The sequence below is a fragment of the Chaetodon auriga genome, chromosome 1 (genome assembly GCF_051107435.1).
Source record: "Chaetodon auriga isolate fChaAug3 chromosome 1, fChaAug3.hap1, whole genome shotgun sequence".
NCBI classification, from domain to species: domain Eukaryota; kingdom Metazoa; phylum Chordata; class Actinopteri; order Chaetodontiformes; family Chaetodontidae; genus Chaetodon; species Chaetodon auriga.
The window spans coordinates 29,009,158-29,153,336 of record NC_135074.1 but is presented as its reverse complement, the minus strand read 5'-3'; the positions used below and the strand labels follow the sequence as shown (position 1 = coordinate 29,153,336).

At 42.8% G+C, this 144,179-nt stretch overlaps 4 protein-coding genes, 1 long non-coding RNA gene and 1 pseudogene across 10 annotated transcripts in view; all 6 read right to left on the bottom strand.

Annotated features, from left to right (window-relative positions):
* Positions 1 to 34,155: 34,155 nt before the first annotated feature.
* LOC143324395 (alpha-1,3-galactosyltransferase 2 pseudogene) lies at positions 34,156 to 35,512 on the bottom strand (annotated as a pseudogene).
* A 3,349-nt stretch (positions 35,513 to 38,861) lies between these two features.
* Positions 38,862 to 87,699, bottom strand: mapk8ip1b (mitogen-activated protein kinase 8 interacting protein 1b). Of its 5 annotated transcripts, none has more exons than XM_076733689.1 (12): positions 87,551 to 87,699; positions 72,829 to 72,940; positions 60,818 to 61,075; positions 54,442 to 54,523; positions 51,507 to 52,646; positions 48,390 to 48,465; positions 45,811 to 45,983; positions 44,071 to 44,177; positions 43,866 to 43,982; positions 43,141 to 43,211; positions 42,797 to 42,895; positions 38,862 to 42,139 (listed from the first exon to the last, which is right to left on the bottom strand). In XM_076733689.1, exons 2-12 carry the CDS (start codon positions 72,859 to 72,861, stop codon positions 42,067 to 42,069), a joined length of 2,229 nt encoding a protein of 742 aa, XP_076589804.1. In that variant the 5' UTR covers positions 72,862 to 72,940; positions 87,551 to 87,699; the 3' UTR covers positions 38,862 to 42,066. The 5 variants fall into 5 exon arrangements, with proteins under 5 accessions (XP_076589804.1, XP_076589796.1, XP_076589787.1 ...); XM_076733681.1 differs by having other exon boundaries at positions 44,071 to 44,174; positions 87,528 to 87,678; XM_076733672.1 differs by having other exon boundaries at positions 87,528 to 87,677.
* A 509-nt stretch (positions 87,700 to 88,208) lies between these two features.
* LOC143322449 (malignant fibrous histiocytoma-amplified sequence 1 homolog) lies at positions 88,209 to 95,422 on the bottom strand. Of its 2 annotated transcripts, XM_076733659.1 has the most exons (9): positions 95,333 to 95,422; positions 93,518 to 94,382; positions 92,490 to 92,787; positions 91,978 to 92,164; positions 91,674 to 91,867; positions 91,019 to 91,518; positions 90,607 to 90,764; positions 90,355 to 90,529; positions 88,209 to 90,106 (listed from the first exon to the last, which is right to left on the bottom strand). In XM_076733659.1, exons 1-9 carry the CDS (start codon positions 95,346 to 95,348, stop codon positions 89,983 to 89,985), a joined length of 2,517 nt encoding a protein of 838 aa, XP_076589774.1. In that variant the 5' UTR covers positions 95,349 to 95,422; the 3' UTR covers positions 88,209 to 89,982. The 2 variants fall into 2 exon arrangements, 1 of the variants encoding a protein (XP_076589774.1); XR_013077292.1 differs by lacking the exon at positions 88,209 to 90,106 and having other exon boundaries at positions 90,401 to 90,529; positions 90,607 to 90,733.
* Positions 95,423 to 97,726: 2,304 nt separating this feature from the next.
* LOC143324390 (guanylyl cyclase-activating protein 2-like) lies at positions 97,727 to 99,351 on the bottom strand. Its single transcript, XM_076736792.1, has 4 exons — positions 99,151 to 99,351; positions 98,820 to 98,969; positions 97,952 to 98,063; positions 97,727 to 97,869 (listed from the first exon to the last, which is right to left on the bottom strand). Exons 1-4 carry the CDS (start codon positions 99,349 to 99,351, stop codon positions 97,727 to 97,729), a joined length of 606 nt encoding a protein of 201 aa, XP_076592907.1.
* Positions 99,352 to 100,954: 1,603 nt separating this feature from the next.
* On the bottom strand, positions 100,955 to 102,928 carry LOC143325505 (guanylyl cyclase-activating protein 2-like). The gene is made up of 4 exons (XM_076738586.1): positions 102,666 to 102,928; positions 102,420 to 102,569; positions 101,570 to 101,678; positions 100,955 to 101,481 (listed from the first exon to the last, which is right to left on the bottom strand). Exons 1-4 carry the CDS (start codon positions 102,861 to 102,863, stop codon positions 101,354 to 101,356), a joined length of 585 nt encoding a protein of 194 aa, XP_076594701.1. The 5' UTR covers positions 102,864 to 102,928; the 3' UTR covers positions 100,955 to 101,353.
* A 35,866-nt stretch (positions 102,929 to 138,794) lies between these two features.
* LOC143325502 (uncharacterized) overlaps positions 138,795 to 144,179 on the bottom strand; it is a 7,579-nt gene continuing 2,194 nt past the window's right edge. The window contains exon 3 of the long non-coding RNA XR_013077545.1: positions 138,795 to 139,059. This is a non-coding gene — a long non-coding RNA (uncharacterized LOC143325502). The remainder of the gene's footprint in view (positions 139,060 to 144,179) is intronic.

Below are 144,179 nucleotides of genomic sequence, written 5' to 3'. Positions count from 1 at the left end.
GGACAAGAGTTTAACTCATCCTGAGTGCCGGACATGACAGGTTGGCTCCTGCCGAAGAGACGACCTCAGAGTCAGGATGTGGTCAAGAATTTACAATCCTCCATCTGAGGACTTATTGTGCTTGTGGGACAAACTGATCTCTGCACAGACGAAAGGGTCAAACATTTGTGTAAAACAAGTGAATGCATCACCGAAGGGGACTACCAATGCTGTTTGGAGGCAAACTGTACAACATTTACTTCTGTCTGAATCTGGTTCACATTTCCTCCAGTGCGCTGAGACGCATTTGCAGTAGTTTCGTGTGTCTACATTTGGTTCCTTTGGTTTTTTAGTTACTACTGTAATAGTTTTAATGGATTTAATAGTTTTTGACTGCCTTGTATATAAATCCTCTCCATCTAATGTGTGAGATTTACATTGACTTTGTTTTCAGGTTTGCTTCCTCTTCTCTTCTCTTGGTACTGTCATATGTATTTAGTTAATTGACTCTTTTCCTTTCCTTACTGTTGATGTTGATGATTTCTGGTTATTCCACACATTTACAATTTGAATTTATGCTGTATAGTTTGTATTATCTTCAGTCTTGAGGCTTGGATATGTGTTATTCAGTTGGTTGGAGCCACAGTTTCAGTTTGGGTGGGACTTTTTCTCCAGTGAGGAAGAATTAAAGAGCTAAATTGGGCTGCAAACATTGATCTTTTCTTAATCTAATAAAGAAGAACTTTCAAAGGAAGCTCATGACGTGTTTGTGAGTCTTTTGGGAGACAGATATGTTTCATGTTAGCTGTAATTGTCAGCTATCTTTTATCAAAGACAACTAACAAAAATGACAACAAAAACTGCAAGGCGGCATTTTATTTTCAGATTAAATCCTGGAATAGGCTCCCATTTCTTCCTGTGGGGATCCATGTGACAGGCAGAGGCTGACTTAAGGGAGGTAAAAACAGCAGCAGTGCCTGGAAATACAACAAAAATAAACTGCCCTCATGTAGCTGCTGCTGACTCTGTTTTCTTATCGAAGATGTGTTAATTTAAATCTAATCTTGGCCATAATTTACTGCGTTTCTTTGTTTGGATCACATTATTTTGTAAGATATTCCAAATTATTTTGTCCTTCCTCTGTTGACTGGACTGAAATGAAAGCGCCTGCGAAAGGAGGATAAACACAAAGATTTGCCACGTTTACTGTGATTGATTATCTCACTCTGTGGACGCTGTTTTTCATCAAGAGACAAAATGGGTTTTTCTGAAAGAGGAAAAAAAAAAAAACTGTCCTGATATCTGTAACGATGCCGGCTCCGGAGAGGTGAACCTGAACCGCTGACGCTAACCTAAAGAAAACACACCAGCATTACCCTTTGAAAAGAGTCAGTGCTTTAAGCCCAGTGATCCATGGCATGATGTGACATGACATTCTCTCTCCCTCCCAAATAAAAGCTCCTCAGTGTTTTGTTACAGGTCAGTCCACACTTAAATAATCCACTTCCAGAGGAGATCCACCTTCTCCCTCTCTCGCCCTCCCTGTTCCCTCTCCAGCAAAGAAAAACTACTAACTAAGCTCGAGAGGCTTTTGACAGCAACCGCAGCCACTTCTTTTCAAATTGAGCATCCTAATTAGCGCCTTTAAGCGAATGCAGATCCTTATGCGCAGCGCCATATGCAGGACTGAATATTCATGCGGGCACTAAGCTGGCTGTCCCCGCTCTGGCCCAAATGCTGTGTTTTTCTTGCCCTCATTATTCTGACACGCTGACAAAGAGCAACAAGGCAAAGAACAAGGAGGAGAGAGCAAAGTCAATCTCTGGCAAAAGTTCACTCGAAACTTCACGATGCTGGGAAACAGAACGGAAGGAGCGATGAAATACAATGTGCGTCAAGCTCGCGACGTCAGCGCTGACGTTAGATCCCAAAGTGATGTGAAGTTAAATCCAACAAGCATCTCAGCTGATTTCAGGGGAATGTGTCCTCATGTTCTGAAGGACTACCTCGAGGTTTTCTAAAGCAAACGTGTTAAGATGGATTTCCTATCGTCCCGGCGTCCCCTTATAAGCAGCAGGAACTTTGAAAAAGCAGCTTCTATCTTTAAAATCTATATTAAGAACACATGAAGCCACCAAAGAAAGTGGGACAGCGTTTTTTTAGGGAACCAGAACGTGCTATAAATCACAAGAGTGCATCTTTTACTGAAAGAAAAGAAAGAGGCGACTGTGATTCACGCAGCACTGAAGCTTAACAGCCGAGCAGCCGTCGATTTCAGCTCACCTCAGTATGTCATGAGGATCGGCTTGCAGGGACTTGCTCGAGGTTGGTGATCCATCACAGTGAACATCTAGTTACATCACAAGCCGCGTTAAAAGAGGAAGACACAATGAAGAAACATTTTATCAAAGGCAACAATGAATTTGTTTCTTGCATCAAAATAGTTGCTGTTTGGCTGCTAATTCTTAAAAGATAATTCCAGTTTGTTGCAACTTAGCTCTCATTTTTGTAGTTTCGGCCATCTTTGCTGATCAGGAAGTGTGGTGGCATCGCTAAAATGATGTCTGATCAGGTAAGAAACACAAGCGCTCACACAGTGGGACACATTTGAAACAAACCAGGTCAGTCAAACTTATTAGGAAGAGAAAATGAAGAAAAATGAAGTAGAAACATAAATTATGTCCCAAACTGTCAGATGTAAACACCCATCACTGTTTACAGATGGTTCAGCTTTGACCTTCTACACATACTGCAGTTTTTGCACACAGTTTTTCTTTGCAATGAGGTATTTTTTTTATCAGCGTTTCCAGAGTTTGACCTCCAAATGAGTTTTAAATGATCTGTCTGAAGTGTTCTTACCACCCGTCTGCTTGTTTGTGTTTCTTGCCTGATCAGGCTTTGTTGCAGCAGTGTTGCAGGCAGCTGTGGCCCATTTGGTTTGAGCGTGTGGGTCATTAAATGTAAGGTTGTTGGTTCAATCTCAGCTCCTTTCAGTGAGTGCAAACACGTTGTAAAAACCCAAAACATTTTCACTATAGGCAACCATGCTGCAAGTCTAAAACACACAAACTCAGAAAACAGATGCAAGAGAAAAAAGCTTAATTTCCAGACAACGCGACAGAAGTGCTCCAGGCCTCTAGGGGGAGCACTAAGTGGAACAGCTTGATTTTTGCATGTTTCACCAAAATATTTTGGGCTTTTGCAGCGCATAACCGTAGCTACTCCTGTCCTTGGGCAAGACATTGATCCCCAAATATGAGTTGTTTTGGGCAAAAACATCAACCAAATAAATGTAATATGTCCTAAACTAACTTAAACAGCTCCTGTGTTTTACTTGTATTTACTGTATTTATTCCTATTTCGGATGAACTACAGCCAAAGGAAGGAAGTGGCCACGCAGGACATTTATAGAAATAACTCCACTTGTGAAGCGGTTGGCAGTACATATGGAACACCACTGAAAAGCCCTGAAGCATTTTGCTGTCACTTCGGAGGTTGAACGTGTACCAAAGTTGTTCAACTCTTAAGACAAAAACGTCCCTGATTACCAGGCTGATAAGATATAATAACATCATCTTTATAAATGAATGCTGCTGTGTCACACCTCTCTTTATTATCGGGCAAATAATGAGACCCTCCTCCTCCTCTCCCTGACACCATTATCACAAAAGAGGGCACAGTGTATGACAGGCATTTTAATTGGTCCTCAGGAAGTAAAGTGTGTTATTTAGTGAAATAGCTGCGGTTGGCACTTTCTCTCACCAACTGTGAGCGTTTGTTTTAGGAGTCAGAATGGCAACGTCAACAGAACAGCGGTGTCACGGCAAGTCATGGAGGAGCAGCAGCAGTAACAAGCCGCTGTGTGTGTGTGTGTGTGTGTGTGTGTGTGTGTGTGTGTGTGTGTGTGTGTGTGGGTGAATGTAGAGTCAAAATAATTTGACGAGTGCCTCTACTGGAGGAGGAATGTGAGGTGAAGAATGAAGAGTGGAGCAGCTCCAGTGTTGACAGCACTGCCTGTCCTTCACCTCGCTGCTCCGCTCAGGCTTCAGCACCTCCAGCAGCCTCTCGCTTGGACGGGCTCCAAGTGAGCGCCAAGGTCAGGAGAGCACCGTCATTCAACACCGCTGTGTGTGTGTGTGTGTGTGTGTGTGTGTGTGTCCGTGACTTAGGCTACTTTCAGGGACACATTTCAGAGTCAAGAGGAGTTAACTGGTGAAACTGGGGACAAAAACTGTGTCTGTGATTGGAAATCAGATGATTTTGGGGTCAGGAGTTGAGGTTTGGGTTAGTGTCTAGGAAATGAATGTAAGTTTAACTAATTTCCCAAAACATGTGTGTGTGTGTGTGTGTGTGTGTGTGTGTGTGGGTGCAGGGGAGGGTACGGTTGAGGGCAGGGGGTATGGACATGTTTGCAAGGGCAAACACAAGCTTGGACGTGTGTGTTTGTGTATCAGTTGCAGTGGTAACAGCAACACACAGTAACAATGGCAACAGTGGTTGAGTTTGGACTGTATTTCTCCCAGCTGTGTTTAACTGTGTGTGTGTGTGTGTGTGTGTGTGTGTGTGTGTGTGTGTGTGTGTGTGACAGTCCTGTCAGAATGTCCACCGGCTCTGACACACTACTACAGATCTGCAGGGTCTATATGTCAAAACACCATACAGGCGCCCTGAGCAACAATAGAATAAACTAACTTAAAATAAATAAAATAAGAGTCATTCCACTTAGATTTTTAATCTGAGAAAAGAAGCTCAGGAGCAGAAGAGGACTCAGAAATGTGTGAACATTTGTTTGAGATGAGGTTTAAAAGGAAATCTCTACAAATCAACACACTTTTACAGTTTCATATTTGAACTACACACACAGGTAATATGAAAGCTAACAACTACCATGATATTAATTCAAACGATTGTTTTACTTTTGAAAGTACTGAGAAAACTTTGGTGATTCTGACTTTGAGTTAATTTACGGTACACAAATCTGCTTTCTGTCAGGTTTTACTGTGTATTTGTTTTAGCTGCTCCAGAATGAACCTGTCTGACTCCAGCATGCTGCTAGCTTGTCAGTCTTTGTAAGCTAGATTGTGTCAGATGGTACATTTAATCAAATATTGCACTATGTCCAGTTTGTATGTACTTGTACTTTACTTGAGTAACCCCATTTGATGCTACTTTTAGACCATATATATTATATTTCTACATTATGCGATAAGGAAAGGATCTGAGTGCTTCTCCCATGGCTGGTATTGGAAGTCCTTAATGATTTCTGTTTTTTTGTAGAGCTTCAAACAAAATCTTAGATTCTGTGCAACAAGCAGTTCATTTATAGGCTTGTGTGAACATTGAAAAACATTGAGAAACAGACCGTATTTCTTGTACTACAGTGCATTTGTTGTGTTTGTGTTACTCTTTACTACTGATGCTGGTGTGTGGATGAACAGAGAAACATCTCGTTGATTGTTTTGTTTAAAAGTCCAGTTATTTTAATCTTATTTTTTAGTGATTTACAACCTGGATGTCTCAGAAAATGAATCTGCATTGACACTTTGTGCAGGAAGTCAGTCAGTTTAGGGAATCTGGGATCTTGGTGCTCTCCTTTTGGCCTGTTTCCACCATTAAGTTTCAGTTTTGACCCTCCAAAGGAAAAGTTTGGGCATCGCTCCTTTACATAATCTGACAAAAGGGCTGACGCTCAAAGTGTTGCTTGACGACTTGTTTGCTGTTTGTCTACACACCACGTAACACTAATCCAAACCCAGACATTGAATATTTAGTCTGCAGCATGTGCTCGACCAACCATCCCAAAAATGTCTCATTTCTAAATGAAATGCTCTTTGAAACTGGTTAAATCTAATCAGAACTTCTCTTTAAACTGTAAGTCTTTCTGTTTGTGGTTCCTTCTGTCCCAGATAAGAATATTCCTCCTGCAGAGGATCCTGCCAGTTAAAGCCCAAGCCTCTTTTCTCTGTCTCTGTTTCCATCTCCACCATAAACCGTCCACTGTCTACAGCGAGAGTGTGAGGAGACAGTGGTTTGGCAGTGAGGAATAATCCCTCTGATGTCGGTCACCCCGCTCTCCTCCTCTCCTGTCATCCCACTGGAGGGTCTCGGGGTGAAGTTTAAGGAGCGCTCACCTCCCCTGTCCTCTCTCTTTTGATTTTTTTTTCTCTTTCCTTCTTACTTCATTGCCTCTCTCTTTAATTGCCGCTCACTCATGTCCACTTCACTGCACTGAGTGCCACTAGTCGATCGCTCAGCTGAATACAAGGGACTCTGTTTAAACAGAGTGTTATCTGTATGCTGGTGTTTATTTCTTGCTTAGTTAAGTGCCCTCTGTGCAACTCTCTTTAGTTTTATTCAGATTTATTCCTCTCGCTCTCAAATTTCCTCTCCAATCTGCCTGTGAAGTCTGTCTGACCTCCCTCCTTTCTCTGTCTTTCTCTGTCTCTTGTCGTCTTTCTCTTTTTTTTCCTCCTGGCCCTACAGGGAACGTCTGCCCCTGTGGTGGTTTTTACAATCTGATTGGGTAATGAGAGGAAATGAGAATTTATCTGTTTCAGAGACGGGCGAGGGAGAGACGAGTCAAACTTGTCCGACACCGAGCAGGAAAACAAAGCGTTTCTCAGCCACTTCTGCAGGCTGCAGACAGATTACCGCTAATGAACGCATGGATTGTTCTGTGGTGAAGCTCTGCTGCTCCCACGCAGAGAAATATGAAACTCTAATTAGTGTTTCCATCGGTTGAGGTGAGGAAATAGTGAAGGTAAGGAGAGGGAAAACACTTGGTGTTTCACTTCTTTTGAATTCACATCCAACATGCAGGCTCTTGCACGCAGGTAGCCAGCCAGGTCAGGCTAATGTCAGCTGACTCAGTTCTGTTCTGGCGGACCAGGTGTGACCCAGCTCTGGTCCTGACATGGCTGCCAGACTTGGCAAGCTTTTAAAGGTGTGCACTCTGGATGATTTGGGTGGAGATGGGAATCATGTTAGCGGTACTTAGGGCATCATTGTAAAATTCAGCCCGATGTACCTGAGGATTATAGGGTTAGGAAGGTTAGGATTAGGGGTTAGAGTCTCACGAGTCTGGCATATTTTTTGCAAACGTTTGCCCAAATAATTTAGACTCCTTGGCAGCAACAGCTTGTGCACCATCAACCACGCCATGGGATCTACATTACTTGATTGTAACAGATGACGTGGAGGCAAGGAAACCTTCCTGTATTTGTATAGATAACATAGATTTTTTGGTATTGATACGGTTGGTAGCTATCAAGGCAGGCAGTGTGGTGGTAATGTGTGCTATCGGGTGTGTTTTATGTCTTTTTAATGAACAGTATGAACAAAGAAAGGCACCCACACACTGAAGCTCCCAAAGAGCCGATTCTATGAAGTACGCTCAGGGCTCACCTCCCTCTTCTTCTGGGGGGCATCTGTTCAGTGTTAGGGTCTTCTTTTGGTTTTAATATAGGCTTTTGCACTTTTTTAAAATATCATACATGTTGGGATGTACACACACTACCTTATGGAGGACATTTTTTTAAATTCTGACTCTTATTAGAAACACTAATTTAATAAATGCAGGATGAAATGTCAAGAATTAGGACACCAGCTAGTTTTGACTGTCACCTTTGTGTTTGTGTTATTTGCAGAGGATGTCCCCAGTCTGTAAATCAATTTCATGCTCTGAGAGTCACATATGTCATCTGAGGATCTGCAACGAAGAAATGAAGTAAGGATTAAAGTGGCTTTCCAAATCTGATCAAGGAGACGTTAAGTTTGCATAAATATTTATGACGGCAGCAGCACGACCACTGACTGTCGTCTTTATTCACCGCCCGATCGCTCGGCTTATGTCGTGTTTCATGACTGCTTTTGTTGACCTTTTCCATATTTTCTCTGTGGAGTGCATTTCTTTTGTCACATGATCTTTCATGTGACAATTTAGAATTTTACACCTGCAGAACAACCATAAAAACCCTGCGTCCGTAAACTAAATTGAACAGTAATGAATGTGTAACATACAGGTGCTTGTGTAGAAATCCAGCTTTTGTCACTTCACAAAAGGCACCAATAAGCGACAAATGGAGGCACATTAGCACTGAGTGGATGTTTGAGTTATCTGCATTGGCTGCATGTGGTGGACTAATAGAATAAGTGACTCCGCTTTCATGCATAACACAGACCTAATGCAATTCCTGCTCTTACTTTGATTATAAGAATAATTCAATTTGTGTATTTACTTGCACAGCTGAAGAACGCTCTGTTAATATTCCCAGTTTCATGCACTCTTGCATTCTGTGAAAATTGATTGAATGCATATGTCCCCCCCCCAAGTGGCTACACTCAAAGCCCACGCTGTCATAAATTACAGTTATATTAGTCCCAGGATATTTCTGTTCCCTGCTCGCGCATTATTAAGCAAGAGATGGAAACCACCAAGGCTGCCTGTAAACACGTATCAACATCTTCAGGTTCGTTAAGCAAATGCAGCAACTTGTAAAACCCCAGAGGAACAGGCTCGCTGCTGGCTGTGTGAAGTTTAAATGTCCAAATGGTCAGTGAACACAGCACAGCCTAATTGTGTATTATTACAGCGAACATGATCTGAAAACTACACAGTTAGATGACAGCTCTTACAAACACAGCTCTGTTCCAGTTCTAATCAAACTGAATATGTGGACACTCATCTATGGATTGCCCTTTAAACAACAGCCAGTGTCTCAGCTGCAGCTGACTACACAGATTTGAGGCTGTGTCCAGGGATATAACCTGAGGAAGAGGTTAGGAAATCAATATATGGAATATGTCATGAGAGCCTACAGGAACACGAAGCTTCAATATTGTGTTTGTTTTTCAAAGATGATATTTCAGGACTATATGTGAGATGAAACAGTGACTCCATTGTCAGCTGACCTCACTATCTGTGCTCCACTGTGCTTCAACATGTAAAGAAATTTAACTGTCAATCCTGACATCCTGTTTTGTTAATACATCAAGTGAGTGTTAAGTCTGTTCTATTGCAAAATAGAGGTTGAAATATTCTTATTATTGACCTTATTTTGCTCACCGGACCTCTGTTTGAGACACATCTTTATGTGTTCCTCTGTTATATTTGTACTTATATTTTTCCATATTTTTCTTCTGAGCCTCTCTCTTTCACGGTGTGCAACCATTAATCGTGATAATTTGCTGTAGCTGCTGTTTGCTGTTAATGCTAACTCAACACTTCCTGCATCTGCTTCACATTAAAAGCCTTCCATCAGTTCAGGGGGCACAATTCCCAGCTGAATCCTCTTAGTGTTGCTGTATAGGGCACAGCTGTATGTGGTCTCTGGTTTTGGAAGAGCAGATCTGTTCATTTTATTCTTATGAAGTTGTTTGCTTCTCTTGTGTGTGTGTGGGTGTGTGTTTGTGAATATAGTGGTATGCATATGGATCTTTAACTTTTCATTCCAATTTGCTTAAAGTTAGCCGACAAGACTCGGTCACCAACCGCTAACTGCTGCTAGCTCTCTTTGCTTGAGCTGCCTTTGGCTGTGGCCACTAGCTGCTGTATCTAGTTTGCTCAATTAGCCATGCAGCTAGTGGTTCTATTAGCTGACTGGAGTCTGTCCCACCCGAGAGATCGGAACACCAGGGACGATGGTGTTTCCATCACGAGCAATGGAAGCAGGCTCAGCGGCCTCCCAGTGAACTGCCTTAATGCTTTAATATCAGACTAACACACAGACTTTCAATGTCTTGTCAAGACTTAATCAGGTGCTTTGAAGGCTTAAACATAACCATAAAAGATATTAACCATGCTGCAGTTGCAACAAGCAGATACTGCAAGAGCAGAAAAGCAAATGAAATGTTGCACATATATGAACATTTTGCTTAAAAACATATCCACACTTATTTTGGTCAAATAATTAAGGCTGCATTACTTTTCTGTTGAAACGTATTTACTTTTGGGGAGATTTTTCCTGATCTGAACCAAGAATCTAAGGATGTTGCAAGCTGAACAGACTGTAAAGCCTTTTGGGTCAAGTGTAAAATTTATGATGTTGGGTTATATAAATGAAATAGACTTATAACTAATTTATCGTATCAGTGATAAAAGATTTTTTCTGGTGTGTCTTTTTCAAATATCATCCCATAGTTTTCAACATATCCACTATTTGATTATAGCACTGCTAGTCTAGCACATCGTTTTGGTGCCTCACAAAAAAAAGTGGACACAAAGGACTAATAACGACTACCTAAATGCAAAGTAGAAAAATTAGATATTAATGTGTTACCAAATGCATTATTGATTACAGAGGAGGAAAGGTATCCACAGCCTCAGGACATATTCCAGATCGCTGTCCTCTGACGACATGACACCTGTCCAATGTCTGTCAGTTTCTGCATGGTTCAGAGCTCAGTTTTCTTGTGTGTTAGTCTGCGCTCCTTCTTCTTCTTCCTGCTCTGCTCTCCTTAATGTCATTTATTGCCTAATTTTCAGCGTGAGAGGTAAGCCCAGTGGACTGTAGAGCAGTTCGCCACTGAACCAGCTCTAAACAACAATATCCTGTTCATCACAGCTCTGTGCAACCCCTGGCCGTCAACACATCATCCAGAGAGGATGAATAAATAAGTAATGGGGGGCGTGTTTGCACCGTAGGCTGAGATGTTTGCTGCCTTGACAAAGCCTTGGGGCATCGGAGCAAATCCAACCTGCTCTGGACTTCCCCTAATCAGCCGCTGTCCATCATGGCTGCCCCCGCTCTGCCGCTGCTGAGCTGGCTGATCCGGAAAACCGGTACAGTCGCCATGATCCCCGCCTCCACCAGTGCCGCCAAGCTGCTATCTCTAAATATACACAAATTAGCTGCGTTAGCGAGGCATGCTGCAGGGCATCATTTAATTGGCAGATACTGAATGACATCCTCTGCTCCGCTTCGTCTTCTTCATCTGGCAGCGAGTGAAAAATGTACAAACCCAGGCAGGGCCAGAGATTTTGGAAGTCACCTTGGCTCAAACCAGAAGGCTTTAACCTTGATTCCTTCCTGCAACATATATTCCTGCATATTATTTTCACATATTTTACATTCATGCACCTCACTTCATTCACATGCTCTGTTCAGCATTTGTTTTTACTGCAGCTGCCCATGAGAGATGTATACTGCACGCTCGCTCACGCATTTCAAGGTTCAGTGTTCAAGCTTTCTGCTGGCTATCCCTGAGTGGCTCATTGACTGTGTTTGCTGTATCGTAATGTTTAGCATGGCAATGTCAAGCAGAAATCCTCAACAGAGAGCGCTGAAGACTCGTGCCTTAAGCTTGCAGTTCTTCAGGCAGCCACTAGGTGCTAGCTCAGTGAAATCTCAGTGTTGGAGTACAATTTTGGGTCTGAATAATTTCTCTTTCACAACTGTGCTTTCAAAGTTGAATGGCTTGAAAAGAAGAATGTTTTCTGGCATGTTTTGCTTGACTGATGCCATCGTGTTTACCATTCTCTCTTTTCACCTCAGGCACCCATAACCAGCAAAAATGGCAGCAGTGAGTGGAAAACCCAGAAGCCTGTGGGTGATGTCAGACACACTTACAGACGTATGTTTTTCCTACAATGTACTCTATGTCACTGCCTGTGAGGGACTGTGTCCTGCTGTAAAGTATGTTTTTTTGTGCGTCACGCTGTATGAGTCCGACTGCACCTTCCCAAACTTCCAGTACCACTTTACGTCACGGTCCCAAATGCTTTTTAAGTTTCAAATCACTGTGAGCCCCTATATTGCAACACTTACGGTAAAAGAAGTGTCATCCAATCCTTTCCACTGTAAGAAATTATAAAGAAAGCAAACATAAAATGGGAATAGTGTTTACCTTTCACGGCGGGTATCAGTGTAAGCCCTCAGCAGGCTGCTGTTGGACGCACACCGCCAGCCGCTGCGCTCCATCAGACAGACGCCCGTGAAGAGGCTGCTCTAGCCAATCAAAGCTCATACAGAACGAGGACAGAACAGGCAAGAGATGTTGCTTTGATGGCTTCATGGACGATTCGTAACCTAATCCCTGTGAGCAAAGGGAGCCAGAGAGTAAGCTAGAAAATAAACTATGCTATTTCTGTTTGGTGTTTTTTCCAAATAAAGTTAGTTAATTACGTTACCTGAATATTTTTCTGCCCTCACCATCGTCTTTATGAGGGAGGACCCGCTGACATGCAGTTGCTACTTAATTTCTAAGTGAAATCACTGTTTCTTAATTAGACGCTTACACTCAAAGGTAAAACCTATTTGACAAAGAGAAACTACATGAAGAAAGTGGAGAGTTTCAGAGGGTCATTTTGACAACATTTTTCTAAATTTCAGTCATTGTCAGAAGGCTAACTCACTAACTCGCTGCTCAGCTGGCTTTTTTGTTTTATTTATATTATGTGTTTTTTATTATTTTCATTTGCACAAGCTTGGATTTTGCACCAAGAGTTTTGGCCTTTCCAAAACACAGCCAAACCTTTTTTCCACAGCTGTCAGCCATTCTGCTTCATTTGTACTCAGTGTGGGTTTGTGTGTTTGTGTCTTGTCATGACACATCAGTGTAGGCGTCCCAGTTCCTTTTGAATGGGAGCTGCAATACGGGGATTCCAGATGATGTAAAACTGTCATTTTGAAACTCTTGAATAAAAGAAAGAGTAAAACAGCGAATGAAGGTGAACTGTTAACCATTTGAAAATTGCACCTGGTCCACCTCCCATGACTCAGATTCTCTCATTCACAGACATGCCTGGACATAACCTGTAATTTTGTATGGCTGAAGTGTAACTACCTGTCAAGCTTTGATGAGCTAATTAAGAGGCCGTTAGCTGATTGTGGGAGCCGCGGAGTTGATGTGCAGCCAGATCGGGGATTGTGTGTGCTCTGCTATTAGCCATTAAGGGTTCACGCTGGGCCGACTTCACACAATGTGAACGGGGACGGAGCTGTCCTTTATACAGCCAGAGGAAAAGCCACATTAATGGAGGTGGAGGTTTCTCATTCTCTCTGTCTTTCCATCCCTCTGTCCCTCACTCATTACCCGTCTGTGGAGTCCCTTGTTTGTTTCGCATGCTCTTCATAAGAAACAATAAACTGACCCCCTTCCCCTCACCCTGAGGTGCTTCCTTTGGGGAGACGGAGGGGCCTCTGAAAGACAGAGAGTGCAAGTGTGTGTGACGCATTGTGCGAAAGTGTATTAGTGTGAGGGTCTGAGTAATTAAGTGTGTGATATTGCGTGTGTGTGTGTGTCGGTGTGTGTGCGTGCGTAATGGCCTGCATGTGGGTTCGCTCGTCTGTGTGCGTGATTGCTCGTGCAAACGTGATCACAAGTGTGAGTGTGTGTGTGATCTGTTTCCAATTAGCCCTCTTGTGTCCCCGGTAGCCTGGAGGCATGACTAATGTCTTGGTGGACTGAAGCCCCAGCTGATGTTGCTGAAAGGGCCCCCATCTGCTGCGAGAACTTCACAATGAGGAGCTGGGCAGTCGCAGACAGGAGCGCAACGGGGACTAAAGGCGACGAGCATCATGGGAATGACGGCGAGGGGGGAAAAGCTATTAGGGACAAATTGTGCTTGGGGGGCCACCTTCAGATACAGGGTGAAGAATGCCATTATCCCCGTCCAGCACGCAACAGCTAGAGGATTCACACACACACACACACACACACACACACACACACACACACAAGCAGACACTATGTGCAAGTTATCAAGGCTGTTTTGAATGATCCAGATATCAGGGTTTTCTACTTCAGAGGCTTCAGAGTGAAAACAGTTTCCAACAAATGAAAAAGTCCATCACACAACACAAATCAATTTCCCTTTTCATTCTTCTTTCATTTCATCATGTTGAGTTTTTCAGCCCTGCTTTGTGCTCTGATCTGTGTTAACCGATGCAGCAAGTGCTGTCGTCAATGAATACCATCGACGCTCTCTTCTGCAGCTGACCTTGCACACCACTGGACCCATCAGCCCGAAATATTTTCTGCACAGTTCTGACTGGATGCTCAAGGACTTCTCATGCTTGCTGTGATTCACAGGTGTTTAAACACTTATTTGATTGACTGCTCTGTTTTATACTGTGCTTCAGCAGTATTGATCATTTTACGATATGTATTATGACATAGACATCAGCTCGGGTAAAACAAGGCTTACCTTAGTCTGATGCAGCTTCAGTTTGGCCTCTGTTGTGGCTCAGAAACTGAAAAGTTTGGTCTGATCTTCATCTGCAGATGATGCGTTGATGTGATAATATGCGTTGAATAAATCCCTGTTTTTGTTATCTTTCACCACATTTTTGACTGTAAAGGAGCATCGAGGGACAGCTGAGCGAGAGTCAAACCCTCTTTGTTTGGGAGTGGAGAAGCCTGTTGGAGACAACACGCCTAGTTAATTACTGAAATGAATTCAGGTGAGCACAAGAATCACAACCTCTTGCTTTGCAGCACATGTGACTCTTCCTCGCTGCATGATGAGCCTGTTTACGCTCAGAATTTCTGCTTTTCCAGGAAGAAAAGAAAACAAAGAACGAGGACGAAGACTTTGTTTTGATAATGGATTTACAAAAGAAAATCTGATAGATCATTGAGTCTTTAGTTTAAGGCTGTGCAGCATGCACTGTTTTCACAACACCTTGTTTCCAAGCAACTATTCAGCAACTGTAGAATCAGAGCCACTTCATATCTCCCTCTAACACCCCGTCAATGCCTGAGACTTTGGAGGATTGTGTTTGCACAGGAAAAAAAAAAAAAGTCTGGCTGGGAGGGTCTGCCTGTTCAACGCTGTACATTGAGATGTACTCACTGAGTCATGACGCGCACACACACACACACACACACAATGTAATCTAATCATTTATCTGTTATTGTGACTGTTGATGAATTACTCAGACCCTCGGGAGCAGCCTCGGACACACACTGAACGTACGGCTGGTGCACAGTCAGAGCCATTCAGATGGAATAAACCTCTTTGTCTTCGCAGAGTGGTGGCAGTGTGAAGGGTGGGTGGGGGATGATGTGAATGACCGGGGGGAGATGCAGTGCGGTGGAAAGCCCTTTTTAACGAAAAGGAAAGGTGTGTCATGCAGAATGGTGGACTTTTCTAGCCAGAATATTCAATCTTAATGATTCAAGCTTCAAACATAAGAAGCTTCACTGGCTTGGTAAGAACCTTTACTATAAAAATCTAGTTATTTCATAGCTTCTAAAGGATGGATGAACCCTCTGATGAACTCCAAGCTTCTTCGCCTTTTATCTCTTATCCTTTACATTCATGCAAACAACAGCATTGATTTTTCATTGGGAAACACACCATTTAAATTCATTTAAGTATTTAAAAAACAAAGCAAACCCACGTTACTGAAGCTTCTTGCTCTCATTTGGCTCGAAGGAATATTTGGCCACTCTGTTTTCCTCCAGAACCCACAACTTGTTTTTGTCCTTCGTTCTGATCAGCTCTAATAATATTTACTCACCAACCGCACTGCTGAAATCTGGAGACACACAGCATTCCTTGAAGGAGTCTCGGGTAAACATGCTATCCATCTAGCGTCTTCCTCAGGGGCCACAAAGGGACCACATTTAGAGAGTGGGGCCACAAGTCTACCAGCAAATCAAGATGGGGTGGAATTGTCTTCAAAAAGCCAGACAACATTTGTTTATTCATATATAATTTATTCTTTCAAATTTAGCCAATGAAGAGCTCAGAAGAGAACCAGGGCACTTCAGCAGCCAATCAGACTTCAGGTTTAGCCAATGCCACTTCGGCCCTGCCCGTGGGTCAACCCATGAAAACAGGTGAAAAAATCCAGAGTTTAGTCACATGACATAAAGTACGGCAGGTCAAACAGTTGGTCACAGGTGTAAAAGCTTTGAACTCCATCTTCATCTCCAGATAAGTGGTCTGGAGAAACGGTTTCAACTGCAGGTTTGTTAACAAACTGTAACGCTGCCACTTCTACAGACCTCAGCGCTTACTGTTTGTTGACGAGTTAACTGACAGGAATGATTGACAAAAGGAGCAAAATGTAAATATGGGTTGCAAAAACAAAAGTTCTCCTGAGGACAGTCTGCAGAAACAGCCCATGAAGAAAGTCTGAAGCTGTGAATCAGCACATCTGAGGTTTGCATGTTTTATCTGTGTGCACTGTGTGTGTGTGTGTGTGTGTGTGTGTGTGTGTGTGTGAGAGAGAGAGGAGGCTAGCCGCTCATTGACAGTGATGGATAGATGGCGTCCAAAGCTGCTGACTGTTAGGGATAAGGGAAAACAAACAACACACACAAATACCGAGAAGCCAGAAAAAACATCGGTCTAAATCCATATTTCTATATAACTGGCAGCAGAAAGTGTGCCTGTGCATATTATACATTAGTGTCTGTGAGTAAATACAGATGGATGACAAATTAAAGGAAAAAGCAACAGTCTAAGAGACTCTCAGTCTGAACGCCACCGGAGGGATGAACATCATTCTTCCAAAAACATTTGATGGTGGTGGTGGCGAGCTGTCTGACACCAAACTCCAAAATCTGCCTCATGTTGGGTGGAGATCTGGTGACGGCACAGGCCGTGACACACGATATAATTTTAAACTCATAACCATTTGTTATGTTACGGTTTTCCACTCATGTCAGGTTTTTCCTTGAATTTGTCACCAGTCAGTAATTAGTCTGTATAAACTGGCTTAAATAGAGTTTTTCACCCACACACATTCCTTGTTTTTATTTAGGACAAAACTGAATTTACGACTAAATTTTGTACAGCTTGTTTTTATATCGTGTGACAGATCATCAAAGCATTTAGTTGATTCCGAGTTGTCAGTTTTTATTTTTCGGATCAATCATGAAGTCATACGCATTGTGAAATCACCACACTGGCTGTTGACGTGTTTTCTTTATAGTAAGAGTGCTTGAACCAATTGCAATGGCAGCGTTCAAGAGCTCTCACCGTTCCAGGGTGTTCAGAGTGTTACAAATGAGACCTGCAAGCTGCTCATACGATTGGTCACAATTTCTTGTCACGTTAAAAACTTACAAGTCAAGAGTTTATCTGTGATTTTGTCTTTTTACTGGACTTTTCCAACAGCAGCTTTTTGAAGTTTTCCAGATGTGTGTGAACCCAACCCAACCCACCCTGTTAAAAAAATGCCAATTAACGTGAGATTAAGCATCATTTATTCATTGTTATTTACATTTATATCATTTATGTGTTCATGTTATTCATAATTCCAGTGTGAAGTGAGCTGGGTGGAATATTGTGGACGTCACAACAAACCAGAGAGTTTATCTTTAGTGAAATGTGTCAGTACATCGAGAGCAACCGTGTACGTGTAAAATAAAGCTGTTTCTGATTCTGAAAGCGGAGGATGAAATAAAAGAGGAAGATGAGCAGCGGAATGATGAACCCCGTCTCCAAGAAAGTTGGGACAGGAGTAACAAAAGACTGGGAAAGTTAAACAGGTTCATTGGTAACGGGTGATGGTATCATGATTGGGTTTGAAAGGGGCATCCTGGGAAGGCTCAGTCGTTCGCAAGTGAGGATGGAGCGAGGTTCACCACTTTGTGAACACATGATTGGATGAAGGATATTTGAACACGTTGTCAGTAAACACAGTTTTTTTTTGCAATTGACTGCATTCAGTTTTTATTTGTTGTACACAGCGTCCTAACTTTTTCAGAATCGGGGTTGTAGAACTGGTTGGATCAGAGACCTCTCTGGCCTTGAAGCTCAAATAAAGAGAAAGGAGCTGAGAGAGGTAGCCTTTGTCTTTGCAGAGTCTTTGTGTTTGTCAGGGTGACTCAGGGGGCATCGCGTCTGTGTGTGTTTGAACTTCCAGCAGCTTGAATCTGCCTCCCAGGTGTCGAGCTGCAGGACAAAACTACCCATCTTCATGCTGCCACTGCAGCAGAACGCCCGCTGAGCTGAGAGACGCAGAGTTTACAACAGAAGGAGAAAATAGTTACAAAACAGAGAAGAAAAACGAGCCAGAAACAGTGAGAGGTAGCGAAAGAGGCTGCCAAAACACTTTTAGAGATTTTTATTTGCTTTGTTGGTTTGTCCTTGTGGATCACATGGGAAGCTCCTTTCATTTCATGTTGCCATTGTACTTGAGTATGTTTTTTGTTTGTACTTGTGCAGCTATCTTTGTGAGAACCAGTTTGAGTTTTAGACGCTGGGAGTGAGACTTTTTCAGAAAGTGAGGACATTATGGCCTGTCCTCACACCTTCAGAGGGCTTTTTGAGTTTTAAGGGTGAGGTTAGAAATAGGTTTAGATCAGGGTCAGGGTGAGGCGTTTAGTTGTCATGGTTAAGGTTAGGGTAATGGGCTGGGGAATACATTATGTCAGTGAGGGTCCTCAGGAGAATAGAAGTACAAACTTGTGTATTTGTGTCCATGTGGATGTGTATGACATGCTGTGACGACATGTATCTGTTTACACAGTCACATTGTGGGGACTCGCCTTCCTTATTGGGACAAAACGCAAGTCCCTGTTATGTAAATCATTCGTTTCAGGGTGAAGACTTGGGTTAAGGTTTGGGTTTAGGTTAAGGTTAGGCAAGTAGTGGTTATGGTTATGGTGAGGTTAAGTCTGTGTATGTCCCCTTCACTTCCGCCATGCTTGTTGTAAAGAAAAGAGAGTGTCCTTGGGACAAAACCGTTCAACGACCAACACTGTGCCTTTGTTAAAAGTCCTCTTCTTGGTGTTGCACATTGTGCTGCACTTCCACTGAATTCTGATGTCAGTCATCACTTACACGCACTTCTGATCAGTTCACTGTGGAACTGCATGAACACAGCAAACTGAAATACTTCAAAAGACCTTGAGCTATACAATAAACCCCTGGGTTTTGTGTACACACACCTAGGCACTGGTGATAGATTCTCTTTGCTTATGCAACAAGCTGTAAATGGTTGAAACCATGCAGCGGTATGAATGGATATCCCAGCTGTAAAAGCAGATTTATGGCGTGGAAAAGGCTTGTGGACACATCTCAGACTACTAAACACGATTATGAATGGATGGATGGCTGAAACGAGGGTTATTCATTCTCTGGAGGACAGAAATGAGGCTCGAGTGGACAGATTTCCCAGTCATGTCATGGTGTGCACATCCTGCCGCTGGTTGCCTGAGAACCTTACAAAACAGCCAAGAAATATGTTGGTAGGGATTTTGGTGGAGTCTAAGTTGTCAGCAGTGAACTGTGAAACCCATTTACCTCGGTGTAGCATTACAGTTTACACAGCACTGCCTCAAGTGTGTGAGTGTGTGTTAACTGGCTGAGCATGTCGGCTTCCATCATCACTGCTAACATTGTCAAGGTTGTCTCTGTTTATTGACCGTGTTGAAGTATCTGTTTTTGTATTTTTGCTATCTTGACGACCATCTACAGGAAGAAATCCATCTGAGAAAGCCGAGACATGAATTTTCACACCAGAAGACTCAAAATACCAGGATGCAGTGCAGCCAAAGAATTAGAGAGGGTTATCATTCAACTCTGCAGTTCCCTCGAGCTCTAGGAAGCGTTTTTATAGCAGTGGGCAGTTTATTTTGTGGGAATAAAGTCTAAGGATGCTGAAAATCCATTGTAAGCACCAATCAGCAGGCAGGCCGAGGTGGTGTACTCCTAACCAACTATAATTATAGAGACAATAACGTCTACCTAGGTTTGAAGAGTGCTAAGTCACGAGGGGAGTTAGCATCCAGCGGCTGACAGTTTTATTTCCTTACAGCAATAACAAAACAAGTTTCCTCTGAGCTAAAGAGGAAAAGGACCATCCAGAAAGTTAGCAGCGCAGACGTTCACAGGCCATCATCTGTGATGGTATGAGGGTGTGTTGGTGCTCATGACATGGGTATCTGAAGGCACTATTAATACTGAAAGGTACATGGAGGTTTTGGAGCCATCCAGATGACGTCTTTCTCAGGGGATGTGTTACAGCAGCGTGGCTTCGTAGCAGAGCCGTCCAGACCTGTCTTTAAGACTTCAGCAGTTACTGAGTGTTAAAAGAAAAGGTGATGCAACACAGTGCTAAACATGACCCTGTTCCAACTTTCATGTCGCATTCTCAAATTTAGAATCAGTGTTTTATCATTTTTACAAAAACCAAAAAAGTTTATCAGTTAAACATTAAATATCTCGTCTTTATCCTGCATGCAATTGAATATAAAGGCAAAAGGATTTGCAAACCATTGCATTCTGTTTTTAAGTTTTGCACAGTGTCCCACCTTTTATGGAGTTGGGTTTGTAGTTTTAACTTTAAAATGTGTCTGCTGGCTGCGTGAATTTGTGTGTTAAAGGTTTGATGTTTTGTTTAGAGGTATGTATGCACGAGTTTAAACAAATGAACAGAGACTTTATCCCTAAACAAACAAACAAAAATATATTTCTCTGTGTGTATCTGTATCTGTAGCATCTCCAAAAGCTGAAGGATAAGTTTGTCATGAATGAAGGCAGACCTAAACACAGAGCTGCAGGTGAGGCAAAAACAAATCTTTTATTTTAAACTGGTGGAGGTGGCTGGCTGGAGATGGGCAAAGGTGAGAGGGGAAGGCTTGGTAGAGTATCGCAGGTACGTGAGCTGGCTGGTGGCCTTGGCAAATTGGCGAGCTGGGTTGGCTGGCTGGTGATTCTGGAGATAGACAGAACAGGTGTAGGTCTTCAAGCAGGCAGGCAAACAAACTAATACCTGGCAAAGCAAGCAAGCAAAAGCCGGGCAGGTAACTGGCCATGTGGCACACAGACAAGCCATGCATGGCACAACGGGCTGGCGGAGACTGTCAGTGCAGGGTTCTTATAGTCAAGAGGTGATGGCGTGATGGCAGACAGGTGTGCTGATTACTAATGCTGAGCAGGTGTGCAGAGAGAGACAGAGGGCAAGAGGGAGGAAGAACAAGTGGACAGACAAAACCAAACACACCAAACACTCATCCTAAAAGGCTGAAACCAACAAAAAATGCAGCCAAGCACGTGTCACAGTAGGTGTCACGGAGGAGGGGTCGTGACAAAGTTTGGCATTTAGAGCTGTGGGGGCTCTCCGGTCCATCCATGTCTGAAACTGGTGGGTCTGCAGGGGCTCTGCAGGGGCTCTGCAGGAGGCCAAACACATGAAAAACCTGAAGAGACAAGAGCAGATCCATAGAGAATTGATAGAGAAGCTTTTTTTAAAACACTTTGGGAGTTGTGAGACATTTTGAAGGAATCTGTTTCATCTTCAGACTTCTTTGTATATTTGTGGTCCTAGAGCATGCAATGAGGCACACACACACACACACACAAAAGTAAGCGTAGAGTGTGTGTAACATACAAACACACATTCAGAAACAGCTGACAGGCTTGTCACTGACTGTGACACAAAGGGATGCCTCTTTAGTCTGTGTGCAGTTTTTAACATTTTACTGTGTTTTTCGTGAATTTGCTTCCATCAAATGGGCCAGCAAGTGCCCTCTGACACACAAACACACACACTCTCTCTCACACACATACACACCACCCCCCATAATCCTCTTCCATCCACCATCCATCGGGTCGGGCCAATTACGGAGACCCCCCGCTGCGGCAGCATCTTTTCATCCCCCTGAGGAGGTGTCAGGACTGACAAAAATTTAATCGCCCTCGTATGGAGATGTGGGATTGTTATCTTCTTTTGACTTTCCACTTTGGAAACTTTTGAATCTGTGGTAATTTCCACCAGAGCTGGAGCACTAAGCGACTGAGAAAATATAAGATAAAACACGAGTTCAAACACAGATTATTTCAGCGACACTTTATATGACTTGAAAGGGGAATGTGAGCAGTTATTAAGTAGCAAGTGGTGACGTAGCACTTTACTTGAGGGAGCACATGAAATTGCTATAATGGTCAAGTGATGGCAGATTGCTCAGTAACTAAGTATGATGTATCATTTTACTCAGGGTTGCACAAAATGATCAACTATGATTAAATAATTAGAAATGAATGTTTGTGCTGTGCTAGTTTGTGTTGCCTGATTAATCAGGAACCATTAATGAAGAAAGTGCTCTTTGTTCTAATTGTCAGATCATGAACTAATCATTACCTAATGGTTCATTAAAGTAGCTTCTTCCAGTCTGTTCTCCATGTAATTCATCATTATCTACCATTTAGTCCTCAATTACTCAAGAACTGCTCATTAATGATTAATGAATTAGGTTATTAATTAGCTTGTTTTTGATTTGTTCCTGAGTAACTACTAACACTTTGATATACTGCAACGTCTTACTGCTATTTCTTCAAGTTATCTATAAATATTTGATTGCATAAAACTAAATTCTTGACTTAAAATTCGAAGTTAAAGAAGGGTTTGGTTTAAGTAAGCGTTTCACTCACACTATACGCTCATAAACACGACCCAAAGCGTGTTTTTATGCTTCAAGTGTATCTTGTTTCACGTGTGTTGCTACAGTGATTGTGTGTTGAGCGCTGCCAAAGCGGGGGTGACCTACACTTAATACTGTGCCTGAAGGCATCCTGCGTGGACACAGACAGAGCTCTGAAGCTGCCGCTCTGCTAACGCGCCGCTCATGCTGTCTCCTGTGTTGTAGACATGGTTTGAATTTAAGTCAACAGCTTCTCTCATACACTGTAGATTCAGTGTGTTTACAATATTTGGCCGGGCATGTTCACCTTCACAGATTTAAGATTCTGACCCTGATGCAGAAGATCTCTTGGCTTTTAGTCTCCAGATTCTCTTAAAGAATAAAAACTGAACCAAAACTTCTGAGGAGTGAAAATACAAATCAACACATGATGCATTTGCAACGTTTAAACCCGTCATGGTTCAGGGATCTCACAACTGAGAAGGTGGGAATTATTTCTAACAACTACATGTTGAGTTGCCTGATTATCATAACATGTTTTTTTTCCCATCAGTGACAACTATATATATGTTTAAATGTGCAGTGTACTTACTTACTTGGTGCATGTAAATGCATTTTGAGGAGCACCGTTAAGACTTCTTGAATAAAGCTCTGATAAACTGCCACTAAATGCTGGATTATGTGTTGACCAGTTGTAGGATTTTCATTCAAACTGCAGTATTTCTGTAACTGAAAATGTTCTTCAGTCTTATGCACACCCTATTCTGGGAGCTGTTTTTACAGTAAGTGGCTTAAATCAAGAAATGGCTAAGTGCATTAATCCATTGCTCACCTTGGAAAAGCTGACAGTGTATTGACATTAATCTTGCAGCACACATCCAGCAACGCTTTTAACAATAATTGGCCATATGGGGACGCTATGATGAAAGGTCAAAATTTTAAACTCAAATGTCAGCTGTCAAACACCTGCAGTGCAACACTGATGACGCATTTTGGCACTGAGGCCATAACTGCTTTACCCAACAGCACCGCTTCCTGTCATCCCTGACATTTCTATGTGTTGTGCAGTGCATGAAAAAACTTAGAGTGAAGGTTGAGTTCTGTTGGTGTCTCTTCTTCTGCGACCATGAAACATACTAATTGAACTTCGGTGTAAGCCAATCAGGGATCAGAAATGCGCTGGTGCTCTGCAGAAAGGAAGAATAGCACAAGGAAAAATGCAGAATGCATGATGGGAGAGCAGAGAGGGGGTGAGGGGAGTTCCTCCCTGTCCTTCCCTCTTTACGGCTGAGTTGTACGCATTTATTTCCATGTTCTCTGAAATGTATACAGATACAGATGTGTCAGCACTGATGTTGTCTATATTTGTGTGCATAGTTGCCCTGGCAGCCTTGTAAACACAGATGGAACTCTGGTAAATACAGCGGAGAAAGTTTGAAGTCATCGTAAGCACACATCCTGGCAGGGCTGATCCTGCTGTCCGGCGCTGATCTGCTCTGATTCACGGCGACACATTCTGCGTCTAATGCTGTTTACAAACACTAACATGTGTCGCATGCTAATGCCATGCGCTAAACTGCACAAGACAACACAATTATTCTCAAACTCATCACATATGGATGCTTGTTCAGGACCCTTTGCCATCACTTCTTAAGGCACTGGGCCTTTAGCATTTAGTGCCTTTAGTGCAGGGTGATCAAGTTAGCAGTAATAAATATGCAACATCTGGTTGGCAACATCCAGTTAGATTTTCAAAATAAAGCTTGCTGAGAACAATGCTACACATGTGGTTAATGTGAAATGGTAACACTTTACAAAACTGCTTGGTTAGGTTTAGGAAAACATCATGTTTGGCTTAAAATTTTACATTGACTTATGTTTGTTTCTTCACTTACAAAAATATCAAACTTCACTTTTGGTTCCACACAGAACATGAACCCCAGGGTGAAAGTCCTGTGTTCGACCCGTCCAATCACCCCAGCAAGTGGCACATTGCAAGTGGGACCAGACGATACACAGACAGCCCTGCATATTGAAGAATGACGCTAAAGGGGTACCTGGTGCAAAGACTGGCCAAGGGGTCCTGACCAAGTGTTCATATATGAAGAGCTGAGAGTGACAACAGGTGGCAACAGGAATACCACATTTAAAGCAAAAATGTGCAATGATTTATTATTCTATTTTTCATTTTAGTGCAACAATATATAAAGTCGATCTTCACCTAATCCTCCTGTCCAGGTGGAGACACAGGCTGATGCACAGATCATGTACAGTAGCCTCATTTAAACACACCATTTATGTTCTGGTAAATTTCAGGAAACCAGTGTTCTTCCCAGTTTACACTGTAAAAACTGTACCAGCACAGTAAAAAGCAACACATTGTTACGAGGGTACAAATGGGAAGTTGGGCAAAGAGGAGGTAACAACTTTAAAACAAATTTATAATTGGGAAGAATGAGAGCATTACTGGGTCTTTTGTTGTGTGCTGCACATGATGAATTAAAACACACTGTGAGCGAGTGGACGTGTGTGTGTGTGTGTGTGTGTGTGTGTGTGTGTGTTTGTGTATCTTTGTACGTGTGTCATGCCTCGTGGTTTGCGGACTTTCCGACTGCGGCCTTCTGAAGCCCAGCTGACTCTATAAATACTGTGTGGAGCTTTACATAAGTGTGGTTGTCATTAATGTGGCAGCCTTTCTTTCCTTCCTCCTCTGCAGCACTAACACACACACACACTCTGTGTTACTCACAAATAGCTGGTTCTCGAGTTACGGCCCATAGACCGTCGCTGTTGGTCACCAGTAAGATTTTATTTAAAGAAGCACAATTATGGGAAATAAAATGTTCAAGCATTTACAGAAGATAAATGCTGACACACGTGACTGTGTTTGAGTGGTCACATTTTAAGTAGAACATTTCTGAAAATCTTTTGGTCTTCCAGGCACATTCAGTGCAATAAGAGTAATGCATTGGGGCTGGAGTTGGTCTTGATTTGAAGAAAATGTTGCTGAAATCTGTCCCATCAAGCTGGTTAGTGGGATTTTAACAGAGAAGAGGTTTAGGAAAGACAGAGTTCCTCACTTATGTATTTTCCTTACGTTTAAGAGGGGGAGGAGTGGAAATAAGCAAAGAACGAGGAGTTTAGAAAACACAATGTTCTCAAGCAACATTAGCTTCTGATGACAGAGGCGCCACGCTAGTGTTAAAAAATGCTAAATGAAAGGTCAGTCAGGAACAGGAGATACAGTGGACAGGTGAGAGAGAGAATGAGGGACGGAAAAAGTGGATCTGAGCATTAAAACGAGGAAATCCCTGCAGGACAGTGCAGCTAGGTGATGGAGATTAGACGATATACGTGTTCATGGGCACATATCATCACATTTGTTTTGTGTTCACGCAGTTTTTGTGTTTAGTAATAAAATAAAAAATGAAAGCGTCTCGACAAAATGCGTGTGTGTACACATAGAAGGACAACAAGAACTGAACAAATAAAGGTACAGAACAAAGAGTGACTGCAATAGGTGTAATTATCTAAATGTAAATCACCAAAGACCAGAAAACACCAATAAAGTAAAAGTCAAAATATGAAATACGATATCTAAAGCGTTGAGAGCTTTGAACCAAAACAGTAAGGGTCTCGACCAGAAAACCAACACAATGAGCTGGAAGACCCCAAAAAGGAGCTTGGTGATGATTCTCTGCATCATGCAGAGTAATTTGATCTAATGTTCATAAAAAAACATTGATTAGAGCAGCTTTAAAGTCAGTGATCTGTCAGCTGAGCGTTTTACCTCCTGCACGTTACGCCAGCTCTGACTCGACACGCACACATTCATGTAAGGCCCATTTTTACAGCCCGAAAACAAAAACCAAAAAGAAGAAGGATAATAGGACGCCGAGCGCAGCAGGCGGCGGAGAGAAGAGACGGAGGAGAGAGGAGGGAAAAATAAAGGGGAAACATCAAAAGACGAAGAGGACATGATGGAGCAGGCCCGGGGGGAGAGGCAATCAAACACCTCACACACACACACACACACACACACACACACACACACACACACACACACACACAGAGCCTACATATCACTCATTTGAGGAGGGCAAACCCCTGCTGGAGATTAATTACTCAGTGCCATTCACAGGGGGAATTTGGGGATTTTTCTGCCTTGTCCCATTTAGTGGACGCACACCTCTGCCTCGGGGACGTTGGGCTCTGTGGGTGCAGCGCTCCGAATAAAACCTGCCCGCTCCTCATGACTGCGGGACAAACACTTAATGTGACGAGCAGAAAGTAACAGGCTGAACTCCTGATTTGCATGAATGAAACTTGTTGCTGAACCAGGACTCTTCATCGCCATCTTCATCCCATGTCTTTCGTTACTGTCTTTTCTTCCTCTGGTCTTTGTTTCAGACAGTGATACGTGTGTGATATGAGGGCTTTTTGCATCTTTCACCGAGTACATTTTTGCCCAATACTTGTTAACTTTCACTCGAGTAAATGATTTGAATGCACTTCATGGGACCACTGCTACGATGTCTGTAGACCTAAAAACACTTCTTCTAGCACTTCTGCTCAGTGTCTGATCTTCTGAACGCAGAGAGCCGACAGGTATGAAGACTTACACCATGCGCGCACGCACACACACACACACGCACACGCACAGACACACACCGAGCACGCTTCGACCAAAGGTCACGTGACACTGGAGCAACACTATATCGCGGCTCATCCATCCTCCTCCTCCTCTCCTTATCTTTTGAAGTCCACACCTCCTCTCTGTACAGTAGAGAATCATTTACAGGTGTATTAAAACTGTCAGCCCATAACTCTGCACAATGGAGGTGGCTCAAGGCCAAGTGTGTGTGTGTGTGTGTGTGTGTATGTGTCACTGTGTGCCTGTGCTGGTAGCTTATGGGGCAGGTAGCTGTGAGGATATGATTCAGATCCAGTTCATTACAATGGTGCTTTGTGAGCGTGTCAGACAGGAATGTGTATGATGGAAGGATGAGCCGTGCCAGATGCTGCTCTGTGTCGGTGGACTTTACTCTCATAACTCCGGTTTTCCACTTTCTTGTCTTCTTTTTTACACTCACAACTTTCTCCTCTGTTCTTCTTCTTCTTCCTTTTTTCTTTAACTCCCCTCTTTTTCCTTCTCTCCCTGCACATGATGGTCGAATCCATTCACACGCCCTCCACCATCAGGTAGGAATGTGACCCGTGGAGAGTCGAAGTGATACTTTGGAGTATGATATTACAGCTTTGACATATATCCTCTGACAAGGACATGCAGGGATGGGGGGGGGGGGGGGGTCTATTGTGTTCAGGGCTCTGTGAAAGCAACTTTCCTCAAAGTCAGAGATCAGTGTGAGAGTGGGGGCGTAAAAACCTCTGAAATCTGGGCTTCATTTCACCAAACAAACTCAACTCTCATACTGCGTCTTATTAGACTCTAAAAAGAGTAAATAAGGAGGATAAGCCACAGGAATTCCTTTTTAGATCAGCCTTAGCTCTCTGTTGGCCTCTGGGAAGACTCGTACATTATTACTTTTGTGTATAAACAGAGTTTAATGACAACAAACTCACTAAAAGAATTCAGCAGCTATTCTCTTGATGCCTTTTGTTTGGAGAAGTTTGCCTGAACTGCCTTCTTCACAATGTGTTGTCGCAAAAAATCACAGAAAGACATGCTTTCACCTGACAAGAGAGATAATTTGTTGTTAGGTTTAGAGTATTTGTTAGTGGAGCTACATAGATTTTATATTGCAATTGAAATAAATGGTAATTTGAATGTTTTTACAAAGTTTGTTGTCTGAAAAGCAAAAGACCAGCCATGCTAGCTGCTCTCATACTTTGGGCTAAATGCTAATGTTAGCATGCTAACATGTTCACAATACAAATGCCAATATGCGGATGTGAAGCATTGTAGGGTTTTAGGGTTATATTATATATATATTTTAGGGTTTTAGCATGTTAGCTAATTAGCGTACAGTTGAGGATGATGCGGATTAGTGTTGCAAGCATCATAAATACAGCTGATAGTGGCGCCCAATCAGGGGCTGACCACAGTTGGTCATCTTCATCCCATAAACACTGCTGTGCCTGAAACCATGCTGCTAACGTAGCTTTAAAAAAAAAATGCATGATGAGATTCCAGTTGAGATCCATTACTCTCTGACCTTAATGAATCAGGCCATGAAGTTTTACCACCCACCTCATTCAGCCGGAAAGCAAAGGGCCAAGGTCTGCAGAAGGTTTGATTCACGCCTTCATTCATGCTTGGATATTTGTTTGATGCTGCTCAGAAGTGCTTTTAAGAACGCACCTTGTTCAGGGGGTGAGGGCACAGGGAGGCCTGGCAGGTCTGTAAACACAGAGTGGAACTACCAGACACGCATGCAGGTGTACAAACGCTTACTGCGGACTTCACATCACCGTGATGTTTGTGTGTCAGTGGGCTGCAATTCCAGTTCACCTCCATATTTTCATAGCTGGGTCCCAACGTAGATGTCACCTCTCGTAAAACACGAGAGCAAGATGATGTCAGCGCGTGGCGACCTGAAACTGCCGCTTCCAAAAACATGACCTGTTGAAGAAATTAACAGCCTCTCTGGGTAGAAACAGTTCAAACTATTGATTCAGCGGAGGTGTTTGATTACTGCATGGCCAAGAGAAACAGGTAACAACTTTCCTTTTACCTGTGAGTGACCTCTCCATCATTTCACTGTTTTTTCTGCTGCTTAAGACACAGCTTGTTAGGTTTTCCGATGGATTTGACATTGTAAAGGCTGGAGGTACCAGAGTTCTTGTATAATACTGAGTCCTTCTGGGTGCCTGCGCCTATGTTTTGCAACCATACCTTCTCTTCACATAGCGCTGCCGCTCTCAGTCTGCTAGGATTCCTCTTCTTGAAGTTTTAGAACAGCTTGTTCATAAAGAGTTGGACCTTTCTCTAAGATGTGTATTTGTTTGTCAATAATGTTTTGGTAAGCACAATGAATAGTGGTTTATGTGTGGCATGTATAGCATGTAAAAGATGAAATATTAAAGTGTAATAATGATGCTTTAGGGCCATTTCTGCATTTTGTCTCTTTCGTTAAATGTTTATGATAGAAGGAATTTTACCAGAAAACCAGAAAAACATTTTCTTTCTTTCTTTCTTTCTTTCTTCCTCTTCTTCTTAGTAGTAGTAGTAGTAGTATCAGTCTTTCAGTACCACTTCGGTAATACCTGAGTACCACTGTGAAGTGTAAATAAGTACACCGGTGAAAAGAAGGATTCATGAGTATTCAAAACAAACTTGATGTACAATTGAATTATATCACAAACATGTTGGAAATTCACTTAAACATACTTAAAAATTAAGTGAAATTAAAGTACACTTTAATTAAGCATTCCAGTAGTGTATTATGTGACTTGAAAATAAGTATATTTTTCAAAAGTACACTTTATTACTATTAAAAGTATTTGTAATTGTAATTTGTAAGTATAGCAGAAGTAGTAAATTTTCTTTTTCATACAAATAAGTAGAACTTAAAGAATTAATTATGCAGAAAAAGTCAAAGTGTACTTGTAGTGACTTTTCTATACTTAAATTGTATTTCTAATAAGTCAAATAATACTACTTTTTGACCTGGGGTGAAGCCAGTATCAACAGGGTCAGCACTTTGGTTAAAGTGTAACACTAAAAGCCATTTAGCCATTTTCGTTTAATGACTACAATTTCGCTGTCTGAACTGTGTCTCTCTCTGACACACACACACACACACACACACACACACACACACACAGTCCTCACAAAGGAATTAAGCAGAGATTTATTGTGTTGGTGGTGCTGCTGCAAGAATTTACAAGAAAACGCTGTCAGCTCTGTGATCCATGGATCTTTCAGGCCCTCCCTCTCTGTAATTCTCATACCAGCAGGTTAAGTTATTTACTGTATTTAGCTGTGATCACACAGTCTGCTTGACACGGACTTCAAGCAGCACATATTCATATAAGCCTCTCTTTTGCTCAGTATAATAAACTGCAGTGTTTTCATATTACTATGATAATTATCCTTGACTTTTACATATATGACTCTGTACTTTTTACAAAGTGGGATGAGTTATTTTGCCCGTCCAGCTTCTGGAAGTCCTGTTCATTTTCTGCATAGACTAGAAGTTGTAGAAGTTAGGTGACGGACCGTTGGCACACTTCCAAGTGTCGGATGGACCGTGCTGAATCAGGAGTGAAGAGATGGAAAACTACTTTGGAAAAGATGCAGTTCTTTGATAAGAAGTCAAAGGTACCAACATGTGTACATGTAAACAAAAGGAGAAAGGTCAACTGCTTCCAAGGTGCATTTCAGTACCAAACATCCGATATTTGAGCTTAAAATGCTGTTGTGTGTGTGCCACTTACATATTACTGTGAAAGTCAGTCATCCAGCAGTTTAAATCAGTTCACCTTCAGGTGATCGTAGATGAAATCTGCAGCTGTGGTGCAGCGTTGGGAACAACTGCATAGAAATGGTGTCGCTCTGTCGTTTGGTGGGCTAGCAATGCAAAACTAAGCTAAGTGCTTAGCTTGTTTGTGCAGCATATGAGTTCAGTTTGATCCAAGTCATAATGAAGTCTGTCTTTGTGAAACCGTCCCCAGATGGTGGACTGCTGGGAGTTTATTAGCGTTTATCAAAACCATAGATTATTGCCTTACAAGGGGAAAAATTCATACAGACGCACAGCGCACCAACCCGCATACAAACATAAACACACACACATGCAGACAAAGTATTCTCTATGTTAAATAATATATTTAGTAATGACACTGGTTGTGTTACGCATGTCTTATTGCATTGGCTCAGTTCTTATTGTCTTTAAAGGACTAAAACAGCATCCTAAATGACCTGTGAGGCTGCTCCAGGCCTGTGTGGTGAATGAGTGTAGACCACGTGAAGTTGGTATCATTTGGTTCAAGAACAGCTAAAAACGAGGTGCGTTCACTGTTTGCTACTGCAAAATTGTGGGCAGACTTCTCAGTAGAGACTTCTTCTGGCAGATACTGAGAGCCATCCCACACAAACCCTCTTTCTTGTGTCTGCAAACCCAGTTCCAGGTGCACAGCCCGACCACGGACACTCCAAATAGAGAAAAGTCAGTTTAATGTGAACACAGCAGGATGTCTTCTCAGTACGTGTTGTGTGTCTGCACGGGCAGAGCTGCTCTGGAGGAGTTAGTTTTCAGTAACGCTGGACCAAAACTCAGAGAAGAGGAGTCAGAGAGAAGATGCTGTTTAGTCAGATTAGATAGATGTGTGATGTTACGCGATGTCGTGATGTTACTTTTCAGGTTGCTGCTTTGTCCACCAGACGTTTTAGAAGTGTTTTTATAGGCCAGCGTGAACTGATGGTACTAAACAACAATGAACTGTCATAAGTGAGCATGTTGAAATAAAAAGCTGTCATTTGCAAACCTGTTTTCGTTGAATAATTGTGCTGTTTTTATCCTGATCCTGTTATTTTTACAGTATTCCTGTACTTGTGTTTTCCTTTGTCTGGAGAGGACTTTGTGCTTCCTCCCCGTGTGACTGTAATGTGAGCTGTGTTTGCTTTGAGTGCCACCATGTGGTGCGTGGACACTTTCTGAAGACTGTACGTCACTTCAGGCGTTTGGCACAGCCATTTATTTATATTACTGCGCCCTAAAAGTCTAATTTTCTTAAAATGTAAAAGAATCTGGCAGTGTAATAAGATTTTTTCAATGTTTCAAGACATTTTTTGAGATTAGTGTCAGTTTTTTGAAAGAAGACACAATAAATCAGACCACAGTGCAATAACCTTCAGTTATAAAAGCTGTGAAGAAATATGAATTAATCTCTATTTTTCAGTAATGGACAAGAATGACATTGAGGTTTGTTTGCGCTGTCGTGGCAGCAGCAGTCGTCTTACAGTGGATGCACAGGAAAAAGGTTAATCCTATATTTATAACAATTGTATTGGACACCATCCTGTGTGACCTTCATCACAACAATACTTTACATACTGACACACATAACAACACGTGCATCGGTGGACCGTCTGGTGTGATGGTGGAGTTGTGTTTCTGAGGTAGATTTGACACTAGCACCCTCAAGTGGTTCATGGCCGAAGTGCACTTCATCGTGTCATTGTTTTTCTTATTTTCTGGCATTCACTCTTTGCTCTTCAAACTGTATTCACATGACATCGCCAACTCAAGCCTTTCTTCACCAAGAAGGGCTTGTTTTATTAAGGTGCACACTGCCTATGACTGGCCTGTGTTGCATATAATCCCCACACAAGCTGTCAATCGGTTAAACACATAAAAGGCAAATAAATAACCTTTAAAACATTGTTAACAACAGACCATTAAACTGAGCCGCTTCTTCATTTGTCCTGTAAATTACAGGCACTAAAGCAAGCACTGCTCGGATGATATACCGCCCTTTTCTTGTGCTGCATGTCTTTGACAGGGTGAGTGCGAAGGTGGCAGGGTGCACTGATGTGCCAGATGGTGGCAGTCTATGAATAATGCATCATTGCCTTCAGTCAGACAGGTCCAAGCTGATCCGAGGTCAGCTGAATGACACAGGTGGCTGCTGTGTGGTTCATGCTGAGCGGTGGGGTGGGCCGCCCGGGGGTGAGCTGGACATGCAGTATTCATGTGTGCCTCACTCGGCTACTGCAGAGCCAGACGAAGAGTTTGAAGACTTTTAGAGTCTCAGAGACAGAAAAGATTTACAGACGTTCAGTAAACACATCGTCTTCCCTCACTGTGAGTGTTAATGCACAGTGTACGCATTAAAAACGATTATACTAATTCTGCAATACTTAAAGTGGTATTTCAAAGTACTTAAAGAAGTGTAATTTATTGTAAGTACTAAAATACAAATACTTTTAATAGTAATGAAGTGTACTTATGAAAAGTGCACTTCATGATATGCTATTAGCATCCTCAATTAAAGTCTACTTTAACGTCACTTAATTTGAAGTACCCTTAAAGTTTGTAGAAAGTTTTGTAAAAAAGCAATTTGGTATATTATTGATACTTCAAATATACTCAAGAGCAGTATTGGTGAAGATGGCACAAAGTGTACTTGGTACATTCTTCAAAAAGTATAATTGGTGAGCGTCTACACAGGAGCCTTAAATACATGTTTGTGTAATAAACCCAAATGGACAATCTTCAGCGATGTGCCCTCCTGCAGCCCCTGCAGACAAATGCAGTTTCACTGTTTATCTTAGAAAGAAAGGCTGGAAAGCATTTGGAAATATCCACCTACGCTGTACGGATCTCCTGTGCTGGTGGATATTTACTGAGGATTTGCAGCCTTTCACTCTAAGTCCTACGATGTTTTTACAGTGTGTGTTTGAGTTTCACTCATGACATTTCACTGGTTTCTTAATGTTTCAGGTGGATGTTTGATGATTTTAAATAACTAGAAAAGTGAATTTTGTACACAAAAGATGTTGTTTGCTCATTCAGTGACGGTAAGTAGCACTGCCTGTACTAACACACACAGACACACAGACACACACACACACACACACACACACATTTACCAAAGCAAATATGTTGAATATTGCAGCAGCTCAATAGAAGAATTTAATTATTTTCCATACCTGTCCACAAGGGATTGTTTATTTACAATAAATGACACCAAGACAGCATTTATTCATATAAATAATAAATTACTCACACTGGATATAATGTTTTTTTTGTCAACATGATCCTTCTAAGAAATGCTTGAACACAAGGACAAACAGCATGTAGATCTACTTGAGTTGGAGATCAGTGGAAATCAGAAAAGACAGATGGTTATTCAGCTGAATCACACAGTAAATCTTGTGCTTTTCTTTTAATTCCATTTCTTCCAGCCGCTCTGCGGAGTCCGGCGTGTGCTGTTACGTTTGGGTGCCCACATTAGGCGAGTGACGTTTATGTCCCTCTTGTCAACAATCCCAGCAGTACTCAGGGGACAGCAGTCTGCTTGGTTTGTGTGGCCAGAAGTACTTGTTCAGATGACTCTCATCCTGCCACAGGGCCTCCACCTCATTCAGTTTGTCCTCCATGACGTTCACATAGCAGGCATTTGTCAAACTCTCGACGTTTTCCCACAAGCCTCCAAAGAGAGCAGCATGGTAGAACGAATCTCTGGTTTCCGTGAAAGCTTTGGATTTGGGGTTCCTGTCCTAAGTGAAGCTCTCCTTTGGTTGTTTGTAATAGTGGGCGTGCAGCAGAACCACAGAATCCCCAAGAGCCTCTGAGCCAAATCTCCCTTAAACTCCTGATCCACATCAAAGCTAACGATGTAATTGCAGTGGCGACGGATCTCTGATTCTTTGGCTCCGGACAACGTTTTCATGCGCGTCACTGAATGATGAGTGCTTCTCCACCTGGATGACCTTCAGGCTTCGCTGAGGAGGAAGTCTGGTACCTTCTCTGGTCGATCCGTGAACATGTAATATGTCACTGCTAATCCCAACATTGTGTTGTTCTGCAGAGGTGAGGAAGGTCTTAAGGTATCTGAGGCAGAGAAGGACAGTCGTTGTTGCTCATAACTCAATAGGATGACGAGGGGCATCGGGCTGGGCTTCAATGTTATTCTCTTCTCATAAAGCTCACAGTTTGTTATTCAGCCTGCAGGGAACGTTTCTTGGTCTACATCCAGTTTTGGAACAAGCATTCAGAATAACAAACAGTGTTTATGGAGAAACGAACCCGCCCACAGCAAATACGGTGAGGGCCACAGATGACTGGCCTTCGACGGGCTTTTGGTCGTAAAGACTGGGGTCAAACATCCTCTCCTGGATGATCGGAGCTTTCCAGGAAGTGTATGTTTGAGCCCCCCGTCTGACGCTGAAATGAAAGATGATGGCAAACCAACACTATTGGCAGGATAAACACTGGCATTGAATGTTTCTGAAAACCATGGATATGTTGAAACTTTGATTTAAGCCGTTAAATGTGACTTTTTTTTCTTTCTTTCCAGTAGCTTCCAAACAAATTGTGTTTATCGACAGCAGTTTTAGAGTTTTCCCAAGCACATGAAATAATCTCCTTTATCCAGTCATGTGTTCACCAAGTGGTGAACCTCGGTCCATCCTCACTTTTCACATGAATGTTCAGAGCTGGAATGGGTCACATTATTGTCACAGTGGAGACGGCCTGTCTTAAACTCGCTCTTACTCCCACAATTTTCCCTCTTCATACATTATTCTACATGAAAATGCAGCTAAATCTGCATTGGTTGTACACATGTAAACATGGACTGAAACAGGCTTCAACATTTGAAACCGTGAGCCTCAAAGCGGCTCAAAGAGTGCAGAGCAACTTCTGTGTTACCTTCAGTCTAAGCTAAAAATGGAAATTTCAGCACAGTTTCCAAACTAAAGCAGTGAAAGTTACAGTCTTGGTGCTAGAAGCAGTGATTGTGAGTGCTGAGCCTCTATGAAATGAACTGAGCCAGGAGTCACTCTGCTGTTAACGTCACAGTGGAAACCTAATGACTACAGGTGGGAACGCACAGATTCAGACGAGCTAATTAGTGCAGTTTAACACACACGCAGGATTTAGATGTTCTCACACACGTTTTTCATGTCTTATCTTCTCATTCACACTTTCAGATAAAAACTGCATTTGAAAAATAAAACGGTCCATGTTGTTCATTCATGAGTTTTTGTTGTCCTACTCCTGAAAATATTTCACATCTTTCAGACATTATTAATTATTAACATTTCCCCAGAAGTTGACCTGTGTGTGTGTGTGTGTGTGTGTGTGTGTGTTTGTTTACAGACGAGATGTTTTTGAAAACTAACAAATGCGATGATTCATTCTAGAATCAGCTGACTTGTTGTGAATTCACACAGCAGTTTGCTCATGATGTCCGGTCAGACAGGATCGTTAAGCACGTTAACCCTCCTCATCGTCCTCCCTCTTGTGATTGATGGAGGCCTTTCTGCACCTGTGCTCAGCAGGTAGGTTCCTTCACTTGCTTACCTCCAGTCAGTTTGCTTCGGACACCTCCCACCTTTGGGGGACTGAGGCTAACCAATCAGTCGAAAGTGACAAATCTGTCCTGCTGGCATCATTGGTGGTTGACATGGAAGCTGCAGTAGTGGCTCAGGGCAGTTAACTTTTTGACATAAACCAAACAAAAACAATGCAGTTTATCTGCTCACCTTTTGTAAAATGCAATTTTCAGTAAGGGAATTCAAATTTAAAAGGAACGAGAGCTCGATGTTAAGTGCAGCCTCCATTAAACGCTGCTGTAAACGTGTTTGACATCATGTTCCTTCACTCTGTAAAGCTTTCTCAGCATTTCCTCAGTCTTTAACTCCTTTATCTTCTGTTAATATTTATAAAATATGCATTTTTTAAAAAGTCGAAAAACAAAATGGTCACCATTCCTTTCTCAGAATATTGTCCAAAATTAAACTTAAACATTAGTTTGAGCTTCTGAAATCAGCTTTTGTGCATCGTATTTCTTTTTACTTCGATCCTCATCATCATTATCAAGTAAGTTTTATTCTCCATCTTATTTAAATTCATTTTTTACATGTGTTTTTATGGCCATTCTGTCTTTTTATGTTAAGCACTCACTGTGATTTCTTTCTTTTAAAACATTTTGAGCTGCAATTCCTGTATGAAAGATGCTAAACAAATAAAGTTTATTATCATTATTATCATTATTATTATTGTTACTCTCTTTTCATTTAGTGTTGTGTCCTCTGGCAGAGCTGATGAAGGTACGGCAGAATTAGAGCTTCTCTTTGACCCCGGCCTCCAGCACATTATCCGTACTGATGGTAAGACAGACACATATCTGTTTATTGAGGGTGCTGAGCAACTCAGAATCCGTCTCTGGTGCTTTCCCGTACAAAGTGCTTTGTACCCAGGACCAAACTCAGCACTGCTGAAAGCGTCCTTCAGTGGTGAGCAGCAGAAATCTTTCCATCCATCTGATTGTGCTCATGTGTTGCTGCAGATTACGGTGAGAGGCCCCTCCCTCCTCCTCTGCCGCCTGACGCTGAAAATCCTTATCGCCCTCACCTGGAGGATGAGTATTACTAAGAGACGCACAGCAGATCCTGATGCAAAGCATTCAGGCTCATCTGTCCTGCATAGGAAAAACAACAGCATGCTCCAATAAATCTTCTTGTTTTCTTTGTGATATTTTGAGTCTTTTGTGGACGGTAGTTTTTATTACATCAAATTTTGAGATTTAAATGATAGTTTTGGGCAATGACAGAGCTTTGTCCTACATGCAGTGTGGTTTTCATCTTTTCAAATGGGTCCCACTGCTGCTGCATCATGGATTTAATGTGACTTTATTCCCAAACCAGCTTTGTGTTTGTTTTAGTTTCTATTAAATATGTAAATGATCAAATAAAAACTGATTTATTTTAAGTCTGACAAGGTAGATGCACCCCCCCCCCCCCAAGGTGAGTCAGAGCCTGCCGAGCAGCACCACCAAATCACAAGAAAAAAGGGGAAGGTGGCTCTTAATTCATAACTTGCTAACAAAGCTGTGGGACAATCAAAGAGAAGGGACTCGAGGATCATGGACAAAACAGGAAGTCTGTCAGACAAATACTGGGCAGAGATAAAACACTACAAAAAAAAAAAAACCAGCAGGGACTAATGATGGCTGGTCTGCTCGTCTGCAGCAAGAGCAAGACAGGTGGGACTATAAGTACTGGGAGGACTGATTGGAAAATAGAGAACAGGTGAAGAGTAAAACTGGCGGGAAAACTGATCAACAACAGGAAGAGAAATGTAATGAAATGCATGAAGTATTACAAAATAAAACAGGAAATGCAGTGAACCAGAGTCTGTGCACGCCTGCAGTAAGGTGTTACACCCGTTACTCCAGTTTCAGGCTAACCACATGTTTATTGTGACTATGATGACAGTCACCTGACCATTGTTGATGAGGATCACCTGACTTCGTCCTTTCCTGCTTTCCCGTCCAAACACACAGAAACTAAAGACAGAAACACTCCAGGGAGTGTCTAGTTTTGGAACAACGGGCCCATTTTATAAGTCATAATTTCAATTTCAATGTGTAAGAAATGATTTTTAGTCCTGAAAAGTCACCACAGTCATATTCTGAGTTACTAAATAATGATTTCCCATCAGAATATCAATAAATACAGATGCAAATAATGAATGAATGATAAATGCATTCTGCCAGTATGAACAGCTCCTGTGCCTGTGTTTGCTTGGTTTTCGTGCATCCTCAGTGGGAGGAGCTAAGACGTAAGATGAAAGTGAGAGAAACATGGATGCGATTACAGGGTTTTCATTCAGTCAGATTTTCTGACACTGGAAGTTTTCCTGAAGGCAAAGTCAAAGTCTACTTTGAGAAAAAGGCTCCTGACCTTCTTTTCTTCAGCAACCCCCACAATTCACTCACCAGTTTAATTCCCGAGACGCTGTGACGTCACTAGAGTTGGAGCTGGGCTGCAGCAGTCAGATGAGAGTCGACAGCAGGACCTCACAAGTACAGTGACACTGATGTGTGAGTGATGCCAAACTGAATGACGACAGGACACCAGAAGATCTGCATTAAAATTTTTAAATAAAGAATAATTCACACCTAAAAAAATTCCAAAATAAAGAGAAATTTCACATACTACATGTTGAATCAATACAATGTCATGTTTATAATTACAGATATTAAAGTTTTTATTTATATATGGCGTATCTATACACCCTTTGTATAGCCTCCAGTACTTTACATTTCACCTGTGTCCGCCTGATTGACTCTTGAGAAGGGAACTCGTATAAAAATCAGTGTTGATCCGTTGATGCAAACACGATGGCTTTGATCAGCACGAGCAGACGACTCGTTCGCTTTCTTACGTCTTTCTCTCCTTTTTTTATTGAAAAGGAACAAACTGTGGGGACTGGTGAGATGGCTGAATGGATGAATCTTTCCTTTACCGTCAATTAATCTTCTGCTCAACATAGATGGCATTAAAATAATCTGTTACAAATCAGTGTTAGTGATAAATGATGAAGGAAACACGCTTTATTTTTCACTGCAGAAGTGCTGTGCTGTACCCGAGCTGCAGCCAGGATGGTTTGAAAAACATACAGAAGTCCTCTGGTTTTCTGTAGTCTTTGTTCAGAACATCTTGAAGTCTCGTGCCTGCAAACAAGCATTACTTTCAATCTCCCTCAAGCTGCCAATTACTGTCTCAACTGATCACTTAGACTGTCCAAAAATAGTGGAAAATACTTACTGCAAAGTCCAAAGTGAAGTCATAAAATGGCTTGTTTTGTTTAATGAAGAGAACCCCTAAATCTGTGTACATGTATGTTCACCATGTTTAAAATGAAAGGCTCTTTAATAGCACACTTTCACTGCACCCTGCAGCCTCTGAAACGACATTCAACCTCTGACAGCTCAGGTACAGCCCAGCTCGCACAGTGCAGTGGGAAAAAAGCGCAAATCCCATCAAAAATACTCCTACTACACCTCTACTTGCATTCAAACTCTGAAACAACACGCACTCGACGGCAATCCCTTAAAACGTTGTGATAATGTCCACTGAGGAAGGTCACAAAGATCTGATGAAGAAGAGGCACTACTAGTGAAGATATGAAGACAGCAGAGTGTTGCTTTAGCTCCCCTGTCAGCACCTGTACCTGCTGCACCCAGGATCAGCCTTCTTACCTTTTCACCGCCACACTGAGAGCGTTTCATGTTTCTGATGTGGAAACCACGAGGAGCCAGCTTCTAGAAGACCACACGAAGAACATACTGCATGTCCCACCTCATCCTGTGCCACCAAAGAGCCGAAGTTTTGCTTTTTTTTCATCTACATCTTAGTCACTGGTTTCATTCTTAGCTAGAACCCACAGTGAGGAAGAAGCGCAGTGTGTTTTGCATTAGACTAGAGACTAAGGCTCGACCTGACAAGTGCTGGGGGCTGTTTAGCTGAGCACGACGGGGTGCCGATAGAAGCTGCTGAAAAGCTGGAGAAGAAAAATCCACACTCGTACACCCTCACACTGTTTTTTTTTTTTTTTTTTTGTCCTCATGGACAAGTGATGCTGAGTGCATTCCAGGAGTTTCTCTTTGGTCTTTTAAAGCAGAAAAATATCTTTTTTCCCTGTCTGGCATTGGTGGACAGGGTCCATGATCCTCCAGGCCCTCTTCACATGATCGCCATCAGAACTGTTTTCCATCTGTGTGTACTATCGTTTGCCAATGCAGCTGTGCACAACTTATACGTTACATCTCCCCCCGTGTTTAACTTTCAATCGGTTTCAACTTTGGCCAAAGCACCAAAACTCATCTTAATCACCGGGTATGAGGCTGCTACCAAGAAGCACTTTCATTATCAATCAATCATCTGTCCCGTGAAATGGCAGGAAAAAAAGTAAAAAAATGCCTCAAAAATATTCAACAAATTTTCATGAATATTCACATTTGAGAAGCAGGCATGAGTGAACGTTTGGCATAAAAATGAGTTTTTTGTGGATCATCTAATCGATTAGTCGACTAATGTTTGAGCTCTAATGGGGTACTGGGTGCGTATCCGTGACGTTGCGGATGCAGTGGGTGTTTGCTCCATCCTCCTTGCGTCTCCGGTCGTCACAGGCTGCAGAAGCAGAGCGTTTTGCCTGCAGAGCTTTGCTGACTTGCTCATTTCATGTCTATGTGAGTCTGTACAACGTGCTTTATTTTGAAAACTTTACTGGACTCTCTACAGTGTTCCTGCGTCTGACTTCCTGTCTGTCTAGACCTTCTCGTAGCGTCAAAGTAGACGCCTGTTCTGTGAGGAACAGAGCGCAGAGACGCTTCTGGGACCCACTCACTGAGTAGAACGGCAGCGATCAGCTCCGTCACACGGGTCACGGTCGGAACGTGCCTGGTTAAAGTTTCTTGGCACTTTCCAGTTTCTTGGCACACATCAGCATAAAGCTGCTACACTTGCCTCCACCTCTGTGCTGTGCTGTGAACCCCACTTTGCAGTGTGCACACCTCATACCGCAGATCATGTGTCGAGAGCCAGTGTCTAACGACAGGGTTTGGACCCCGATGCCAAACATCTAAGAGGCACCTGAAATGCAAAGAGCATCAGCCGTAGCTGGTTGTCTAACAGTGTTTCAGAGTGGATTTTTTGTAGCCACTGAACAACGTGGACGTCACCTTCCTATCAGGTGTGCTAAAAGGGTAAATTCACTGTTTCTACATGGATTTTGTTCACTTAGTGTACATTTTCAATGTGAGGATGTTATTGAGTAGATATACACGTCCCTCATGCTCAGACCTGTGATATTTAAAGTCAGAGCAAACTCATCGTGTGTTGATTTTTCCAAATCTCAGCTGCTGTTTCTCTTTTGTCAAGTGCAAGTACAAGCTGGCGCAGTCCAGTACGGCTCCTGGGCTTTCAGTGACGCACCTGCTGAGGCGACGCTAGGGGTTAACGTAGCGCTGCCAAGGCTGCGGTGATACAATGTTTGTGCTTTCCATGGACAGCCTGTGCCCACCTCCTCATCACTGACTCCATTTTGCATATTTGCTTTCCTCAAGACTCTCCTCCTTTGGCTCGTTTTCATCTCTTCGTGCTGCACAGAGGTTTCACCACAGTTCCAGTACTCGATCCTTCTTTTCACACTTCTGTCAGATGTGTTAATTTTTTAGTCTTTGCCTTTTTTTTTTTTTTATTATTTTAGATAGGTCTGTCCTTCATGCAACATTATGTTATGATACAGTGTACTGTACAGGGCTGTGGTTGAAGGCTGGGCAGGGTTATTCCAGGTAGATGTCCTCTGTAGGGCACGAGACCTCCACAAACTCTTTATAGTACAACTGGAAGGCTTTCCTGGAAGACAAGGACATTCAGAGATGACTTCAGTCATTTCCAGATCTCACCTAAAGTCATCTCGAGGTTAGCTTCTGTTATAATTCTCAATCTATGTCCTTATAGTTTTTTTCACTGTTTCCCCAAAATCACACAGTATCTTGTCCAGCTTTGTGGCCACAAACACGGCTGGAGTCGATACGCAGACAGCATCGATCTGCGTTTCGCTCACACTGCCAGATCAATAACTGACAACAGCGACTTCAATGTCATTTCCTTGTTGGCAGTTATTTTATGGAGATGTTGAAATGTCAGTAACGTAATCTGATCTATCGTGCTGTTCTGTCAGGGAGAGACTGACTCTGGATTGACCCCAGATCTAGTTTACTCCAGAGGATCTAATAAAATGTAATACATTTAGTATCTCTGCCAAGGCGGCACAATCCTATGGAAAAACATTTGGATTTTCTTAAGCTTCATATGGATCTAAATCTGCATAAAACTGCTGGCAATCATGAGGTCTATGAATTTAAAAACATTTGGCAACAAATCTGTGATCCTTCAGAGCATCTCCAAACCAGCGTGTTCATCTGCACGTATCAGCAGAGAGGACGTGAATGCACGACCGTCCTCCGTGCAGAGCGTGAACGTCTAAGCATGAACTCAAAAGAGACTCACCCTACTGACTCTGCGAGAGGCTTGGTGGAGTTTTCAGACACAAACACGTGGCAGGCAAATCTCTGGTCTGCCGGGTGCTTGGTAATGAAACCAAAGTACCTACGGATAAGACAGAGAGAGCAGATGAGGCACTCAGGAGGGGTGTTCAGGTTAGTTTCCCATTTCATTTGTTGAATGTGTGACAGCCCAACCAAGCCAAGTCATGCTAACTGCTGTTTTTTGGAGAACTTTACACCTACTGAGGGCCAGGTGTAAAATTTAAGCTGTTATTTCTGCCTGCATGTGACTTGCTGCTCTTCCCCCCCGACTGAAAGTCCAGCTTCAGGTGTTCTGCCTTTACTCACTTGCTGTTTTTGGGGTGATAGCCGCAGAAGGAGACGTTCTTTAACTGGAAGAAGTGATTGCACTGGTTACTCTGCGAACAGGACACAGAAAAGAGGAACAATAAATGTCACTGATTAACGTCAAGAAGGTACAAAATTATTGACAGCACAAAGTACAAATGTATCACAAGAATTATATTATCGTATTATTACAACACTCATTTATTGTAGTGCTGCCTGAACAATATACATCAAACCACTATGATGGGTACACCTATGACATACTTAACGCCTCACGTTATCTCATCAGCGGCTCACTGTTTGAGGTGAAACTGATTGAGGATAATGTATGTTTAAGGACAGTTTTCTGGACATAGTGCAATATTTCTGTAAACTGTAACTTAAAAGGGGAAAATGCTCTGTTGATAGATATGAATGACCAACCTGACCAACAGTCAGCATGTCTAATGTTCATCTGAGAGGCAACAAGTGACCACAGCTGTTAAATCTACTGGAATCCAATGTTTAAAGATGCTCAAAATAGAAATACTGGAGTAAAATCTCCTTTAAGAAAACATTTCTGGCATCCAGCTAAAACATCTGCCTGCAGTCTCCGTTGGCAGCCACAAGGGGGCGACATGCTGCAATTGTTTAATGGGATCCTGGCGTGAAGATGAGCTTGTGCTTGACAAAACCTCATGAGGCTGCACTGAATTTATTTTCCATGGGGGCAGTGAGAGTCTTACTCTGTCACAGGCATAAAAATCCTCCTGGACTGAGAGCTTGATGCCTTTCACACTGATCTCCAGGATGCAGGAGGAAGGCGGGTTGTACTTGACTGTCATCCTCCTGTTGGTGGCAATCTGGAAAACAAATGTAAGAGATGACTGTTGGAAACACTCACACTGCGATTTGGGAAAGGTGACAGAGTGCACAACATTAGCCTGGTACCTTCTGCATAGCTGCACACAGAACATCATTTCCTTTGTGGAAGGGCACCTGAACTGAGCCCAGGAACTTCAGCCGGTATCTGTCCATCCACTCGCTGCTCTTCACTGCTGGAGAAAGACAGCATTGGAAAATAAAGATCCTATGCAACAAAAAACATAGCATAGAAGAGGTGGCACTGACTTATTCAAGCACTACATCCAGGTGAGACTTTAGTAGCTCCTTTAAAGATTCAAAATCAGTAGTTTTCTCCTGTTTTACACAGAGGGGCAGTAATACATTTGATTGAGGTTGTTGACCAGTTGTTTCTGCTCCACTTCGACTCCACATGCACATCACAATCTGTTATAAGCCTGTCTTTGTTTTGTATTTTCACTCTTATTTACTGCTTCATACTTCCCCCGGGCTTCATGTTAACCCCACAGATCACATGAATCCCACCCAGAAACTTTAGTTTGTGAGACAGCTGCTGGGAACTGAACCTGTCTGGGTTCTGCACACCCTCAGCTCTGCCATCAATCTGAATCCTCAACCAAACCTGACTTCAACTTTAACCCTAAAACCAAGTCTCAACCGTCGCTCAGTGAGACCTCTGACAGGGGAATAAGGGACCTCTGCATCACGTCAACCTGTTAGACAATCAGCTTTAGTTCTTCCAGATGGAGGCGGCTTACAGGCATTTCCATTCTTCCTTTTTTCCCTCAGCTGTTCCTCGTTCGCTCAGCTCAGCAGATGCATCTCTAAATACGATCGGAAGAGCAAACAGACCTAACTCCTCTTTACTGCATCGATTCTGTCTCTCATTCTCTCTGTTTGAAAAACTGTTCTGAATATAAATCTAAACTTCTAAATTTAGAAGTCGCTGTTGGCAGCAGCGACACGACGTGACTCAAAGAGGCATCAAAGTACTAAGGCTGAAAGAAAGTCACTATCAAACTAAAAGATTAAATAAATGGCGTACTGTGTTTATTATGACACTATTTCAACTTCACCACTTGGATCTGTTTCACTACATAATATGGAAAAATTAATTCATGGTCAATTTTGATCTTCTGATTTAAGTAGAAAACAATGTATATGTTGTTATTTCTGAAATCTTACATTGATGTAGACATGATCTCATGGTCTTAGGAAAGTCTAGACTTCTTCCTGCTTGTTATGTAGGTGTGTTGCAGTTTGGGACCGAACCTTCGGTGAACTTTGCCTGAGTTTTATGAACAATATGCACTTTCTTCAATGGTTGCTGCGATGCACTGGTACATGTGGGAGAGCTCAGGCATGCAAAGCCCCCTCAGGTTGTCTTAATGCTGCACTCATGCATGACTGTTCTGTTTTTGCCTTGTAATTTAAGGTCAAACCATTTCTTTTTAATATCAGTTGCAGATCTGTCGTTCTCGCTCCAGAGCTGCGTGATCTCGTCTTCCATAAAGTTTGCTTTCCTCCTTTGGCCACAGACTAAACCCTCATTTGTGCTGGCATTACAGGAGGGGAACTGAATTTTAACACTATAACACACAATATAAACCATCATAAAGTCATAGATACTCATTTATAAGGGGACAACACATGAGACCAATGTTTAGCTGAAGCTAAATGCTAGCTGGACTTTAGCTATAATGCTAATCACCAATAATCACTGTGGCATTTTCTGATGTTCTCCTGTAAGTAAAATAAGTCATTTCAGCATCTCTACGAACACATCCCAGTCAGTTCTTCTATAATTAATCTTGGCAGTGTCTGTACCTTTGTAGCTGTCGGGGTCCTTGGTCACCTCTATGGCGTAGTAAGCTGGGAAGATCCCACGGGCACCAGTTCGCATGTTGTAGCCCTCGTACCAGTAATCCTCTGACTGGATCTCCACCAGCAGCGGATCATCCACCTCCAGCTCCAACTCATCGTCATGTCGAGGGACGAACCTGTCCAGACGGATGCAGTTAACCAGAGGATCTGAGAGACCTCGCAGGCTTTTTACGAGCTGGATGACCACCTTACACAGTACTTACACCGTCTACACCTTTCAGATTGTCTGCCTGTTTAACTGCAGTTAGCCTTCATCCACAGACTTACAACAGATCACAATGGCAAACCGGTTTCAGTGTCATCACAGCCACACACAAGAAACTTCTCAAATGTGTCCCAAATACATATTTTTTCACCAGAATATCAAACTACTTCGCCTCACTCGTGGCGTGCAACTGCGAGAGTTGCTGGTCATAAATGATAAATGATATTTGTGAATCCCGGCTGACTGGAGCTGCTCTCTCCCTCAAGCCTAAAGCTGTATGTTAATACTCAAACTAGTCAGATGTGATGCTAACGGCTATAGAGGCACTGAAAATATTTAAATACACACACAAACCAGAAAGCCTTTAAATAAAAGGAGCACAGCAACAAGCCCCTTTGCTTTCAGCTATGCATGTATAATGATGTGTCAGTGCACAGAGATGCTGCTATTCAAATGGCTGCATCGCTGTTGTTTTTGTCCCCCTCCCCTTTGCATTTATCAGCCTGAGGTCGTCGAGCAGCAGCTGTAACTCCACGCTGCCAACTGGAGTGTGACTGTTACTGGGGAAACATGAAGAAATGGAGCGTTTTCTGCTCCAACAACTCAAAAAAAAAAAAAGACTGATGCGATGAGTAACTACACCCTCAAATTCTGTTAATGTATGAGGCAGAGGGCTCAGGGGACCGACTGATTGCTGTGAAGTGCAGCATGGCCAACGAGCTCAGAGCTAAGCAGCCATGAGGAGCTACTGTCAAACTGCCGGTTGAGTCGCTGGGCAGACAGGGAGTCAAGCTCTGACAGCCACTAGAAGCACATTTAAGGCCCTGTGAGGGAGTCACTGTGTGGGTTCCAGAGATGTAGCTGGGCTGGCGGCTCTACCAGGAGAGGCTCTCCAGTGTGTGTTTCCGTGGGGGAGCATCACACCCGTACATATCTGTATCCAGGCAGCTTATCGCGGCTAACGTCACTGTCGTCACTGTATTATCAGTGTGCTCACGTTTTGTATTTTCTGCCACTGCAAGAATAAATCTCATTCGTGCATGTGCTTTTTCCGCTAATGCTAATGCTAATGCTAATTCAACCAGCACCAATGTGTGAGAGGTGCAAACTGGGGCTGCGGTTATCCAGATTTTGGCTATATTCGCTTGGAGCAGCAGGTACCACAGTCAGGGGGGAGAGGGTCTACGTATATAATAGAGCTCAGAGTGCTGCCTGTTGGTCACAGCTAAGGAGAGGGGAGAGGTGAGTGATTTTGAGCGGAGAGAGCATTTTATTTCACCAGCAAGAATCTGAGAAAAGACCCGGTAAAGCGTCTCTTTAAAGGAACATTCCACTTTTTGGAATGATTGCATTTCTTCTGGCGATTTCTGTCAGTTATGGGAAGGTTTTGCTGACTGAGTTCATTGCTGAGATCTGAGAAGTTTCCACATCTGCTGTCGAACGATCAGACATGCAAACAGTTACCCCATTAAACTCCTTTATTGCCGGCAACTTGGTAAAAACCTATTCTAAAATTTCTCTTGATGGTTTATCAATAATAACACATTGAAATAAAACTATTCTCAGCCACAGCCACATTTCCCATGGCTTGAAAGCAGAGCTATTATATCTGGTAGTTTGGTAGTTAAAAGTCAGTACTGCTGAGAAAAATAACCTTTTCGAAGGCTATAATTTTAGCATCATTTGATTGCTGTTTGGGTGGTTCCAGCTGATTTCAGCAGTCTTGCAATATGAAAGAAGCAGAGCTGCGAGTACAAGCAAAGGAAGAGGCACGCCGAGTCCATGTTGAGTTAAATGATGAAGAAAAAACGTGTTAAGACTGCTTGGCCGAATGTAATGGTGGTTAACTGCAGAGATCTGGAGACGTGGCTTGAAAGAAGCCTGAATTAGCTATTTGAAAATCCATTATTATACGCGCACATTATAATGGACATTTCAGGTGCACTGACCTTCATTTTCACCTCTAAATAGTTACATTTAGACAATATGGCTGAACTGCGTCTTTGTTTACAACCTGTCCAATGGAAGATACAAGTCCTGGATCGGGGTCACAGGGTCTGTAATGACAACCGCCTGGAAGATGCGATCACATTATAACTGAATGTGAAAATGTAAGCCTGAGGAGTATTTTCGAAACCGTCCATCTGCTGCAGCCGGATACGCCCACAGCTGCCTTTCTGACTCCACCTCTGTGAAGGTATTTTAAGTTGCCTGCTGGGTTCTGCTATGATTGTACTCCAGAGTCAATAAAAGAGTTTCAGTCATGGTGCAACATTTAGCATGTATGTAGGGGTGATGACGAGTAGGTCTTCCTCACCTGTAGACGGCTCTGTGGCTCTGATCCTTCTCCTCTCCATTTATGATGCAGGAGTATAAGCCAAAGGACTCCGCACCTTGAAAACCAGAGAAGAAGAAAAGGGGAACAAATTAAATAAGGCAATAACGGAGTGTGTAGTGTCAGAAGCTGTATTCAGCTGGCAGACTGCAACAAAGTCCATCGTATACAAACAGAAAACACGATGTGCTGTACAGGGTTTACTTTAAGCACACGTGCATTCTTTAGGATCTATGAATCACACTTTAATTAGGCGTGGAACAGATGAGCTTTGTGTATTTCTACCCACAATCCCCTGAGACATCTGTCACCCCCTCCTGCACTCCTCAGATAAACTGCTGCTGTGTTTCTAATGAGTCTGTAAAACACATGGACGGCATCCAAGAGGACGGCGAGGACAATTAGAGGAGATGACCGCACTTTCATTACAGTCAAACATTCATTCTCTGTCATGTGAATCCTCCCTGCTGCCCGTTACTGCTATCACAGGACCGTCCTCTTCCTCCTCGGTCTTCTTCTTCCTTTTCCAATGGGGTATTACACACTGCCGTGCAGCCTTTAGAGATCTGACAAGCCTTCAAACTCATTACTCAAACTGGACTTCCTGCATTGAATCTTATCCTCTTATCTTCACCTTAAAGACGCACACAGCGACAAACCATTTGAATATTTTAACAAGTATTTTCCATGTGAACAGCTCTTTAGTCTTAAAACCTAAAATCTTACATCTAAGCCTCAAGATTTCCCTCCTGGTTGATTTGGTAGATGGCAGTCGATGGCGATCAGCACGCCGCCTGTTGCAGCAGGAGGAAGCTACACAATGTACTGCTGTGAACGGGGTGGCAGCAAAACATATTTTAACCACCTAAAAAAAGGATCAGTTTAAGTGTATGTAGAATATTTCACATCTTGCCGTCAGTTCGCCCTTTCTGACGAGAAGCTGAAGGCTGAAGAAGTCAACAGTGCCGTCCAATCCTGAAGACTTTCACGACGAAGCAGCCAAACTACACACAGTGGTGACAAATGTTTAGCCGATTCAGCTTAACACAAATACAGAAAAATATACTGCATAAAGCCAGTCGCTGCCTTGCTTATTTTCCTCCTCAGTCTTTCCAAACACGCTCTCCATTGTTTTAATGCCAAGACGCCAAAAATTTGTTTTTCAATGTGTGACTGGTTTGGAGGCAAATCCAGGAAAGCGCAAGCTGCTTTTGGCTGAGTGTCGCTCCGCCCAGCAGGCCATGTGAATGTCCAGCTGGGTGCCTGCCCTGAACGTGCTGCTGTCACAGTACTGATAACGATATCAACAAAGCAGCAAAGACTGCAGCTTTCATATTCAACACTTACAAGCTGAGCTGGGTAATGTGGCCTAAATTAGAACAACTTTCATGTAAATCACATGTTCAAACTGTTTAATCTTCAAGCCACAGGAGTAACAAAACAAGCTTTTTATACCAGTTTCAGATGCGATTCTACCTGATATTTCAATAAGAAATAGTGCCTTCATGTCTTTGGATGAAAGTTACTCGAAAATCTTTGGTCACCATCACAAAGTTTTATCCAGCTCAGTGCGGACAGACAGTCCCAACACCCAGAGTTACATGTCATGTGGGTGATGATCTGTGCTGCACGGGAATATTCCAGCTCCTGAATATCTCTGTGGCTTTGCTTCATCAGCCACATCGCTTTAAGCCTTTTCCACCACGCTGCCAATTCGGCTAGACAGCATTCACTGCTGTGCTCCTCTGTGTTTAAAGGGAAGCACGCAGTACAACAGCCTGATGTGCTGATCAGCTTCCTGGTTGTTTCACAAAAATCCACACCCTCAAAATCTATCGAGTCTCTGAGACAAATGGATGAAGAATTAAACGCTGATGTTAAAAGAAGCTGTACCAAAGCAAGATGGATCAGATCCTATGTAAACAAGGAGGAGCGTCTTAGTTTGCATGTCTTTGCATACAGTATGTCTTTTGAACAACTCAGAGTAATGTCCAACGCAAAGACGCTTTGCAAACGTCTTTTTTTGCATGGTGTCAGACAAAACTTGATACAGACAATAAAAATTAAAGAAAAACTTCAATTATGCATTTTGTTAGTTTTGAAATTAAAATGTATTCAATTAAAAATGCACTAAAAATAAATAAATAACAAAATATTCCAGTTTGGGTAGAATTATACATTCAAACATCTGAAGTTTTCACTATGGACATTTACCACTGAGACGCTGGTTAAGGATCATTTACTGTCATGCACTGTACAGCTCTCTGTTATATTATTCTGCACTACATCATACTGTTTTCTGCACATGCACATAATATACTGCTGGCACTCCATCATCACCTCTGTGCCTCCTACACAATCACCACTGAGGTTATTGGCTATAACTTACATATATTTATCAAATACTTAGTATTTCTTTTATATTTGACCACAATTGTCCATATTTCTGATTACACATCAATCAGCCACAGCATTAAAACCACTGACAGGTGAGGTGAGTAACACTGATCGTCTCTGTTCTGCTGGGAAACCAAATGAACACTCCCATACGGCAGCAGCCTCCTCCAGCAGAACAGTGTGCCCCTGCCACAATGCAAAAACAGCTGAGAAATGGCTCAAGAGGCCGGAACTAGCCTGATCCACAGAGGCCCAACCCCTCAACCCACAGGACCCAGAGGATCGGCTGCCAGACACCCCCAGAGCCCCCATGCCTCCATGAGCCAGAGCTGTTTTGGCAGCATGAGGGGGATCTGCACACCATTAGGCTGGAGGTTTTTAATGCTGTGGCTTATCAGTGTGATATTTAATTACTGTCCAGCTCTAAACACGACAGTCTGCACGCATGAAATTATTTTTTGCTTTCACATATGCTCACCTTTACCTTATGTGATAATGGTTAATGTGCATATTCAAATGAAAAACCCAGAAGCAGGAATTTTGTTTATGCCAGAGCATGCATCTTTTCAGACAGCGCAGAGACTTCCAGCTGACACAAACTGGGAATAGAAAAGCCTGATTTAAATAGAGTATAAAAACAACCCCTACATGTACTGAATGTGGCATATTTGGTAAAAACTCACGGTATCATCAGTGACTTACTGGAGGAGCGCGAGCGTCCATTCATGAAGACATTGAGGAACTTCTTGGAGAAGTGCAGGTCGACCTCTGGAGTGGAGTCTTCAGACAGACAAGCCGTGGCCTCTCTCCTCACTCCTCCTATCCGAGCGCCGTCCTCATCCTCCTCCTCCTCCTCGTCTTCCTCCTCGTACTCCTCCCCGATGGCTGACTCGTAGGGAGAGGAGACGCAGTTGTCGTAGACGGTGGCCGAGTCGCTGTCGTCGCTGTAGCCTTGGTAACACTGCCGGAGACTGACCAGCTCTAGCTGAGCGTGCTCGTCCACCACCAGCGTGTATTTGACCGAGTCATACGAAAGCCCGCTGGCCTCCGAGCTCATGGAAGTCCTTGGTGGGACTCTGCCGCCACCGCCATCCCCCTTTCCTCCCCCCTTCCTCATCTTTCCGTCCATTATTATTCTGTCCACATCCTCGTCCTCCCCACAGTAGCTTTCATCTGTGGCATCCACATACTCCACCGATGACCCAGCTCTCAGCATGACCCCGGCCCCCGTTCCCGCCCCCTTCAGACTGAGGTCCAGCGTCAGAGAGGAGCGAGATGAGAGAGCCATGCTGGGCGGCGTGATGAGGGACTCTACACAGGAAGCATATGAAGGCGGGGGGATGTAGACCTCGTCCTCCTCATAGATGGAGGGGTTTGTCCGGTCTGGGAGGGGCTGGTAAGGAGGCGGGCCCTCTGTGTCCGAGCTGATGGACATGCGGCCCTGCTCAGTCTGCTGCGAGAGGAAAGGCCGGTCCTGCACGTTAGGGGGTTCCAGGGGGTCTGCAGAGCGCTGCACGGGAGTCAGGTAGATCTCCTCTGTGGGCTCTAGATGAACATCCGTGTGGTAGCGGATCCTCTCCCGGTGCCCACCTCCATCCGCCTTCCCCGCCGGGTACAGAGGAGCTGGTGTGTAGTTCTGCGGTGGCGGCGGAGCAGGAGGCTTCTCCTGAAGCTTGGAGCGCGTCGCAGCCGCCGTAGACGAGCCGTGCGAGTGTCCGGAGGTGTGGCCGTGTCTGCAGGGGGCGTCGGTGGAGGTCCCGCGATCTTTGGTCTGCGCTCCCCCGCCCTGCACCTTGTCCTCGTCGCTCAGACAGCTGTGCTCACGCGGAGGGGTGAGCTCACCTGGAGGGACAGCAGACGCAAACAGCACGCACACAGTCGCGCAAACACACACGCACACACACAAGCACGCACAGAGGCCGGACGCACAGAGTAAATATGCATGATGCAGAAATTCAGACATGACCGGCAAACAGGCACAGAGGCAGACATGGCAGCGAATGCACGGACAGATCAAGCAAAGCAAGAACAGGAAGAGAGAAAAGTAGAAATGTTAGGTAACGGATGTCAGGATTACGCAGCTAAATCCCCATTACTCATCAAAATCAGAGCGCAGCCAGAAAAAGGTGATTGATGCGTTATGTCATAATCCACTGCCAGAAAATCCAGGCATGATGTTTTCACTGCGGATGATGCAGCATGATATGTGGAAACAGCACAGCAAACCACATGTGTGTTCAAACAAACTGTTACCGAGCAATTCAGGACAATACTGAGACAGACAATCTTCTCTGCGGGAAAGATATTGTATTCTATGAAATTGCTACTTCATGACTGTTGATATTTAACAAAAGTGAACCCTGTTGTCATTTTTGAAAGGAAAAGCAGAAACTCCTCGTGGGGCTGCACACACTTGTTCTGCACTGAGTCACTTTGATTTGCAATTCAAATTTAGCAGAATTTTCTAAGACACTCACCTTAAAACAAACTTCTCTTAACTCAAAATGAGTCTCTGGTGCTTGTGAGGCCATTTGATGTCATTTACTAGTTTGCATATGAATGGATTGAATAAATCTGCAGGTTTTATCACACGCTCTCTTACTGTGTGTAAAAACGATGCTGTTTTCATAAGAATCTCAATACTGCACATCATCCGTCTCACCATTCGAAGTAAAAACGTTTGCTCAGCCAATAATGAGCCTGATTCACACCACCACGCCTTCACATGTGGAGGTTGAGCATATCAGCAAAGTTTAATCTTATGAAGATCAAATGTTTAAATATATAAATAATACAGCATTTTCCTTGAACTTTTACATCAAGAAACACAGCTTTTCATCTCAGTTTTTCTTCATGTTTCAGTTTGGTGCTGAGGAAAAGTAAAAAAGTTCAAAGCTTTTCTTCATGTCAAAGCTTCAACTGTTTTTGGTTTAATTGAGCAGCACTGGTCATCGACGCTATTCGCTTTCCCAGATCATTCCAGCATAGCCTCGACTGTAACTGTGACGGGCCACATGGACAAATCAGGCTCCCAGTTGTAATTCTGGTTTTGCAAAGCCACCATCGCTGGCAGTGAGTCTAAATACAATCCACAATTAAGTCTATAATCATTTCAGCGGATCTGATTCAGAGCCACATATTACAACCAGTAAAAACAGCTAAGAGTAAAAACTCTCATTCTGCCACCATGGCTTGATTGAAGCATCAAAAGAAAGCTGATTTATCCTGATTTTTGAAGGTTTTTCTCTTTCAATCAACATAAAAATCAATACACCGTATCACTTTTTCCAACAGTGGTGAGTTGCTGCCAGTCAGTTTGGTTACTCGCCTCACATGGTGCTCTGAAAAGAGTTGTAGCAATGAGCTATGACAGCTCCCAGCTAGCTAAGCCCCAAACTGGCTAACACACACACACACACAGCAGCATTGCCTCAGCTAGCGACACTTAGCTCAGCGTAGTTAATCCAAGCCATAACACTGTGCCCTGAGGATCAGAGCCTGCCAGACTCCATGTAAATCACACAGACGTTCAGCTGCTGTGTTTGTAGCACCAGGAGGAGTAAGATGAGAGACAACAGGCAAATCAGACGCTTACAATAAAACATCAGCTGCTCATCTGTGGGAAAGGAGAGCTCACCTGTTTTAAGAGGCGAGGACGAGCCCGAAACCTTCTCCTGCCAACTGTACTTCTTTCCAAAGGAGTTGTTGTTCAGAGTGTCCTGTGGAAATGATGCAGAAGAAGAGGAGAAGAAGAAGGAAGTGGAGAGAGAGGGAGAGAGAGAGAGAGAGAGAGAGAGAGAGAGAGAGAGAGAGAGAGGTTTGGTCACCGAGTTCTGGATCCTCACCCTCAATGTACACAACTTTTTGTCTATCCCTCTCTCTCTCTTACTCACTCACACACACACACACACACACACACACACACACACACACAAAGCTTTTATTCTGTTGAATGAGCAGGGATTCTTTTGTCTGTGCTCCGTGGTGTGCATTTAAAGGGAACCAGGCCTTTTACAGAAGCTAGTGGGAACACACACACACACACACACACACACAGACGGGGGTCTTTAGGCTGTTTTTTGGGGAGTTGTTGATGAGAGGCAGCCTTTTCCTGAAACCATGATGATACTTCTCAAGAGCCTTTTTCCTTTTTTCACTTAAAAGGTAAGTTCACACAAAAAAACTTAAGAGCACTGAATCTCTCTTCTTCTTTTTTAGAAATAAAAATGAGAAACCCCCCAAAAAGTCCGACTGTTTTCAAGGAAAAGACGACAGATGAGTATCGTCTGAATCAAAACAGTGGAATCAGTGAATAATGTCATTTAAAGAGCAGCTTAACACCAGCTGGAAACGTCTCACCTCGCTGCAGTGATGTCAGGGAGCACTGCAGGGCGTGGTCAGGACACAGTGACATCACTGCTGGGCGTGGTTACAGGTGCACGTCTGACCACACCCAGTCAGAGGTGCAACAGATGTGGAAGCCAGAGAGGGCAGTGAAAGCCTCCGTCTCAGCCTGGTGTTAAGCTACTGTTTGATTTTTATATCTATTCTTCAAAATGCTCTGAAAAGTCACATTTAGGGCCACGAGAAAGACAGATAAGACAAAGGTTGGCATCATCTGAAATGATTCAAGCCTTGGTACATGAGTTTCGGTAATGGCAAAACAATATCTGTATTAACAGATGAAAAAGGCTTATCTTATCACCCAAATCTGCAGCTCCCTTGAAGAGCTGTATAGCGAGTTTAAGCTCATTTTTAGCTGTCTGACCAACAACTTCACTGTTTTAGTCCACTCACGGCTGCGGCAGACGGCCCTTTTCAGCGAATATCTCTAAAAACCCTCAGTTAATAACACCCTAACAAAGTCAGTGACGAGCTGGTATGAGCTGAAAGTAGAGGTGCACTGAGCAGCTGAAGAGCCACCTCTCTCAGGAGTCAGTGGTGACAAAGACAGAGCTAGAGGAGAGTAAATATTGGGCTTAGATTCCCCAGGTGGACACAAATCTGGCCAACATTTGAAGGCACTTTTCAGTTGGCAGAGTACTGAAGTTTGATGCAGAGACGAGAGACACAGCGATGGAAAAGGGAGGTTTCAGCAGACGACTGAGGACTGGAAACTCCTGTGACGGCGACGTGTCGTCCAAAATAAGACCGCGTCCTCCTCCTCCTCCTCCGCCTCCGTCCACCCACCACCACGCGTCATGACTCACCCCCCCGTCTACGTGTACCGGGAGGAGACGGAGCTGTTGCCGTGGTAACGAGTGAATCAGCAGGTGGGAGACAGCGGCATCGATCCGAGGAGCAGAGGCTCGTTTCATCACAGTGACAGAAAGATCACTGCTCAGGGAAGTGACTCACACACCGTGTGTGTGTGTGTGTGTGTGTGTGTGTGTGTGTGTGTGTGTATTAATAACCACATGGAAGTGGCTCTGATAACACATGACTGTCAGCTGTTTGGCTGAGGGCAACACACACACACACGCGCGCGCACACACACACACACTACATGTACTTAAAAAACAGACTTTCCTCTATTGACAAAATGCTGTCGCTCAGGCTCGTTTATGCTGAACCAGGAAGTCAGACTGTGCATATTTATACAAATACAAATACAGATACAAAGCCTTGTAAACTGCTCTGGGTCACACTTTGAGGCTTCACGGGATTTTTCACCTTGTAATTCTCTGGCACAAAACGGCGGCGCTCAGCAGATTATTGATCTAAAAATATTCGCTTTTAAAAGCTTCGCTGCTCGAGCCGCGATCAGTGTTCAGAGCTGCTCACCCACAGAACTCTGTCACTCACTGCCAAATGATGCAGAGCTAAATGTATATTTTGCATTTTCACCGATCCACTGACCTGGAAACAGTCGCACAGTCCGCTGCCTCTCTCTCCCTCTCTCTCTCTCTCTCTCTCTCTCTCTCTCTCTCTTATTGTACACAGAAAAACTGCCTGGAGATCATCGGCACACATCTATCTCATCTCATCTGAGCTTCGTCTGCACCGCCTGACTAAACCTCAGTTTCTGCTGTCAGCTGGAGCTGGTGGAGCTGTTGGAGTGTCTCAATGTCTCAGTTATAGGTGTGCTGGTGCTATGTTGCTGTAAGGTCTTCCAAATCTCTGCATTTGATCTGAGGAGCAGCAGAATGAAGACATGTTTTGCTCATTACTCTAATCTCGATGCTGTCCTCACTTCATATGTGCCAAATGTCCAGAAACGTTTCTCAGCAGTTCACTGAAGAAGAATCAGAGGGACAATCCCCTTTATTGTCACACAACATACATGCCATGCAATTGGTGAAATTTATCTTCCACATTTAACCCATCTTGGTCCTTGTTCCTCCGTGGCAGACCAAGAGCGGTGGGCTGCCATCCAACCGGCGCCCGGGGACCCAGTTTCCTTTGTCACCATTGGTCAGGTGGTGATCTTCTTGCATGTTTTTAGTGGGGGTTTTTTTATGGAGGATACCCCAGGTGAACACGGGGAGAACATGCAAACTCCACACAGAAAGGCCCCTTTTTCCTCGAGCAGCAAGCATCAAAGGCATGGTGGAGGACACGCCCCCGGTGCCCGCAGCGAGAATCGAACCCGGGACCTTCTAGCTGTGAGGCCACAGTGTTGCCACCATGCCACCACTGCGCAGATTACTTCTCTGATCAGCAGGTAGTGCAGGTAGCTTGAGCTTTCGAGCCTGACTGGAAAATTAAAGGTAATGATTTATAGATGAAGGTCTTAACGCGAAGCATAAAACTCGACCCTCACATTAAACAGACAAATTCATTACAGCCAGGCACTATCCATGAATATGACCAAGCTACACAAATGCATTAAAGTCCAGAAAACGACTCCAAGATCTGCTGCTGATGGGTGTTGTGTTAACGAGATGCGCTTTGTCGCTTCATGTCTTCACAGTTCATGCAAAGGCCACGTTCAGGAAACCGTCGCCTATTAAAGCCGAAATATTTCAAGTCAGGTTTTGATTCATGTTTTTCTTTCTTCTCGCTCACGTATGAAGCTGGTGGGCAAAGTCCCAGGAGACAGGAAGACTTCTCAGGAGGAAAAATGATTCAGAGCAATTATTTCCTTTATACTTTACAGTTCTGACAGCTCAAACACGCACCCACCCACCCACACACACACACAAACACACACACATTTCTTTCCATCACTTGTGGGGGCATTACATAGACTTCAGTTCATTCCTTTCCTGTAGACTTACCCTCACCATAACCACCACTTACCCAACCCTAACCCTAACCCTAACCCTAACCCTAACCCTAACCTTGACGCAGGCTGTCACCTTTAAACTGAATGATTTACATTATGGGGTTTAGCATTTTGGTCCCCACAAAGTTTTGAGACCCTGCACCATGAGTGGGCTTCTGATGGAAAAACAAGCTCTCTCACACACATACACACACAAGGAGACACACACACAGACACACACACACACACACACAGAACAAAGGCACAGCAGAGAGAACATTAGGCTTGTTTCCACCCCACAGAAACTGGGCAAAGAACAAAGCACAGACCAATATAGAGCTGCTTGGTTGATCATGTTGACAGCCTGCATGGTAGAGTGAGTGTGTGTGTGTGAGTGTGTGTGTGTGTGTGTGTGCGTGTGTGCATTAGAGTCACAGGAAAAGTCACTAACATACACATTACTTTATATGTTACATAACAAGAGTATCAGCATAAAGGCATCTACACTTCGACTGAACCTGGCAGGCATCAAAGAGGATCCGTTCTGGAAATTTAAGTACATAAATGGGTATGAAGTTTATAAAACATGCCCGAACATCAAAGGGTCAGTCACAGCGATGAACTCAACTATCACCAGCTGTGCTGCTCTACAGAGCTTTTAAGCTTCCTTTAGCATATAGTTTTGGTTTTACAGCATATTTCTGGTATGATTTTCTCTCATTAAACTCCTTTTTGGCAGCAGCAGGCAGCTGCTTTGGTGTAAAAAGATAAACCGTCTGCACACCACCACCAGCACCAAATGCCAAGGCGGGCGACTAGCTGCTGCTGCTGGAAGTGGAACATCTTGCAGCTAAAGAGCCAGATATTCGTCCCAGGAGTTGGTGGAGGCCAAGCCAGGCCTGAGAGTGAGCATTAGTCCTGCATTCATCAGGTGGACACTCGACTCCAAAATACTGCTAACGTTGCTCTGCGTCTGCTGAATGTGTCAGCAAATGTTTGCTGACTTATTAGCAATCACAGCTAACGGTTCAGATTCTCTGCTATGCTCGACTCTGTCTTGGAGATCTCATGTGATTACTTTGTTGAATACAATATTATCATGATAAACATTAAACTTGAATTATTCTTTGACCTATTTTACAGGACAGGACAATGACTTTTGTCATTTTGTGCACATGAGGTGTATTTTGCTGGGTAAGACCTTGGGAACTGACTCAGAACGAGTGGCCAAAAGCTGACTAACGGCTGCAGCAATTATGATGAGAGGAAATCAGGAAAGTTGATGCTATAGAGTGAGAAAGTCACTCTAGGGAGGAGGTCCGGGTGGAGACTGCTGTTCATTTCCCATTTCAAATCAGTAGCAACATTGTTTTTCATGACCACGATCGTCTCCTAACCATGACAAGAAAGCTTCTTACTTTGCAAGGCAGCTGGACTCGCAAGATCATGTGATCACACAAGATCACACCAGGATTCAAGTTATGAGCTTGTGGCCGAAGCACAGTTGTTCAGACCAATCGGCGTCCAGTGTGGAACTACTGGTAGCTACAGGATTAGGTGTGACAAAAGCGTGACTGTTTTTTTTTTAATCAAAAATGGCGGCTCATAAAGAGTTTAGCATAGATACTGCTATCAGTTATTTTAGACCTGGAGAGTATTTCATCATTGAAAGAGAAGCAAAGAACAGCACTGAAGGCCTTTCTCCACAGAAAAGATCTCGCTCCTCTCTCGACTGGCTTCGTCAAAGAGTTCTTTGGTCTGATTGGTTGAAATTTGGCCTTAATAGACAGGTGGTTCATCCAATCACCTGCCAACTATTTTTCTGAAAGCCTTTTTTCCGAGCAGCTTTAATGGACGACTTCCCAGATGGTTCTGTGTAACAAACCATCTGGAGCGTCAGGTGACAAATCTCCCCTGACACGAACAAAGTAGACATTTTAACCACGATGTGCCTAAACTTGACCAAACCCTGACTATAGTGTTGTCCACATGAGACTGATTTCTCTTCTCCAGTGATTTGTAATGTCTTCAGAAGGCATGGACACCATGTTGTCCTGCAGGTGTGGACATCAGGCCAGAAAACTCTTCTATGTATCATTCTAGAGGGCAGTTACAAATGACACAAACCTGTAATATTGTCCATTTGGTGGAGGAAAACATGGACCAGAGCTCTGCTGTATGAAGAGGTGGACGGACACACATGAGGCAGTGATGAATACTCACGTCCTCATCCAAACACACACACTCATGTCTTTCTGTCTATGCTTCTGAGGACCCTTATTTATACTCCTGATAATCTAATACTAACATAAACTCAATTCGGACCATACACATAAAAATAACCCTCAAACAGCCATCTGAAGACAAAATTTCGTCCCTCTTGAGGCTCAAATCTGACGCTGGTCCTCACAAAGACTGAAGCACTGCAACAGACACACAGTCACGAGCTCGAGCAGCATTCAAACTCAAACAGAGACGGGCACCAAGGAGAAAAAATCTCAGTGTCTCTGTGTCTTGACAATTGAGGCTATTGTTCCATCCAGCAAACACATCCTATCACAGAAACAATTGTAGTGAATCCAACGGTGATGTCACGCAGGTTGTCAATTGGTTTTACATTTTTTAGAGTCATATTTGTGTGTGAGGAGGAACCCAGACGGGTAGACACACAGACAGACGGATGATGAAATCTTCTTCACTGAAACTCTCCTCTCCTGCAGATCAATCTGATCAGCACACTGTCATCTGCCACAAACTGTGTGTGTGTGTGTGTGTGTGTTTTGAATGAGGTTAATTCAGGCTCTACCTGTGTGCGCGGCACAATCGGGAAGAGGTTAAGGGTCGTGGGTCTCTTGGGCCGGTAGGTATCCATGGTAACAGGTGCTGCAGGGTCCTTGATGACCGGCGGGGGTGCGATGGCGGATGCCTTCGAGGACTCTTTATCACCGCGGTAACTGTCAGCGCCGTCGATGAGTTCCAAATGCAGCATCTCTGCCTGGAGCTGGCCGACGGCGCCCAGCTCTGCCCTCCCCGACATGCTATTGGTTCCTCGCCTCACATGGCCCTGCAGGGATTGGAGGAAACACACCGTCAGTCAAGGCAGAGAAAGACAGAGAGAGACAGAGAGAGAGTGTGTGTGTGTGAGTGTGTGTGGATGGGATGAGGAGACTGAGCCGACCAATTAGAAGCTGCTCTGTCGACAGCCTGTGAAGCTCTGACTGCCAACGCTGAGCTGCTTAAAGCACAGAGCAGAGAGACGGTGACGATCCCCAGCATCTGCTTCCCTGCTTGACAGCATGTACCTTCATAATGAGATGTGAATGAAAGCTCTTCACTTTCAGTCTCTTAAAGGTCTCACCTGGTCTGATAACCACGCTGAACTGCCATTTCATTTTCACCCACTTTCATTTCCTTCAGTCTGACATTGTGTTCATGTCAGTTTCTTCTGTAGAGGTTGGTATTTTGCCATAACCAGTCAGTAGTGACTGACGTCCTGTATCCAGCCCATTTGACGTCACTTGACACATGAGCTGTGGTAGCAGTTTGTTGCTAGGAGAGTTTACCAAATGTGTGTGATGTTGGTAAAGAAATATTTGTGAGATGTTGGGAGCTGTAAGTTCTGTAAGTTGGCTCACATTACTCTGTAGAGCTATGTCGATCTTATCCATGCTTATTGCTTTTTTGTGGGCTATTGTTAGCTATGCTAGCCACACCAGACTGAAATATCTCAGCAACTCTGAATAGACCCTAACCCTAACCCTCTTGTACAGACATTCGTGGTGCCCAGAGGATAAACCCTACTGAATTTGGTGGTTCGTTGACTTTTCATCCAATGCCACCATGGAGTTGACCTTCATGTTTCAGTGGGAAATATCTGGATAATTACTGGATACCATAAAACGTGCTACATACAGTCATGGTCCCTTGCAGATGCTGTCAACTTGTCTGACACCCAGTAGCAATACTTCCACTCTGGTTGTGAGTTCTAACAAACAACAAACAACGAGGGGAGATAAGCACACCCTGCACCTGTTCCTCCATCACTGCTGCAAGGTGAAAAGAAGCAGCTATTGACAATAATCACAGTGCGAAGGGAACTGATAAATCCTGAATTATGAGAAAATGTGGGACAATAATCTAGCTATGACCAAGAATCATTACTATAAATTATTATTTTAAGTAAACAAATATTGTACTGTGCTATACTTCTGTATATGCCTTAACTTGAAGTCTTTTCTTGACAAGTTTGGCGTCCATGTGCCACAATACAACCTCTTGTTTTCTCAGCTGTAACAAAACGCGACAAGATGCTACAGTTGTTAGCATGTAAACCAGTCAGGGCTAAGATTCAAAGAGGAGATTTAGACAACAATCCTCTCTCCACATATTTCACGAGGCGACTGGCTGCTTAAAAACTCAAACAAATCAGAGCAGTTGTTTCATTTTGCGATGAGATTCACTTTGGCTGCCTTTAAAATCACCACTGAAGTCAAAGCAAGTGACAAACACAAGCTCGATCTGAGAGACAGTGAGTCAAAGGTCACTGGGACAGTACAGTCTGCTTCACTTCCCATCACCATCCCTGCAGCTACACACACAGAGCACATGGTAACTCCTCCTGGCGGCTGATGTAGATGCTTTGACATGGACACCAGAGACACTGCTAAGCCTATTACAGTCCTTAGCTCCCTCTTTGCTCTACAAGTGTAAACAGACCGGTCGCAAACACACAAACATGAGGATACAGTAATGTTCACACACATATGCAACACCAAAGTCTTAAGCTCTCCTCCTAATAAGAACCACAGCATGAGCGAAATGAAAGAAATCTGACAGAATTATGCATCAAGTTAGAGTCACTTTGACTTAACAAGCTTCTAAAGCTGAAAAATCTTCATCAGTCTGATTTTAGTGTCAAACGACAGCTTATTACTGTTAGGCTTTTCCCCTTGACATGATTTTGGTAGAAAAATAAACTTGCAAGTATAATCCAAATATATCAACATCCCAAAACCCATAACCTTTTATCTGAAGGCCAGTTTAGATGAGTGGCACGCACTAAATAAAGCACACAGCATTAAGCAGCATTATCTCTGCCACAGTATGTTCTCAAATATTCAGAATCACACAGTAAACTGATATTTATCCAATTAGTTTTTAAGGTTTGAGGTTCTTATAGAACAAATGAAAACTAACGTGGGAAAGAAAACCGTCTTTACGATCTGTATGAGAGCTGATCCAGAGACAGGCGATCGACAACGTAGCGCTTGTGTTAACACTCAGCCGCCACGATAACACGTTCAACACAGCCTGGAGTCTATTTCAGGAGAGATCTGTGATAGCAGAGCTGCGAGGTAAACTACGCTCCTTTAATATTAACCCACATTTTCCATCCATTTACTGAACAGCACTCATATCTTCAAGATTTGTTTCCAGGAGTGAAGCCAAAGTTGTCACGAGCACAGTATTTAAACCTCGATTATAATAGAGAGCATGTGTTTATTTAAACATGCAAATACCTCCATTCCTGCTGCATGTTGGTGTATTTTGCAGATTATTACACTGTATGTGTTTTCCTTTGTAAAAGAAGCAGGGTGGGTATTAACGTGTGTGCACAGCTGCAGACAGAAAGCCAACTCACAGTTGAATGGAATGGAGGTTAATCCAACTCCATCGGCTAAGTGTTGCCTTCAAGCACATTTGTATGCAGCGAAACACCGACCACAGATATCCAGGGGTCTCTCTCTCTCAAGAAAGAGGCTTGTGTGTATTTGAGAGGGGGCTGCTGTAATGATTTACTAAAAGCCTAGAAACCTGTGAACAGGGACAACGATGAGAAGCATTTGTGTGGCTGCATTCCTGTTCAAGACTGCACTTAATATCAATACAAAAACACACTTAAAAAGAAAAAAAATGGATGCTCAGACGTAAGAAAAAGTCAATAATTGTCAGGGCACAGAAATGATTTGTATGCAGAGTTCTGCTGTTTGGCTGGTCTCCTGCCCCTTCAGGCTTTTTCTTTCTTGTTTACTGCCCTAGTTTTAAAGCCTTTAATGTTGCACTGAAGGACTAGTATGACAGTCCAGAGATTACTTCCAAACTGGATGATTCTGCAGGACAGGAAAGGATTTACACCAGTGCCAACATCCAGGATCAAAACAATAAATAATGCCCTGTTTATGAAGGTACAATGTTTGACTTTGTTTCCTCTGGAAAACAATCAGTCAGCCTTCTTAGGTCTCTGTCACGACAACGATTCGTCAAATTTAACTACACAGCAGCTGTCAGTCACAGATATTGATGTCACTGACCATAATAAGCCCAGTCGACTAAATGTTGGTATTAATGTTGCAAATCACATAAATGTTGAAACTTTACGTTTCTTTAACGTCGTTTACATTCAAACTTTACGTTTAAATCTTACATTTTTCTATTGAATCTGTTCTGCTTCCACCATCCATCCATCCACCCATCAATGTCCATTTATCATCATCCATCCATCCATCCATCATCCTTCATCCATCCATGCATCCATCTATGAATCGTCCATCCATCCATACATCCCTCTGTCCAGCCGTCTATCCATCCACGTCTATGTAGCCGTGCTTCCATCCATCAGTCATCCATCTATCCATACATTCATCCATCCACCTGCCACTTCTGCCCATCTATGCCATCCATCCTGTAAGTATCCATAAATCACCCCCCTATCTGATGAGCCATCAGAGGATGCTTTTTCTCCCATCCTCCTCCTCCCGTATTTTCAGCTCGGTCACATGACACCACGGTCTGTCTCTGCATCTGTAATTACAGCACAGCCACTCTCCCGACATCATTTTTCTCCCCTTTTCTCTCCCCTCTCTCCTCCTGTTCACCTTTGCACCCGCTGAAGAGCGATACCTGCTGATGCAGTGGGCTTCTACTTTTCCTCTCATGCTTCATGACCTCAATTACGACTGGCCCCTTTAAGAGAGCCCCGGCCCCTGTTGCTAGGAGACAAGTGGCTCAGTGACGATGAGGAGGCAGAGGAGATGCAGCTGCACCGAAGAAGCTATGATGCTGGGCTCTCGTCCAATCAGAGCAGCTCGAGTAGAGAAATCATACAGCCAACAGGTCAGATACAAGAACACAAGACTGACACTGCTAAATGACTCAACACCTGCTGCATAGCTCTACCTACAATCAATACAGTTAACAATAACTAAACAAATAAAAAGTCAAGTCCAAAGGTCCGGCAAGATCTGGAGTAGTTTTGTAGCAAACAGGACATCAGACTCGTTTGTCAGAGTATTAAACTTAATCTGTCTCATTTCCATCAAATACCGACATTTCGTCAACCCCCCACATCTCATACCACTGCACAAGGTGCTCTGTATGAGGGACGCACCGGACTTTGACTACCTCCAATCCCATCAGCGTCAAAATTAGCTCAGAGCAAGGTGACATAATATGAATAGTAACACACTTTTTGAAACACAAGATGGGCTTGTATGTTGAAAATCTGTGGCCATTTATCCTTTCAGGAAGCAAACAACATGGTTCTTCCGGAAAGACTCCATAAGATGCACTAATCAGGAGATAAATGTGTGGAATAACATGAAATGGACCACTCACACTCACAAACCCACACACTGTTTTGGTTTCCCGGCTCAAAATCGAGCTGCAGCAGGTAGCATTGACAAAGCTTTGACGAACCCTCTGTGCGTCCGTCCAGCATCAGCAGCAGACTGACACAGCTAGCGTGTAAAGAAAGGGAACGTCAGACTGCTTTGGTGGAGACCAAAACTGAGCTGAAATAAGATCTAACCCTGGACTTACATTCACCAGGTGGATGTTAGCGCTAATGCTAATGTTGCTGATTGTTGAGTAACATCAGTAAACAACAACACGTGTGATGGACGATGCTCGAAACAGGTACAAAGGGCTTCTCTCGCTTGTGTCCGTGTCGATGAGGCAGCTTCCGCTCAGCTGTTACCATGTGTGGATGAGATGACGTGAGCAGTATCCATGAGGGCAGCGTGTGTGTGTGTGTGTGTGTGTGTGTGTGTGTGTGTGTGTGTGTGTGTGCGTGTGTGTGTGTGGATCGACACTGTGCTACATGTATTTTCAGCTCTGACATGTGCAGAAGGTGAGAGAAACACTGTTGCCATGGCAATAGGTCTCTTGTAAGTGTTTTGCCGGACCCCCCCCCCATGTGTCTCAGCTCTCTGCTCTATAGCTTCCTCTTTCTCTCTAACTCGCTCACTCTCTCACCTCCCTCTTCCTCTCTGTGTAAAATTTAAATACGATCAAGACATAATGCAGTCCTCAGCCCCCACATTTATATATAGAAAGTGTATTTCTTTTATTTCTAACTATCTAAACTTTTTCAGAATCATAAAATAAAGAAAAAATAATGTTTCAAATGTTTGTTAAAATGATGTATACTGCATCTTAAATCTATAAAATGTATAATCTTAGACGGTGTTCAGACTGTTTAAGAGAGTTGTACTGTTGTTTTGAATAACTTGTATTCCTGGTGATTTAAATAAAGGGGGAGCAACCTCGGACAGCACCCTCATGAAGGCAAAACAACCAGAAATATTCAGGCATTAAAGCAGGTCTGTATGTTGAAGCACCGTGTGACGTGTGCTGCTCTCTGTTCTTACCCTATGGACCCACTGTATTTGCACTCCATGTATTCGGTAGCTATTTAACCTGAAACCTTTAGATTTCTAGAACTGGTCAGCAGTTTTGAACCCCTGGATGTGTTTTTAAATACTTGCTGTCTTGTTTTATCTTTATTGTTGTCTTGTTTTTATCGTTTTAGTTTTGCACACACTGTGGGACTGTGAGAAACGACATTTCGATCCCTCTACATGTTGACTTGACTTTTGCTTAAGTGGGCAGACTTAGACTTAGACTTAGACTGCTTCTTTACTGATCGTACGTTGCCTCCTCCACATCTGTCCACTTAACACAATGTGACAATAGAGGGCGGTCGAGACAAGATAACGAGGCTTGAACCTTTCAGATTAATTTATCTGTGTGTGGTGTGTGTGTGTGTGTGTGTGTGTGTGTGTGTGTGCAGAAACTGCACAGCATTGGGGTCATGTGTGTGTTTCTACAGTCACTTAACGTTATTGCCCACTCTATCTGACCCCCCCACCACCGCCGACATGACTTTTTCAACCATCTGCACACGACAAAATGACTGCTAATCAAATCCATTCACCCCTGCAAATGTAAACAGAAGCACCCCCCCACCTCTCTCTCACACACACACACACACACACACACACACACACACACACACACACACACACACACAGAGTGGTTGTGGTAATGCATGTTGTCATTTCGTGTCTCTGAGGAACGTCAAATCTCTTTATGTTTCACTCTGCACTGCTCCACATTAACCCTTCGTAACGACGGCCATGTGCTCACTGATTCAGATCCTTTTGGAAATACATCATCTTCTGTCCTCGATAAATGAGTCTGTTCAACCAGAAACTAAACTCTGGAAATAAAAGTCACTGTAGTGAACTCGTGTTTGTGTGTCCTCCGGATCTGAGGAGCAGCAAAATCTTTGTAAATCTATGGATCAAAAAGCTTTGTTTGAGAAGGTTTATGACAGTGATAATCAAAGTATTTATCAAACCCAGGCTGCTGAGGTAAGGACTCAGCCTTCATACATGGTGCACGCTCTACCAGGTGAGCCACTGGGGTCTCCCATTGACATGAGATTTACATAAATGGAAGTGGAAACAGAAAACACCTGAGAGACAAGACACCTGTCTGCAAAAGAGGTGAAGTTCAGCTCTGCTGCTGTAACTCTGATTCAATAGTTCCTTGGCTATAGGGAAGTAATAAATCCACAGCACAGATTTTTTGGGGGGCTATAAAACAAAATTTAGAACCTGGTTACTCCATATGAGATGCAGGTTAATTACCTTAAGTCCTAAAATGGTCCTGCAGTTAAAAAAGCGTATTAGTGAATAGTGTTTAGTTCCTGTACTCCCTTATGAGCGGGGACTTTTTTCTTGGGTTACAGGAGCTATAAAAAATGTCCTGGTGTGTCAGAAACACCATGATAGGAAAATAATGATGAAAAAAAGCGTAATATGGAAGATCAAAACCTGGAAATGGGGAAAACTTCTTGAGCTCCTAAAAACAAATTTCTTGGAAACATTTTTTGGGGTTGAAAATGAGAGAAGAATAAGAACTTTAAAAGCAATGTACAGTCCGACCTGTGCATCTCTGCATCAGTTGGACGTGCCCTCTGACCCCTCCCTGTAAACCCCTGAACCCCCTCCCCGCTGAGGCAGACACCACGCCTGTCTGAGGTGAGTGATGCTCCTCCTTTGTGACTGTCCATTATTGATGAGACAAGAAACATCCTGAAACTCCCCTGGGATGATGAGCTCACTGATGAGGTCACCACTCTGTGTATACACAGTCCAACTACACCCCCCCCCCCCCGATGTTCTCCAACTGCACCACCTCCTCATACATTTTTAAACAGCCCAGGCCTCCATCAAGCACTGTGCACTTTTAAACAGAAAGTAACGATAAACCTGTCTCTGAGGTCTGTGATGACCACTGCGATATGACAGAAGACAAAAGAATGTCCATCTGTCTGACATTCGCTGGTCCTCACCTCTGATTGACAGTAACTGTGTATTCATGCACTGCTTGAACCTGCAAACAAAACTAACTAAGAAAAGAAAAAGAGGACTAAACTCAGAGAAAAACAGACCAAACCACTGACTTACTAACATGCTGTGGCTAATGTGTTAGCAAGCAGTCTGTCCAGCAGACACAGACTGGCTGACATCCCAGTGGAGACGTGTTTGTGTCCACCTGATGAATCTAAATCCAGTCTTCACTGTCCTTTTAGCTCTGCTCTGGTCTCCACCGTTGCCCTCTTTAGCTGCAGATGTTCCGCTTTCTTCTATAGCTAATCAATAACTTGGGTTGTCTTAATATCTAAAATATTTCTTCACTTAGTGGATGTTAAAAAAAACCTGCATGAAAACAGCAATTAAAGAGCAAACACTGTGATGTAATTTGTTGTGCCTTTTGACTTTTTAACTACAAGCTCCTCCATCTGGTGTGGATTAAACGCTAATGAAACAGTCACTGAGTATTCTGGGATTTGCTTCCATCATAAAGTTCAACAGTGTCAGAGGACTCAATGCACGTTTAGATTAAGAGGTCAAATATTTTTTTCAGCAATTTTGGGTCTGATTACAAATTCACGTATTAGATTAACAGGACAGCAACACTTTGAGGTGGTGCAGGAGAAGCTCGCAGTCCAGACACTATTAAAGAACCTCGTCACTGCAGTACAAGTACAAAAACACAAAGGCTTTCTACACACACTCCTTAATAACAACACAAAGGGAAGTAAGAACTTTTCAAAACCCACCTACAGACCCTGTTTACGAAGTCTAAATGCAGCACTGATGGAAGTTCAACGAGGTCCTTTCTCCCTCCTTCCTCCTTCATTCGTCTGTTGGTCAACGTCCGTCACTTCTCCTCACTCTTATCTTCTCTGTCACTTCAGCTTTCCCAAACTGTCAGAATCCCCAAGCCCTTTATCTGGCCAATCATCGTTCTGCCTGCATCTCTCCTTGAGCCAATGGGTTACTGGATGCTGCCCTTTAAATTTCAGTCCTTCATTTTATCTTCCTGTCCACTGAGGCACCCATCACCTCCCTCCTCACGATGACCTTCAGGATCTTTCTGGAGATTTTTACTTAATGTAGGAACAAGTTAACTCCAATCCTTGTCTGATATTTTAAAGTGGTTGCATAATGGATTCACTGTGTGTAGCCTTGTCTAAATGTAAGGGGTATATGGACAGTTGTAAGCGAGGTGGGACAGTCCAGGGCAGGGTGCCAGAAAAGTTCCCCTATTTTGTGTTGACAGGTATGAATTTGCTATTTTTATGTTCATTTATCATCATAGCATCCTTAACTGGCTAGTTAGCCTGTGTGACAGTGAACCAAGCTAGCACGCTTTTATTTACGTGGTGGTTCTGTTTTATTATCTGTCCTTGTCAGAATAATCAGACATCAGCCCCAAGGAGACCCTGGTATCTTCATTATTGACGAATAATACTCTGTGCAGGCGACGTGCTGGCCGTCAAAAATGGATTTGGGTTGTATTCTCCGCGGTTCAGAGTGTAGATACACTTCTGGGAGGCATTGCATTTCATTACAGTTCACGCCCGTGGAAATGAGGGGTTACACTACCTATGGGGACTCGATATTTATGGGGCAATGCAATCCAATTTAAACAAAACAAAACTACTTTAAACAGTTGTCTACTTTTGTGAATCCTGTGTTTTTGTTACTGTAACAGTTGATGATATCTTTGGTCCGGCTCTTGTTCATGGCAGGCCGCTTTATCCTCTTTATCTAGAGGGAGAAAATCCCCAATCGACAAACAGCAAAATGACATGAGACTGAGAGACGGAGGGAAAAGACATTATTGAGACCAACCAGCAGAGTCTGCTCTTCCCCTTCAAACAATGCTACTCTTGACTGAAACGCTCTCATACTCAGTTAGTTCCATGTCCTGAGAGTGACAGCACTCAATGACACGTGCGGTTTGTTGTTGTTGCCGCTGTCAGAACCGTTTCATGTTTGCCAGTCAAGCAGCCATTTTGGATTCTGATCTCCGTGAGGCCCCTGCAAGGGGATGAGTCATCAGTGTCCAAACACACACACACACACACACACCTCCTGCAGAGAGCACTCACATTCAATAATCTGGGCTATAATTAGCTCCCTGGATAGGAGGACAAGAAAAAGCAGAGGGAGAGGGCTTTTCAGCCTAAAAATATTCCAGGCACTCCACAACATCGGAGCGGTTTTTTCATCTGTCAGGTCACCGGCTCACTAAAATAATCACATACAAGTCACGGAAGAAACGAATATCTCATCTGCTCGTATGAATTACATCGAAAGAAGCCCCTCGACCCTCCTGTTGCCTTGGTTACAGGGGCTGAATGGAGGAGGCGATGATGGTTTCACTGGGATTGTAGCCGGAGAGATCTGACAGAATAATAAATTTACCTCTGGTTACCCCTCCACATCTCTCTCACTTCACATTCGCTCCAGTTTTCATGTGATCCACTCATTTCAATGCCAGCTAGAATCACCACCTCCCGGTTTTGTACATCTGCCAACCAGTCAAGTCCCAGTTTATATCCATGTCTGTCCAGACTCACATAATGAAAGACTTTCAAGGAATTTAATAAAATGTATATAAATGCAAATGTATTTGTTGGCGAAAGTGGCAAAATATGATAGTGAGGTAGCAGTGACCTTGTCCTTTAACGACCAAAGTCTGATCAGTTCGTCCTTTGAGGGAATTCCCTCAAGGTGTTCCGGAGATATCGCGTTCATGAGAATGGGACTGACTGAGTGACGGATGGACAGACATCAGGGGACCGGTGGGTCCACGCTGGCCACAAAAACAAGTCTCCACGTCAGCGAAGTTTCCGAGGATTTGAACAAGCAGTAAACAGCTCAGAGTGAATTATTTAGATAACCAGGAAACAGCGGGGCAATCATACGTGATCAGGCTCAAGGTTTCTACAGAGCGTCGCTGTCGCTGTCTGTCAGGCCTCTCTGCCTCTGGCCTGTTTCCTCTGCCGGCAGGAAGCTGAATGTAGCAGCTGTTCAAGACAAAATGCCACCGAGAGGAGAGTCCAACCCTCGCCGAGCTCACACTGCACAGTGAAACTGAGCGCCAGCAGCACAGTCGAACTTGATTATCTGCACATGCGCATCTCTTTGTTTTTTCTGTTCTCTTACTTTCGATCACTGAAAGCATTTCCTGAGCAGTCACTGCAGTGAACTGTAACCACTTGCAGCTGAAAAACAACTATTATACAACTATCTTCTGATATCCTACTATTTACTGAGAAAATACATGGAAACACGACGATGAGTTTAAATTGTGCTTCACTGGGCTGCCCTGGTAGTTCACCTGGTAGAGCACGTACAGCTGCACTAAGGCTGAGACCAACCTGGAGCCCTCTGCTGCACGTCATTCCCTCTCTCTCCTTCTTATCTCTTTTGCTCCCTCAACTGTACTACAATATGGGCAAAAATCCCCCCAAAATAATCCTAAAAAGTGAATGTGTGAGTGACAGTCATGACCAGCGGCAGCTCTGCCGTGAAACTTTGTTTTCCTATGGAGCTGCAGCACAAACTGGGTTGTTGTGCAACTCTTGGATTTTGCACCTCGCTGCTGCACTCGTCGGTGATGTAACCTGAATGCAACTCACAAAACTGCACAGCACCACCTCACAATCATGCCACAATCTTGACAGAAAGACTACAGCATGTTTGAAAGTCAGCAGTCAAATCTGGCTACCAGATTTGTGAATAGACTGCGAACAATGGCAGCCGTCACTACACCTGTGTGTATGGAGCCACCATGTTCAGACACCTTAACAGCTCTAAGGACACAGCACTTTCCCAATAAGGGAAAGTATCTGCTTTCAGTTTGAGCGCAGCCAGTGCTGTCTATGCTGTCAGCTCTATGCGACCTCTCTAGTATGGCTCCCCAATCAGAGCAGCAGGTAATTTTGAGAAGCTGCTGATTTGAAATGATTTTTCTTTACTTGTCGCTGGGACAGAAGTCCACCACTGAATCTATGTCTGAAGAACTGCTGATTGAAAGAACCCTCACTGATACACACCAGGTCATTAGTAACTGTAACACAAAACTTCTTGAAAAGTGGAAGACTTTTCAACTAGACTGAAAGCTTATTTCACGAAATCTGGTGAGAAGCAGCTCTTTGTGGAAGGAGCTTACCTTTATATCCGGGCCATTGCAGTTGAGGCTCATCCCGCACTCGTCTGTGATCTCTGTAATCTCCGACAGGTCGTCATCTTCAAACTCATCCAGACTGATGTCATGGGTCAACCTGGTTGAAGGGGGGGATTAGGGAAAGTAGGAAGAAAAGGGGAAGAGGGAAAGATGAGAGGGGGAAAAAAGGTAATCCTTCAGTACTCATCCGTAGCTGCGGTACATCTCAAAATCTCTTTTTGACCGAATTATCTCTCTGATTGGGCCAAAATCCAAGCCTGGTGACACATGACACACGTGAACATGGGTCACAAGCTCTGGTCATAACTGCTCAACATAAAACTGCAAAGAACAAACGTGTATATAGCTTGTTTTATAAGGTAAACAGTCACAAAAATAAATGGGCTGAAATTACCAGTACATGCACAGTTAATCAGTGGTTTACTGCACCTATAATGTAGCTGTAAGCTGAACTGTTTAATAATGAATATGAACTCCATTACAGTCTGTTAAACGCCATTAACTGCATATTTATATAGTATTATACATGCTGACTAGTGGGCTGGGGTTAAAGTAAAGTGGTAAGATTAATACTCCACTAAATCTTACTTCTTCAAAGAATAATGTGCTCTTACGCTGGAAATACAACCAAGAAACTTTTTGGACATTTCTCCATCTACTATGTCTGCAGAGACTTGTCAACACAAGCAGGAAGCGGTGTTAAATTCCCAGTCAATGACAACAACAGACACAGAATATGAATGGTGGGGGTAATGTAGTGGGAGGCTGAGTGTTTATCTGGCTGCTGATTAAGCATTAGCAGCCTGGACGAAGCCGCCCAGTGATGAGAAGACTGAATCACAGCGGTAGCGGAGTGGAAGGGAAACGCATCATCACAGATGGCGGCTCAGTCTACGAGCATGCTGTAACTAAAATCAACACTTGACACTTGAGAGAAGGCTGGACTAAGTTACTTTCCCAGAGATACAATTTCTATGTGGTTACAAATACACAACGGAAAAACAAGACCAGAAGCCGTAGAGGCCATTCAGAATTCAATGCATGGAATAAATCAGTGAAAATACAGTTTCTCTTGCAGCTTTTGGAGCACTGCATGATGGGACCAAAAATATAACGGAGCTTCAGTGTATCAGTCAGTCTTTGTAGCAACATGCCAAGAAGTACAGTATCTTGTGGGTAATAAGAAATTTTGTCCAAAATCAAAGAGGTCAATCCTCTAGGGAGCATGAGGGTGCTCAGTAGTTTTCAGGGCATGATTTATCATCTGGGGACCAGGAGTGGCAGTCTGGCCTACTGATGTTGATATATCTGACCAGGCTGGAACAACTTCTAAGTCAACAAAACAGCTGATCTTATAACTACAAGGTACTCAGTAGTGTGCAAACCTCTGTAAAAGCTGAACAATGCTTTCACTACAAACACCAGCCTCTGATGACACAGTGTGCTTCTGGCTGTCCAACGAAGAAACTATTGATATTTTGCAGGGAGGAACATAAGGTCTTGATTGCTCTTGCAGCAACCCTGGACATCACTCCTGTGTCAGGCAGGGAAATGAACTGTCCTGCTGTCTGCGGCAGGATTCAATTAGCTTTCAGTAAACAATGCCTCAGTTTTCCCCATCTGTAATTATGTCCGCCTTTTATCTCTTTACCCAGCAGCCTCCTGGGCGTAACATACAGCAGGAAAATGTTATTAGAGGGAGGAAAGAAAAGATGACAGCGATCACAAGGAACATAACAGCAAGCTGTCAGACAGACCTGGTGAGTTCGGAGAGCTACGATCCCCCTGTTGCTGCATGATGCTAATGTCATTTCTGGCTCCATCGATACTGCAGCTGTCTGCTCCTGAAAAGGTACGCACAGCTGCGGCCGTCTTCAGCCGTCACGTGTCAGATGATGAGTAGGGGAGTTAAATAGCGTGGGTAGAAGCATCTGTTTACCTCTATAATGAGGCCCTGAAGGAGGCAGGACAGAAGGGCTGAAGGATGGAAGGGGAGTACGAGAAAGACAGAGGAGAAGACCGCTAGAGACTGCGTGGATCTATTGTTAGAGAGTAAAGGACCTCAGATGGGAATATATGGACACCTGATTGAGACAAATAAAGAGACATTAAGAAATCACCAGGTGGGATCATGTAACTTCACTGAACAACTGTCCAACTGGAGGCAACAGTACTACTACCAAGTATTATGTGAGTCACCAAAGCCTGTTACAGCTTAATTCTCTTCGACATTAAACCACTTCTGTTGACCAAAAAACACTAAAGCACATCAGTGAGCGCCACTTTTGCATGTCATTACCATGAATACAGCTACTGTGTATTTGGGGGAATCCTGCATACGGTACACCATGGTGCTGCTCCAAATACCTCAAATGTGTATTAATTCACTATTGAAAACTGTTCCCAATAAACTACTATCTACTCCTGAAAACCACAGTGGAGTTTTAGAAAATTAAGATTAAGTTACTCAAGTGAAAATATTACTAAAAACAGTCGTGTGCCATTTTTCCAGCAGCACCCAAATGCCTCACATTGACTGAAAGCAAGGTTATCATTCAAGTAACTCAGTTCTGCCAACATGTCTCCAGCTCTGCTTGTCTTTACCCACTGGACACGACCAGCACTGAGCCACAGCATGTGACTTGAGGCGCCACCTGAACCTTTTCTCGTCCTAATGACATTTGACAGGCTTTAGCAGACACACTGCTTTGCTTTTGAAAAACAAAAACTGTAAGCTTATCAGTTCACTACAAATGCAATCTATTACAATACAGACAGAGGCCTGGGAAAGGAACAAAATCAATATACTCCTGAGTGTCCCTCTGTTATCAGCATCACTTACAGGAAGGAGGAGTTCGGTGGAGGGCAGGAGAGTAAAGGAAATAAAAGGATGAAATGAAAGACTGCAAACATGACGCGTAAATGCCAATCAGAGCCAATCAGAGCCATATGTCCTATGTCACTCTCAACTGTACAATTGAGGCTTTACAAAGACAAAAGAGGAGGGGAGTGTAAAGAGTGGTCAACAAGCGGTGAGATCAAACCCAGAGGAAAGAGCTAACAGAGGCAGCGGACAGCGAGAGGATGGAGAGAGTCACCGGGACCAAAATGAATGGGGGGGGGAGACGAAAATTAAGTGCCGGGAGATAAACCACCTGGACAGGACAGGGTGACCCCTTTGCTGCAGTGAATTGTGGGTAAGAAGGGACGCAGACACCAGAGGAAAACCAACAGAGTGTATAATACAGAGCAAATTACGCTGTCACACATCAAGGATCAGACATTACAGGGTAGCATGCAGGGCGGACAATGTCAAGCACGATCACGTCAAACAGGCCGAAGGGGCGCGTCACGGCTGCAGCCTGAAAACCTCCTACTGCAAATTTTGGTGATTTATATAAATGATTACAAGGTTCCTTTTGTTGGTCGGATCTGGTCGGTTTGTAACAGTAAATAAATACACTTTTTGTTTTTCTTCAGATCTCACAACATGGAAAATGTAATTCTTGACAGTAACTGGTTATGAAAGAGTCTCAATATAACACTGGTGCTTCTGTATGACCTATATAAGCAAATGAGATCATCAGCGAGAGGATTGGATATTTCTATACAGATATCCTTAAACGGATAATGTGTAAGGAGCACCAGTGAACACAGCCACATCAGGACCGAACGCAGCCTCCAGGAGACAGGGAAAACGGTGATTTACAGCGACTCCCACCAGGACTACGACTCCTGGGACGATGAAGACACAGCAGGCTGGGTCAGGAGAGCCGTGTCGAGTTTGAATGAAGCGTGTTTTATGATGAATTACCTTGGCAATTAAGCTCGTCTTAATTTGGTAAAAGAGATCAACTTAAATTCAGAAGGTGCACGGCTCTATTTTTCAGTTTGATAAGGACAACAGGTGTAAGAACATTTTCTTTCTTTAGATTTTGTGGATTTACTTTGTTTACTTATTAGACTAACAAAATCTATGAGAACATGCAACGTGTAACCAACTCGCATACATCTCCCAGCTGGGGGAGCATACTGTGGTCTCTTGAGGTATAAAGTGGTGTGACGGGACAGGACAGCTAGCTGGTTAGCATGCTAACCACAGTAGATATCTCTGCAGCACATCAGAACTGTTAGTGTCTTCACTTGTTGATAATCTTGGTTCATTTGTTGAACATTTTCAACTAAAATTCTGTCTGTATCTTACTCTTTTACAAATTTTATTCCTGTCAGTGGGTCTGAATCCCCACGAAACACAAGAAACACTTTGAGAACCTATATTTCTGTTTTCCTAGTCAAAGTTTTTCAGTGAGAAGCCCGTTGAAATGGAAGCAGTATGAGATTTTTCTCATAAGAATTTTAGTTTTATATATTTTACTTGGTGGCTATGGATTATACTGGGACAGCATCAGGGGTTTAACTGGGCCAGGGAGCCCGGCCACCCATCAGACCATCTGGACTGAACACCACGGCGAGCAACGTGATGGGCCCAGGAAGAGAGCTGGGTTGGCCTGTAAGAGCCAGTAGATGCTGTTGAGATTTTCCTGCTGTCCCCCCCTAACACTCAGGTGGTGGTATGTGGTAGATGGTACAAAGATATGGACAGGAAATGTGGGAAATGGGGGGGTTGGTGACATCCAGCAAAAGTCCATTGCACCTATATGAACCTGATCACCCACAGAGGATGCTTAGGAACTTTTTTCCTGAATGATCATTAAATGGACCCAACGGCACCCTAGAAAATACAGAACCCTGACTATCCTCATTAGTCTCCTCTGGGATTGCATACTTGCACAGAGCAAACCCATCAGCTCACAACAGCCTCCGTGATCAATGCAGGCTGACTCAGCAGCTGAGCTCTCCAGGTCAGACGTCCCTGTGACACATTGTCTTCGAAAGTGAGACGCAGCAAATCAGCCGGACCGTAGTAACAACCCCGACATCATCACCGTGACAGTTACCTCACAGGACTCTCACTAGGTGTCATATCAGCACCCTGATATACAGCGGTACTTGCCTCTGCCGGACACGTGGAGTGAACTGCGAAATCTGTTGGACCGGCCTCCTCTGCCAAAAAAGTTGTAGAGGAAATCCAGTTGCTGTCTACCTTGTGCTCAATTTTTGTTTCCAATTCAGGAGGCGTGACATTCTTATACAGCACAAAAGTTGATAGAAGAAGGTTGGAGAGGATGTTTGGATGCACATAACTCAGGATTTTGACACCGGAGAGATGTTTGCATCCCATGTCCCACCTGTTAGCCTACTTTTGTGGAAGCATAACCATGAAAGTATGAATCATGCTTCATCTTGTGAGGACAGGACTTGTGATGCTACATGCTAATGTGCTCAGCTGTTGTCCAGTGCACGGCTCCAACGCTTCATTTTCTACCTCTGAAAGTATAAAAACCACACAAACAGTAAATAAACCACCTGCAACTACAGCTTGTAGTTGTAGAATTGTTTTGCAAAGAATATCCTCAAAGTGACGTTCAGAGCAGCATGTGTGTGTGTGGAAAAGTCCAGAAGTTTGAAGCGACTGCAGGTGCAGCACCAACTCCAGCAAATCTAACGCAGAAGACGCCAAACATCTCTGAAAATACAAGTTCTTTCCCACAAGATGTCGGAGACTCGGCTAATTTTACTCCTAATGTGTCTTAAGCCTCGAGTTCACGTCTCCAGGGGTGATTTTAATATTTCATGTGCTATTCGGTGATGACCCATTCTCAGCATGCATGATCTTTCTCCCACTGCTGCAGTATTAAGAACAGCAACTTTGATTTTTAATTGGCTTCTGTGATCCCCTGATGATGACACCCTGTGTTTTACACTGTGTTTACTGGTTTAAAGGCTTAAAGAGGGCCCAGTCTGAGTGCTGACTGTTTGCCTTGACTGACTCAGCTGTTGCTCTGTGGTCATTCCTCAGCAACAATCTGCTTCCCAAATTCAGATATTCTGGACCCCACATAACTGACAAAATTACAGCTGGTGGATAAAGTCCAGGTTTCAAACTGTCCCCTCAGAGTCATGAAATCACAGACACTATGTCTACAGTTTGTGTTGTAAAATGACATCAGGGGGCAATAACGCTGCAGGACGGATGTTCCAGTTTGTTTTGCTAAGGATTTGGGAAAAACTCCTGCATTATTGTGACGGCGGGGGGTGACAGGGCAGCCTACTGCCATGTTTGAGCCTCCTCGGCTTGCCTCTCTGCTTGTGCTAATGAAGGACAGCATGACCTCGCGCTCAGGCCACGATGGGCCCAGCCAGCTCATTAGTCTTTATCTGAATCCAGCTATGACCCTGATACAAACAGCACTGTATTTACTTACTGCTTGCTTGTAAATGCTGACTGCATTTTTTCGTGTAAGCGTAGCATGCGTGGTCAAATATCGATAAGGGTCATCAGTTTTTGTTTTAACAGGTTTTTTCAGGTCACCCTGATTTGATGACAGGATTTTCTGTTCCCACAGGCACACAAGTTATACTCCCAAAGAGACACTTTTATGCAGGTTATAGTATAGACTGTATAGCGTAAAGAAAATGCAAATGAGCCTCAAATTATGGACCAATATCCCCCTAAAATGTGAAAAGCTGAATCCAATCTCCTCCTAAATAATTATATCATTCTACTTTATTTATTGCAATATTTGCTGATGCACCAGTGGAAGCAGGACAGTCATGTCACACACACAACTACAGATAGTTTACACTTGTCATGTTCCAGCCTCACAGGACCAGCACCTGTTATCAGCCACTCTCACACACATTAAGTCCAGCATTGAGTCGTCACAGCAGATGCATGTAAACCCTCGCTTTGTCTTTTTTCTCCCCCATCTCGCCCCAATAAGTCACACGTTCATGCTCCCACTGAGAGATTACAAGGCTGCATGCTGTCTGTCATTCATCAGCATCGTCCTCCTGCAAGGACGGGACCAGGACGAGGATCAGGATCAGGACCGTCCTGTCAAATTCCCCACATCCAGATAAAACAACCTCCACCTCCATCATCCGCTGTATGCAAACAAACTCTGCAGATACAAATCTCACATTGTGCGTATGAATTTGAAACACACATTCACCTCCATCAGCACTGCTGCCATAATGCACACACACCAACATAAAGTGGGATTTGTGTTCTCCTCTGTGGCTTCCCTGGTCCTATTTTTGGTCAACATGAACCAGCCACCTCTGCTGCACGCTCAACGTCTCCTCTTTAGACACAAACATACACACAGCCATATGCATCCACTCCCCTTCAAGGGCATGCCTGCACTCAGCTTTAAGATGCAAGGAGACGACATACAGCAAGAAACAGGCATGTTAGCATTTACACACTCACAAGGTCACACACAGCCATGTTGCTGCATGCAGTAAAACAACACCACAGAAGAAACGAGAGAGATGCCCTACCATTTCTCCCACTGGTCCTCCATCCAACCCTCTTCTCCTTCCCCTCCCGAGTCCATACTGTAAGTGAGGAGGGCATCCACAGCTGAGAGGAGAGGAGGAGGAGGAGGAGGAGGAGAAGGAGCAAGAGGGTTAGAAAGTGAAGGAGGGAGGGTGGGAGAGAGGGAGGAGCGAGCAGGAAGAGAGCCGGAGGAGAGGGAGGAGGGGTGCAGCTTGTCCGGGTCGATGGGAGAGGCGTCCGATTCAGAGCCCCGCTGCTGCTGCCGCTCATCCGAAGGAGAGCGAGATAGAGGGGGGAATTATTTAAAGCAAAGGAGCTGAATATGCCACAGAGGAGTAGTGTTATATAATCTCCTCCTCCCTCTCTCGCTCTCTCTCTCTGTATCTGATGTTTACTCTGTCCTGTGTGCATCAGATTTACTACGCCACTGCAGGAAAGTGCTGGTGTTAGCAGAACATCCAACGCCACGGCGAGCCCAAACAGAAGGAACATCAGCACACGAGGACACTCCTCTCGCCTCCTCTCTGCCTGTCTGTCTCTCTGCAAAACACCGTGGTGCTCAATTATTCATGAGGCTCATTGATCATAAGGCTCAAGACTAATTTTCCCTTCTGTCTTTCTCTCCATTCATCCTCTTAAAGGAAAATACCGAGTTATTCCAACATGGGTCTCATTCTTGTACTATTGCTCATCTCGATCAGTTAGCAGTGCACATTCCTGCAAAACAGATAAAACGACGACTGACTGGGGATAAAACACAATCAGTCAGAAGACCGGAGAGGTTGTAAACAAGCCAGCAGTTCAGCCAGATTTAAATTAATGTTGTTTGTATCTTTATTTTATCTCCATTTATATAAACTGTGATGGATGTAATGAACTGCTAATAATTTCCCTGTTTGCCTTTGCTCATTGGGTTTTGTGTACGACCTGCTTCATCATCTGGACACTCTTTGTAAAACCACAGATTTCAGCCATCAGCTTGATGAATACATGATTCTTGCTGACAGAGACAAAAACCAAACCTTTGAAAATAAGGTCAACTTATAATAAACCAGAATTATCCTTTAACCTGTGCTGGTCTTTGTTTGTTCAGGCAGGTGGTTAAGCTTCCCCTGAAAATCAATGTCTGTGTGTGGAGTGTCGTGCACGCCCACATGCGGTGAACTGTACAGTCCATTAACCCGGTCAACCCTGCAGACCTTAGAACCTCCTGCCAAAGCACAGGCCAAAGCAAGTGTGCTGTATGTTAGCAATGACACTGTACACGGGAGCATCGTGCTAATTTTAGCACCAAAGGCTTCAATAAATACATTATTCAAGGACGTGTGTCTCAGTTTGCTAATGTGGCTGAAGGAGAATATGCTAATTACACAAATACAGACTGTTGAAGCAACACTGATCAATATTTTTCTGTAATACTAATACATTAACATGCGAATCAGCTCAGTCGCCAGAATAAAATATTGACATGGAACGTGTCTGCAAACCACAGGTACGTTAAATCAGCACATTTAATAGGCATTACATCCACATTTCCACAATACTTTGTGGGCAAATTGTTTTTTTATTTTTTAATGAGAATTCTCTGATACATCTGTGGTGACAAAGCTTGGCATTTTAAGCCAAACATTAGCCTTTCCTCATCCTATCAAAGCAGTTCCAGACCTTAACCACAGCACAGTCACAACATAAAACTGAAACATAAAGAAATGTTTCAACATACCTGTGATTCGCAGAAACATACAATGTCAACAGTCATAGCAACTGGGCTGAGCGACAAGCGGGTGAAAAAAGTGGAACGTTAAGCAGCTAAAGGGCCGAATATTGTTCACAGGAGGTGGACTTACATTCATCAGTCGGACAGAAAAATGACTGTAATGTCTTAATTTCATTGCTCTGTGCCTGTTGGACATGTACGCTACCAAAGCTAGAAGAACTTCATGACATACTAATGTACCAGCTGTTTGTCAACGTGTTTCTCTGCACTGTTTTGACCAGAAATCTCCAGCTGACAAAAACATTCATTTCATTTGTCCACATGTTCATATTTGAAACACTAATTTAGCAGCTCAACACATGCAACACAGGCAAAAGTAAAAGCTTCCTTTAGACATTCCTTCAGAAAGGTCAAAGACACTAAATCCTTGATTTACAACACTCTGAGCTACCAACACTCAGCCATATGGCTATACAGCACGTCCTCGGCAAATGGCCAGAACCTATGGAGCTCGCACACACACACGCACGCACGCACGCACGCACGCACGCACGCACGCACGCACGCGCTCCAGAAGAGCTTCAAACACCATTTGACAGGTGAAAAAGGAAGGCTTTTCATTCTGTTTTGAAAAATGGAAAAATATGCTCGTATGATTCATACACCGCTCAGCCGCAGCATTAAAACCACCTGCCCAGCGTCGTGTAGGTCCCCCTGGTGCTGCCAAAACAGCTTTGACCTGTCAGGGCAGTGACAGGACCTGTGGGAGTGTCCCGTGGTGTCTGGCACCGGGGTGCCGGCAGGCTGAGGTCGGGTCAATGCCTCAGGCTCTTTGTCGCGGTCTTTAAGCCATCCTGAGCACTTTCTGCAGTGTGGCGGGGCACACTGACCTGCTGGGGGTGGCCGCTGCTGTCGGGGGGAGCCATTGCCTTGGGGGTGTTTTTGGTCTGCAACAATGTTAAGTGCTTGGTGAATGCCAGGACCCAGTGATGACTAATGTCATTCACTCCACTAGTCAGTGGTTTTAATGTTGTGGCTGATCACTGCAGAAACAAAATGTGAGGAGAACATCCCCAGCAAATTAAAATGAAAGCAGAGTGTCTCACTAAAATGCAATATTTAGTATTACAAACACTTAGAAAAGCAATGAAAAATAGGAATAAGAGCCTGTATCTAATATAAGCCTGGCTCGAATAAAAGACACCAATATTAGAGAACTAATGTAAATTCTGTAAAGTCAGAGAGAGAGAGAGAGAGAGAGAGAGAGGGAAGCACTGTATAAGCAGAGGGGAAGTGCCATTAGATGGAACGTGCCGTGTCAGCAGAATTGAGCGACAGCAGTAAATAATCGGCGTGGGGGGAAGTGCAAACAGAGCAATAACTGTCCACTCTGTCAGCTTCTGCTGTGGGTGAAATTCAGATCAGCTCAATTTAAATTCTCCGTGTGAGTTTCTCTCTGTGTGGAGAAAAGACAGGAGGGAACACTACAAACTAATCCCTGTGAAAAACCCCGAAATCAAATGTTGTTTTGTTTTGTTTTGGTTTTCTGTGGAAGAAAACATCAAAGTGAAATACGGATGCGGCGAATCAGCGAAACCGACTCTTCGAAACCCACCTAACCTCGCTCATCTCCCTCCTCTTCACGTCCCACACCCTGTGAATCCATCTGTCTGAGCAGATCTCGTCAGCACACTCATGTCAAGTGTGGAGGCTGCAGTGAAAAGATGAAAGAAAGGAAAGAGCGTATGCAAATGAATGAGTGAGGGGGAGAGAGAGGGAGGAAATCATGGACACGTCCGGCGTTCAGTTTGACTATTCTGTGATCTGTGCGTCTTCAAACACATTACAAGCATTTTCATGATTTCCTGAATATCCTGCAATTCTAAAATTCAAGCTAAATGCAGATTATATTCAAAATACGTGTGAGTACGCTCCTCTGCTACATGACAACTGCAGGAAAACTGAATAATTCAAAAGGTAGTCATCAGTTTTTAGGCTATTCAGACACTATTCAAAGACAATTAAATCCAAGTCCGTCAAATCGTGATCTGTCCTAACCTCAACCAAGCGCTGTGACAACGGACAGGGTTTAACAATGCTGTAATCACTGAAAGTGAATATTGGAGAGCAAGATTGGAAACTGTCTTGCAATTTTCCAGATATGGAAATGAGCAAAATCTGTTCATTAGGTTCCTTCCAACACGATCTCATTCCCTGGTCATTGTTCCTTCCTCCAAAATGTATCCGCTGCTGCAAGATGGTTAGACATAAATGTAATCTGTACATCCGAACAAGACAGTCCAAGCGTCTTTACCGCCGCGGCCTTGACGTATAGCTGGAATCCAGTTTAAAGAGATTTCAGTGAAACCATCACTCCCAACAGCCAGCTGATGTCACCATGATGTCTCGACACACAGCAGTGAAATCACTTACAACAACAATATTAACTCTCATCCAACCCACAAAAACAGAAAAGCAGCAGCAACGAAATCTAAGTTTCCATGAATTCATTCACTGCTGCTCACGTTTCCCTTGTTCAGGGAGACGAGCATGCTGTCATTTAAGATAATACTGAAGTGCATGTGAGAAGGATCAGTTTGGTCTCTGGAGGATCTCTGGTCTCATGTCACAGAAACCAACATGAGTCCCCAATTCCTACTATCCCCTTAATCCACTACAGAATGGACTGCAATCCGACACGCTCCCGCTGCTCCTTACATGCTGCATTGCAAGCACACGCGTGTGCAAACACACACACACACACACGGATATGAACACTGTGCTAATAGTGCGAAAGAATCTCCTGTGATGCCCTCTTGTGCTACAGATGATCAATGCAGCGTGAGAGAATTTAAAGGCACAGTTCACCTAAATATGATATGAAACGTGAAGTCAGTCCTCATTGGTCAAGCTCAGCTCCAGCGGAAGCAGCAGAAACACCGAAAACACAGCTTACGGCTTTGAAAGAACTCAACTGTAACACTCATACAGAAAAGCAGCAGAGATGTCCTGATTTAGCTTTGGCCCTAAATTCTGATCTCAGTCCTTCGACACTGAATGTGTGAGTCCACTTCAAATGCAGTTTTCAGCCAACAGCAGCACTTTGCAGGTGTGATGAAGGTGAGAAACGTCATTAAAACAGTATATTTTTTTACTTTTCTGTTGTCAGTTTGAATATCATTAGCTGCGAGTGTTGGCTGCTGTCTAACTGTTAGTGCCACTGTGTCATTTTAAGGACCTCAAAATGGGCTTTGAAAGCTGGAGAAACCGTGAACCAAAGGCGAGCTGCTCCTGCATCTCGGCCGCTGAATAGCTCCACATAAAGAGCTGCACAGACGGCGGCAGATCGCCGGTCTGTTCTCTCGCAGCAGCAGGTCGGGGGAGACGGAGGATTCGACCACAGTGTGCGGAGGCAGGGAGGGTGATGGAGGAAAACACGGCAACATATGGCTGCTCTGGGACGGAGCCAAACCTCAGCCTGTGGATTATCTGGCTTCCCTCTCGAGTCAACTACAACTCTGAAATATCAATCAATGCAGTTCAGTCTCTGATAGCATGATGGGAAAAAAAGCATGTTGAGGTTTAAACCATAATGATTTAAAGTGAGGGATTTGTTATTTCCTTAAGTGTCTTTTAATTTAATTAATTGTTATTTTCAGGGTCAAATCTTTTTTTTTTTTTTTTTTTTTTTTTTTTTTTTTTTAACCGTGTGTCTGATAAAAGTACACACATAAATGAATGTGACTTACAGCTAATCCTTAGCCACATTAAAGGCTCTGCTTCAGTAGCCCTCGCTCTCCTGTTTTGGGTCTTGGTGTTTGAATTTTGGTGATTATACAACGCTTTAGTTTACACTTGGACCGCAGACGCTTCACACTGCTGCTGTTTTGCTTGTTTTCCCCTCATGGTTTGATTTTTGTTCGGTGTAAGTTTGAGTTATTTTATTTTCCGTGTTTTTAGGTCAGACAAATCAAACACTGCTGGGACGACTCAGAAGTCACTGTGATGAAAATCTGAAGGAAGACGGTTGTGGATCTGCCTGTTTGCAGCTCAGCTAATGAGACAGGGACGGACTGAGCCTGAGGGTGTGTGCTTCTGCGTGTGGCGTGTGTGGTGTGTGGTGTGTGGTGTGTGTGTGTGTGTGTGTGTGTGTGTGTTGCAGTGTCACTGGGGAATATTGATCACAAGCCTTCATCCACCCAGTAATACCACTGAAAAATCACAGCTTCTCCTCATGCAACACTGTAAGAATCTCTGTGTGTGTGCATGCGTGTGTGTGTGTGTGTGTGTGTGTGTGCATACGCGTTAACACATGCAGCTAATCCCTCACCCTGCTCAGCTCTCTAACAGGTTGAGCTGCTCTGTAGGTTGAATTAGCTCTGACTGATCACCTACGTGATGAACTCTGGGTTATCTACACTTCAGCTCTGCAACACTATCTTCATCATCGACTAACCTATCAATTACGCTTTTATGCTGCTGATTATTTATTCATTCTATACAATAAAAAGCCCATCGCAAATTCCCACCACTGCTCACAGAGATTCTTCAGTATGTACAACAGTCCAAGGACCAAAACGGATTGAAATATGATATGAAACAGGTAAAAGCAGGAAATACTCATTTATAAGCAGCACCAGCATAAATTACCTCCCAGCAGCTGATTGTGAAACTTGCCATAAACTCATTGAGTGGCAGACACTGTGACTATGAGCTGAGTCACCACTAACTTACACAGAACCATTCATTTCTTATGCAGATACACAGTCTGTCCTACAAACAAACATGAAGCTATAAAACAGGAGCGAAGACGTTTGTTTCTTTCCAAACCCACAGGCTTAAGTTGGGTCGAGCATAAAAATATTATTTACAATGCTTGTTTTAAACTTTAAAGTTCAGCCAAAAAGGACCAAAAACAGGCTTTATCAGAAAAAAACTAAATAGTGATGAGGCACTGCTGCAGCTCTGATAAGTCCTGCACACACAATAACTCTCTGATTGCCTGCTACAGTGACAGGAGATTAATATGAAAAAAGGAGCGATAATCACAGTATTAATGTGCAACACAGACACATTAAGTCACTGGTTGGAGTAACATCAGTGATCACAGCAGTAAACAAGATTTTCGTGGCAGATCAAGCTGATAATGAAGCTACAGTAGAGGAGAACTATCCGTCAGTAATACTGATGTACTGAAAAATACAATAAAGCTGCCAATAAGGCCAGCCATAAAAATTCAAGTCATTTTTCTAGGCTGGAACTCGTGCAGTTATTTCAGAGGGGTTGGTCGGAGCAGATTCCCCAAAACTATGCGACATATTAAAAAATGCATGGTTCCGGTCGCTGCAGGAACACACAGCCCATCTCGGTCCTCCGGGAGCAGACACGCCCAAACACAAAACATGCGACTCAACAACACATCGCGACTTCAACCCGCAGAGCTGAGCGCAGCTGCGGCGGCTTCAGGAGCCAGCGTCAGCACCTTCAGGGAGCCGTGCTGGCTCAGCCTCCAGGGGGGCGGCTCGGCCCCCCTCTTTAGGCTCCCTCCGCCGGGGCTCCTACCTGAAGCTGGTCGGGGATTTCACCTGAATGCTGCGGCCAGACGGCGGGCTGGCTTTCCTCTTCTCTCTGTCCGCCATGCCGCCGCTTATATTTCCTCCATCGGCTCCGCCGCGCGGCCGCCCAACAAGCAGACACCTGAGGTCCGGCGATGCTGCGATACGGTGCTGCCTTCACGGACTGTGGGGAAAGTGGAAAGTACAAACAGAAGTGTTCAAGAACGACTTCGTGGTGTTTTTAACTTTGCAGCATTTGGAAAATATGTCCCCATGCATTTAATCTGTTGGTCATTCTAAGCAACAACAGGTCCGCTTATACAAAATAGCTAAGACATCAGCAGTTCACTGCTAGCTAACTTTGGCTGTAGCTACTAGCTGCTGTTAGCTAGTTAGCTCAGTTAACCATGCAGCTAGTGGGCCTATAGGGAGTCTGCCAAGGAAGTCTATGTCAAAAAAGTTTCTAGCTTCCGCGCTACTTCTGGGGTATGTGTAAATATTTGTCTATTCTGAATTTGATACCAGCAACATGTTTCAATAAAGTTGGGACAGGAGCAACTAAAGACTGGGAAAGATGTGGAACGCTCCAAAAACACCTGTTTGGATCATTCCACAGGTAAACATGATTGGATGAAGGAGATTAATACATGGACTCAGGAAAACTTCATAAAACTGCTCTTGGTAAACAGTTTGTTTGCACACAGTTCATTCTGTTTTTATTCACATTACACACAGATACTCGACTTTATTAAATCAGGATTGTAATACTTTCATGCTTCTTACCATTGTAGCACTTCCTGGTCTGGCAAAAGGACCCGCCCACCGGATCATGCTGTCTTTGTAAGTGCCTGAATGGGGCATCCAGGTGTAAATTACCATAGCTGACCTGTTTCTCAGCCTAACTAACAGTTTTGATCAGATTTGTGGAGCACAGCACCTAAATTTAATGTTCGTTTTCAATATGTTGTATTTTTGTTGATGCATTTAATCAACTTCATTTACTAAAGCATGATCCAGAGAGACGGGCCAACCATGTGGACAGTTTCGTTCAGAAACTGTGCTGCTGAGCACGTGGTGATACTGCCACCAAAGTTTCCAATGCCTAGAAAATATTACCAGTAGCAGTTTTAACTCTCACACCCCCTTTCTTCATTTCATGTCCATTGAAAACCACAGACATGTACTGAAGAACTTAAGAACTAAATGCTTCTTAATAGAACTTTAAAAAATCCCATAATATGACCTCAAAAAACATAGCTGATGGTAAACTCACATTTTGGAGATATGTGGTTTTTACAGGACAGCAATAAACCATCCTTGACCTTGGAAACTGTTTTGGTACTGTATCTAATTAATAATTCATTCTTTCTTCCTAAAACATAACACACTGCGAGGAGGAGGAGGAGGAGTTTACGAGGAGACCGTGAAGGCAGCAGGGGCTCCCACAGAGAGGAGAGGGCTGAGAGCTGGATGAAAAACACAGCCGAAAAAAACAGGTGGATACCAAGCAGATGGATGTCAGTAGTCAGTATCAGATCGGACTAATTTCAAATATCTGATCCAATAGATTTAGCAAACGTGTGACATCACAGGTGTAATTTCTCCTGAAGATCTTCATCTTCATCACAGCAGTTTATTAATCCAGAAGGAAAAATCCCTGACAGCGTTGTGAATGAAAGCACTTCAATTTGCTCTTTCACTCCAAAGCAAACAAACAAATAAAAACAACCACGCTGGAGACATTTTTCTAACATGAACTGAAACCATTGAGGGGACATATCAGAGAGACGCCAGCAGAGGGCAACACCGTGCACAGAAAGCTGCATTCAGTGTTCAGAGATACAGGAAGTCTGTGAGCAGGGATTACACTCACAGTGTACAAACAGAAGAGGAAAAAGATCTCTTTTTACCTCCATTCCACATCCCATTGACCTTTCATCTTTCTCCATTATTTCACCCTGTTTGTCTTCTCTTTCTTTCTGATACAGTAGATTCACTTACACCAAACACCAGAGCAAAGCCCCAGTTATTAAAAAAGAACACTGAAAGCATCACAAAACTGAAAAAAAAATAAAATAAAATAAAAAAAATTCCTCCACATGAATTCAGCAACATGTAAACTGTCAACCTTGATCAGTCCAGGCATCTAAGATCAGATCATTCACTTTCATTCTCATTGAAAACACTGTGAAGTTTCAGAGCTGCTCACACATTCAGCGCCCCCTTGAGGCCCATCACTGAAGTGCTGCTGCAAATGTAATATTTCATGTGAAGAACATCAATGTGCTTCCAAATGACTTTTCATCTAGTGCCAAGTGAGGGAGGGCATTTTTTGTGTGGTTGCTTGGTTCCATTTGTTGATCCAGTTCCACGACTTCCTTAAGAGGTGCCTGATGTTAATCATAATCTCATCAGTTCAATTAATTCAAACCACACTTCATTTTTGTATTTTCCCCTTTCCTTTACATGTCCATATTGATGCAGGCACTGCAGCTTTTGGCTTTTGGCAAGCATTTAGCTTTTGGAAAAATCAGCTCTGTCCGTCGTGTATGGCCTCCCTGGCAAACTAATTTCTCCTCCTTCACGCTGTTAAAAAAGATGAAAAAAGACAAAGTATGAAAGGTGGGATCATCTCATCTTTGTTTGAGACAAGAGGCAGTCTTTTTCGGGTTAGGAATGAATTGCAACTATATGGAAAAGGGTTAAAAAATATGTTGTTTTTCTCTGCACTGATGTGATATTTTGTAATGCAGATGGGTGGAAGTGTTTAATAGGATTCTAGAAACACCTTTAAACTAGTGGTGTCGTGTAAGTTCTTTGAATGACCAACTTACAGGTTGTAGAAGTCGGTGTTGTTGAGCTCCTGCAAGTCCCTCCAGGTGAAGTAATGTGGACAGCCTTTCTCTGGACAGGGTGTGTGCACCTGCTGAGTCAGGCCTGGCCACTGCCTGGACAGCACAAACAACTTGGACATCACCGCCAAGATCAGATCCCACAACTGGCGGAACTCTGAGGAACGAGAACAGTAGGTGTAGAAGTGCAGTGCTTTTGGTCTCATTACGAGAGAGCGATTCTAGATTTTTTACCCTCGTCCTTCTCAGGTCTCCTGCAGCGTATCTCTATGAACGGATCTCCATCTTTGTTCCTCTGTCTCACCAGAGCCAGTCTGTTCCCACAGCAGAGGAGACACTGCTGTCTCCCCACCCAGTGCGTCTGGTACAGGGAGCACGTCGTGATGATTACTCTGACGGTTACATACAGTAGATACAGGCAGTTTATGGAAGTTTGTTGGTGACAAGAATATTGAAAAACATCTTAAAATCATGTTTTTCAAAGCAAAAAGGTCGATATGTTGTAGTATAATGTCATTTTTCACCACAAGCCACCAGACTGATGGGTAGTATCCTGATGAAAAGCATAATGAATTTCAGCTGTAATTGTAATTGTGCATGAAAATATAGACAATATAGACAATGTCAATGTTCCAACCTACGCTACCTGTGGAAGAAGCCATGAGGAATCTCTGGAAGGAAGTACACATGAACACTGAGGTCATCTTGTTTGTCCTCACCCCACTTGTGGCACACTATGAGGTCGTCCTTCAGGTAGATGGGGAAGAGGCAGGCTCCATCTGGATCTCTTTTGGCTTTCCTGGCTGACTCCCACTGTTTCTCGCCAGGGATGAACTCTGCTGCTTGCGGGTTCAGTGGATTTCTGACAAGAGCTGGGAGGCAGACCTCAAAATGCTGCAACAGGGTGAGGATTATGCCTTCCTCCCTTTTGGTTCCCACCACCTCTCTGACCAAGTCATCATCATCCTCGACCACTTTCTCTAACTCTCTGCGCACCAAAATGCGCATTGCTGCGTTGTGTAGGATACCTTTGCACCTCAAGTCATCCACCCAGGTGAACCTCTGTTTCACCAGAGCCCCCTCCTGCATGAGAAGGTCTCTGGAGATCCCCTCCAGCTGCTGCACCAGGTCATGCCTCACAATGGTCTGCATTTACAGAAAAAGGTGGGAAAATATGGTTTGTGAATCATAAAAATATGCACTTTTAAGGGATAAAGAGAGTTTCGATGCTTTTGTGATTCTGTAATTGCTGTAAATGGGTGTGTTTTCTCTGATAGAAATAAAAAAAAACAGCTGCTGACCTTGAACATTGAGATGAGGAATGAAGGCTGGATGAACACTCTGTCGCTGAGTGTACTGATATCTTCGTACCAAATGATCACACCAATTCGATGCAGGTATCGCAAGAGGAACCGCAAGATGGAGTGGAGACTCTCTTTGCTCAGTTTAACATGGTTTAGAATTAAATCGCTCAGTTCATTAAGTAGAATAATACCTGATATTGAAAAGATCACAAATTTCAATGAAGGTATAAAGCCAACATTAAGAATGTTCAGTAATCCTTTAAATAAAATATCCTATTGTTGGGGTTAAAAATTGGCTTACCATGTTGGGGAACTTCTTCTAGTGCAACAAGTGTATGAATGGCTTGCTCGACTTCTTCATAACTTTTGGGTAAGATGCTCTCCGAACAAAGAAACTCTCTGTCTGACTGAATGCATGTCAAAATATGACTCCTGAGTTTTGCAATATCCTCTGTTCTTGTGCAATCAATGGTTATGAGATCCAGAACCTGAAATGAAAGTTAAGGGCAGATATGAAAAGCTCAAGGCAAGAAAAGATCATTTATACAGTGGTACCATTCCAACACTAGGGACGCTTCATAGTACTTTTCTTGAAATAAGATATTTTAAGAATTAAAATCCAATTGAATTTAACAATATTTATTTACACAGGAATATTGCATTTGTAGGAGAACGTTGCTCTTCACTTTAAAAAAATGCAAGAACTCAATACACACATAGAAACAAATGATCAAAAAAGAAATTTTTAGAGGTAAAATCAAACTAAGATAATACCTTTAAAATAATGTGATACTGACATCAATTAATCAGTACCTTCAGATTGTATTCCAGAAGAGAGTCCAGCTCATCCAGCTGGTCTGTAAAGAGAAAGAGGTCTTCGTTTTCTTCCAGATTTTTCTTCTGGTGTTGTAAAACCATCCTCCTGTTTGCCAACATGGTTTTGACCTTTTCCTCTATGTCTTTCTTCTTCTCCATCACCTCCTCCTGGTCTCTGCACTGGTCGCAGTGTGTTCCCACCAACAGGACCACAGAGTCTGGCACACGCAACTGTATGTTGTTTATCCAGAAGCACAGTTGGTCTTTGAAAGAATGTGGGTCTACAATGCTGTAGCTGATTGAAAAGCACAATCAAATAATGTTATCACAGACTCATTTCAAAATCCTAAAAAGATAATCCAATGTGCGCAATCATGTTTGTGTTTATTACTTGTGCAAATAAATTACTCCACAAAAAAAAATGTATGAAACAAGACTCAAGAGTCCACAGCCATGGTAGTGACACAGTGGCACCTTGAGCTAAATGCTAACATCTGAATGCTAGTGTGCTGAAAGGTACAAGGCTGAAGGCAGCACAAACATGCTGATGTTAAGCACTTGTTTACCACCTTCATCATATTCGTTTAGTATTTTAGCGTGGTAACATCTAAACACAAAGTACAGATGAGGCTAATGGGCGTTAGTTTAGTAGATACTTGGCCATAAACCAAAATGTTGAACAAATAAAAAGTTTGGCCTGATGATGGTGCTTGACGGAAAGTGATCACAAGGGTCGGAAGTTTTTATGTCTTCTCTTGCGTAGTTTGACAACTGTTATGAAATGCTCCAACGCCATGTTTATTGACAGTCTTCCTCTGGATCTCCTACCCAATGAGCTTTACATATCAAGCAGGGCAGTTTGGCATGTCTCTTGGCCAAGTCATGGCAGGAACTGAGACACCTTGGTAACGTAATTTGACATAGTAACCATCTGGGAAGACACAAAAATCATGTACTATGATCCTAGCATTAAGGGAAACCACTGCCTTAAAAGATGATTGATTAGAATTGTTACATCATCTCACCTGGATAAATCAACGGTAAGGATGACAAGGGCTCGTGGTGTGATGAAGACATGGTGTGTCAGGTAGTACTCCTCCTGCCCTGCAAAGTCCCAGAAAAGGAAGCGGACTTCCTGTGCGTAGAGTTGACTGATTTCAATTCCGTCAGTCCGGTCCTCCACTGCCACGGCCACAGGTTTCCCTTCCCTCAGGCTGCGGCAGAGTGTGGACTTCCCTGCCATGGAGCAGCCCAGGAACATGGTCTTCACTGTCCAGGCACTGCATGTGTTTGGGTTCTCCTCCATTTGGCGGAAGTAGCTGAGGATGTCCATGACCCCTCCAGCACAGACCTCCTCTGGTGGGCACCTCAGCGGGTTCCCCATCGCCTTGCACACTGTCAGCTCACAGCTGCCATTCTGGAACAGCTGGGACGGGAGCTCGGTCAGTTGATTCTTCTCAACAAACAGCTCTCTCAAATTTGGAAGACCAACTAATGGTTGGATGCTTTGCAGGCAGTTCTTGGAAAGGTCCAGGTGAGTGATACTGGTGCACTGGTTTATATCTGAAGGAAGCTTGGCCAAGCGATTGGCACTGATATTTAACAACTTTAACCTCCTAAGATGTGGGAAGATTCCCTCTGGAATGGATCTGATGTTGTTCTGGTTAATGTAGAGTGTCTGTAGTGTGTGCAGGTTGTGCATTTCCTGAGAAAACTCCATTATCTTGTTCCTGGAGAGATTAAGCTCCATGAGGTGGGTGAATCGGGAGATACCGGTGACCCGTTTCAGTTTGTTCCTCTGTAAATCCACACTTGTAGCATGTGTCTGAAGATCCTGGGGAAGGGACTTAATTTTCTGTCCTGACAGGTCCCACTCCTCCCAAATGTTTCCTGTGTTATGAATGAATAGGTTTACAGTATGTGTAAGATCGGGGCACAAAGCAGAGTTTACAGAGTCTGGGAAACCTTGCAAAATAAAACCACACAGTAGTCTCTGCTCCAGTTTTAAGGGGTCTGAGTTTAACTGAGCAAAGTTATCCAAATAACTGCAACTTGGAACAGACCTTTGTGTTTCCGGAATTTCCTTTTGTTCACACTTATCACATCTTTGAGAGACCAGGATGTGGCAGTTGGATTAGTCTGAATGATATTGTGGTACATTTGATCCAAGTTTCTGATCACTATCTGTCATTGTGCAGAGCTATTGCTTGGTCACACCAGAAAGTGGCACTGCAAAATTCATTTGCATGTTCTTGTAAAAAATCAGTGCTAGAGCCTTGGTGATGTGGTGGCTGCTTACACTCTTGGTCATTAACTGGACCATTAATGAACAATAAGCTGGAATGGAAAATGTAATGGTAACAAAACATGAGCCCTCACTAGCAACGGAGAGAAGCGCTGTTACTTCTTGGTTAAAAACTCACTGAAGTACTCTCAGAAGCCACAGAACCAATTGAAGTGGTTTTGTGTGGAATTGGAAGGACCCGTGTGAATGAGCAACACACTGAACTTACAGCAGAACGGAAGAATCAGCGCAGTAATGTCACAGAGTTGTGACTGGTGATGCAATCAATTATCTTAGAAAGAGGAATTAAGGAACCACATAGTCCATATCATTCCATGATTTCATGGAAGGATGGAAGGAAGGAAGGAAGACATATGATAACCTTTTTCAAGGCATAATACCCCATTGCAAGTTCCTTACCTTGAGTATGATGTTACGCAAGCAATAAAAAACACTGCATATGTTATATATTCCTGTACCACAGAAAGATAATTCAACATCCCAGCAATAATTACAGATCTCTGACAGTATTTAAAGTACACATTAGGTTGCTTACCATTTCCAGAGGCCATTTTCTCCTAGATATTTGTCGGATAGTGTCTTTGCTCGGTCTTCTCAGGCAGTGAGCTGAGGGTGGAGCAGCGAGGGCTGCCTGCTCAACTGTTAAGCTCAAAATGTGTTGCAAACCCTCACTACACACTGGAGAGATAGGGAAGTGAAATACAGAAACTCTGAATACTTCCCATTTCAGAGATTTAACAGATGACTCCAGTACCTAAACAAACAAGTACAGCATCAAATTTTCAATTCCATTATTACAACATAAAAGTAGTACTTTCCCAAATGACTAAATGAAAAAGCCTTATTTATTTATTTGTTTATTTATTTTTAAAATGTGTCAGCACTGTTGCTTCACAGGAAGAAGGTCCAGGGTCCAGCTGTCAGTCAGTTGGACAGACAGGGTTATCTGCATGAATCCTGAATGTCCACATCATTTCTGTGTGGGCTTGTTTCCACTCACATGCAGAAACATGTTGGTTAAGAGAATTGCTGAGGCAGGAAATCCACATGTGTAATTGATTATATTAATAACGGCCGTATTCCATTTAGTTGTGCCAGTTCCAGGGCTGTGGCATTGTGCATTTTGGCTCATTGACATGATGTATTGGAGCATCTTAATGGAAAACAGCCTTTATTAATATTGTCATGTGGCATCATGTATTAAAACGCCTGTATGCACTAGAATAAAGCCAAGACTTTAACCTGCATGTATCAGTGCAGAACTGTCAGACTCCTCTGGGATTAATTAAAACCCAGCTCGTTTTGACATGTCACAGTAGAAAAAGCACACATGTAAAAAAGAAAATTATTGCATTTGTTTCAGGGTCCTCGCATCGCTCAGTGTCCGCTGTGCTATCACCAATCATCTGTTCATGTGTGAAGAAAAACTCGCTGCTCAGGTCGAGGAGCACAAGCAGTCCTGCCCAAACACCACGGTGAAGGTAGTTTAAAGTCTGATAAATGCCAACTAGACACATACTTTAACCTGTAGGGCACTGAGCTGTCTTATCAAAAACTTTTTAGTTTCTTCAAAAAATAAAAAATAAAATAAAATAAAAAAAATTGAGATATCAACTTGTTGTTTGTAGGAAATAAAAATGCTGCAGTCTATGTACCCATTCATATACAGTATATACTACCTCCTGATGCAGTGTCATTCCTGATCTAACCACCAAATGGTGCCAAAGTAATTCTAAGTCCTACACGTCACAGCTTTTAATATCACCACAGTCATTCTCTTTGCGACTTTCATCTGTCTTTTATGCTGTCGGTCATGACAGTCATAATTTAATCACACACATAGGCTTATTATGTTTGACAGACAAAGGCTGGTTTTCACTGAGTGAAGACAAAAAAAAATTAATAATTCAGACCACCTATGTGGGGATCCTTAGATGAGGGTTTGACGTGAGTACAAGATTGTCAATTTTATCTAAAATGACCTGTCTGGGCCAACTTCTGTCCGTGTTTAATTATCCTTTCACCTATGTTACTATTTAAAGTAGCAGACCTACATATTGCATTGAAAGCTGTCATTAGCATGACACTGGTCCAGAGAGGTTATGTGAGATCAGTGGAGTCATTTAAGTTGGTAACTTGTATCACTTCTCTAGGGATGAGAACAAGTGTGCAGTCTTACTGTTATGTGCACAATCACACTATCAATGTAGAACTGCATCACTGCATTGCTACTACGAAAATGAAGGCAAGGGATAAATCATTAAATAGATCACTTTAATGCTGTATCACATTAATCAGTGGCAATTTAAACATGATACTGCAAAGGAAGTACAGCTTGCACCATAATTCAATGTAAGCAGAGGTTAATTAAAAGATATTCTACAATGTAAAAATAAATCCCAGAGCAAAGATCATGGTGACAAAATGGAGAAAATGACCCTGATGATGTCATCAGGTTGACCTGGGCTTCAGCTTTGCATCACAAACATGGGTTTGAAAGAGTTTAAAAGACAAGGCTGTTTACCAGTCAGAGAGGGTCTAACTAAGAACTGTATTGGGTGGGATTATGGGAAGAGCATGACTGAAGGTTTTTTAAGATTTTGAAGTTCTAGTCCAAAACTAACAAGTAGCCAGTTCTATTGACTATTTTTAGAAAAAAACTCAGATATTTTGACACATATTATTTATGAAATAATTCATAAACAAACAACAACATGAGGCCACAGATGATGAACATAATGTCTAATTTCTGCTAAAACCACACATCTTAAAAAAATAAGAGTCACTGCAGTGCTGGCTTTCCACTGCACCACAATGAAGGCAAGAGGAGTCTTCTCACACACTGCTGGTGGAAATATTTGTTTTTCCCATAAGTTCACAGCCAGGTTCCTTTCCATTTGGCAGGCGGGTCTGAATATATTGAATCCCCTCAGGAATCTTTGGGACTCATGAGTTTCCTGTCACACAGGTACCTTTGGACCCATCTGCTGGGATTGATATCAAGTCGCAGGAAGCTCTGCAGCCATTCACTCTTCTGAGCCCCCTCGATGAACTCATCCAGTGTAATATGACCTGCAGCACAGACAGATTATCTTTGAATGAAATGTATTGGATGAGGGATATTCTTGAGGATTTGAGTGTGCAGTCAACATACCATCACTGTTCACATCGACCACTTCAAAGATGCGCTCACACACCTGCTGAGCAGTGAGGTTTTCTGTTCCCATTTCAGAAGACGCTGAACCTTTCTTTATCTTGTAGATTATCTGAAAGATAAATCCAGCAATTAGACTGTATCTTGTGTCAGACTGATAATACTGTTGACAAATTGTGTGGTTTTTAGTCATGCTAGTGGTCTGATGGTCTGTAAGTTGGTCAGTCGGTATGTTGGTCCACCACTTTCATGGTATCGTCAACAGCTATTGGATGGATTACCATTCAGTTTTGCTCAGATATTCACAGTCAGTTACTTTGTTATCGCACTAAAATGCTAAACTAATATGATGAGCATGGTAAACATTATATCTGCCAAAGAGCAGCAGTTTAGCATTCAAATTGTGAACATGTTAGCATGCTGACGTTAGCCCCTCTGAAGCAGGAACGATTTCACTTGATTCAATCCAAAATCCTGCTTCTGAAGATCTGAGGGTCTTAGTTTGGTAAAAGAGAGAAACGTGAAGTCAGAAGGTTTAGCTTTCAGTTTTCTCTGCTTAACAGGGAAAATTAGTCAAAGAATATTTCCTTTCTTGACATTTTTTAGTTATGTAGATATGCTTGGTTTGGACCCCCATTGTTGAAATTGCTCAAAAACACTGTTTTTATGCATTTACACTGGACTAGAACTTCAGTTCAGCACCAGAAATATCCAAGAGTTGAATGAGATATATATCTACATGTGTCCATTGGTTGTCATAAACAACTGTACGCCTAGCCGAACAACTTGCATTAAAAACACCTGGATACATTTTAAGATCATTTTCAATTTAATGACACTGTGATTTTATGAAATCAACACTTTTTACCGTAACAATCTTCCGTAGTTCATCTTTGTCTAGACGGCCGTTGCTGTCGCTGTCAAACACTTTGAACGACCACCGCAGTTTATCCTCGAGTTTTCCACGCAGAACCAGATTAATTGCAGCCACGTACTCTATAAAATCCATTGTGTTGTCCTGAAAACACAGAAACACTATTATTGCAACTCCAACAAAGACAGTGTGCTTGGCTACAAGAGATTCATGCTTAAAATTATAAAGACATATTTTAAAAGAACACAAATCAGTGAGCACATTACTGCTTGGTCTTTGATTTGAAGAGTGAAACCTTTTACTTCAAAGCAGCTTGGTAACTCACATGATTCATGTCAAATGCTCGGAAGATGCTGTCCATGTACTGCGCTTCAGGTGTCCCGTTCTGTACTCCAAACATCCTCTTGAACTCGTGCAGGTACAAAGATCCACTCGGGCACTCCATGATGAATGACTTGTAGAGGTCCTGGATGCTGGTTAACTCCAGTTCTTCTTCATGTGCTTGTATTTGCTGATTCTGCCCCATTGCTAACATCCAAATCCTACCACTGCACTGAAAAAACTTCTTATTTTATATGAGAAATAAATAAATACAGATGCTTTACTAAAGTAATATTCTTAGGAGTGCCTCGGATGAATAATTCAGTGTCCATTTCTTGGCTGACACTGACTGTTCTTCAACCGCTCAAGCGTCTTGAACTGAGTCCAGAGTAATAACTGATTCATGTGACCTTAACGAAGAGGCTTATTTTCAGCCAAAGTCTTTGGCAAGCTGAGTTTAAAACAGTAATCCACATGCTTGATCCCATCTTGAACCTTTCGTGACCCAGGGTCATTATTACGTACTTACCTGGACCTATCTTGTACCTTTATTGACCAAAGGTCACGAGCACACTTTACACTATTACTAACATGATAACTAGAATTGTGACCACGGGCCCTTTTCTGTGTGTCCAGTATAAATTAAATATCTGCAGGTAAACTGTTCTGCAGCTGTTATGGTTGTCAGGTTACTAATCCAGTGGATTCTGATTTAATTAACATGTATACCTAAAACAATCTGCAGTGATCTTGCCTTTATTTTGTCAACTGCTCTCTTAAACTTGACAGGTCAGGTCTTAATATAGCAATGGCACACTTTGTCAAGCCAAGTGCTTAACCTTATTTAACCTCTCTGATTAATTCTTTGTTTGTTTCTTTGATTCTGCTTAAGGGAATCCACCCATTTAAACCACTGTATTCTGTAGAAAAGGTAATCACTGTCTGTTGCAGCGCTGCCTTCCAGAAATTCTGTTTATACTCGCTCCATCTTCGCTTGTGAACGACTGAACCTTTCCAGGATGCCCCTTTCACACCCAATCATGACACTATCACCTGTTACCAATGAGCCTGTTTACCTGGCTAACAGGTGTTTTTGGAGCACTCCATAATGTTTGTTTCCCAGTCTTTAGTTGCTCCTGTCCCAACTCGTTTGAAAAGTGTTCATCAAATTCAGAATAAGCAGATATTTACAAAAATAATGAAGCTGATGAACTGAAACGTTAAATAAATTGGACTGTTTTCAGTTTAGTGTATGTCAAAAAGGATTAGTAAGTTGTCACATTCTGTTTTGTCACCTTATACGTATTTTCTGTTACCTGATTCATAAAATAGAATGACATGTTTTCACCTTCAGTTGTGACTCAAGGTGTGACTTGAAGGCAGGACTGCAGTTTGCCTGTGGATGGAGCCAGTGAGGCCTTACTCCACAATCTGCAGCGTGGCTGACATGGTCACACTCAGGTAAACCCCCAGAGCCAGAATAACTCCCAGGGATTTATGGGTGTGACAGACTGGGAGGAGGGGGCCTGTCACTGGCTAAGAGCAGGTCTAGATGGTCTCTGTAGGTCAAGTGGTTCTGAATGACAACATGAGTTGAACATGTCAGTGGAGGGGGAGCTGGGAAGCCGGCATGACAATGACTTATCAGGTCGTTTTTATTTATCATTGAACTGATGTTAATGAATGATGTGATGTCACTGATGTTAAAACCTGCCTTTATCAACAGTTAAGCAATCAGATGAAACAATATTACTTTACATAACGGACTTTAATTCAATAAACACAATAAAGATGTACTTTCTGTCCCAGAAATTCTTTGCTTAAAAATGCAGTTATAAAACATTAAAAATTACAAATAGTAAAAAAAAAAAAAATAGAAAAGCAAACATCTTTATCACTGACTATTTACATATTGACACTTTTATAACAAGAAGGCTGAGACTTCAGTAAGCGTGTGTGTGTGTGTGTGTGTGTGTGTGTGTGTGTAGTATAATAATTAAGCTAAATGTGATTATTATTAGTGCCTTAAAGTTCCTTTACTAAAGAAAAATGATGACAGAATAACTAATTCATGGTGTGTGAGTATGAAAAGTGACAAATAAGGAAGTATCAAGATAAATCCTGATCCTAGTTGTGCTTTTAGCTGGATTTTAACCATGAGGGTTCTCCATTTGTCCACATGGGAAAGGCTTATGTGCTTTGACATTTCAGAAGTGTGCACTCCTTCTCCTGTGCTCCAGCACCCATCCAGTAGGGTTCATGTCCAACTTCAACATGTTGAGCACCCAGGGGTCCTGCTGTGCACCTCTAATGAACTCTTCCATGGTAATTTGACCTGAGGAGTGAAAAACCCAACTGGGATTAATAGTCTGTGCTGATACAAGTGAAGCTTTCATTGAACTGTAATGTGACTAAAAGCTCACCATCTCCATCACTATCAACAGCCTGTAATATTCGATCCACAACCTCATCAACTGTGAGCTGTGAATCACTCGTGTCTGTCCTCATGCCTTTCTTTAACCGATACATGCTCTAGATGGAAAAAAGAAACAGACATTTCATGTTAATAAGACAAAAAATGATCTCAAATCAAACACCTTTTTTAAACAAAGCTGCTGCTCTCAGTGAGCGATGATAGAACTGGATAACTGACCGTCTCTACTGCAGCATTAAGTTCACTGTGGCTTTACATCTATTGATGCCTATAAATATGGAATATATTTGGACATCTTAAGCACTGTTTTAATAATATATTATGATTTGGCTTAACTGTTGCTGAAAAAAATGATAAAGTTGAAGCAAAGTGAATATTCAGACTTGAACCTGAGAGATCATGGTTTACACAAATAGCTTCTCCACCAGAATGCAATGCAGTTTGGTCCTAGCCAATTAAGGGCTTTGTGAACAAAGAGGAAGACCTTACTACTTAAATAAAAATATACATTTTTAAAAAAAATAAGAAACACATTTGAGGAAACACATCTCTAAACAGAAAAGCACAGGTGTAGACGATGAAGTGAACAATGTCTGAATTTGGCTGCCTTTGTTTTCAGGGTCCTGGTGTTGTGCATGCCGGCTCTCTGTCACTCTGTCAAGACCAAAAGTGAAGAGAGTGACAGCGAACATGGGAGTAGAAGACGATGGCCACAGCCTGTTCTGCAGGCCTGAACCTGAGCTGCAGAGTTTGGACTTGAAACTGAACTAAAGAGGAACTTTCTGTAAGGAAATCCTCTCTTTCATGTTCCAGAAGACTTGTTGCTGTACTTGACTTACATCAATCATTGAGCGCAGCTCTTCCCTTTCCACATAGCCATTGTTGTCTTTGTCATACGCCTTGAATGACCAGCGCAGCTTATGCTCCATGTCTCCCCGGAAAACAAGGTTCAGCGCAGCCACAAACTCAAGGAAATCAATTGTATTGTCCTGAAAGGTAGTTTGAATGAGAACAGGTGGGTCACATTTTCACATTCTGGTATAGATGTACAGTATGCAAGGCAGGAACAGCTTTTACTCTCTCACCCCGTTCGTGTCAAAAGCTCGAAACATGTTCTCTGCATAATCCGAAGCTTCCCCTGTTGGGTCCACACCGAAGAAACGCTTGAACTCGTGCAGAAAAAGTAGTCCGCTTGGGCACTCCATGACGAACTTTTTATACATGTCCTGAAGTGCTTTGATATCAATCTCCTGACTGTTCTCTGTTTGCTGGGCTTGCCCCATGGCTGGCTTGTCATTTAACAGTCCATAGTCCTGGAGCCTTTGGGTAAGTACTCCACGATGGAGTGGCCAGACTTGAAATGGGCACGTCTACTCTCGGGTGTTTTTTATAACCGTGTGGAATCCTGAAGCTCCAGTTTACATTTGACACAGGTGATTAGTGTGGCCTCAGGATTACTAAAGCATTACCTTGGTGGGGTTTCCTCTCTCTGAGTTAATAAGATCTGCAGCTAAACGTGGGTGCAGGCCATACTTGTAGGAGTGGCAGGCATTATTCCAACTTGCAAATGAAAGTTATATCTATTCCAGTAGTGAGACAGTATATTGTCACTGCTGATAAAAGAAGCACTTAACCACCAGTGAATATTAAGGAAATTATTTAAGGTAATACATTCAGAAGACTATGTGAGCCCAGTTTGAGCAGAGTGTGAATCAAATTCAGCCTTGGATGTAATGTATGTCAACATAAACGTTACTCCCTTTCAAAGAAATCGCATTGCTTTTAAGACACTGCTTTTTAAAGTGAGGTGCCCTCGATCAAGACACGTAACCCTCATTGGTCGCCTGATCAGACTGTGCTGGTATTAAAACAGTGATCCACAGCCACATGAGCAGCTTCCAGGTGTTCATGTGTAACTGTGTGAATGATCAGTGAATGATCAGTCCCCGAAAAAGAGAGCAGGTATATATTTTTTCTGAAACTTGGGGGTACTGGGACAAGCTGAGAACACACTCATATTATCACTTTATGGAGGTTTCAATGGGACTGATTTAGCAAAAATTCACTTCTTATCCAGCAGACAGGGAGCGACATTAGCATTCATCTGGAGTACGGTTTCTACACTTCTGACGGTTGCACTTTCCTTTCAGCTGTTATGGTCTCCACAAACCTCCGACAATAATATGTGGCTATTCAGCTGCTAGATGTTTCTTAACCAACTAGTTTCAAAATTTGGATGTCTGTTGTTAAAAACTAAAAAGACAACCAAAACATTAACCAAAAGAGGCTAAAGCCCTGCAGATTTACCTTTGCCAACCTAACACAATTTGAACTTAAAAGAGTCCCAGAGGAGAGTTATTTTTGGTTTTAGAGCAGTTAAACAGAAACTGTGCTTCTTGTCCATGATTTTATCTGCCAAATTGCTGAAGTCCAAGTCTATTGCTGACCTTAATCAGCCGTGGGGTTGTTTTTCTGTTCGGAAAAAAGCTAAGAGACTAAGACGCTCGAGGTCATGCTAATTTGGAATTGGTGTATCAATCTCTTTTAATTAGATTGCTTGAGCTCTGCGGATAGGCGAGAGAGACAAATCCTGCTGAGAGACAGCAGTGAGGGGATCCCTCAGTGTGTCCAAACCAGTGAGCGTCCGACAGCTTTTGGAGAAGAGTTGATGGTCACTCGCTGGTTGCCACATAATTTTATTAAACTGTTCAGCATCCAGTCCTATTAAGAGACAACAATTAGTCATGCTCACTGCGTTTTACTGTGCTTTTAAGCAAGTCTGCCCAGGCTTTAGTTGGAGAGCAGAGGTGAAAGGACTCACTGTTAATTATGGTTCTGTAGGTAAGAAACCTGATTTACACCCCGTCACCTTTTACACTGTCAGATGATTTGTTGAAAACAGTTCCTGTGTCACGCAGGCTCGTTGTTTTTCTTTGTTGGATGACTATAGCTGTTGTGTTAGAGCAGCCTGCCCACAAATGATGATGCATAATTCTATGTATGCTGTTTTTTACTCTGTGTATTTACACAAATTATCATAAACAAGCCTTCAAGCCAATCAAATATGATAAATGAAGTGGCCTGCAAACTGTTGCAGCCTCTGTCACATCGTTCAGCTGCTGATTTCTTGCCCTCAAGATTGTAAAAGAAGGACAAAAAAAAATCTAATCATCCATGATGTAAAGTTTGGAATTCACTTCATGCTGATGCCTCATTGGTTAGTGGGTGCCGTACTAACAATGTGATCCACATTAAAATCCCTGTGAGGTGATTAGAGGTTGGTAAGATTAACACACAGCAGGAGGGCCACCGGAATAACATCAGTAACATGCATTTTGAACTACCTGTAATTAAATGCAAAGCACCTCTCATGAGGATATACTGTATTTCTGGCTGTTCATGCTCATATATTTAATTTACACAATGTAAATTCTGGATAGAGGAATGATGAATTTCTTTGCCTTATGTTCTCTGACAACATATCCCTGTGGAATAAGTCAACAGTGGATCATACTGGAGCAACATCCCTGCGTTCTAAGTTCATTTTCTTTGGTGCTGTTATCTGAAACCCTTTTGTTAGTCTGATCATGTGTCAGGCAGGCTGATCTGTAGGTCTCATAACACTGAGATTAGGATGCTTCAGACCTCCTAAAGTGAAGCAGAAACAGACCAGTCTACCTAAGAATAGCTCCTTTATGCCAACATAGCCATGGCACAAAATGGACAATGGATCATTTGAATGTACATACAGATACGCAAATATGCACATCTCCACTCCAAAAAACGTTTTTCTTCTGCTTGGATCCATCAATCTGCTGTTCTGTCTGCACTTATTATGGTAATACTGTATTGTATGTTGTTGTAATATTGTGTGCCTCTCTGTCCATCTTAAAGCCTCTGGATTCAGTGTAAGACAGAGTGTTTATCTACAAAGCTCTACTTCAAAAACAGCCAAACTATCTGTGATCACCGTGAAAACACTCATTATGATGGCAGGTTAATTTGCACCTCCCTACTGATGACGCCTTCATGTTTGCATGTTGCCTTAAAAAGCTCTTTATTTTGCACCACCTTCACTGTTCCCACATCTATTAACACTATACTTACTCACCATATGTGTACTGACATCACACAAAAAGGTTTTAGTCTGAATGAGCTGAGAACACTTTGAGTATCCTGTCTGATTTATCCCAGACATGCAAACCAACTGCAAACCCTTTTCAGCATTTCAGTCGGTGGCTTTTACATTTATTGCAAGGAGCTACTTGATACAGTCTGAATCACTTTGTACAAGGTCCTACTGTTTAAAAATTAGAGTGAGAGTGACTGGAAGAAACACGAAAAGTCCTCCACAGAAGACTGTTGCCTTTGTCCATTGGGTGGAAAGTGACATGATTCTTTACACTTAATATCATGCACTTCAAAGCCCGTCACAGCAAAAAGCAGCAGCTCCTTTGAGGTGGATCTAATTTTAGTAGCTCCATCTTGGCAAAGTTAAGAGAAGGTTTTACTCTTAGTTGCTAGTGCAACTCTAAGAGGATTTCATGAATGGCATCATGGCAAGTTCTATTCATGACTTTATTCAGTTGCCAGGAAAAAAAGAAAACAAGATTAATTATTTTTTGTTAACTCTGTTAATTCCGATGTTACACAGTACTATGATGCATATTTACACAACATTCTGTACATGCATAGCTTTTATAACTTTTATAGGATCAAGCACAGAGCATGAAGTAATGTAGCATTAGCATTAAAGCTAGTGTGCAATGCCTGTTCCTAGATGAGCCTTTAAAATACAGTTTTGAGCCCACAGACTGGAGCGATACCATGATTTTACATTTCTGAAATTCAAATACACTCAGTTCAAAATTGAATTAAGATTAGAAATAATAAAAACATGAAAAGCTCTTTTATTTAAAGTTAAAATAAGTCTGGTCACACTTGTTAATCTGAACTAGGTTTGAGTTTGGTTTATGATTTGTTGGTACTCTTCTTAATTATGTTTAACCAACAGGATCAAATAAGCCTAACAGGATTAGGCTCTTGACAGAGGGATTCTCCTCACAGGGGTTTGACCTCTGCTTCCTCTGCTGTTCCCATATGAACTCTGTCCATCTGTCCATTAAGACATAAGCATTGTAAATTTCAGCTTCACATAACTTGTGAAGTCTGTCTTAATATTCTTTTGTTGCGCGTCAAACTACTTGGCCATGAAGTAACTTCCACCTGCTGCTGACGTAGACAAGCACGTCCATGCGTGCATTACAAGCAGGTTGACTTCTCTGAATTCAGCTCCGATGCTTTGCAGTGATTTTTAAAAGCATGTGCTGTGTCCCAAAAAAAAAAGAAAAAAAGAAAAAAGAAAAGAAATAAATAAAGAAAAAGAAAGAGAAGATGTCAACATGTAAAAGAAGGAATAGAACATTCATGTGGGAATATGTAGCAATGTGTGGTTATTCAGGTGCAGAGTGAAGCACATTCAGTGGCCACTTTATTAGGTACACCTGTACAATCTCATATTTTTTTTTTTGTGACATTGTCAGAAATGTGTAAATTCAATTACAACTTTGTTATTACGACCGTAGTTTAACATGGACTACAGTATATGAAGAGGTGTCCTTCTTTTTGTGTCACCTGTCAATGCAGACACCACCACAGACTCCAATCTCAGTGCTAAAACATATATTTCAATTAACAACTCAGAAACTGAATACTATAGGCGTCATAAAAGTAGACTTCAGGGCAGAGTAGTTATATTGGATTGTACAGGTGTACCTAATAAAGTGGCCACTGTGTGTAGCAAGTTACAGTCATGTGATTAGTTTTTAGTGCCAGTCAGACTTTAAATATAATTAAAACTTAATTGATAATTGATAATATATTCTGTATTTGTTCTTGTTATTATTTCTTCCATCCCCAGGGCCTCTCATTACAGATGGTGATTTCTGTGGTTTGTGGTTTCACTTCACATTATGTCCACTAGGTGGCGACATTAATTCACTGGAAGCTTTAGAGCTGTGTGCTGTGGGTAAAATATGATATACATTATCCAGGTTATTGGGAAATGTATTAATCCAGAAACTAAAATGTTACAAATATTCATCATAATATTCATTAAGACTTTATTGATCCCACGCTGGGGAAATTTACTTGTTGCAGCAGCAAGAATAAAAAGAAAAACAAATAGACAATAAAAAACATTCATTATAAAATCAACTATAGAGGCTATGTACGTTATATACAAATGAGTGTACAAAAATTGCCTTGAAATGCACATGAGTAAGATATGAATAACAAAACACAGTGTCTTTATATATAAAATAAAGCACAGTAAGAATATGTGATATTGCACAAGATAAGTTGCACAGATGTAATGGGTATTGGAAAATGTTAACATGCATGATGGAGTAGTTCAAAAGGAAGGTTTGTGAAGCTGTGATGTGAAACAGCATACGTTAAACGATGCTGGAGTTAAACAGTCTGACAGCCGCTGGAATGAAGGAATCATGGCCAATTTAGTTTGGAAGGTGCCTTTACTGAGTTACAGCAAAGGCTGTCACTGCTGTCTCAGTGAATCATCAACAGTGCGCACACACACATAAATATACATGTGTAAGTACATCTATTTGTCTGTCACGTCCACTTGCATCATAATTATTTGCATAATACCATGCAGATTAAACACAATGCCAGGTGTGCATCTCATGGCTTCTCTCCACACACAGAGATCGCTTGATATTAGTATGCAACTTCATGCATATGACAGCAGGGATGTTTGACAGGAGTGTGGAACTCAAACATCCTGAAGCAGATACAATAGATATGAAGAAGGAATCAAAATGCTGGAGGCAGGCCAGCCTATCAGTGATACATGGACACTTACAGCACAGAGGCTCAGCTGAACACTTCAATGGATTTTGCATAAAGCCACTGTGACATATAGGCCAGTATTTTCATACTATTTCATGTTGTCCGCTCTTAACTGTCCACTGGGTGGTGACAAAAGATCACGTCAACAGCAGCACCGAAGCCCCATTAATCATATCTCCTTCATCTATTACTCATATCTCATAAAAGCTTTCTGTGCTTTCTCGTTCTGCCTCCATCTGTTACCTTCTGTCAATAAAGGAGGAGGGTTATTTTTTTCTTCCAAAGGTTCTGATTACATACTGTATAGTGGGCTGTAATTTTTTTTTGACAAGTAAGCCTTCAAAGAGAGAGCAGTTTGTCTCCTATGTGTATCTAAGACAATTTAGGATTGATGCTTAATTTCAAGTATGACTTAAATGTGACCGCAGCGCGCACATAATGTGACTTCATCTTGAGTAACTGAGCTTCATGAGTGTCTGAGATTGTCAGATGCGTTTTGTTATGAGTTCGTCCGGGTCCAAAAAATGAAGAGACAAAGCTGTTTCTTTGGATTTATGGGGTTTGAAGCATGTCTTTCCGCCGCCTTTTGTTCACCTCTGATCTGGAGCATCTGATTCCCATGTTTCTTTGAGGGTGGATCTTGGCCTCCATGAAGTGCGAGCATCATTTATATATTTACTTTATTTATTTATTTATTCATTTCAAGGAGCCGTGCAGGAAGGCTGGAGAGTGGTCAGGGTCACCGCTTCTTCGGATGGTTTATTTGTAGACTTTAAGAGGCTTTTCATATTTTCCACAGCTCATATCCCTCACAGTGTGAGAGACAGCGTTCACAGAATGGAATCATCCACTTCAGATGTGCTCCAACCGGAGACCTTTAAACACCTGATCCTCCATTTCTGAAAGCCTCGTACTTCTTAAATCTAGAAACAGCCATTGAGGTATATACAGCATGTAAACACCCCAACGCGAACGCATTCAGCAACTCTCTCTCTCTCTCATTCTTTTGCAATTTTTCACAGAAGAATCCACAACAAAAAGTGAGTGAACCTCAAAGAGTAACAGCAACAACGGCAGCAGGTGAAGTAGCTCAAGGTGAGAGAGTGGAGATGTAAAAAAGGCAATGACATGGACAGCCCTGTCGCCACGAGGAAATAGTGGCAGTTAATGTTTCTGCAAAGTTAAAGGTTTTACAGTGACAGAGGTCAGTTTACCAGTGTATGTTTATGAGTTGAGAATCCATTCGAGGCTACAAAACTGGGTATTTTTAACTGGGCGTCGGGATGTTTTCCAGTCTGGCTGGCCTCGACTTAACAATGGTGCTCGAACGCTGGCGAAATTTGGCATTGAGAACCAAACCTGAACTGAAAAGGGAAAGACTCACATTGGAAAAGTTTTTTTTGGCAATGAAAAACGTTTCACTGAAAAATAAAAGCACAGACATTAGAAAATATTTATTTTTATTTGGATATTTTTGTATTTTGATGTGCTTTTCAGCGACATCCCTCTGAATCTTTCTTCATGTCTGTCTTTTTACGCTGTTAGCCTTTTTTCAGTGTTGCTGCTTTTCAGTTTCTTTCTGTCACCATATTGGTGAGGAGCGAAGGGGTTTGATGAGAAAACACCACTTCTCCCGAGGTGCGCTCTGACATGACTACACACCTGGCATACAGGTACAGCGGTGGCCTCCATGAGTAACCGGAAACTCCCAAACCACGAACATGTTTCACTGTGCCGTTGTTGCTGCATTTAAAAGAGGTTAGCAGTTAACCTGTGAATGCTAACCTTAGCTAATGTCAGCTAACATTGGCTTCTATGGGAAAAACAATGGCACAGAGACGTACTTGAAAGGATCAGACCAAATATTTTGGATAACATGATGCGTCTGTGTAAAACTTTTAATAGCATTTTTAGCCTGAAGCTTTTTTTCCTTGCCTCATTGGACCAAGGTCACAATGCTACATTGGGTCTCACTGCTCTTAGAAATCCCGTTTTCTGCAGCATCAGTTTTTTTTTGTGTAGATCTGATGAGATCAGACGTGTTTGAGGTGGTATGGCTGTAATCAGCTTTGATTAGCTTTGTAATCCGTCCACAATGAAGCATCAGAGAAAGTTAGCAGCTAGCTAAAGCTAAAAGAAGTTCATATTGGACTTCCAGTGGTCAGGAGGCCAGAAACATGAGTTCTGATGGACACTCGAGTCCCTTCGGGTGTGCTGGATGTATAAATAGCTGATTGTTCTCCAAACATCAGTCACTGTATGAAGCCATGATATGTCAGAGCTTTTAGCTCGAGAACCCTTCCATTGTTCCACTATGAGAAACAGACAACCTAAATCCTCTTCTGTATTATATAACTGTATAGAGGAGAGCTCTAATCCCCTTCACTCTAATATTCCTTGATGCGGACATCCTGAAACTACGAAGAACAGGTGTTTAAATCTCACCGGTTCAGACGGGAGGATGAGACTTGATTTTTATGGTTTGGTTTCATAGAGATTAATGTTGATGTCTAATGGGCGGTTTCATCAATCGTTTACTGAAAAAAAAAAAAAAAAAAAATCAAGGTCGATGCGGTGTTTCTCTGACTTTTTTTCCCCCCGGCGACTCGTGATGAACAGTCTGTGGAGGTCAATGGTCACCGCTGCTTGTGATGAAAGAGAGGAGCAGCACGGATGATAGGAGGACACATTGATTTTTAATTTCTCTCTGCACAACGCTCTGTCAACATATGGTCCTAATGCTTCCTTATTTTGATTCCTTTTTCTTCATGACACACACACACACACACACACACACACACACACACACACACTTCAATCTAAAGTATCCCAAGGACATAGCAGATGAATTCTCTTGCTGGTTTCACCACAGAGGTCCCTTGGTCCTTCCTCCATTCTGTCACGTCCCCATTCCTCATGTGTAATGAACAACAGTCACAATAGGTGACATTGAGCAACATACTTAATAAACCTCAACATTTATGGAGACTTGTGTCCTCCTGAGATACCTTTTGTGTAATTTACAACCTAATATGAAGTCTTTTCTTGGTTATAGAAGAAAGTACTGGACTGTATAAATCGGCCGATGCATTCAGTGGAGTCTGATAATCTCCCCAGCTGGCCATTATGTTCACTGCCAGCCTTGATCTCTGCATAACTCTTTTGTCATGTATCCAGACAAAGGTCAAATGTGGCCTGGTAATGGATAAAAGGGCTTCAGAAATGAACGGGTTTCTTTCTCAAGGAAGAATGACTGAACATATGACGAGCACAGCACAGAATGGTTTGTGTCTTTATGAGAGATGGATCGGGGAGATGAAAACATTTGGTGGGAGAAGAAGAAAGGTCAAAAGGTCACCAGAATCGAGTGGTATTCTCCTCAGTTTCCATATGCGACATATAGGTGTATATCTTCTTCTGCTTGATGCTGTTTATCCTGGGTGAAAACATATTAAATTAGACTTTTTGAAGAGGGTACACAAAGTACACTATAACTATTTACTAAGTACATGTTGTAAATAGTTTGTAAATTGGCACAACTTTTTACAAACTTCAAGCGTATTGAAGTCCATCCATCCATCCATCCATCCGTCCATCCATCCATCCATCCATCCATCCAGTTCTTGGTTTTATGTGCTCACGTTTTTGCCTCTGACACTTCTGATGCCTCCTTGTTACAATAAAGAAGGTTGGAATTGACTCTTAGCTAAACCCCACCCCTTGATAATGATAGTCCAATCATAGCTTATCAACAGTAACTAAGCACTGCAGGCTTGCTTTGGATTTTGGTGCATGAGGCTCTAATGAGAGCGATGCTCAGTAGGTGCCCAGAAGAACAGCAACAAAAACAACAAAAATAGATTAAGATTATAAAGTTTACTGCACGCTCCTGCTTTACAGCCACTTCTGTTTTGGGACAGTGCTTCATTTTCTACAAAGGCCTGTGAGCACCTTTGATACCTTGTAAATAGTGAATGCAGTTATTTTGGGGTGGTGGTGTGTGTTCATGAGTGCCTGAGAGTGTTCTTGTGTTTATGTGGCTTTTCTTTGTGGAAGGAGTGTTGTGGGGATAAGAGGCACGGTTTGGGTTGAGAGCTATAGGAAATTCTGAATCATTTATACAGTTTGATCCCAGCAGCACTGCTGAGCTAAAGCAGGAGAAACACCCATAGGTACGAGGAGGAGGGTACAGAGAGGGGAATCAAAGTAAAGAGGACCAGAGCAGAAACATCGACCAGTTCAGAACAATATCCTGACATGCTGTTACACCCAAAGACAACATTCAGTCTCTCCTTTGAGTTGAATTGATTTCATCGTCATAGACATACACACTGTGTTTCTGTCTAATGGCAGAAATCCTTCATTAACACCAAAACTTAAACGAGTTCTTCCTCATCCGAGGGCCTTTTAATGAGAGCAGGCATACCCCACTTTCCTATGCCAGAAGTACCCCTCCCCCCCCCGAAGAGCATGGCACAGTAAAGGAAGCGATCTGGGGCTTCAGATGAAAGTGGTTAACTGTACGACCCGGCTCATCAATACGTGTACATCCGTGGCAAACACTTCATCCCAGGTCAGTTAATGATGTTACTGAGTAAATGACACATGCCGATTGGTCCTGTGGAGTCAGAAAAGTGTCTTAAATTTTAAGTTTTACTGTGAAGAATAGAATGTGGCCCTAACATAAAACATCTGCTTTCAGAATGGAGTTTGGTTTAACGCTCGAAAGTCTGCTGGGAGCAGAGGAGTATTTTAACTTTAATAAGTCATAGAAATTGAGATGACCTACCTTTTCATAATGAACCTTGTAAACGGCACAAGGTGGGCTAAAACTGACCTCTTCTGCTTCGCTCAGCTCATAATAAAAGGTAAAGGGCTATCAAGATAGAGACAGAGCCGCAGCAGTATAATTAGTTTACAGTGATGTTACATTGGACAGACTACCAAAACAGCAGAATAAGTTCAATTTACAAGTTAAACCTAGTGTCAGAAAAAGCAGCAGATGTCAGAAATGCATTACCTGGAGATTCAATAAGGTAGTTGTGAATGTCAGATTCATCCATTTTGATGGAGGCAGACTGAAAGGGCACTCCTCACTCTCCAACCAACCACTGCCTTTTCTATATAATGACGCTGTTCATCGGCAACAACATGACAATTGTTTGCCGACTGACTGTAGGATTTGAGCTCCTAAAAAAAGCAATGCTGTGTTTTTATTTCATGATATTAAATTAGCAAAGACCTCAGAATTTGCATTTACTGCCAGTCAAATTACAGGTGCTGCTTTCGCCCAAGAAGGGGCATGAGCGAAGGCGAAGTACCTGGATGTGCTGCTCTCATCTATACGTACGTTTGCCGCATTTCACTAAAATACAGACAAAAGTTCTGGAGATATTATATTGACAGTTGGAGACTTAATTAAATGGGTAGAAACATAACCTCCTTGCCAGAGGCGAATCTTAGATCTGAAAATGTAGGATTGTGCTCAAATCCTCAAGATAATTCTCAGGGAGTTTAAAAGTTTACTCAGAAACAATAAATCGATGTGGACGTGCTGAAATTCTGAATAAATGGAAAGAGGAGAAGCCGGTGATTGTTTCCTGTACATCCTCTCAGTGTCTGTGTGTGTGTTCATGCATGCATGTGTGTGTGTGTGTGTGTGATAAAATAGCATAGTTAAGCTCTTATGAATGTCATTTATATCTCATTTAAAAGATGCTCACAAACCGTTCACACTGGAGGCGATTCAGCTGATTTCTTTTGTCATCTAACTTTTCTCCACTTTTTAACAGTCCGGTTTTGATCTTCCTCGGTCTTCAGGAGACAAGCTTTTCTGTTCATCGCTGACAACATCAGAACTCAACGCGGGCTTCAAACGACGTCCCATCTGATATCAGTCCAGTTCTTGTAAACCTCGGAAAATCTTTGAGTAAAAGCGCCCAAGGCGATCGCTGAGCTTTCGCCGGAAGCAGCTTGCCTGACTCCTACTATCAGGCCATGTTTCAGCTATTTTCACACCTGATGCTAGAAAACTGATACACCTGATGTATGTCAGACGCTGCATTTACGTGACCTACTGTATGACGATACTGACAGTACCACTCGTGTGAAGGTGGGAGTGCCTAATAAACTGGGAATTAGGATCCTGGGATTTTTCTAGATTTTTCGCATACATGTGCGTCCACAGTTCATGTAGCAGCTGCAGCTTTGTTCCAACCCTAAAATGCTGTTATTCTGCTGATATAGTGGAGTTGGATCAGTTTGCAGGTCTTAGCCGGCAACTCCCAGATCAGCTGTGTGATTAATTATTGATTAGAACTAGGCCTGCTCGCTCTGTCTGACGAGCTCACGCTGGCAAATCTCACACCACACAACAGGAAGCGACAAAGGCCGCTCCTTAATGGAAAATACTATAACGGCTACGTAGGGTCCCTCAGCACGCGGGCCAACATCCAACATCAGGTTTTTGTCCATTAAAATTACAGTGAGCCCAAAAACGGAAGGCACACACAAACAATCTTCTCCAAAGACACAAAAGCTTTCATGCATGTTGAGTTTTTCCTTCTCTTCTGTACAATGCAGCTTTTAAGTCTCATAATATTGTTAATGACTGCATTTAATCTGGGATTTGCAGATGATGTTCCATTTGTTGCTCACAACTGAGCATGTGGCTACAGGTACAGTCATTGAAAAAATCTTGTGATACAGCAAAATAATCGGTCGATAATTAATGTTAAATGCTTTTCTAAACACCAGAGCAGTAAAGTGAGAAGTTTAACAGTGATAACATTTGTAATATTGTGGCCGTCGTCAGGAGGAATCTTGTTTGTGTTAGTATGTTTTTCCACCTCAAAGGAACTGTACTTTTAAGAGGAGTTGTTCTCTTATCACATAAACTAACACATACAGAAGGTGAAGCACCAGAAAGATTTTATGAACATAATGTTATAATTCGTGATTTACAAAAAATAATGTGAATTATTGTGAGGAACCACAGGAAAAGAGTGATTTTCTAAAATCACTTGAAAACCTTTGACCCTAACAGGCGTCACGTCACACTTCCATTGGCCACGTTCGGACCCACACATTCATTTCAATGAAGCCACGGTGCTGACGCAGCGGGATGTCGACTCTGGCCTGAAAAAAACAGCGTCGTCCCGCAGAAACACTGAACCTGGCTCAGTTTTTGCCACAGCACAAAGACAAGAAAGGACACGCAAACTAATTTTCTTTGAAACTGTCACAAAGAAGGATGAATTATGTAAAAAGTGTGGATTTATGGGAACAAGCTGTTTCCAGAAGTCTGGAAGCGTTGCATGAATTTCCCGTGCGTTAGCATCTGTCTCACAGCTCTCTCTCGAGGGTTAAGACTTCTTTTCACCGTGGGACACTAACTATCAGCAAATGACCAAATGATGTTTGGACTGAAAAATGAGTTTGACGTTAAGTTTTTGACCAGCTGTTGATGTGCTATTTCCTCTCTTACTTTCTCTTTCACTATCTCGCTAATTCACGCTCTCCATGAGTAAATTGCACAAAGCCATAAGCCAAATGTAAGCCTTTGTTGATGGGCTTTGGAGTAGAAAAATGATTTTCTGCCACCAGTTTCTCTTTGGTGAGAGAAGCAGGGTGCAGTTAAAGAGGATTAAAGCCAACAGGGCTTCCGACGGGAGTCTGCTTTCACTGTAGCCCTGCAGTCATCAGTGTAGAACAGAGATATCTCAGAAGACATAGGTGTTCCTCACCTATCTGCAGATCCAGCGCTGACACGGCAAGACTCATGATTAGCAAGAATTAGACATTTTAATTTGGTTCCATTATTGCATGATTTATAGGTTTATTACAGATAGATTTTAATAAGAGAGACTGCATAAATGTTGAAGAATTGTTGCATCCAAGTTGGGCTTTCTAACTTCCTGCAGTTAAAGAAGTCATATTTTCTTTTACATATACAGCTTTCATTTGACATTTTTTGGGGGGTCAGAATCCATTGATGCAACTTGCAGCTGTCACACAAGCTACAAACTGTTCAAAGCCACATTTCAACCACATGAGCTGAGTCTTTGAGTCTCAGAATATTCAGTGGATTAATTAACGCTGACCCTGCTGATAAATCAGAACTCAATGAGGATGATTCCAGTTTATTCCAGTTTCGGACTTATTTAGTAGCTTTGGCCATCGTTCATATGACGACACTGACAGCTATGCACTGGGACGATGCGTCATCACAGCACACCTGAATGATAGCTTTACTGCTAGCGTCATTAAATGTTGGAGTGCATTTTTTTTTATGAAGCACTCAATGGTTTTGTCATGTCAAACAGCTTTATCACTAAGCTACTTTCTAAATAGCTTGTAGTATAACTTGCTACTTTAAACAGAAGTGCTGTGGAGCTGTAGATTAATGACTTCTGAATAAAAAGCCGCCTGTAGCTTCATTAGCAACAGTTTCAAAGCAGCCTCCCAACACTGCCGTGATCACACTGTTATAAGCGCAGATAGGAATGATGGGAAAAACTGCTAAAATCAGACCTAAGTTGGAGTAAATGATGACACTTTAGCAGTGGGTGTGGCCAATATAAAGGCCGACGTTTGCAGATTACATTCATGAACAAGCTTTGTGTTCAAATTTTAAAAGAACAATTTAAACTATTGATGATCTGGAAAAAACAGGTATTATATTGTGTAACGAGCTCCCAGTTTAATGCAGACAAGACAGGACAATCAAGTCCAACAATCCACATCCTGTTTACCTAATGAGAAATGATATGGTCCAACGTACAGTCTATCAGAGAAAATTCAGGGAAATTCACACACACACACACACACACACACACACGCACACAGACACTGTACATCAATTATTGTCTCTGTTTAGCTCTCTGTGGTGTGTCGCCTGTTTTCTTCTCCAGTCAAAATGGGTTCAACCTGCACACAGGGGAGGGAGGTTTTGCCCTTTACCCCGTCATTAACCTTTGTCTCTCTTCCCCAGACACAATGACATGCACCAGTGAATATCGACCACATGGCTAAGCAGACAGAGTGTGTGTGTGCATGTGCACCCATGGTGGTTCTCTGTAAATCATGTCCTTTGTGTCTGGAAACATTCTGTGGGTCAATGATCAAGGTCACAGACACAGTCCTGCATCGGCTTCCTGGAAGTACTGACCATTCAGCTCCACAGCGAAGTTCACTTAAAAACAAAGTGTGGGAGGGGAAGTGTGGTGGGTGTCTTTGCAGTCGGCTATGAATAACCTGTGTGCATGTATGAACATTGATTGTATTGATTTACATTGCATGCAATGTTCTCCAGCAGAGTCAAATGTCTTTTCATCATCTCCCCGCCTACTGTTGATGTGCAGGATGTCTTAACTTTTCCATGAAATGTATAATATGTAGTGTATAAACTGATTAGAATTAGATGATCAAAGGTCACTTTCGCCACAAGTCAAGACTCAAAAGATAATTACAACTGAATTTCACACTTATGATAAAAAATGATGACATTTTATATCCAAAAGGTCAAAGGTCAGCTTCACTGTGACACGATAATGTTGTGCAGAAACGCTTTGCTGGTCATTATTCAGCAGCATCACTCAGGAACAGAAGCACAGATTGTGACCATATTTCACATTTGGTCAGATACTGAATTGTGAGTCTAATCTTGGGCATCCACCTTGAAACTGTGCTGACGGTTTGGATTTTCTGTGCTGCCGGGTTGAACATGTGTGTGAAGCATCCACATTTTACAGTTTGTCGCTTCTGTGCAGCAGCATCCATATTTGAAGCACTGTAGTCACCACCAGCTCGATGGTTTTACTGATACGGAGCTTCAGGTGAGTGATGTTGCACCATGTGATGAAGCTCTCCATCAGTCCCCTGTACTCCTCTGGAAAAATAGTCCTGAAGTGACGTTTCTCACCGGAAACTATTCACTGAAATCATACATGTCAACACAGTGAAAACTTCCATTTCTCAAAAAAATACACTAAATATCTGTTATTAAATTCCTTCAGAGTCTTCACTACACAAATGAGACACACATGGATGTAAATGCAGCTTGACTGGTTGGCAAACAACCACACTTTTGGGGTATTTTATTAATATTAGTCAGTTATATTGCCCCCCCCCAACAATTTATTGTTTGCCAAACCTTTTATAAACGCAGTATATATTTTTGATATTATTCATTACAATACAAATATATTTCCAAATATTAATATGTTTCAGATATGTTATCAAAATTTGGCCGCTATGTTACTCACATTTTTCGAGATTTTAAAATATTTTGACATTATACAAATGATTGTACAATATGTTACTGATATTTTTTCCAGCATTTTACTAATGTTTGTCAGATACATTTTACTAATATTTTTCAGGCATTTTTGGGATTTCAGCCATATTATTTTGGATAGTTTACTAATTCCTGTCGGATATTTTACTGGAATATCGTCAGATACTTTACTAATGTACATCATCTATGTTACTGGTGTATTTTTGGACATTTTACTAATATTTTTAGGAATTTTATTAACTACTGCCTTATTGATCAGAGTTTTTTTCTTTTTTTCAAAGGCTTTCATGAGGTCTTTGCTCATTACTCAAACAGTTGTGCCTCCATTCTCTCTCAAACAATGTTGTGTATTGTGGTGAGTCTCAATAATCATCTTGACTTTGTTTTTCATCAGCTGAAATGTTCTGTTCATGACCAGCCTTTCATTTACCGGGCAGAGTAAACGTCCAGCAGCGTGACTCAAGGTAATTTAAGTTTGAAGACTATTTGTATGATGTGATCCATACTTAGTGATTTTTGCTTTTTAATGGAAAACTCTCTGTTCCTGTCAACTGCCTTAATTTTAGGGAAAGCCGGAGTGTAGGAGAGGTTAATCTTGACCATAATGCAGTCCAGAACTCTTTTCTTATCTGCTGCTGTCCAGAAGCTTAGAGGCTCCAAAAGCATTTTGTTTTTGTAATTACTGCTGTGTGAAATTGGTCCAGAAGGAGCTAAGGGAGGAAGGATAAAAAGGTAACAAAGAGCAGAAAGGCTAGAGGGCTTGTGTTCTCACACTCAGAGATGAAAATAGCTTTTATTGCAACTCCTTTCCTCTTTACAAAACATAATCCTAAACAATAGCTGATGCAGATCTTATTTTTGTGTCTGTGTGTGAATACACAGCGTGTGCATCTGTGGCTTCTTGGCACTGTTTAACAGGGTGTGTGGGAGATTTGGAAAGTGAAGCACAAAATATGAAAATCTTACTGCGACTGGCTTCAAATTAGTTCAACTTTCCTTTCCTGTTGCATGCCTGAGCTTTTGACAAGAAGCTTTTGACACATCTTAACAAATATTCCACTTGGTGGCTGTGCTGAATGTTAATGATCGCGTTACGCAAATACATGATCCATGACCTTTGCGCTTGTTACATTTAGATGTTCTCTCACCTATTTTTTTGTTAATGTGCAGAATCCTCAACAAGGTGACAAACAGATGCACTCAGTGAAGTATTGCACACATGAAAATAGACACACTTGGTGACTGTTAATGCATATATTATGTTTACATAAACCAGGATAAGCTCCTGTTCAAGTCACGTCAACCACAGATATACTGTACCTCCTCCCACTTGCAGCAGGCTTTGTTATCAGCAGGCTTGACTTCTATTGTAGTATAACTTCATTTATTCCATTCATGCATGAATAAATGCTGTTCTTCAAAGTCTTACAGCCTTTTTGAAGATGTCATATTACTTTCATGCATAATCACTTCTGTCCTGAGGACACTGTAATGAAAGCCAGACTGGATTGTCACTGGCAGTTATGCTTTTGCTACATTAAGCTTTTAGATGATCAGAGCCATTGAAGCTGTCTGGTTTAGTAGATGGGTGTATCACGATGACAGATTTAAAGGTTGAAGGCCGAATTCCACTGTAATTTGTGTATCAAGATGAGGCATATTGAGTAGCGAGTGCTTGTGGAAAGATGCACTCATCAATCTCTGACAGTTAGCCTTCCTGTGCAGAAATAGGTTTTACAACTACAATGCTATTTTAATATGCAATGGGAGATTAGCCCTTTAATGAGCAATGAAGTTAAAAGCCCCATTTGTCCTCTTAATTGGTGCGCAGCTGCTGCTGTCAGTAGGGGACTTTCTTAAATAGTCTTAAACTATTTTTGTTCACATTGAAGCATTTGGTTTTGGAATATACAGTATATACACCTTGTAAAATGAATTTTAAACATAACATACACATAACTGAGTCTTCAGTAGCCTCACCTGAGGTGTGAAAAATAAAGAACATGACAGACTTGAAACGAACTGTAAGGAGAAAATCTCTGTCTTTGAATCAGACCAGTCTGATTTCACAGCCAATCACGATCATTGTAGAAGTCTGAGAAATCAGCAGGATGAAAGCAAGCACAGTTCAAACCTCACGAGGTGGACTGAATACAGAGCCAAAAAATCCATGCATTCAAAGTTACCCTCAAGGCATATCGTTGAACGAGCACCTTCAGGATACTTCAGGCTCGACGCTCATCATCACGAGGAAGACAAATGAATACCACGGTGCCACTGAATGCCCACATCGCTTCCCTTAGAGGCCAGGTAATCTGACTCACTGCGGGATGCCGAGGAGCTTCTGGTGAAGAGTACAGCGCTCCAAATAAAACCACATGTAGCTGGAGCTAATACGTTTAAACACCTGAGAGCAAACCTGCCCTGTGAGGATGGTCCTTCTGCTCCTGAATCAAAAGTTCTGATGATTCTGTTTTTCCTGATACAAATAAGGAGAGAGAGAATTAGCTCTGAGTGTGAAGAGAAAATATTGTATATGAGAGTAATAAGGTTTTAATAAGGCTCATTAAATTAACAAGAGACTTCCCTTTAATGAAGTCTGAAAAATGAGCCAGACAAGCTTCACGAAAGTGGAATGTATTGCAAAGCGCTTGTAGTTGGAAGAAATCCTTAACCAAACACATCAATTGCTTCTTGGCTGTGCTTCATGAACATTTCTATAGCCTAGTATTCTGGCCACTACCTGAAAAGCAGCCGAGGAGCCGGCTGGAGTGAAGCTGCACAGAAAACGACTCGCTCGACTCTCTCACTGTAAAACATAAATGTAGCATTGCTTGTTGTTGCTGGAGCAGGGTGGCCAAAATTCATACAAAAACACCACAAAATCACTTCTTAACAAGGCATTACCAGTTTCATTAAGCAGAAAAATTAAAGAGCAACACCAGCTTTCAGACTCCCACACAAATGTAGAGCGTAAGGTCGTTTTCTTTGACTTTCCATCACACAGCAGCTGGTCAATGCAAGGGCGTCTATGCACGATTCACACACGAGGCACAGCAGCGGTAACGTCATTAATTATTTAAATCTTCTGGTGTGTTAATGTGCAGTATCCGTATTAAAGCTAAAGGCAGAAAAGCAAACAGGTAAGCTGTTACACACAGACGTTCATACAGTGAATTTGCTGGCAAACAAAGTGGCTGTTGGAACATTTTTATTTCAAGTCCAAATCTTGTTTCCTCTGGAGAATCACTTTACTTTTTTCTGCTTTGTTAAGTGTAGTATTACCGCGGGGTTTTCAGTTTTGCAGCTTGCAATAACATTTGAAGTAGTGGCAGTATTTGCAAGCATGGGACTTATTTAATCATCAAAAAATAAGGCAATAGATGCTCGGTCTGATAAAGAAAACACACCTTATTGTACATTTTCATATATGCAGTGGTACTCCCCAAGACCTGCGAACAGACTTCAATGTGTAAAATCAGTGGAGGATTACGACTGATTGTGTTAGCTTGCAACTTGGGCTGTTTGGTTAAGGGTAGGAAAAAAGGTTGCTGTAATGGTTTAAAGGAACCACATTTGCCTGTTGGAAAGGGGACAGTCTGCAGTCTACGGTGGGGCTTCTGAATTTGTAGCCTCAGTAGCAGCAGCACAAGTGATTTTCTGGACTCAGCTGCTGATGGTAGAGAGCAGCGAAGCCAAACTCAAGGCTACGAAAAGCCTGTTGTCTTAGCATCACATTCATGTTCCTCAGTGGTTCATTTCTAAATGTCTAGTTCAAAGGCTCTGAGAACTGTGTGTGCAATTTAAACTTCTGTTTTTAATTTTGCATTTCAGTCCTGATCCTTTGACTGAAGAGCTGCATATCTACAGCTCAAACCGCTTTCAAAATGCTGACATTTTCCTCTTTTAAAGACAGCATCATTAGAGCCAGAAAAACATGCTGCAGGGGATCAATCACCAATTGAGTGTGACTGTCTCCTCCTCAAATGTACCAGTCAACATTTGAATATCTGCTGCTTTGGCCCACTGAGACAGTGGGTGCCATCAAAATCCTATGAAAACTGATTTTCCACCAATGATTACTCATGTACCCTCCTGATCCAATCTAATAATTGCATCTGAAAATGAGCTCGAGCCAACACCTGCGGCTAGGACACCTCCATTCATTTTAAATGAGCAAAATTAATTTCTTCTGCACATTGTGCAACTTCTATGGCCTCTTTAATGGCCATGAACAAAAAGACGGCTGAAGTAGTTGAGACATCTGTTCGAGTTCATATTATTGTTAAAATCAAAGCTTCCTTTACCAGATTATTCATGTTAGGTGAACGCAGGACACGAGTCACATGCATCCCACAGTTCGCGGAGGCCACTGAGCAGACACATAGCAGCAGTGAAATCAGGCAGCTGTGGATCATCCTTGGGGAGCAGCCGTTCGCTCACCTTGGGGCCGACAGCAACCTCATGACATTCTGATTCATCAGCAGCACAGGCTGAACATTACAAAGGTCTCCATGAAGCCCAGAAAATCAGCATAAAGACACTGATTTGTTTGCAGTATCAGAGGATTTGCTTTGTGAATTCTGTAACGTGGATAAGAATAAACACCTTTCAGGGCTTTTTAATGTTTTAGCCATACAATCAGCACATCTCTCTGGATGACAACAACAGTCCCATGAATCTCACTGACTTTGGTGACCAGCTGACTCTCTCCCTTGCGCCACCATCAGGCTGACATTTGTGGTTTTCATTAAGATGTGTCAACAACTAGTGGATGGATCGCCAGGAAGGTTGGCACTCATTTCCTTTTCATTTTTCTTCTCCTTATCAATTCCTTACATATCTCCGCTGCTGTGACACTGAAATTTCCACATGGGATTAATATCAATCCATCTACACACATTCATATCCCACTCTGGATGAATTGTAGCCTCATAATTTTGGTCTAGGGTCATCATCAGGCCAAATTTCGCTTTGTCAAATCCTTTGGTTAATGGTCAAAAGCTTACAACATTCCCTGGATCCTGAACTGATATGTTAGCACTGTAATACGCTCAACTAAGAGGGTTAAAAAGGTTATCATCCATGCCATGCAACAACATGGAGCATGGTAGCACTGTAATTAATATTACAGTGCATATTAGCGAGCATATTAGCATGCTAACATTAGCATTTTGTTCAGTCTTATGTAACTGTGATCTTGTGCAAATGTTAGCATTCTAACATGCTAAACTAAGATCGTTAGCATGGTTGTCATAATTCTTGCCAAACACTCGCAGCACTGTGCTTAAGCAGCCTCACAGAGCTGCTATGTCTGCAGGCTCCGTCTCATTTTGCGAAAAAATGTCTTGCTAAGTGAAGGCAGAACAGCACATAGCAAAGCACAGCTGAGCAAAAGGGATTTTACACCAGAGTGATGAAATCATCACAACTCCTGCGATTCAGGCTTCATGTTGCATAATCAGTCTATTGCTGTTTCTCCTTTCTGCTCGATGCTGCATGGATTCAAGTGGTGCTAATTCATGGCCAGCAGGCTTGCATGTAACACATGTTCCTTTCAATGTTTTCAGCTCTCTCTGAACAATCCTTACCTGCGTTTATATTTATGGCTCTGTAGCCTGTATGACCTCATTCCTCCTGCAGCCTTGTATTTTAATGAATTTGCTCAGCTTCTTCTATTTTACACGACAAAATCTCTGTCTGTCTGTCTTCCAACATGATATATATCTTCACCAATGTTCCTGATCAATGTCTACAGATCAGATATCACACATATCAACACACCATCAGGGTGTACAGGTCATATATACCTGCACCAGTAATTTTATCTCACTCGGGGAAGATATGTGCTTTTGCTTTTACATCCATCTGTTATACCTGAGGCAGCTTTCAGCAGAGCTCCATCATGTCAGACTACTCTATTTTCCTAGTTTTCTATTTTTTTCACACAATAACAAGAACAACAGCTGGTTTTTTTGTGCTGAATGTGTTTATTTGCGTGGTGAGTCAACGTGAGTAATTCAGCAATGGAAAGGGCCATAACTGAAGAGGTGACATCATGGAGCTAATGAGATGCTAAAACTGAGTTGATATGATAAGGATAAAGAGGATGCACTTCATATGTCACTTTTAGGCTTTAATAAATAACATATTATTAACAATTATGATTATGATGTTGCTGTGCTGTCGGACTGTTTGGTTGCCATTTATTGAAACTGACTTTCAATGGACCAGAACAACAATAATTAGCTTTAATTGGAAAACACTGAAAAAAAATGACAAAACTAAGCGGACAAATAATGTAAGAATTAAAATATCGGTTTTAAAACTGGTGTTTTAATGGTTGCACCCTGCAGACACATACATGTTGTGAGGAAATAAAAAGACAAAGAGATTGAAAAAAATCAAGTAATTGAAAAAGCAAAATTGCACAATTAAAATGGAAGCAGAATGACCTTTTGGTCACAGGCCGCTCACTTCTTCATATAAACAGTGTAGAAGCAGAAATCATTGGATGTGATTCTCTCTGATATACAACTGTTGCTTGAAACGAAGCATTAGAAACCTGCTTTTTTATTTAACACATTATACAAATGAGCTGGGTATAATTTTCTTGCTGGCTCTGGAATGCACTTTGTTTGCAATGACTATAAAGACTGAAATCTGATGTGATGTTGGTTCATTTACGTTAGACAGAACTGTCGGCAAATACAAACTGCACTGTCTTGGACTATAAATTCAGCCAAGGCACATACTTAAGGTAGCATAATCTGCCTTCAAACAGCAGAATTTGTTTTTCTCACTTACGCCTACCTTCCTTTGCCTCACTATTTGTTCTGGCTCGCTCCTTTTCCAATTTCATCTCTTTTTCTCACTCTGTTTATAGTCTGCCGCCCACCCCTCCCTCTCCGCCTGCGCTCTCTTCCCCGCTGTCAGTGTGTGACAGATCGATGCTGTATCCTTTCGGCTTCCCTTTGCAACTGTATTCTCCTGGTAATTGAGCTCAGCTGGTCTCCCAGGGGGCCACTGATTTTCACAGACGCTTCTTGGAGCTCACTCCCTCCTCTGCCATCTACATCATCACTCGCTCGCTCTCTCCACCCAGCCTCCTTTTCTGCCATCATTTCCCCACTCGCTGCTGCCACCTGTAAAACCCCTAAAACCAATACCCCGAAGCTGTGATTGGTTTTGATTTCCACCCGCAATGTCATCTCTCTCACCGTCTGGAGCCCGCTGAGCGTGGTCATGCCACACTCACAAACAAGCACATTTTCCCCTTTAGAAACCCAAATGTCGGGATTTCAAACAATGAGGGAAAATGAGAAATATTGCAAACCTTGACATCAAGATTGCCGATAGGCGTGCCATTTCATTTTAAAGCTTAGTGCATTATCAGAGCTCATCAGTTGCCTCTTGTGTAGTGTCAAGCTCCTTCAGCCACCTCACTTTGCTCCTATCGATTACCTTTTGATATTGGAATTGGCTATAATTTGGCACAGTGTCAGGGATCTCCAGGAGTCTTTCAAGGACTTTTATAGATTTGTGACTAGCAGAGAAGGTAAAGGATACATTAGAATTCAAAACAGGCAAGGCACGTTCAGCCTTGTCGGTGTGACAAACATGGAGATGGATTGTATCGAAGTGTGTGCAAACTACACGGACTGGCTGTTACAGAATTTACACAAAGCAGCTGATCAGAGAGACGGTGCATGCACGAGATGGCTTCATAAACTTGAACCCTTGTGTAAGCTGTATGCTGTGTTCTGGGAAGCACATTTCCGTGAAGGTGTTAATGAGATCAGCAGAAGAATGATGTTACGCTTTCTATGTTTATTTGCAGGTGTGAAAAATAGACCCCCTATTAATTAAATGTTTGTGTCAACAGCAGATATATTGAACATTCATGAACCCTGTGCAACTGTTCTTTCTGTGCAATTCTGACTGAATAACAATTTCTATTCAGACAATGTTGGGTTTCTAGAATTAAAAATACGACATGAATAAATCAATAATCACAGCACTTCCAAAATATAGTTCTATGATCACACAGGTGTCAGGTGGAAGGAGAGGAGATGAAGGGTGGGGGGGGGTCGCTCTGTTCTTCAGTGCCTTGTTGCATATGCATCCACGTTTCAGTGATGTGTTATGAATTTATGGGTGTGCTCAAGGATGGAGCATAAAATTGAGGGAGGGAAATATGGAAATTGATGGTGGATTTGATTTGTTAGCACCAGAGGCTCCCAATTATCCTTTGATTGCACATGCTACAGTGTGTGTAGAAAAGCTGTGATTTCAGCAGCTCAGTGGATGCATCAATGTGTGTGTGTGTGGGGAAAATATTGTAAAATATATTGCATTTTACTATTTTTTTTTTTTGGTATGCATTAGCTGTTCAGCCCCTCTTGCACAAGTCAATATCTGTTAATCAGCGATATCACACTGGAGAACATCTCACTTCACTCATCCCTCAGACTTTTTCTAGAGAGCTGAAAACAGAGAGAATGCTACTTCTGTCTGAAAACAAAAACCAAAAATATTACAAATGACAGGAGCTACACGCACAAATGATTTGTAATCACAGTCATCACCAGCAGTGTCAGAACACCTGCTTTATATACATAAGATATGTGATGTTTAATCATATGCCACACCAGTTTTCATTGTACTTTATTGTGTGTGCTCTTGCATGAGGTAATTTATCTGAACATGCCATCTGGAACATCAGGACCAGAATCCACAAGCAGAGGCAGTTCAAAAAAAGGTCAAAACCGAGTTTAATTTGTCAATAGGAAGCACACAGTCTGGCTACAGATAGGTCAACAGAGCAAAAACATATCAGAGGGGATCAGGCAGGCAGCCAGTCAGAAAAAAAACTCAGAGGTCAAAATCACTTAGACAGAGAGGCAAATTCACAACACAAAGGTGTAAACCACTACGGCAAGGGCACACAACATACAAACTAAGGCAACTGGGCAGGTTCCCTATATACACTCTACTGCAAGGATAACGGGGTAATGAGGGGCAGGTGTGCAGCCAGGTGTAGGATCAGGTGATTGGCTAAGGCGGGGATACACTGCGGAAAACCGGTGCACAGCACAGGAAAAGCAAGGTCTGAAAAAACAGCAAAGGTTAAGGAGCAGATTAAAAAATAATTTACTCAAATGATTAATCATGTGACTGGGAGGCTGGAGCAGCAGCCCTGACACGTGAAATGGATGCAAACATTTTTAATGCAGAGAAAAATCGTCCAACAGGGCAAGTTGTGCAAATAAACCAATGGGTTTATTTCTGATACAATCTCATTCATGACATCCTGAAATATACAGTATGTGGCATGGAGATATGTATGTCGCCTTATCTCTCGTATTGTTGGGCCCCGTCAGTTACAAAATCATATTTCCATGTTTCCTGTCCTACTTTTTAAAAGAGAGGAAGCAGCTCTCTGAGATAACAGGCATGCTGTCAAAAGCTGAGGAGGAGTAGTTTATGCAGCTGCTGTTATTACTATTGATAGTTTCGTCTGAGCAAATTAATGGCATCTGGCGTTGCTTGTTCCTCATCTACAATCCAGACCATCCATATTTCATGAGTTTCTATTTACAACTCCCCAAACACCTTGGTAGCTGCCTCACATCTACTTTCTTTTTGTGTACTAACCGCAGTGTATTTTGGATGCTTTTAATGCTGCATTTTGGGCCAGTTTAGTTATGCAAATGCAACATGACACCCATCAATGTATGCTGATGTCAGGTGTAAAGTTAGTGTAACTTTCATTTAAATGTGCTCTTCAGTAGTGCTAAAATGACATGCTAATATTTTAATTAAGCACAAGGCATTCTGTTTAATGTTTCTTTTCCTCTTAGTCGCCCTTCTGTTCATCATGACAATACAAACCCTGAAGTAATGTGGCAGCCACGCTCTTCAGTGTCCCTGTGAGGAGCAAGGTTTAGCTCGGGTTCCTGTCAGTAACAAAGAAATCTTCACAGCAGTTTTCACAGAAAGCAATCAAAGAACTCCTGCAGCACTCCGACATCCATCTCGGGATTCAAACACTACAAGTCAGCTAAAATTAGCTAAAGTAAGGTAGGTATTGGTAAAGATGCTTTTATCTCAGTCCACACACACGACTGTTGTTAGTTACAGTTGATTCAAACTGTGTGTATTAACATTAATAAGACATGGTCAGCAAACTGTAAAGCGTTCAGCATGCTTCAGACAAATGAATGCATGTGTATTCACCTTAACACATCTGAAAGGAAAAATATTTACCTTTTCTGAAGGGCTACATTGAACAGCCTGCTGTCATAAACAGGAGCAAACGCGATGAATCGTACAAACAAGGATAGCTGCAGAGCTTCGGACAGTCCTTCCCCAAAGGCATTCATAGTGTTGCTTATGCTTGTGCATGCAGTGGTGACAGAAGTGTTTATGTGAAGAATGAACACTTGAAAGAGAAGCTTAAATCCTGCATACTTAACTGTGTTTGCACACCTGGTGAATCACTACAGAGTGTTCAATGCTCATGGCGGTAATAACAAACCGCTGACAAGTAACGTCTGACAATGTCAATGTTAGCTCAATTACTGTATGTCTGCCTGACTAATAATACCGTCTTCAACTCTGCTCTGAAGCTGTTTGCTTCACAAAAAGACAACTCTCTTATCCTGGTGGCCCCAGTTCATTCAGATGAGAAAGCTTAAAACAATATGATGTGCCCAAAACTTTAATCCTACCAATTTTTGGTCATTTATAACTGACAATTGATCCATTGCTTCATGAATGGTGTTGCTGAAAGCTGCTGGTACAGTTTCAGTTCATAATTTTGCACCTTTCCACCTTCTCTACCTCCTCCCCTACATGAACAGGGCAGAGTGCTCAATTCATCTCGGTCTTCTCAGGTCTGATATCATCTCTTTGGTTTTTGTTGTGTTAAGGTCCAGGCTGTTATGACCTGTCTGCAAATTTGATGATGATATTGAAGGGGTGAATAGGGGAAAAGAGGAGGGGGCTGAGGACACAGCCCTGCGGTTTGTTCGGGATCAGAGTTGAGGACCTGACATTTTGTGATCTGTTCCTTAAAGACTCTATCCATGAGAACAGCGAACTGTTCTAGCCCAGGTCACACAGTAAGATGTCAGTGAAGTACCTGCTTACTCAGAGATTTTCAAGTAAACCTCCAGTGTTGTATGAGCTCAGACTGTCCCCAGAAATGGTTTGCAAAGTTCCTCTGCAGACCTCACCATTAATTAATACTATGTCATTACTCTCACGGAAAGTTTTTTAGACTCCCTCTTTGTTGACCCCAGCATGATGTATCAAACCTAAAGAGGATCTTTCAGCCTGGGCAGCACTTTCTGTAAAATTTTTACCACCTCATACATTTGACAGGTATCTCTCAATTGGGTGTCTGCAATTGATTGCACTGTTCCCTCAAAGGAGCCTCTGTGTTTTAGCCTATTAAGATTTGTCTTTTAGCTAAAACAAATCCAAAAACAGAGTTAACTGATTTGATAATAACTGCTGCTATTATCAATAAACATCTCAAGCAAATGGTTGGGTTACCTAATGTTAAAATTAGCTATCCAGTGAACATTAGGCACATTTTCACTGAGACAGATTATCATAAATTGCATTACTATAAAATAAACAACAAAGAAGAATGATTATTTTCGTTATAATTCATACAATTTTGTGCAAATATGTTTTCCTTGTTAAATATACTTTTCATTCATTCTCAGAAGACCTGAACCTCACACACAAAGGTTTAAACAACCCTCTGGAAATATGACACACTCAGTCTCAACGGTGCGATAGGCAGAACTTCATGACTTATCAACTACATGCAAAATTGAACTTCAGCATATATATTTGAAAGTAAAAAATAATAAATAAAGTCAAATTGTGTTACTTACTTGAGATTGTATTATAGACACAACTGCCTGACAATGTAATACTGCGTAGGCTGGAGAGTCTCCGTGAGGCCTTGGAAGGCCAAAATTACTCCTTTAAACCTCATGATGTCAAGAGACATTTAATGCACAAATTTGCAATAGATGCATTTAATTTCCTCATGCATGACTGTCTGGGTTTTTGAGATAGTGCAGTCAGTGGCAAAGTGTCTGCAACTTTACAGGGGGATTATATTTTTTTTCAGCCATTGCTGTAATAACAGCTTAAAGAATCAATCTTTTATTCAAACATAAGAGGTTCCCGAAGAAAAGCAATTAAATTGACTATTCAAACTGTGACAGTAGGCTGTATGACAGCTAATCATGAGTCTAGAATGAGTTTGGAGCAACATTTTTAAAGGAACCTATCTCAACACTGAGAAGATTAAGTTGTATTAGGATGCTAAACACTTTACTGTGCAGTTTTGTTGAATTGACAGTGAAGTCTATATTAAATATTTGGCAACTATGGTACTTGACCTCTTACTAACAGCCTTAGCTCTCTGCAGAACCAAAGCTGTGGTGGTCTTGTAACCACAGCAAGTTTCAAATATCAGTAAACATTGACCTGGTATCCCAGATATAGATCAGATTTATTTAAGAGAAAGGCTGGAAGAGAATCACCAGATCAGCACAACCTGAAGGAGACTGAAAGTGGTAAATAATATATTCTAAAGTGAATGAACGGAAAACCCCTTTGACCCCCATTGCACATGGCTGGACACCAGTGCTCTAACATCAAAAGAGCAGTTTAGGAGATGTTAGTCCTGCTAGCAGGCCATAGCTCCAGGGATGGCAGTGTCAGTCTATTGTTGTTCGCTTGGTCGACCATTTATTCTAGACTGAAATATCTCAACAGATATGAGATGAATTACCATGGATGTCCAGTATACCAAGAGAATCAGTGATAATGACTCTGGTGATCCTCTAACTTTCCCTATCACCACCAGCAGATCCATATTTTCACATAGACAGTGAAATATCTCAGAATCTAATGAATGGATTGGCACAAAACTTTGTAGAAACACTTGTATTTTGCAGAGGAACATCATAATTAAGTTGATATTTGGGGTTTTCTGTCAAATGTCTTGGTAACTATTAGATGAATGTCCATGAAATTTATCTCCGTCCCTCTAAGGATCAATTGTAATAAGTGATCTCTTAACTTTTCATAATTTCAGTACCCAACACTAATGACATTCCCATTAACTTCAGCTGTGCTTTGTGTTTTGTAATTAGCAAATCTTAGCATGTTAACAAGTAAAGCTAAAACCGTGAATATGGTATTATACCTGCTGACCATCAATTCATTCAGTTCTTTAGGGTGGTGGTGGCATCACATTTGTTTTGCTTCTGGTGGAGGCAGACAGCAAAGTTCGAGAACCCTGAAATAAAAATACCTGACACCACATAATCATCTTCTTTTAAAGGAAATTACAGACATCGTCTTCACCCTTTAGCTGCGGCTTGTCTGATGTGAAATAGTCAATTGGGATGTGAAAAGGTCCATTCTTTCTCTGATCTAAAATTCAGGCAAAATTAAAATGGACACCTGTAATGATCTGAGTTCTGGCCCTTCAAAGCCTTCCTTTCACATAGATGGACACCTTGTTTTGAAATGAGGCACTTGGAACAAAATGACAAGGGAGCATTGAATGACAACTGCACGCCTGACGTGAAGAGGGGCAGCTCTACATGCTAACTTATCAGAAAGCTGAGGTCCTTCTGAATGAAGTGTCGGCAAGTATTGCATGCCATGTGACAGCGACTGTACTTCTATTTTTGGTTTGACTGAAGACAATTTGTGACGTATCGTAGCTCAGCTCGCACACCCACTCACAGCTAATGAATTGTGATACAGGTATCAAATTTGTTTTTTGTAACTGGACTAAACGTGTCATGCTAGAGCTGGATTTAAGCGTATGACTGACAATGATAGTCCCAAATCATTAGCAAATTGAGCATCTCAGACGATGGTGACATGACCTAAAAAAAACATGCTCACAGCTGTCACATTGGGATTCCTGTCGACTCATCAGACCTCATGGTGTCTGGGCTAAACTGGCCCTGAAATCTGAGTTTATATAGCATAAACAGCAGCATTGCTTTGGAAAATCACACAGGTTGGCTAAGAAAGGTGTGTGTTGTTTGCTGAGAACCTCATAGGCGAGGTTTGGGTTATGACATGGGTTGTAGGTCTTCCATCTTTCATCTTTTTCCAGGAAGGTTGTCTAATAAAGTTATTGTCGTAAACAAGAGAAGGTTGGAACAGAAGAAGAATTACTACTTTTTTTTTTTTTATCTTGAGGTCACTAAATAATCATTTTGTTGTCTTGTGAAAACAAGCTTTGTTATCTCGAGACAGCGAGATAATCAACCTGTTATAATGAGAAAACAAAAAGTATTTTCCTCTTATTATTTCTAATGTTTATCAGAGATCATGAGTGCCCATGATGGATGAATGCAACAGAAGACTATACATCAGTCTTACCCATTCATACACATACCAATACCGTTCAAACACACACCAATGTGGGCAGTTTCTTTTTTTTCTAATGACAACTTGAATTTTTTGGTTGTAGCATATTGGACAGTAAGACATTTACTTTAAGTTGACCACTGTATCAAAGACAGTAATTAGCCATGATGTAAATAATATCCTTACATCAAATCATTGGGGGAAAACACTCTTACAACAAAAGTTCATAAAAAGTTCGTAAAAAGTCCCAAAGCCACCCCACAGTGCAGTGTGTATACGTCATGGTTCATTCTTATGAGACCAATGAAGTCATTGTTTTTTAGCTGTACGAGTCATCTCGTTATCTCAAGATATCAGCCTTTTGTTTTCTTGAGATAACGAGATAAATGAACCCGTTATCACGAGAAAATGAGCTTTGTTATCTCGAGATGACAAAATAATTAACTCGTGATCTCGAGATAGCGGCATAAAGAATAAAAGAATTTCGAATGCAACTGTGCTCTTCTTCCGTACATCAGGAAAGCCACAAAAAGTGAAATAATATCAGTTGCTTTTCTGCAAAATAAGCACATATTCACTGGTGTATTAATGGAACAGCGGTTCAGAATTACTTACACCAAATGTAATTAAGTAGCAAAACAAAAAGCGATGTGGAAAGTTCAATGCCCATGTGCATAAATATACACAAACGCAGGCACAAGTTTGTATTTCTACACCTCTGAGGACCCACGTTGACATAGCCTTCACTGTAACCCTTTAACCTTCAGTTTAATGGTTTACCTTACAGAGACCCGACGTGAGTGACTGTGAGAAGTGTATGGATTATATTTAACAGCTTTATATTCACACAAGTACACACACATACGAATACTCTGATCCTTGTGAGGACCCTCTCATGGACACAATGCATTCCCTGGCCCTCTACCCTAAACTTAACCATGACAGCTAAATGCCTGAGCCTAACCTAAACCTGACTCTAACCTTAAAACCAAGCCTGACTCACTTTACAGCATGTCCCCACTTGGTGGTTAAAAACTTATTATGGTCCTCACTCTGTAGCTACTGCGGGGACACACACACACACACTCACACACTCACACACATACACAACACAGCAATAAGACACAGGGGCATTTGCAAAGGTCAGAAACTGGGAAAACAGTGAATTTCATCAGTACAAAGCCACAGTTCCTCACATGAAATCACTTGGCTTCCCTGACATCAGTATTCTGTATCTTGTCTGCCCACATTTACGAAACATCAAGATGGAGTATCACGGATTTGTTTCCATCGCTGGATCTTCAGGGTGAGATGGTGGTACGTTGCAGATGCAACAGATGTCAAGATAATCAATAAAAAGATGCATGATACATGCAAAAACAATCCCCAAGGAAAAATGCATAGGCATAACTCAAAGGGATCCATCACAGAGCTTAGAGGATGTGAGGAAAGTTTGAACTTCAAGCTGACATTTATGAAATCATAATAAAGTATGGGAACTATTCTGTGACCGGTCTAAATGTGGTTCAAACCTTTCTTTGTCCTGGGATTCAGGGTTCTTTCTGATGTTGTCAACAAACCAAAATCCTCTTGCGAGCAAAGTCCATGTTGTGTGTTCATCTGCTTTTCACAATTTAGCAGATGACACATGCTGCCATATAACTCATAAGCTGCTGGTCTGATCAGATGCCAGGAATTAGTCATGAGCAGTGTTGGGAGCATGCATTACAAAGTAGAACCTTTCGTGGTACTCTACTAATTCCAATACTCTCATTGGTAACAACAAACATGACTGATCACTTTTCCAATTACACGAGACAGTTACAATCACTGCACTTTGAATGGACTCGGTATTCATTGCTTTCATCCTGATAGGAGACACATGAACTTCATTACAATGGAATATAATAACATTCAACACAGGGAGGAAGAAGCATAACAAGCATAACAGTCACGTCACTAATGGCTGAAAGTATACACTGGCACAAAAATGACAATTACCAACATAAACCGCAGTGTTCAGACACGTTACAGCACACAAACAACACAGAAAGTAACATCTGCATTTTGGAACATAATAACAACAAACAACTCAGTCCAGCTCTAGGCATGCATGATGGGAAAATGTTTTGTCATTTGGATGACAAATGACACACTTCAGCACGGCATACATGAAAAATAAATATGAATAAACACCTTTTGTTTGTTGAGTATGTACTGTAATTGAAATCATAATAGGCCTTTCCATGTGGCCATAATATGTGAACTATTCATTGAATTTACAGAGAATGTGTTATACCGTGATATTTATCATTGTCGGGATGTAAGATTTTGGTCCTGTTGCACAGCTTTATCACCAATGGTGGCATTTCAAAATCTAAATGTGCTTCAAATGTGGTTAGCTGTAGAGATTGAACCCATTTTCTTTTTTTACCAGACTGCAAATGTGTTTGTTTCTGCTGTAAAGTTGGACAGTTTAACATGAGGGTCTGTGGGGATTAACTCACTTTTGGAGCCAGCCTCAAGTGGCCAATTGAGGAACTGCAGTTTTTCACACCAAGCTTGCCGCTTGGCTAATGTGAGCATGCTAACATTCATTCATTCATTCATCTTCTTTACCCGCGCATCCCATTTCGGGGTTGCGGGGGGCTAGAGCCTATCCCAGCTAGCAATGGGCGAGAGGCGGGGTACACCCTGAACCGGTCGCCAGCCGATCGCAGGACTACATACACAAACACACAGACAGACAACTCACACACTCACACTCACACCTATGGACAATTTAGAGACCAATTAACCTAATGAGCATGTTTTTGGTCTGTGGGAGGAAGCCGGAGTGCCCGGAGAGAACCCACGCATGCACGGGAAGAACATGCAAACTTCACACAGAAAGGCCCTGCCCGACCCAGGGTTCGAACCAGCCGTCCCAGCATGCTAACATGTTAATGTGAAATGTTTACCATGGTCACCATCTAAATTTAGCGTGTTAACATGCTAAAATTTGCGAACTAGAGCTGAACACATAGCACAACCAAGGCTGATGTTAATTCAAGCATCACTGACAAACCAAGTATTTGACTGATTAAAATATTGACCTCGTGCTAGCTGAAAAGTCAGGCGATAACTGAAATTATTACAGTCGGCTGTTAATACTGAGGGCAAGAGTTTAACCTTTGCTGAATACACTAGACTCTCAGCTGGCCACAAGCACTAGTTCGACAATGTAGAATATCATTGAGATTGAAATGCTGCAGATCTGACTGTAAGGTTCAGGGGAACAACCTCAGAAATACCACAGTCTTCAGAGGAGAAGGTCACGACACAAAGCTGCTTATTTCACAACACAGAAGTCCTGCAACTAATAAACACTCAACATTCTATTCAGTGTTTTCAGATGCAGATACATCGAGCTTTGTAAAAGACTTGTTTACTTCCACATCAGCGACCAACTCTGCTTTTCTGAGAACCTTGAGGGACTCTGAATACTCAGTACAACACACAGATGCATGAACACATATACACAAAGCTTTTTCCTGGAACTGCAATACTGGAAACTATCAGAAAAAGCAAGTCCTGTTGCACCGTACTCATGATCCCTGTCAGATGCGCTCAGCATCTCATTCCAGACTGCGAAACTTGCTCTCTTGACCAGGCCAAATCAGCCAATCAGAGGAGGCATGGAGTGACCTCCGATGCCCCGGTAAGGCCCTTTCGTGATGGCAGGCACTGAAGGAGTAATTGAATGTCACAATAGCTGACAGCCTTTGTGACAACTTGGAAGCACCTGCTGGTAAGACATGTCTTGAAATGAGGATTTCTGAGAGTGAAAGGAGCTCAGAGAGTGTTCAGAATGAATCACAGAATCCTTGTCAAGTTGTGGTGTTAGGTGGTAAAACGCATGTCAAAAAACATGGATGCAGTCTTGTCCTTCTCTGAGGACAACCGAGAAAATTGAACCATGAAGTGAGTAAAATATGCACCAAAATACAGTAGTCCAACGGATGTACCATGATATTATAACGAGTGCAGGCAGAATAATAAAAAGTTCAAAACATCTATCATTTATCAAATGTAAAGAACAAAGTCAGTAACTGCACAGCATGCAAAGTGCCACTATCAACATCACAATGTAATGTATTGTGTCAAGGACTCCCTAGAAAGCAGTTGCTTGGAGAGTATAGTTAAAAGTGGATTACCCTGGTTAAGTGAAGATAATGAATTAATGAGTGAAGGCCTGACATGAGCTACGTGAGTTGAGTAAAGCTCATTGATGCAGAAATTCCGACACTCCCCTTGCGAGCGAGAAAACACCATTTGGCTGAGAGACTGAAAGATACACATCTGCTGTCATTTGCATGCTTCATTGACTTATTTCCTCAACTGAGATTTAATCAGCGGCATTTTAACAAAGACTGTCTCACTTACACGTAGACTTTCTTAACAAAGGGGATGTGCCTGGCTTTTAATTTAACCCAGCCAATGCAAATTATTAATGTTTGCTCCATTGAACATCAGCTTATCGGTCAAACTTTTCCTCATATCTTTATATCACTTCTTCCCCCTTGATCCTTAGGAGCAATCCATGAGAATGTATATGTGTGTATGAAATATAAATGACATTTTGCAGCCATACTTTGATAATGAAATATTATTCAAGGCAATATTTGTGCATATTAAAAAATCTGATCATATCCAAGTCTTTCACACTACTTAGAAGTTGGTGTGTTTCTCCTTCCAACCAGAAATGTTTGCATGCAGCTCTACTCCTGCCTTGCAAACTGTCAGCCTGTTGGTGTTTATAACGCAGAGCTGACTGTAAACATTCAAGAGGCCTTGTGTCGCACACTGCAGTAAAAACCCCAGGTGCATATTTTAAGTGTGCTGTATATATGTCCAAAGACTGCTCCTAGCATCGGCATATCTTAATCAGAAAATGCATGAATTTGGAATTTGGCCTAATTCTGAAGATCCCAATGCTGTTAACATGACCTACATCAAATTCTGAATTCTGCCATATTTGGAATACTAGTGGAGAGTAAGAGTGCACATAAACATTAACTGACAACGGTGAGTGTAACACATTTAATCACTCACGGGGTCTCTGAGCTCTCTCAACCTGGTTTGACATGCTCGTCCTGTGTGCGTGGCCAGTTATTGCTTTGCTCTGTCAACACACCAGAGGCTCTAAATAAACAAGCATGGAAAGGTCCTGTAGAGTAGGAACTGCAATCAATACAGAGTAGTGGTATGTGGTGCTGGTTCAGCGCCACCTTCTAGGCCATTTCACGGGAATCAATAGCTGTATAGCACGCTTACAACAGGAACACAAGTCCTGACAGAGAGACAGAGGATACGATCTAAATGACAGCACTCGAAAGCTATTACCAGCCCAAAAAGGCCACACAGTAAAACAAACAAATAAACAAACAAACAAACAAACAAAATGTGGCGAGGGAGGAGTAGGAGGAAGTGATTAATCGGAGTACTATATGTATGCTTGTACACACTAACGGTTGCACGACAACGCCACCCCGGGAATTTCACCCAGGGAAATCGACACACAGGTCCGTTTCTACTGATGGGCAGAGACGTGGTTCCAAAGTTTAAAAAAGGACAAGTTTATTAAATTGTATTTTTAAAAGCAAACCATTCACACAGGGAGGAAAAAGGGGGACCTGATCAGGAGCTGAGGCATCGGGGTGGGCGAGTGCTAGTGAAGGGGGGAGTGAGCCAAACAAATATGAAAAAGTAGTACCAACTTAAAACACCCACACACACACACGTGATGGACAGTGAAGTGACCAAATCCCAGGGGAGCACAGCACACAAACCGGAGGACACCACCACCTTCCACCGGCACCGTCACCACCACCGGCCTCCAGCAGCTGAAAAGGGGGAAAACAAATTAACGGGACTGGGACAACAACAGAAGAGAAACCAACAAAATCATTCAGAATCAAACCAAAGTTCAAACAAAGTTAAACTCTTAACCAAAAATATACAAAAATAAATCATTTAAATTAGAACTTATAACAAACGATACCAAGGGACAAACCCCTCAAATTAACCCAGCAAACATAAGAAACAGAGGAGACAATTGAAATCAAACTAAGTCAAATAACTAAATAAATGGGATGAAAGAAAGAATACAAAATCCAAAATAAACAAAATACAACCAAATAAATCTAATGTAAATAACACAGGGGTAGGGAGAGTAGGAAACACACACGCATCCGGTTAAGAAGGACGCAACCCCGGTTAAAAAAAAAGGTTTATTAGACTCGCGGGCCGAGCCGCCGTGGCAAGACCACTCGCTCCGCCAGAGCAGCGCGGGGGAAACTTCTTGTGGAGACAAAACAGCAGTGGCCCCAGTCAGCTGATTATTACGGCCTGATCGCCGTTTAACCTGTTCAAAACAGCGTTAGCATTGCTAAGCCAAGGAACTGATGATGATGCGGCTACGGATAAGATTAAATGCTCACCTGTTGAAGATGGACATACGCGCACACACACACAAGGGAAGCGAGAGGGCTGCAGACAGTCACCAGAGCTCTCAACCTGCGACCATACTGGCATTAGCCACGTTATAGCAAGCACCATAACGCCAGCGCAGAGAGAGAGGATACTTACCACACAAAGGCCACGCACAGGAGTAAACTCAGGGGGGCACGAAGCGGCGCACAGCAATCTACGGAGCACACCATTACCGTGAGCATGGTGAGCAATCGGAATAGCCTACCAGCCAGCAAAAAGGAGCAGTGAGCAGCCATACCTGTTGAAGACCGACAGCTCTGACCCGGAAATGACGCGTCAGGTGAAGTGCAGAGAGGACGGACCCGGGGAACGAGCTGTCGCTTTTATACGCCGCTCGTTTCCCTGATTGGCCGTCGCCCGGCTCATTACGTGCAGCAGTGCATAGATAAATAGACAATATTTCTATGCTGCTACATTCTACCCCCCCTTTCTGCATCGTCGTCCCGACGATAGCTGAATTAATGCTAACAGTATGAGGCTAGTTCCAGGGTCTAAACAGAGCTGAAACAGCATTAGACACAGGAACAGCAGCACTGGCAACCTGCACGTCCCCAGCGGATCGTGGGAGGCGGTGGACATTAGGGTGATGGCCAGCAGTTGACCGTGTGGTCCGGCGCAGGACCAGGTGGCTTGGGCCAGGACCACTGACAGGAGGAACAGCCACAGATGTCGAGGCTCCACTGGGTGGAACTGTTGAAGGGCCATACCGAGGACAGTCAAGGTCAGGTGGTAGCACTGGGGCCTGGGACGTAGTTTCAGTCACGGTGGCGGAGCTGGTAGAAGGCACGACCGGAGTAACCCCAGAGGGTTGCTGCTGAACAAGCAAGTCGTAATCAGCCAAGCACTCATCCTCAGAGAGTGGCTCTTCTACCGGTGGCGAGTTAGGTAATGGAGCATGGCCAGGGGAGTCTACTCCAACCACAGCCTTCAACATGGTGCGGTGGACCTGTCTGGCCTTGGACTGGTCGTCCACTGGCACAACAGTATACACTGCACCACCTGGTTTAGGAGCCCTCAGCACTCGATACTGTATGGAACTCCATCGATCTCGGGTCTTGTGGGGCCCCCTTGCACTGAAGTCACGCAAAAATACCAGCTGCCCTTCACTCAGTGGCAGATCTCTGACATGCTCGTCATGGGCCCTCTTCCGGCGATTTGCAGCCTGTTGTAGGCGTTCCCTTGCACCCTCAAACGCTACCTGGAGTCTGGCCTGGTGCTCTTGCACCCACTCATGAACAGGCCCACCCACAGGACTCTCAACTCGACCCAACAGGAAGTCTACCGGCAATCTAGGCTCTTGACCAAACATCAGGAAGAAAGGAGATGCCCCTGTCGCCTGGTGGGGAGTGGTGTTATAGCAATAGAGGACCTGGGGTAGGCACGCGTTCCAATCCCTTTTACGGGACACAGGCAGTGTACGCAGCAAGTTGTGGAGTGTGCGGTTAAACCGCTCACACTGACCATTCCCTGCTGGATGGTATGGGGTAGTGCGTGACTTGGCAACGCCATACAAACTGCATAGCTGCTGAATCAGAGAGCTTTCGAAATTCCGCCCCTGGTCAGAATGTAGCCGAGCAGGGACACCAAATTTATAAAACCATTCTACCACCAGAACCTTGGCCACAGTGGCAGCACGCTGATCCCGGGTGGGGACAGCTATGGTATATTTGCTGAAAACGTCTGTCAGAACAAGGACGTTTTCCACACCATTCTGGGCAGGCTCTAGAGTGGTGTAATCAATGGCCAGAATCTCATTAGGGCGCGAGGCCAACAGATGCCCCATATGGCTGCCAGCTTTTGGGTGAACATCTTTTGCCACCTGACACCTTTCACAGGTTTGACACCACCGGGCCACCTCAGCAGACATACCAGGCCAATAGCATCGGGACCGTAGGAGGGCCAATGTTCGCTCCACTCCCTGGTGCCCATGCTCCTGGTGAACTTGGGTCAACACCTCACTAATTAGCGCACCAGGCAACAAAAGCTGGAGCACTGCTTCAGCACCATCGGGGCGGAACACCTGGCGATACAGGACCCCGTCCTTCTCAACCAGGCGGTCCCACTGCCGAAGCAGAGCCAGTGTGGACTGGGACAGTCGTTCCCGCTCTTCCCGACTGGGACGCCGCCTGTTCCTCCAAAATTCCCACATTTCCTGTATAACAGGATCAGCCTGTTGAAAGGCACGGAGCTCGGAGGGGGTGTGCTGTGGCATGGCTACCATCACAGCTTGAGCTGCCTCAACCTTCTCCAACCCCAAAGCTCGCTGCAATGGTTTAGGTATGGCAGTACCAGAGAGCATAGTTTCCACATCTGAGGGGCCAGGTTGGTGCTGACGAGAGAGCGCATCAGCATTGGTGTTGCTCCTCCCCGACCGGTACTTCAGCTCAAAATCGAACGAGGCTAGCTGGGCTGCCCACCTCTGCTCTGTGGCCGCCAACTTGGCAGAGGACAAATGACTGAGAGGGTTGTTGTCAGTGTATACAATACACTTATTGCCCAACAGGTACTCCCGAAATTTTTCGGTCATAGCCCACTTCAGGGCCAAGAACTCAAGCTTCATGGAGCTGTAGTTTGCCATGTTTCGTTCTGTGGGGCTCAGGCACCGGCTAGCATAGGCTATCGGTCTCACCTTGCCCGCCTGTGATTGTGAGAGCACTGCCCCCAAGCCACCATGGCTCGCATCAACCTCCAGAATAAACGGGAGGGCAAAATCGGCATAAGCCAACACTGGTGCGGTGGTAAGCTTAGCTTTCAGTGCATCGAAACTCTGTTGGCACTCAGCAGTCCAGCACCGAATGACCCCATGACCAGACTTCCTACCAGTTTTGGCAGCCCCACACTCAGCCACCACCTTATGCAGAGGGGTTGCCAGCTTGGCAAAACCCTCCACAAATCGGCGGTAATAACTGGCAAAGCCAAGGAAGGAACGCAGCTCTGAGGCAGTAGTGGGAATCGGCCAATTGGCTACCACGTCGATTTTACCTGGATCAGTGGCGACACCGTCGCCAGAGATCACATGCCCCAGGTAGTGCACCTCCTTCTGAAAGAAAGAGCACTTGCTGAGCTTGGCCTTAAGGTTCTCATGTTCGAGGCGCCCCAGCACCACCTTCAGTCTCTCAAGGTGTTGTTCTATTGTTGAGGAAAAGACCACGATATCATCCAGATACAACAGTAATGACTGGCACTGTTGGTCTCCAAAGATACGCTGCATTAACCTCTGGAAAGTGCTGGGGGCATTACAGAGTCCAAAAGGCATTCTGTTCCACTCAAATAAGCCAAACGGGGTGCAGAAGGCAGTCTTTGGCCGATCTGCCTCGGTGACAGGCACCTGATTGTAACCACTGGCCAAGTCCAGGGTGGAAAACCAGCAAGCACCATGTAAAGCATCCAGAGACTCCTCTATACGTGGCAGAGGGAAGGCATCCCTTCGGGTCTTACTGTTAAGCTGCCTGTAGTCAACACACATGCGAATGCTCCCATCTCTTTTTCTCACCAACACGATAGGGGATGCGTAAGGGCTGCTACTTTCCCGAATGACTTGGGATGACAGCAGCTGGTTGATGTGCTCCTTCACAACCTCATATTCTGAGGGTGGAATACGCCTGTAGCGCTGCCTAACAGGGATGTCATCAACCAGGGGAATGTCGTGGGAAATGAGGTTAGTACAGCCCAGATCTCCCTCGTGAGCTGAGAAGACAGGGGTGTACTGCCTAAGCAAAGACCTCACCCGACCCTGTTCCTCTGCGGACAAGGAAGACAGATCCAAATTCTCCACCTGCTGCTGCACACTAGGAGAAGCTGTGTGGGAGGACATGGTGGCTACACCCGAGGGCACCTCAGTGACGCCGGAAGGAAGACTGACAACGTTTACCAGGTCCAGTGTGCCAACCACAGTGCGGGGATGCAACACCACATCAGTGGAGCCAACATTGAGGATGGGTATATAGGCTGTGCCCCTGATGACTTGAACCAGGGCAGGGGAAGCCAGCAACCCATCAGGCAAACCAGAGTCCAACGGCTCAAAGAGTACTGTAGAGCCAGAGTACTGCTGAGAGCACGTGGTGGCCACAACCTTCAGGACACCTCCGGGGATCCGCCAGGGCTTCTTACCCCTGACCTTCACTCTCCCTGGAGTGTCCCGAAAGGCTTGAGTGCTAGCCTGGTGACACTTTTGCAGCGCGGAGAAGACTTGCCCAGGGGCCTCAGAGACACAGGGCTGAGAGAACCAGGCTGCACCATACTGCCCAAAGAGCTCCTGGTAGCATTTGCGGATGACGTTCATCCCCAAAACACCCGGCACTTGAGCGGGCACCCCACCAGGGGGATCTCTCACAACTAAAACACCACAATGGGGCATTAGTTTGCCACAAAGTTGCACCTCCAGCTCCAAATAGCCGATGTAAGGAATTCCCAGACCATTAGCAGCTCTAAGCTCCAACCAATGACATGAGCGGAGACGCTCCTGGCCCCA

Excerpts from the sequence above, each read along its gene's own strand:
- mapk8ip1b (XM_076733672.1), bottom strand. The coding sequence starts at position 87,604 with ATGGCGGACAGAGAGAAGAGGAAAGCCAGCCCGCCGTCTGGCCGCAGC. Across the intron at positions 54,524-60,817 it reads CGATTGTGCCGCGCACACAG|GACACTCTGAACAACAACTC; the intron begins GTAGAGCCTGAA and ends TCATTTCCACAG. Across the intron at positions 44,178-45,810 it reads GGACCCCGACAGCTACAAAG|CAGTGAAGAGCAGCGAGTGG; the intron begins GTACAGACACTG and ends GTCTTTCTCCAG.
- LOC143322449 (XM_076733659.1), bottom strand. Across the intron at positions 92,165-92,489 it reads TTCTGGAATACAATCTGAAG|GTTCTGGATCTCATAACCAT; the intron begins GTACTGATTAAT and ends CTTTCATTTCAG. Across the intron at positions 90,765-91,018 it reads CCTCATGGCTTCTTCCACAG|AGTAATCATCACGACGTGCT; the intron begins GTAGCGTAGGTT and ends TGTAACCGTCAG.
- LOC143324390 (XM_076736792.1), bottom strand. The coding sequence starts at position 99,351 with ATGGGGCAGAATCAGCAAATACAAGCACATGAAGAAGAACTGGAGTTA. Across the intron at positions 98,970-99,150 it reads GAGCATTTGACATGAATCAT|GACAACACAATGGATTTTAT; the intron begins GTGAGTTACCAA and ends CTGTGTTTTCAG. Across the intron at positions 97,870-97,951 it reads GGTCGATGTGAACAGTGATG|GTCATATTACACTGGATGAG; the intron begins GTATGTTGACTG and ends TCTGTGCTGCAG.
- LOC143325505 (XM_076738586.1), bottom strand. The coding sequence starts at position 102,863 with ATGGGGCAAGCCCAGCAAACAGAGAACAGTCAGGAGATTGATATCAAA. Across the intron at positions 101,679-102,419 it reads AGCTGCGCTCAATGATTGAT|AGCATGTATCGGTTAAAGAA; the intron begins GTAAGTCAAGTA and ends TTTTCCATCTAG. Across the intron at positions 101,482-101,569 it reads TGTTGATAGTGATGGAGATG|GTCAAATTACCATGGAAGAG; the intron begins GTGAGCTTTTAG and ends TTCACTCCTCAG.